Below are 144,179 nucleotides of genomic sequence, written 5' to 3' on the forward strand. Positions count from 1 at the left end.
CAACGAGTACTGAGTAAGTCCGGCTGTGGCGTTACAAGACACACCGGGATACGCCCTCTATTCCACCCTGTAGTACATTTGGTAATTTGGCGTGTAAATGTGCGCCGAGATAATTCTGGTCTTCTTAACTTTAGGGCATGATTTTAAGCGAACTTATTAATCAAAGTTTAGGGGCTGGCAGTGGCCAAGAAACTCACAGAGGCTAATTTGTTTCTATTCGGTTGTATTGATCACCTGCTCTCTAGACAAGATTATGACTCAGAATATTGTTTGCCGTTGATGTGTGTTGTGTTACAGATAGTTGGTGTTGTGACTTGGCAAGACAGCCAAGCCACTAGGAGGTAGCCGAAAGGCACGCGTTTAAGCTCATGCAGGATGGCGTGAGGTCTGGAACAGGTCAAGGTCTTATAGTAGCAAAAATAGTACGTAGCTTCTGGAATACTTAACTTTAATCCATAATTGGTGAATATCGGTCTGACGGTACATGCATCACAAGACAAATAGCAAATGATAATGGCGTCTTGCTAGGTCGTAGCAAATGACGTAGCTGAAGGCTATGCTAACTATCGTCTCGGCAAATGAGAGCGTAATTTGTCAGTGAACCATCGCTAGCAAAGTCGGCTGTACAACTGGGGTGAGTGCTAGGAAGTCTCTCTAGATCTGCCGTGTGGCGGCGCTCGGTCTGCAATCACTGACAGTGGCGACACGCGGGTCCGACGTATACTAACGAACCGCGGCCGATTTAAAGGCTACCACCTAGCAAGTGTGGTCTCTGGCGGTGACACCACAGTTGGCAGCGGTCGACGCGAACATATTGGGAGCAGAGCGTCTCCGGGGTACAGAGAGATGTTTAAGGCCCTGTTCTCTCCTTTACATCTTGGGTTATGTTGTCACTGTTGCGTGATTCCATCCTTCCGGTGGAGAATTATACACTACTGGCCATTAAAATTGCTACACCACGAAGATGACGTGATACAGACGCGAAATTTAACCAACAGGAAGAAGATGCTGTGATATGCAAATGTTTAGCTTTTCAGAGCATTCACACAAGGTTGGCGCCGGTGGCGACACCTACAACGTGCTGACATGACGAAAGTTTCCAACCGAGTTCTCATACACAAACAGCACTTGACCGGCGTTGCCTGGTGAATCGTTGTTGTGATGCCTCGTGTAAGGGGAAGAAATGGGTACCACCACATTTCCGACTTTGATAAAGGTCGGATTGTAGCCTATCGCGATTGCGGTTTATCGTACCGCGACATTGCTGCTCGCGTTGGTCGAGATCCAATGACTGTTAGCAGAATATGGAATCGGTGGGTTGAGGAGGGTAATACGGAACGCCGTGCTGGATCCCAACGGCCTCGTATCACTAGCAGTCGAGATGACAGGCATCTTATCCGCATTGCTGTAACGGATCGTGCTGCCACGTCTCCATCCCTGAGTCAACGGATGGGGACGTTTGCAAGACAACAACCATCTGCACGAACAGTTCGACGACGTTTGCAGCAGCATGGACTATCAGCTCGGAGACCATGGCTGCGGTTACCCTTGACGCTGCATCACAGACAGCAGTGCCTGCGAAGGTGAACTCGACGACGAACCTGGGTGCACGAATGTCAAACCGTCATTTTTTTGGATGAATACAGGTTCTGTTTACAGCATCATGATGGTCGCATCCGTGTATGGCGACATCGCGGTGAACGCACATTGGAAGTGTGTATTCGTCATCGCCATACTGACGTATCACCCGGCGTGGTGGTATGGGGTTCCATTGGTTACGCGTCTCGGTCACCTCTTGTTCGCATTGACGGCACTTTGATCAGTGGACGTTACATTTCAGATGTGTTACGACCCGTGGCTCTACCCTTCATTCGATCCTTGCGATACCCTACATTTCAGCAGGATAATGCACTACCGAATGTTGCAGGTCCTGTACGGGCCTTTCAGGATACAGAAAATGTTCGATTGCTGCCCTGGCCAGCACATTCTCCAGATCTCTCACCAATTGAAAACGTCTGGTGAATGGTGGCCGAGCAACTGGCTCGTCACAATACGCCAGTCACTACTTTTGATGAACTGTGGTATCGTGTTGAAGCTGCATGGGCAGCTGTACCTGTACACGCCATCCAAGCTCTGTTTGACTCAATGCCCAGGCGCATCAAGGCCGTTATTACGGCCAGAGGTGGTTGTTCTGGGTACTGATTTCTCAGGATCTATGCACCCACATTGCATGAAAATGTAATGACTTGTCAGTTGTAGTATAATATATTTGTCCAATGAATACCCGTTTATCGTCTGCATTTCTTCTTGGTGTAACAGTTTTAATGGCCACTAGTGTAGCAAGTGACGATCAGTTGCAGTGCAATGTTGAGCACATTTCTATGTCATTTCCTGTCTCGTGGATCTCTCGTATTGGTTTGAATCCTTGGTCTGCTCGCGTCTATCGCTAATTCACACGCAATATTGAAGCGACCTCATTTTGAGGGGTATTGTCGTATGGTCGTGTTGTAGTTGTAATCATTCTAAGAATATTTTTGATTAATCAACTGAGTAAGTAAACTTGAAGCACCTCCTTAATTGTTTTAATTATTTGTATATAGTTTTATTTAGGAAAGTTGGCTAGCCAAACCTTAAAAGACCTGTGTTCTTACACTTAATCTGTTCCTCAGCTGATTGGAAGTAATGAGAGTTCTGATGGGAATTGTATGGACATTTGTACTATTTAAGTAAAGCTTTACCTGAGTATATTTACCTAGTCATATTCAAAATCAAGTTTTATTGGTCTTCCTCCGGTTAAAGAAATTTATTTGTTATTTGTCCAAGTGATCTGGCCTTGTAAGGCAGTTTCCTATGTCATTGTGATTTTATAATGTTTTTCACTGTAATAAAATATGTAGCAACTACAACGGATTGCTAATGTGATTTTGGTGTGTCACTACCATTACCGCATTTTAATGTCCTCATAATACTGTGGTTCCCGTTTTCCGCACTTTTCCGGCTGTGCCTGATCAGGAGAGATTTGCATTATTGCTTGCTGATATTGTGGTATTACCAATAGGAACGTATGGAGTGCCTCTCCAGTGCCTTTACCATTCCTAAAACCAAACTGATCGTCACTTCTCTTTTTGATTCTTCTGTACATGGCTCTTGTCAGTTACTTTGTTTCATGAGTTGTTAAACTGACTGTGCGATACTTCTCCCACTTATCTGCCCTTGCTATTTTCGGGGCTGTCAGGATGATATTTTTCCAAAATTTGATAAAATGTTTACAGATTCATAGATTCTACAAACCATTTTTATGGTAGTTCGGTTGCCACTTTTCCTAATGATTTTAGAAATTTCGGAGTAATGTTATCTATTTCTGCCGCTTCATTTGATCCCTTGTCTTTCAAAACTCTTTTAATGCGGTCACACTGATGCCTTCCACATCTGTTCTCATTTCTTCCTCTAAGTCGTCAGATATTTCGTGCCCTCATAAACGCCTCTAGTTTACTCTTTCCAACAAACCGTTGTATCTTCTATGTTCAGCAATGTAATTCTTACAATTTATTGTTAAGTAATACTCTCCTGTTTAAGCACATTTCAATTAGTATTTACATCGTATTAGCAAAATCATTTCACGTGTATCGAACGTCCTGTGAATCTGGTACTTGCAACGTGCAAAAGTAAATCACTGTAAGGATATTTCTCTGCAATTAAAATGTGATTGTTGTATATGCCAACAGCATTTTTGTTTTTCAGTATTTCTGGTGTAAATTTTATCCAGATATATTTTTATATATTTGTTAATACGACTCTACGTTCAGAATAATTACAGCTTCATTGAATAACGACGATGAAACATTGCCTAGAAATTCTCAAGTAAAACGCTAGTCATTAAACATAAGCTGACTTCTCTGCTCTCAAACGGAGCTTTAATTTAAGACCTAGTATGTTAATTCTTAGCCCTTCTACATCTTAAATCTGTATAAACCGATCGAATCCTTAGCTATGTATCTTGCAAGCAAGCAGCATTCACTTTCAGTTCCAGTTTATTCTGATTCTGTAATGGTAGACGTAATGAATTTGTTCGTTGGTGGTTGTTGGAACCATCTAGTACTAAGAGTTCCCAATCAATTCCAGCAACAGTTTCACGAAGTCAATGTAAATTTGTGAATTCTCACTCTCACAAAATAGTGGAGTGAAGTTTGGAATGTGGAATAATTGAGACAGTGAGGGCATTTCAGGAGTCTTTCCTGGTTAGCTCAGTCGTAAAGAACAGTGCTCCAGAAACGTAAGGTCGCATGTTCGTGTTCTGATGCAGAACTTAGATTTATTCTGAGTTTGAAAACGTGAACTTACCCTAGAACGCATATTGCTCAACTGTAACCTCCTTTGTGCTGTGTGAGTAGATCGGCAGACAGAAAATTATAAAAGTAATCGTGTATCATCAACGAAATGTTACCGTTGCAAATATGTTTCAGGCAACTGTTAATAAAACGTGTCCAGACTGCATTCCGTGACTGGTTTTACTGGTAGACCATCATCTGGGAAATGCATTGTACTACCAGGGTCATAGTACAAAATAAGTCTGTATGCGCTAGAGACATAAAACCATGTATCAATATTAAACCCATTTCATATAACAATTGTCGTCGGTGCACGAAAAGCATAGATATTGCTGTGTAGTTTTGGTTATTCCTAATCCGAAATTGTTGTCTTAGTACAAGTAAACTCACTGAAAACAGAGTAAAACTTGAACAAGTCATAATAAACTATCACATTCATAAAATATCATCTTATTCCTTTAGTGCTCAGTTCGAGGACTGGTTGGCGCTAGAGCAAGTAACATCATTTCTCCAACCTTCACTTCTTTGTGCTGTCATCTTCATTTCCCTGTAGGAGTTACAATTGACATCTTTTGTTATTTGATGTCTGTATTCGTACTTTAGTCATGGTTTTCGTCTAGTTCCATTGACATATCCGTGTACTTTTCGTCTGAGGAATCCATCATGTGTCAACAGATGCATAGCAGTTTGAAATTTTTTTTTTACAACAATGTTCCATAAACATCTCTTCTCCCGCATTGTCTCAAGAACTTCTTCATTATTGATCTTACCGATTTTGAGAATGGTCTTGTAATACCAAATCTCTAGAGAACTTGTTTGCTTTTCCTCATTCTGCAGAGTCAAGGTCCTATGGCTATATGATGCTACACTTCGTAAGTAAGCTTTCAGAAACCTAGTCGTTATTTTTGAGATAACTGTTGTGCTCTTTTTGTTGATGACACAAAATATCACCTATGTCTTACACTTGTTTATGTCCACGTTATATGCCTTTCTTATAACTTCACACATTTTCAGTAACATGGCTTGAAATCTCCACTTTTGGCTGAAACCCCTGTTTATATAAGCTATGACATGGTCAAGTCTGATAAACATAAAAGTGCGATCATGACGAACGAATTTCATATTAGAACCGACAAATCATCAGGATATCGATTACTTTTCCACATATTAATACACCTACTTCTAACTTTTCCCCAACTGTTACAAGCGACTTCACTATGTAGATTACAGAGAGGGTATATCCTTGCTGGATTCATTTCTGAATCTGTACTACTTCTTGTGCTGGGCCTCCGCCAGATATATCTGCCTCATATATGTAAATCTGTAAAATGTTACCAGTTTATATTCAGTCACTGCAAGTTCTGCAGAAATCAATACTGAAACATTACATTTAAGAGGGGTAGGACGTCAAATGGGCCGACTTGGAGCAGGAGAGGCACCACAGGACATTGTAATTTCCACTGTCTATACTTTTACAAATAAATTCATAAAATTTTGTCTGCATGACCATGAAGGTTTCAGGATTCACACCGAAAGTTCAAAAACATAACAAAACCAAATATTGTTACATGTGAGATTTCATCATTTTTTCACTTACTATTGGCTGCATTTTTTCTATATGTTTACTTTTCTTCATAAGTAAGAGAGATTCTTCGATGAACTTTTCACAGCATACAAACCTCACTTATAGGTGTATGAAACTCAAGGAGTTATTTAATTTCTGAAAAAAATGTTTTTCTAAACTCAAATTTTATAGTTAATTACCTCAATTTTTAATAGATTTGGAAAATTCTAGAGTTTCATACACCTGTAAGTATAGTATGTATGCTATACGAAATTCATCAAACAATCTCTCTTGCCTATGAAGAAATGTGTACCTATAGCCGCAAATGTAGCCAATAGTAGGTGAAGAAATGATGAAATTTCACATGTAAAAAAATTATTTTTTATGTGTTTGAACTTCCACTGCTATGAGTGTGAATGCTGAATCCTTCCTTGTCATGCTGACAAAGTTTTATGAATTTACCTGTAGAAGTAAAGACAGTGGAAATTAAAATGTCCTGTGGTGCCTCTCCTGCTCCAAGTCAGCCCGTTTGATCTCCTGCCCTGCTTAAAGGCTCTGAATCAGGTAGGAAATCCTAAATGTCTTGATTTCCAGTTGTTTATTGGTGCTGGTACAGGTACATACAAAACGTTTGTAAGCTCAGCTGGATGTTGCGCGATGTGGCTAAAAAAAAGTTTAATGAGCCAGACCAGCTATCAATCTTATTGACAAATAGATAAATAAAACAATATGGATGTGTTTAGTCTACCTTTTACAAGGTATAAATCTTCTAGGAACACCATGTCTGTGCTTTCCATTACATTGTATATGATCCCATTTAAGACCAGAATAGAAATAATTCGAGGATATTTTGAAATAAAAACTAATATACAAATCTATTTTAAATGAGTGCCCTTAATGCTTTGGAGAGAAGGTTTATTTTCCTTTTGAAATTTGGACACAGTGTAGAGTAGTGAAAAGGAATGTTGACAGAATAGAGAGGTTGGTGTAATACAGGCTACACCACAACAGTACGAATATGTAGAAGTGACTAACGCAGCCAGGGTTGGGTGGTGCACTGCAGGGAAGGCTAGATGCCAGGCGTCTCTGTCAGTGGCTGTTGAGACCTCTACAGGTGGGAGCGATGGTTGATGATGAGTCGGCTCACGAAAGGCAACAGCGTCTTCATACTCAGTCCATCCAACGCATTCTCAATGACCTCACGAGCTTTGTCCTCGATGGCGTCGATGATGACGTCATGGAAGAGCCCCGTCACGATGTCGGCGAGGATGTTGTCAAGAAGGTCCAGTCCGATGCCCTCTATGTGAATGTCGAGCGTCCTGCCGGAAAAAGGAAGGCCATAGTCAACTATTTGTTCCAAGAAGAACTTGGCAGTGACAGCTATCCACACTTCAAGGCAGTACAGTAGTAGGTTCAGTTGTCTTGCAAGCGAAAGGATGAACGATTGCACAGCACTAGAACAAAGCACCTCGACATTACTGACGAAAATGTAAGAGCCTGCTCAGATCACGTTATGTGAAAAATTCGTGTAAAGCAATGGAGACAGTGAAATTATATTAAAACGGTGACTAAATAAAGTGTACATAAAGGCAATAGAAAGAGATGTAAACGAGGGACACACAACAGGAAGGAAAATGTAAGCACAGTAACATACATCTACGTCCACACATATATTCCACAAGCCACCATACGGTGCTTGGCGGACGATGCCCTGTAGTACAGCTAGTAGCTTCCTCTCCTGTTTCACTTGCACGTAGTGCGAGGGAAAAACGACTGTCAATAGACCTCCATATGAGCCCTAATTTCTCGTACCTTATCTTCGTGCTCGTTACGTGCAATGTATGTTGTTGTCAGTAGGATCGTCCTGCATCCATCTTCAAATTTCGGCTCTCTAAATTTTCTCAATAGTGTTTCTCGAAAACACGTCGCCATCTATCCATACACGCATCTGCGGGAAACTTCGACCATCATCAGTTATTTTGCTCCCCAAATAGCAAAACTCATTTACTACTTTAAGTGTCTCATTTCCTAATCTAATACCCTCAACATCACCCTACTTAATTCGACTACATTCCATTATCCTCGTTTTGCTTTTGTTAATGTTCATCTTATATCCTCCCTTGAAGACACTCTCCATTACGTTCAACTGCTCTTCCAAGTCCTTTGCTGTCTCTGAGAGAATTACAATGTCATCGGCGAACCTCAAAGTTTTTATTTCTTCTCCATGGATTTTAATACCTATTCCGAATTTTTCTTTTGTTTCCTTTACTGCTTGCTCAATATACATATTGAATAACATCGGGGAGAGGCTACAACCCTGTCTCGCTCCCTTCCCAACCACTGCTTCCCTTTCATGCCCCTCAAATGTTATAACTGCAATTTGGTTCCTATACAAATTGTAAGTAGCCTTTCGCTCCCTGTATTTTATCCCTGCCACCTTCAGAATTTGAAAGAGTATTCCAGTCAACATTGTCAAAAGCTTTCTCTAAGTATACAAATGCTAGAAAGGTAGGTTTGCCTTTCCTTAATCTAGCTTCTAAGATAAGCCATAGGGTCAGTATTGGCTCACGTGTTCCAATATTTCTATGGAATCCAAACTGATCTTCCCCAAGATCGGATTCTACTACTTTTTCCATTCGTCTGTAAAGAATTCGTGATAGTATTTTGCAGCTGTGACTTATTAAATTGATACTTCGCTAATTTTGACATCTGTCAACACCTGCTTTCTTTGGGATTGGAATTATTATATTCTTCTTGAAGTCTGAGGGTATTTCGCCTGTCTCATACATCTTGCTCACCAGATGGTAGAGTTTTGTCAGGACTGGCTCTCCCAAGGCCGTCAGTAGTTCTAATGGAATGTTGTCCACTCCCGGGGCCTTGTTTCGACTCAGGTCTTTCAGTGCTCTGTCAAACTCTTCACGCAGTATCATATCTCCCATTTCATCTTCATCTACATCCTCTTCCATTTCCATAATATTGTCCTCAAGTACATCGCCCTTGTATAAACCCTCTATATACTCCTTCCACCTTTCTGCTTTCCCTTCTTTGCTCAGAACTGGGTTTCCATCTGAGCTCTTGATATTCATACAAGTGGCTCTCTTTTCTCCAAAGGTCTCTTTAATTTACCTGTAGGCAGTATCTATCTTATCCCTAGTGAGATAAGCCTCTACATCCTTACATTTATCCTCTAGCCATCCCTGCTTAGCCATTTTGGACTTCCTGTCGATCTCATTTTTGAGACGTTTGTATTCCTTTTCGCCTGCTTCACTTACTGAATTTTTATATTTTCTCCTTCCATCAATTTAATTCAGTATTTTTTCTGTTACCCATGGATTTCTACTAGCCCTAGTCTTTTTACCTACTTGATCCTCTGCTGCCTTCACTACTTCATCCCTCAAAGCTACCCATTCTTCTCCTACGGTATTTCTTTCCCCCATTCCTGCCATTTGTTCCCTTGCGCTCTCCCTGAAACTCCGTACAACCTCTGGTTTAGTCAGTTTATCCAGGTCCCATCTCCTTAAATTCCCACCTTTTTGCAGTTTCTTCAGTTTTAATCTACAGTTCATAACCAATAGGTTTTGGTCAGAGTCCACATCTGCCTCTGGAAATGTCTTACAATTTAAAACCCGGTTCCTAAATCTCTGTCTTACCATTATATAATCTATCTGAAATGTCAGTATCTCCAGGCTTCTTCCATGTATACAACCTTCTTTCATGATTCTTGAACCAAATGTTAGCTATGATTAAGTTGTGCTCTGTGCAAAATTCTACCAGGCAGCTTCCTCTTTCATTTCTTAGCCCCAATCCATATTCACTTACTACGTTTCCTTCTCTCCCTTTTCCCACTACCGAATTCCAGTCACCCATGACTATTAAATATTCGTCTCCCTTCACTATCTGAATAATTTCTTTTATTTCATCATACATTTCTTCAATTTTTTCGTCATCTGCAGAGCTAGTTGGCATATAAACTTGTACTACTGTAGTAGGCATGGGCTTCGTGTCTATCTTGGCCACAATTATGTGTTCACTATGCTGTTGGTAGTAGCTTACCCGCACTCCAATTTTTTTACTCGATATTAAACCTACTGCTGCATTACCCCTATTTGATTTTGTATTTATAACCCTGTATTCACCTGACCAAAAGTCTTGTTCCTCCTGCCACCGAACTTCACTAATTCCCACTATATCTAACTTTAACCTATCCATTTCCCTTTTTAAATTTTCTAACCCACCTGCCCGATTAAGGGATCTGACATTCCACGCTCCGACCTGTAGAACGCCAGTTTTCTTTCTCCTGATTACAACGTCCTCTTGAGTAGTCCCCGCCCTGAGATCCGAATGGGCGGACTATTTTACCTCCGGAATATTTTATCCAAGAGGACGCCATCATCATTAACCATACAGTAAAGCTGCATGCCCTCGGGAAAAATTATGGCTGTAGTTTCCCCTTGCTTTGAACCGTTTGCAGTAGCAGCACAGCAAGGCCGTTTTGGTTAGTGTTACAAGGCCAGATCAGTCAATCATCCAGACTGTTGCCCCTGCAGCTACTTAAAAGGCTACTGTCCCTCTTCAGGAACCACATGTTTTTCTGGCCTCTCAACAGATACCCCCCCCCCCCCCCCCCCGTTGTGGTTGCACCTACGGTACGGCTATCTGTATCGCTGAGGCACGCAAGCCTCCCCACCAATGGCAAGGTCCATGGTTCATGGGGAGGGTCGAACCTACAGGTACGTAAAGTATGTGTGTAGAACTGTAAACGGATCCTAGCCAAGGCTCCACGTACTTTACGAGGTGCATTCAAGTTCTAAGGCCTCCGATTCTTTTTCTAATTAACTACTCACCCGAAATCGATGAAACTGGCGTTACTTCTCGACGTAATCGCCCTGCAGACGTACACATTTTTCACAACGCTGACGCCATGATTCCATGGCAGCGGCGAAGGCTTCCTTAGGAGTCTGTTTTGACCACTGGAAAATCGCTGAGGCAATAGCAGCACGGCTGGTGCATGTGCGTCCACAGAGAGTGTCTTTCGTTGTTGGAAAAAGCCAAAAGTCACTAGGAGCCAGGTCAGGTGAGTAAGGAGCATGAGAAATCACTTCAAAGTTGTTATCACGAAGAAACTGTTGCGTAACGTTAGCTCGATGTGCGGGTGTGTTGTCTTGGTGAAACAGCACACACGCAGCCCTTCCCGGACGTTTTTGTTGCAGTGCAGGAAGGAATTTGTTCTTCAAAACATTTTCGTAGGATGCACCTGTTACCGTAGTGCCCTTTGGAACGCAATGGGTAAGGATTACGCCCTTGCTGTCCCAGAACAAGGACACTATTTTTTCAGCACTGGCGGTTACCCGAAATTTTTTTGGTGGATGTGAATCTGTGTGCTTCCATTGAGCTGACTGGCGCTTTGTTTCTGGATTGAAAAATGGCATCCACGTCTCATCCATTGTCACAACCAACGAAAAGAAAGTCCCATTCATGCTGTCGTTGCGCGTCAACATTGCTTGGCAACATGCCACACGGGCAGCCATGTGGTCGTCCGTCAGCATTCGTGGCACCCACCTGGATGACACTTTTCGCATTTTCAGGTCGTCATGCAGGAATGTGTGCACAGAACCCACAGAAATGCCAACTCTGGAGGCGATCTGTTCAACAGTCATTCGGCGATCTCCCAAAACAATTATCTCCACTTTCTCGATCATGTCGTCAGACCGGCTTGTGCGAGCCCGAGGTTGTTTCGGTTTGTTGTCACATGATGTTCTGCCTTCATTAAACTGTCGCACCCACGAACGCACTTTCGACACATCCATAACTCCATCACCACATGTCTCCTTCAACTGTCGATGAATTTCAGTTGGTTTCACACGACCCAAATTCAGAAAACGAATGATTGCACGCTGTTCAAGTAAGGAAAACGTCGCCATTTGAAGTATTTAAAACAGTTCTGATTCTCGCCGCTGGGGGTAAAATTCCATCTGCCGTACGGTGCTGCCATCTCTGGGACGTATTGACAATGAACGCGGCCTCATTTTAAAACAATGCGCATGTTTCTATCTCTTTCCAGTCCGGAGAAAAAAAATCAGAGGCCTTAGAACTTGAATGGACCTCGTATGTGCCAAGAATAATGCAGATGTTGCCCTTGTGCACAATTTCTGGTTAAGCCACCTCACAAGGACAATTATAAATTTAAAAATTACAGGGTCGCCACCTGCCCAAGCCCTTCCTAACAATTAAGAAAAAACCGAACTGGAAATTATCAGTGTCATTAAATTAAGAATTTAATTATAAGAATGCGCTTTTTTCAAAGAAACTAACAAGATGAACAGTGTTGTATGTCTATTCAGTACCTCCTCATTCGTTACGTTATCTACCTATCCAATCATCAGCATTCTTCTGTAGCACCACATGTCGAAAGCTTCTATCCTCTTCTTGTCTTTCACTTCCATGCACGGCTAGACTCCACACAAACACTTCAGAAAAGACTTCCTAACACTTTATTCTCGAAGTTAACAACTTTCTCTTCTTCAGAAACTCTTCCCTGGCCGTATCCTACTATTTCGACCATCATTAGTTAGTTACTTCGCTGCCCAAATAGCAAAACTCATCTACTACTTTGAGTGTCTCATTTCCTAATCTAATTCCCTCAAAATCACCTAAACTAATTCGACTACATTCGATTATCCTTCTTTTCCTTTTGTTGACATTCATCTTATATCCTCAACACACTGTCCGTTCCGATCAACTGCTCTTGCAGGTCCTTTGCTGTCTCTGACAGAATTATAATGTCATCGGCTAACCTCAAATGTAGGTTGTGCAATACAATTGACAATTCCACAGAATTGGTAATTTGACGAACAACACTTTTTTTTTTTTAAAAAAAAAGTAAAGTTTTATTTAAAAACAAACAATTTTAGCACTGCTGGTATGACAAATTGATATGCCACTTTTGTTACCCCGTTATTAGTACAAAAATAAAAAGAAACCTTTTACAATCGCGACCAAACAAATACCGAAAAATACAGGTTATTGAGAACTAAAATAGAGATATCGGTTTTAGCCGGTCGATTTTTCCCAGCGCTAGCTATGGTTTATTAAAGCTTGAATAGCTTTCGTACTACGTAATGGAATACGCAATTTAAAGAGAAGAAAATAGTCTTTCTTTTCGCATTTCTTTATATTTGAGCTTTTGTCTGTGCGCGTGTCTTTTAAGGCCCCTGTAATTGCGTCTGTAATAGGAAAGCTTAGCGTGCCGTGAGAGAGGTCTTACGCTGGAGAATCGTCCTCTCGAGGCAATCGCAGGCTGGGACAATGCAGCTGACGTAGCGAGCCCTATCACGGCCCCAGTTCTGGCGCCGAAAACTGGGCGACCACACAGAAACCGCACCCCAGGCGGCATCAACTATGTGTACCTCCTCCCTCCCTCCCTCCCTCTCTCTCTCTCTCTCTCTCTCTCTTTCTCTTTCTCTTTCTCTCTCTCTCTCTTTCTCTCTCTCTCTCTCTCTCTCTCTCTCTCTCTCTCTCTCTCTCCTTCCTCTCTCGCTCCTTCCTCTCTCTCTCCTTCCTCTCTCGCTCCTTCCTCACCTCCCACCCTTTCCCCCACTCTGAGAAAAAGCGGTATCACGCCTCCCTCCCTCTCGCATTACGACTGCCGTGTTACGACACAACCCTATCTCGCGTAACGGCCGCGAAATTACGTCGCACGGTTCTCTTTCGCTGGCGCCGGTCCGATCGTAAAGTGAGAAATATGAAAATTAATTTCCCTTCTCTCTAACTACCGCCGTCTTCAGCGACCCCAACGATATTCGTCATTTCACTTAATATCTGAGTAGCTGCTGTTCATTATTTTCTTGATGTTCCTCCTTTACCATCCACCATCTCAGGTAAACACTTAACCTACCACGGGTTAGAATCTCTTTGAAAGCGGGTCATACTTACAAGCAGCAACACGTTCATGCTCCTTTCGTAGAAATTCATTTTCAGCTTGAAACTGTGTGAAATATCCTCTACTACAACCACAGCCTTAATATTGGGTCTATCAAAAAGAATAGTCCGATTTGAGGCCCCTATATTTCTGAAACTAACAAACATACACAATGATTTTGTTTTTTGATGAACGAGAAACTTAAACACGCTTCCTGCGCCCGGGTTCCCGGGTTCGATTCCCGGCGCGGTCAGGGATTATCTCTGCCTCGTGATGACTGGGTGCTGTGTGATGTCCTTAGGTTAGTTAGGTTTAAGTATTCCTAGGGGACTGATGACCATAGATGTTAAGTCCCATAGTGCTCAGAGCCATTTGAACCATTTGGAACCAGACTTAAACAGTTTTTTCGTACCTTTTCATACGTATTCAAAATGGCCCCCCTTGAGATGCACGTCATATGTCAATGGAGTATTCAAATTGTTCCCAGGCTGCAGCGAGCATGTCTTGAGCTGCAGCTTCCATAGCTGCTGCAGTGCGATGTCTCAGTTCATTCATTGTAATTGGTAACAGAGGCACATATACAAAATGATTTATAGAATGAGATTTTCACTCTGCAGCAGAGTGGGCGCTGATATGAAACTTCCTGGCAGATTAAAATGTGTGCCGAACCGAGACTCGAATTCGGGACCTTTGCCTTTCGTGGGCAAGTGCTCTACCAACTTTTTTTTTTTAATCTCATTTTTGTTCGCTCTCGTTTGTTGCTTCTGCTCGGGGCGGACGTCGTAAGACACCCGTTCAAGTTGGTTGTTGATCGATTAACTCAGCTTTTTTTTTTTTTTAATTACAGAGGGCAGCTAACCCTCTGACCGAAGACGCTGAGCTACCGTGACGGCTTTAAAAATCATCCTAAGGACAAACACACACACACACACACACACACACACACACACACACACACACACACACCCATGCCCGAAGGAGGATTCCAACCTCCGCCGGGACCAGCCACACAGTCCATAACTGCAGCGCCCCAGACCGCTCGGCTAATCCCGCGCGGCCTTTTTTTTTCGATATTCTTCGTTGCATCTACTAGGGGCGGACTTCGTAAGACATCCGTTTAAGCTCGTTGTTGATCGATCAACTCCGTTTTCTTTTTTTTTATTACAGAGGGCAGCTAACCCTCTGACCGAACACGCTGAGCTACCGTTCAACTCAGCTACCCAAGCACAACTGACGCCCCGTCCTCACAGCTTTACTCCCGCCAGTATCTCGTCTCCAACCTTCCAAACTTTACAGAAGCTCTCCTGCGAACCTTGAAGGACTAGCACTCCTGAAAGAGAGGATATTGCGGAGACATGGCTTAGCCACAGCCTGGTGGATGTTTCAAGAATGAGATTTTCACTCTGCAGCGGAGTGTGCGCTGATATGAAACTTCTTGGCAGATTAAAACTGTGGGGCAGGCCGAGACTCGAACTCGCTACCTTTGCCTTTCGTGGGCAAGTGCTCTACCATCTCAGCAACCCAAGCACGACTCACGCCCCGTCCTCACAGCTTTACTCCCGCCAGTACATCGTCTCCTACCTTCCAAAATTTACAAAAGCTTTGTAACGTACACAATTTCTGTGATTTTTATTTGTATAACTTTCTTTAACAAGAAAATTAGAGACATTATTAGTACTCAAGCACCTTTTTTGGAAATCGACCATTTTTGACATATTATGTAATAAGATGAAGATTGCTGATACATTTGTTTAATGATGTATTTATTGCGATGGACAAATTTCGCGTAGAATGCCATCTTCAAACCATCTGCGAAAGTTACTCAGCATTCTTTATTTTATTGTAATTTTGGTTAATCATATTTTCAGGTATATGGTACTTATGTCCCGATATCATCAGTGGTTGCCGTCTTCCTGTACTGTATTACAATGTTTTGTAGGTTTAGGAGTCTTTTGCTATAAGCTGTTTTGTGATTTGCTCCTGTTACCAGATTGACAGTTGTCACAATTGGTCAATGATGATATATGGTTACAGCTACTATGATGCGTATGAAATGTTTATGTTTTAAATCAGTTTGTTCATTTAAAATGTCATCTGAGCATTATATTGTGTGTATGTAAATTTCTGTCTCTTCGAAGATGTTGACTGTTAAATCTTTAGGTAATGCTTGTAAATATTTTCATTGCTAACTCCATTCGTTCTGCGAACGGTTATACTTCCTTAGGTGGGTGAAAAATGTAGGTGGCCTGTTTTCGATTATTCCCGTGTGCTCTCGACATCTTATACTGATTAAATAACCTTATGATAAAATTAAAAAAATATTTAAGTTTTGCAAATCACCAGAAGACGAAATTCTAGGCGAAATGGATACATGACAATAAACAGATTATTAAAATGCTACAGGAGAAATCTGGACTTTATTACATAATGTCTCGAAGAGATATCTGGTACGTTTCAGGACCACTGGATTATAAATTTTGTGTTTCCGTTGTTGTGGTCTTCAGTCCTGAGACTGGTTTGATGCAGCTCTCCATGCTACTCTATCCTGTGCAAGCTGCTTCATCTCCCAGTACTTACTGCAACCTATAGCCCTCTGAATCTGCTTAGTGTATTCAGCTCTTGGTCTCCCTCTACGATTTTTACCCTCCACGCTGCCCTCAAATACTAAATTGGTGTTCCCTTGATGCCTCAGAACATGTCCTACCAACCGATCCCTTCTTCTGGTCAAGTTGTGCCACAAACTTCTCTTCTCCCCAATCCTATTCAATACCTCCACATTAGTTGTGAGATCTACTCATCTAATCTTCAGCATTCTTCTGTAGCTCCACGTTTCGATAGCTTCTATTCTCTTCTTTTCTAAACTATTTGTCATCCAAGTTTCACTTCCATACATGGCTACACTCCATACAAATACTTTCGGAGACGACTTCCTGACACTTAAATCTACACTCGATGTTAACAAATTTCTCTTCTTCAGAAACGCTTTCCTTGCCATTGCCAGTCTACATTTTATATCCTCTCTACTTCGAGCATCATCAGTTATTTTGATCCCCAAATCGCAAAACTCCTTTACTACTTTAAGTGTCTCATTTCCTAATCTAATTCCTCAGCATCACCCGACTTAATTCGACTACATACCATTATCCTCGTTTTGCTTTTGTTGATGTTCATCTTATGTCCTCCCTTCAAGACACTGTCCATTCCGTTCAACTGCTCTTCCAAGTCCTTTGCTGTCTCTGACAGAATTACAATGTCATCGGCGAACCTCAAAGTTTTTATTTCTTCTCCATGGATTTTAATACCTACTCCGAATTTTCCTTTTGTTTCCTTTACTGCTTGCTCAGTTATCAGCTAAGAAAAGTAAACTTATGTAATTAATTTTTCGTTTGTTTACAGGAACAGTTCTGCAGTCGCCGCACCCTAGTCCTACGAAATGCTGTTTTATCGGACAAAACAATACAGCGCGTGACTTTTATAAAGCAGACGAGGGGATGCGCCATTTTGTCTGGCTCATCAAAGGGCAGGCTACTGTAAATGATAACGAAATACCGCTTGCACGCAAAGAACACGCTGGGAATCTCGAAATCGGGAACGAGTTCTGCTAAATAAGCAATCCGGTTGGTGCTCTTGTAGAAAGAAAGCACGGTGCAGAAACTTCTAGGAGGATGAGAAGAGACACAAAGAGCTTCAGTTAGCTCTCTCGGACGTTCGCTCCTTTTACGGCGGCGCCCTCCGTAGCGGACGTGACGTCATAAAGGAATCTATCGGCAGAAAAAGAGGGAGGGGAGACAGAAAAAGGCGGCCGAGCGCCGCGAGATGGCAGCAGCGTCGCGCCGTCAGATAGCAGCACTGGCGGGCGCCGGCGACAATGGCGTCGCCTTTGTTGCGTCACTGCGCGACGTTCAGATGTTATCTGCCACTCGGCCGTTTCGAGCGGGGACTGTTCCGGGCGCAGACGGCAGTCGGCCAACTCTCAATGTTATCAGTGGCGCAGCCTCTTCCCTGGAAATGCTTGGCGATGCTGCTGATCGGACCTCGGACTTCTGGCACCTTCAGCAGGAAAACAACACAGATGAAACCGCTCCCCCATCGCGCAGTGTGGGTTCCATCTCCTCCTCCCTGCTGATGGGAAATCCTCGAACCTCATCGGCTTGCTCTCCTATCCAGCTCAGCGATCAGAGATCAGCTATAGAGTGTTCCATAATTTAAGTGATGTTGGGATATAATGTTTCTTTCTTCCTGCTTGTATCACTTACTTAAGGGCGGTAGGACATCAAACGGGCCGACTTTGAGCAGGAGAAGCACCACAGGACATTTTAATTCCCACTGTCTATACTTTTGCAAGTAAATTCATAAAACTTAGTCAGCATGACCAGGAAGGATTCAGGGTTCACACTCGTAGCAGCAGAAGTTCAAAAATATAACAAAATATTTTTTTTTACATGTGAAATTTCATCATTTTTTCACTTACAATTGGCTGCATTTGTTGCTATAGGTACACTTTTCTTCATAAGTAAGAAAGACTGTTCGAAGAATTTTGCACAGAATACAAAACATACTTACAGGTGTCTGAAACTCTAGAATCTATTTAATTTATGAAAAATGAATGAACTGTTACGTTTTAAACTTTATGTTAAGAAAAAAAACCAAATTTTTTAGTTAATTATCTCAATCTTTACCACAGTTTTTAATAGATTTGGAAAATTCTTGAGTTTCATACACCTGTAAGTATGGTTTGTATTCTTTCCAAAATTCATCAAAGAATCTCTCTCACTTGTGAAGAAAAATGTACCTATAGCAACAAATGCAGCCAACAGTAATTGAAAAAATGATGAAATTTCATATCTAAAAAAAATTATTTTGTTATGTTTTTGCACTTCCACTGCTATGAGTGTGAATCCTGAATCCTTCCTGGTCATGCTGACAAGGTTTTATTAATTTATTTGTAAAAGTATAGACAGGAGACTGTGGTGTCTCTCCTGCTCCAAGTAGGCCCGTTTGACACCCTACCCCCCTTAAATGGTTCAAATGGCTCTGAGCACTATGCGACTTAACTTCTGAGGTCATCAGTCGCCTAGAACTTAGAACTACTTAAACCTAACTAACCTAAGGACATCACACACATCCATGCCCGAGGCAGTATTCGAACCTGCGACCGTAGCGGTCGCTCGGATCCAGACTGTAGCGCCTAGAACCGCACGGCCACCATGACCGGCTCCCCCTTAAATGAATTGCAGCAGAAAGTACCAGGAACGCTCATATTGTGTTGGAACATTATGAATTACCATGAAGAAAACGATCTACTGACATACAGTCAACATGGATATAGAAACCATTCATTCTTGTGAAAAGGCCGGCCAGATTGGCCGAGCGGTTCTAGGCGCTTCAGTCTGGAACCGCGCGACCGCTACGTTCGCAGGTTCGAATCCTGCCTCGGGCATGGATGTGTGTGATGTCCTGAGGTTAGTTAGGTTTAAGTAGTTCTAAGTTCTAGGGGACTGATGACCTCAGATGTTAAGTCCCATAGTGCTGAGAGCCATTTGAACCTTTTTTTTTCTTTGTGAAAAACAACATATTCTTTACTCGCATGAAGTGTTGAGTGCTATTGACAAGGGATTTCAGATTGATTCCGTCTTTCTGAATTTCCGCAAGGCTTTTGACACAGTACCACACAAGCGGCTTGTAGTGAAATTGCGTGCTTATGGAATATCGCCTCAGCTATGTGACTCGATTCGTGATTTCCTGTCAGAGACGTTACAGTTTGTACAAAACTGACGAAATGTCATCGAGTAAAGCAGAAGTGATTTCTGGTGTTTCCCAAGGTAGTGTTACAGGCCCTTTGCTGTTCCTTATATTTATAAACGATATGGGAGACAGGGTGACCAGCCGTCTTAGGTTGTTTGCAGATGCTGCTGTCGTTTATCGTCTAGTACAGTCATCAGAAGAGTAAAACAAATTGAAAAACGATTTAGAAAAAGTATCTGAATGGCACGAAATGACGCTAAATAACGAAAAGTGTGAGGTCATTCACATGACCGCCAAAAGGAATCCGTTAAACGTCGATTGCACGATAAATCACTCAAACCTCAAGGCCTAGGTGTTACAATACGAACAACTTACATTGGGAAGAACACACAGAAAATGTTGTGGGGAAGGTGAACGAAAGACTGTGTTTCCTTGGCAGAACACTTAGAAAATGTAACAGATATGCTAAAGAGTCTATCTACACTAGGCTTGTCCGTCCTCTTTCGGAGTACTGCGCGGTCTGGGATCCTTACGAGATAGGGGAATACATCGATAGGAGAATACATCGAGAAAGTTTAAAGAACAGTAGCATATTTTGTATTATCGCGAAATAGGGGAGAGAGAGTAACGGACGTGATACACGAACTGGGGTGGACGTTTTGTAGGCGTTTTTCGTTGAGGCGGAATCTTCTCACGAAATTCCAATCACCAAGTTTCTCTTCCGAATGCGAAAATATATTGTTTACGCAGACTTACGTAGGGAGATGGTTCAAATGGCTCTGGGCACTATGAGTCTTAACTTCTGAGGTCATCAGTCCCCTAGAACTTAGAACTACTTAAACCTAACTAACCTAAGGACATCACACACATCCATGCTCGAGACAGGATTCGAACCTGCGACCGTACGGTCGCGCGGTTCCAGACTGTAGCGCCTAGAACCGCTCGGCCACTGCGGCCGGCACGAAGGGAGAAACGATCATCGTAATAAAGTAACGGAAATCAGAGCTCCCACGGAAAGATATAGCTGTTCGTTCTGTTCGAAATTGGAGTTATAGAGAATTATTGTGAGGATGGTTCTATGAACCCTCCGCCAGACACTTAAGTGAGATTTGCCGAGCAGCCATGTTGATGTATACGTAGATGAATTTTCATAAAACCTGGTTATTAGAATCCTAGATAACTTTCAAGAATAACGTACCGATTTATTGGGCTGCTGTGTGATGCCTAGGTTAACCCAGGGGATGAAACAGAACACAACCGTATTTTACGCATATTCCCCGGTAATTAATATCGATTCTCGTCCTACAGCTGCAGGGATGTGTCATGTAAAATGATACTCACTTCATCCTGAAGATAGACGTAGTCATATAGTAAACAACAACCGATAAATTCCTTTAAATTTTCGTAAAATGCCCACTTACCTTTCCAGCAGCAAAAGCTTTCTATAAATTAGTAGAAAGCGCACAGAAGTATATTTTTAAGCTGCCTATTTTGATCTGATGATCAGTCAAGGATAACTTTCTGGCACTGGAGCCCTTTGTTATATTAATGGCCATCTCATAAGTTATCATAACGTTGAAGTCAATAGATGTACAGCAACTGAATTTACTGATCTCCTCAGATCAAAAACCTCTTAACCCCAACTAAGAACATTCCATAATCGGGAGTTTGAATATTAAGAAGCAATTTATCGTAGCACAGGAAACGTATGCTAAACAATGCCGAAGAGGAGATTCCTACTTTTTTACACATCTCCCGAATTAATGACAGTAAATTTACTTAATACGACACAATTGAAAGAAAACAGCCCTCGGTCACTATTTTTAACGAATTAACCGGGTTTCAACACTGCTAGGAGTGTCTTCCTCAGAATCAAAGAATGGACTATATAACATGGTCACAGAATTATGACCAAAAACGTATAATACAGAGTATAAGTACAGAATCATCGTGAAAGATTGGCAGTACTTGTATGTCATTTATAAAATAATAAATATGCCAAAAGGGCGTTAGTCACAAAGATATTTAAGATAAAAAATTGTGATGGGGAGCCACTATGGGCTGCTCGTTACTTGCGCGGTTACAGGTTGCAAACAGACACCAACAACAACAACAACAACAAAAAATATTCACTTAATACGTTAAAGAAACAGAAATTAACTACCACCAAGAGTTAAGAGGTTAGGAAATATTAAGAAAGGAATGACACAGCAGACGAACAAGTATAGGAAAGAGAGATTTTTAATAAAATTTTTGAAACTCGTACGGTTCAAAGGCAGATGCAAAAAGAAAATTGCCACAAAATTGTCTGAGGAGAGAAAAAAAAATAGTGAGACGGTGAAGGAGTACTGGAAGAAAAGGAAAGAGGAACTGTGGTGTGCGTACTGTAAGACCTTCAGTACACACACCATCAGGTTATTTGACTTGTCGCTCTAACAAAGTGGGCGAGTGTCAGCAATATGTCTCGTGGTCTTATCGTGGCGTGTTTATCTTATGCCGTTAGGTCAGATGACAGAAATGCCACTTGCACACTAAGAGTAGCAGATTGATGGTGACCAACTTTAAACACAACTTGATTAATTTTCACACACATTTATTAAAATAATAACAAGCATAAAAATTAATTAACTTGGTTCTGGATTCTATTTACAATTGACAATCTGAAGTTCCTTTGGTATTGGTACGTTCATCTTATTCTCACATATATCTCTGATACTTGACAAAAGTTTCTATACATTTATCTTCATGGCTATGTACAGGAATATGGTAATCTTATTAGGCGCAGACTGAAACTTGAATATAGACTGGTACAAACAAATGTAGAACTCGTACAGACTGGTACATACTAATGGAGACTGGTACAGACTGATGCAGAAAAATGCAGACTGACTAATCGGAGATCTGTACACTCGTTATAATACCTCACGCGTTCATGTATTACTGCGCGAGTGTGATCCGCGAGCAGAAAAGGTTCTACGTTAGCAGTAATCTCATTGGCTGCGTTACATATTAATATGTGGAATTCAGTCCGTCTCTATGGCAGCGCCATCTCGTAGTGTGAAGACGGACGATCGCTGCACCTGTGCTGTAGTGTTTAGCGGGGTGCGCTCTAGTGGGAAAGTTGTGTACGCGCTGACTACGCAGAACGATGTACACAACAGGAACATAGTGTTAGGAAGTGTAACTGGAACGCCTAAGGGCAAGAAGGAGAAGAGAATAAAGAGATGAGTCATGATAGATGAAATGATCGTGTATGGAACTCTTCAGTGGGAGGCTGACGTGTCCCCGACGTTTCTGCTTTCATAGCCATGCCTAGCTACTCACCCAACCCCATGCATCGCTCTTTGTACTTTCATCTCCTCTTCCACTCAGCCCCCCGTTTTCCTCTTCCCTCCCTCGCTGCTTGTCTGTCTCGTTTTGTATATATGTGTGTGTGTGTGTGTGTGTGTGTGTATGTAACGAGCCCTTGTTTTTAATTTAATTACCCCTTCACGCTGGCAGGGCGGTGATTAATGTCTCCCGTCCTGTCACCAGCTAGCTGGTTCTCGCAAACTGCCTGCCTCCGTCCACGCTTCAGACAGGTTGTACGATAACAACCAACCACTTTTTATTCTAGCTATTCCGTGTAACTACTGTTCACTGGATATCTCGGTAATTTACGGCCGTCGAAATGTAGCCTTCCTTGTGCAGTACGGATCTTGTCACAGACAATGATCCATGTAACTACAAAATATTCTTACATAACTACAAAATAGTCTTTCGCACATGGAAATATACGAGAAAATGGCGAAAACCTATCACAATGAGAGTGGATAACTGTGATCAATGGTCCTCCAATAAGAACAACGAATGAACTTTTTTCTATCTGAGCACTCAGAGATCGTGGATACCTATTCACCACTATCACATTTAGGTAGACAAAGTTACGAAATGTGCCTATAGTTGTGCTGCATATATTTAAAAGTAAAAATAGTAATTACAACTTATAAAGTGAATGCTTAATAAGTTCACTGAAACATTAATTCAACACAAAACTTGACCATTTACAATATTTGTTTTGTGCCCTTCACATAAGGTTCGTGCACTCTTTAGTAGACAAAATAAAATTGAATAACGCCTGGCATAGTCAAGAATGTGCAAATGCGATCCTAACTTTCAATTGATACATTATTTGTCTGGATCGTGATCGAGGTAAATAATCATTATATTAAGGACTACATTGCATTAATTATATGCCACCCTTTTCGACAACCTTGTCCACTCTTTGGAACAAAATATCATAATGACAGTCACCAATCAGAGAATCATCTCCAAAAAATTGGTCATCTATGAACAGGTCTCCCAACCTGTAGTCTTCTTAAATGTGCTAGAAGGTAAGAGTGCAAATTTCTTCAGTAAATTTCAGATTGTGTTGCATGTTTTAGTAATCAAAAACAAATAGGTATCTTAACATTACTGAATAACAAAAAATAGCAAATAATCATACTATTTAATGACTTCAATATGCTCATATATATAAAAATATATTTTCGTTGTCAGTACTATTACAAGACATTTACCTCAGGAACTAAGTGTCTGTGGAATGTAAACATTTGAACGTGGAAGTGTTGAGGTGGTGATGTCGTTGTACCAGTGCTGTGTGTGCCAGGCAGACTTATAGCAAAAACAGAGATTAAGACATCAGTGAAATGACGTAGACAATAAAATACAGGTTGCTACGGTCGCAGGTTCGAATCGTGCTTCGGGCATGGATGTGTGTGATGTCCTTAGGTTAGTTAGGTTTAAGTAGTTCTAAGTCTAGGGGACTGATGACTTTAGATATTAAGTCCCATAGTTCTTTGAGCCATTTGAACCATTTTTTAAAAAGTAAATGGCAAGAGGGAGTTTTAAACCTGGCTCGTCCGCCTAGCAGTCCAACGCCATAATCACTTAACCACAACGCCATGACTCACGCACATCACTACGTTACACACGTTGTGCTTGCACCGTTCACTGTTCCCATTTTTCTTTTTTCTTACATTTCAGCATAGCTTGTCCCAGTTTTCAAAAAATTTTCAAATGTGTGTGAATTCCTAAGGACCAAACTGCTGAGGTCATCGGTCCCTAGACTTGCACACTACTTAAACAAAAACTTACACTAAGAACAATACACACCATTGCCCGAGAAAGGACTCGATCCTCCATTGGGAGGAGCCGCGCAATCCGTGACATGGTGCGTCAAACCGAGCGGCCTCTCCGCGAGGCCCCTGTTTTCAAGCTTGACCTGTGCTTAGTTTTTGATGGGATATCCACTGGGCCCTCTTTCCACTATATCAGAGGGAGATCCGATGTAGAGTTCCCGTTTCAGTACTGTACTACTACGTAGGAACAAAAATGGTTCAAATGGCTCTAAGCACTATGGGACTTAACATCTGAGGTCATCAGATCCCTAGAACTTGGAACTACTTAAACCTAACTAACCTAAGGACATGCCAGAGGCAAGATTCGAACGTGCGACCATAGTAGCCGTGCGGTTCTGAACTGAAGCGCCTAGAACTGCTCGGCCACAGCGGCCGGATACGTAGGAACAGACTGAATTTTCCCCGCAACAGAACGCCCCACTGCAGCATGAACGCGTAGGGAGCTGCGCTGTGAAGAGGAGTACACTACTGAGGTCTGGCTCACCCCGCGTTGGAGAAGTAGAGGTCGTTGAGCGCGACGGCGGGACTGGTGAGGTTGCTCATGTCCAGCGAGAGCTCCGCAAACACGGCCAGGTCGTGCACCGTTCCGTACAGCGTGCCTTTGGGCCCGATGTCCATCAGCTGGCACTCGAAGCCGTAGGTCAGCTGTAGCAAACACACGAGTCGTTCTTCAGACAGGGCTCTGTTCACCGTAAGTGCACTATCAAGCTACCAAAAAGACTCAATACGAAGACCCCTGTAAACGATCGGCCATATTCTCAAACGTATCTGTGCTTGCCAAATACACTGAAGAGCCAAAGAAACTGGTACACTTGCCTGTAGAATCCCCGAGAGCACGCTGAAGTGCCGCATCATGACGTGGCATGGACTCGACTAATATCTTAAGTAGTGCTAGAGGGAACTTACATCATGAATCCTGAAGGGCTGTCCATAAATCCGCAAGGGTATAAGAGGGTGGAGATCTCTTCCGAACACCACGCTGCAAGGCATCCCACATTTACTCAATAATGATCACGTCTCTGAAGTTCTGTGGTCAGTGGCAGCGTGTTCCTGGAGCCACTCTGTAGCAATTCTGGATGTGAGGTGTCGCATTGTCGTGCTGGAATTACCTGAGTCCTTCGGAATGCACAATGGACATGAACCAATGCAGGTGATCAGACATCGTGCTTTCGTACGTGTTACCTCCCAGAGTCGTCCTCTTTTAGAATACTGCTGCGCGGTGTGGGATCCCTACCAGATAGGACTGTGGAGTACATCGAAAAAGTTCAAAGAAGGGCAGCACGTTTTGTATTATCGCGAAATATGGCAGAGAGTGTCACAGAAATGATACTGGATTTGGGCTGGACATCATTAAAAAAAAGGCGTTTTCTTTGCGACGGAATCTTCTCACGAAATTCCAGTCACCAACTTTCTCCTCCGAACGCGAAAATATTTTGTTGACACCGATCTACATAGGGAGGAACGATGTCACAATTTAATATACAGAATTCCAACAAGCTGGAGCAACTGCTCACACATACGACCAAAGTGCGGCCCACATCACCAACGTGTTCCCGGAAGACAGACTTGTCAGTAGACGCCTTTTATTTATGAGGCACAGTGTATGCTGACAGTCCTCGCACAATAGATGGTCTTAACGGAACACTACTAGACGTTGCTTGTGACGTCATCAAACGAAGTCAGCGACGCATGCCCATAGCCTCCACTTCCAGCACCTCTCATAAGCAGGTAACTACATGTCTATTAACGTTACTATCATCTATTCCTATTTAGTCAGTTCATTATTACTCTAACGTCGGGCGCGAGGCGTACCGGTTATATGTAGAACACCATGTATTTTAACGGAAAGTAATGTCCTCATGTATTAACACGCCGAAGATTGTTTTTATCGAGCGATGTATGCTATTTTTACCAGCATTGAATTCGGAGAAGGTAGTTACAAAGTACGTCAGACAGAACGTGGCGCATCTTGGAAGACTTTACGTGTACTTTACAAGAATTACGTAATATCTAAAAGGAGGAGAGCTTCTGTAAAGTTTGGAAGGTAGAAGACGAGGAACTGGCAGAAGTAAAGCTGTGAGTAGCGGGCCTGAACTGTGCTTCGGTAGCTCAGTTGGTAGAGCACTTGCCCGCGAAAGGCAAAGGTCCCGAGCTCGAGTCTCGGTCGGGCACACAGTTTTAATCTACCAGGAAGTTTCATATCAGCACACACTCCGCTGCAGAGTGAAAATCTCATTCTGGATTACGTAATATCTGTTTACAACATATGCAATTCCTTCAACTGTTCTTCCAAGTCTCTGGCCGTATGTAACAGACTTACAATGTCATCAGCAAATCTCAAAGTTTTTATTTCTTTTCCTGATCCTTAATTCCCTGTCTTAATTCATCCTTCGTTTCCTTACGGAGGTATCCATATATTACACTGAAGCGCCAAAGGAACTGATATAGGAATGCTTATCCAAATACAGACGTATGTAAACAGCCAGAATACGGCGCCGTGGTCGGAAACGCCTGTATAAGACATGTATCTGACGTGTTGTTACTGCTGCTACAATGGCAGGTTATGAAGATTTAAGTGAGTTTCAACGTGGTGTTTTATTCGATGCACGAGCGATGGAACACAGCATCTCCGAGGTAGTGATAAAGATGGGACTTCCCCCGTACGACCATTTTACGAGGGTACCGTGAACATCAGGAATACGTTAAAACATCAAATCTCCGACATCGCTGCGGACGGAAAAAGATCCTGCAAGAACAGGGGAAGCGACGACTGAAGAGAATCGTTCAATGTGATAGAAGTGCGACCCTTCCCTAAATTGCTGCAGATTTCAATGCTGGCCCGCAAACAAGTGTCAGAGAGCGGGCAATTCAAACAAACATCGGCGATATGAGCTTTTGGAGCCGAAGGCCCACTTGTGTACTCTTTACGACAGTACGACACACACAGCTTTACGCCTCGCCTGGGTACATAAACACTGACATAGGACTGTTGACGACTGGAAACATGTTGTCTGGTCGGACGAGTTTCGTTTTAAATTGTATCGAGCAGATGGACGTGTACGGGTATGAAGAGAATCTCATGAATCCGTGGACCCTGCACGTCAGCTGTGATGGTGGGGGGGCGTGTGCATTTGGCGTGATAAGGGACACCCGGTACGGCTAGAAACGACTCTGACAGGTGACACGTACTTAAGCATCCTGCCTGATCACCTGCTTGCATTCATGTCCATTGTGCATTCCGACAGGCTTGGGAAACTCCAGCAGGACCATGCGACACCCCACACGTCCAGAATTGCTTCAGAGTGGCTCCAGGAACACTCTTCTGAGTTTAAACAGTTTCGCTGGCCTCTAGACTCCCCAGACATGAACATTACTAAGCATAACTGGGATGCCTTGCAACGTGCTGTTCAGAAGAGATCTCCACCCACTCGTATTCTTACGGATTCATTGGTAGCCCTTCAGGATTCATGGAGTCAGTTCCCTCCAGCACTACCTCAGACATTGGTCGAGTCCATTCCACGTCTTGTTGCCGCACTTCTGCGTCTTCGCTGGGGTGCTACACGATATTAGGCAAGTGTACCACTTTCTTTGGCTCTTTCCTGTGTTTAATACTACAGGTAAAAGGTTAGCAGAACGGCTACTGAAAGAACATGGACCTGATGAAATGGCAAACGAAATGAGTGAGTTACAGTAGGCACTTCCTCTGAGGAAAACAATGGAGGTATCCATTAAAAGCTGGAGATTCTAATCTATCTCACGCCAAATAAGACCGAGAAAATTTTATGTAAAAAAAATTGTTTCTCGCAGCATGATTCATGATCTTGCCAAAAACTGTCAGTATTGGCTCTCCAGACGTACACAACTGGCCTTTAAAATTGCTACCCCAAGGATAAATGCAGATGATAAACGGGTATTCATTGGGCAAATATATTATACTACAACTGACATGTGATGACACTTCCTCACGCAATTTGGTTGCATAGATCCTGAAAAATCAGTACCCAGAACAACGACCTCTGGCCGTAATAGCGGCATTGATACGCCTGGGCATTGAGTCAAACACAGCTTGGATGGCGTGTACAGCCCATGCAGCTTCAACACGATACCAAAGTTCATCAAGAGTAGTGACTGGCGTATTGTGAGGAGCCAGTTGCTCGGCGACCATTGACCAGACGTTTTCAGTTGGTGAGAGATCTGCAGAATGCGCTGGCCAGGGCAGCTGTCGAACATTTTCTGTATCCAGAAAAGCCCGTACAGGACCTGCAACATGCGGTCGTGCATTATCCTGCTGAAATGTAGGGTTTCACAGTGATTGAATGAAGGGTAGAGACACGGGTCGTAACACATCTGAAATGTAGCGTCCACTGTTCAAAGAGATGTCAATGCAAACAAGAGGTGACCGAGGCGTGTAACCAATGGCACCCCGTACCATCACGGCGGTTGATACGCCAGTATGGCGATGACGAATACACGCTTCCAATGTGCGTTCACAGCGATGTCGCCAAACACGGATGCTACCGTCATGATGCTGTAAAAAGAACCTGGAATCATCCGAAAAAATGACGTCTTGCCATTTGTACACTCAGGTTCGTCATCGAGTACACCATCGCAGGCGCTCCTGTCCGTGATGCAGCGTCAAGGGTAACCGCAGCCGTGGTCTCCGAGCTGATAGTCCATGCTGTTGCAAACTTCGTCGAAGTCTTCGTGCAGATGGTTGTTGTCTTGCAAACGTCCCCATCTGTTGACTCAGGGATCGACATGTGGCTGCATTATCCGTTACAGCCATGCGGATAAGATGCCTGTCATCTCGACTGCTAGTGATACGAGGCCGTTGGGATCCAGCACGTCGTTCCGTATTACCCTTCTGAACCCACCGATTCCATATTCTGCTAACAGTAATTGGATCTCGACCAACGTGAGCAGCAATGTCGCGATACGATAAACCGCAATCGCGATAGGCTACAATCCGACCTTTATCAAAGTCGGAAACGTGATGATACGCATTTCTCCTCCTTACACGCGTTTCACCAGGCAACGCCGGTCAGCTGCTGTTTGTGTATGAGAAATCGGTTGGAAACTTTCCCCCTGTCAGTACGTTGTAGGTGCCGCCACCGGCGCCAACCTTGTGTGAATGCTCTGAAAAGCTAATCATTTGCATATCACAGCAACGTCTTCCTGTCGGTTACATTTCGCGTCTGTATCACGTCATCTTCGTGGTGTAGCAATTTTAATGGCCAGTAGTGTAGTTGATGTCGGGTTTCACGTTTTTATATGCCTGATATGTTAAATGCATGAGAAATATCGTGACTCACGTCAACTGCAGTGAAGCCGAGCGTCATGTTGACCTTGAAGTGGAGGTCGGAGTAGTCGAGGAAGGCATCTCCCGCCCTGACCACCTGTGACAGTCCGGACAAAGAGCCGTCGAACAGCCCCACCTCTCCGTGCCACACGATCCCCAGCGGTCCTTCCTGAAAGAAAAAAAATGAGAACAGCATGTTACACTCACTAGTTCATTCACAGTGTTCTGTAGAATCCATCATTTGAGATGCGTGAAGAGGTCCAGGAACTCGCAGCAACACAATCGGTACACTTATCAACAGGGCTTAACACCATTCGAAGCCCATACTTTTAAAAGTGTATCAGTCCATAATTTGGCGATTTTGAATTTACTATTATCTCAGATGTCTCATGGGCAACGGCCTTGCCGCAGTGAATACACCAGTCCCCGTGAGATCACCGAAGTTAAGCGCTGTCGGGCGTGGTCGGCACTTGGATGGGTGACCATCCCGGCCGCCATGCGCTGTTGCCATTTTTCGGGGTGCACTCAGCCTCGTGATGCCAATTGAGGAGCTAATCGACCGAATAGTAGTGGCTCCGATCAAAGAAAACCATCTCAAGGCCGAGCGGTTCTAGGCGCTTCAGTCCGGAACCGCGCTGCCGCTACGGTCGCAGGTTCGAATCCTGCCTCTGGCATGGATGTGTGTGCTGTCCTTAGGTTTGGTAGGTTTAAGTAGTTCTAAGTCTAGGGGACTGATGACCTCAGATGTTAAGTCCCATAGTGCTCAGAGCCAGCCAAAACCATCGTAACAACCGGGAGAGCAGTTTGTCTGAGTCCTGCCAGTTAGTAGTTAGGTGACCATTTTCCATTAAACCCGACATAACTAAGGCTTTTGCGATGTTATGATTCACCAAATTTCATTTCCTTCAACATGGATTAATATGTACTAGCTCGCAAACAAGTCTGTCCCAACTAGCCCTATTTAATTTTTGTAATTTGTTTTTGAAGCTTTTTTAGTTCATGGTAGCTATCAAGTAATACTGCCCTTCTACCTGGAAATAAAACTCATCTGAAACGCTCTGCGAGCCCTTGCCCTCAGCCGATTGCGCCCCGCACTCCACGGCTACAGGTAGTACTTTCTCGAGGCATTACACCTGTCGCTAGGATGTGCAACAATTATTGCTTCAGTAAGATTCTCCGTGTGGTGTCACCGCCAGACACCACACTTGCTAGGTGGTAGCCTTTAAATCGGCCGCGGTCCGCTAGTATACGTCGGACCCGCGTGTCGCCACTGTCAGTGATTGCAGACCGAGCGCCACCACACGGCAGGTCTAGAGAGACGTACTAGCACTCGCCCCAGTTGTACAGCCGACATTGCTAGGAAAGGTTCACTGAGAATTACGCTCTCATTTGCCGAGACGATAGTTAGCATAGCCTTCAGCTACGTCATTTGCTACGACCTAGCAAGGCGCCATTACCAGTTCTATTGAGATAGTTATTAATGTACCGTCAAGAGCGATGTACACCAATTATGGATTAAAGTTAAGTATTCCAAGAGCTACGTACTTTATTTGCTACTATTAATTCACTTAACTGTTCCAGACCTCACGCCAGTCTGCGTGTAATTAAAAGCGTGCATTTCGGCCTCCTCTAGCAACACGGTGTTGGCTCTTCTGCCAACACTACACTCCGTCATCTCTACAGCCTTCTTCACGATAACTTCTCCATATGTTATTTACTATACTTAGCTTAACAGCTCCCAGTTTGACCTTCATCTACATCTACATGTAGATCTACATCTACATGACTACTCTGCAATTCACCTTTAAGTGCTTGGCAGAGGGTTCATCGAACCACAATCATACTATCTCTCTACCATTCCATTCCCGAAAAGCGCGCGGGTAAAACGAACATCTAAGCCTTTCTGTTAGAGCTCTGATTTCTCTTGTTTTATTTTGATGATCATTCCTACCTATGTAGGTTGGGCTCAACAAAATATTTTCGCATTCGAAAGAGACAGTTGGTGACTGAAATTTCGTAAATAGATCTCGCCGCGACGAAAAACGTCTTTGCTTTAATGACTTCCATCCCAACTCGCGTATCATATCTGCCACACTCTCTCCCCTATTACGTGGTAATACAAAACGAGTCGCCCTTTTTTGGACCCTTTCGATGTCCTCCGTCAATCCCACCTGGTAAGGATCCCACACCGCGCAGCAATATTCTAACAGAGGACGAACGAGTGTAGTGTAAGCTGTCTCTTTAGTGGACTTGTTGCATCTTCTAAGTGTCCTGCCAATGAAACGCAACCTCTGGCTCGCCTTCTCCACAATGTTATCTATGTGGTCTTTCCAACTGAAGTTGTTCGTAATTTTAACACCCGGGTGCTTAGTTGAATTGACAGCCTTGAGAACTATACTATTTATCGAGTACTCGAATTCCAACGGATTTCTTTTGGAACTCATGTGGATCACCTTACACTTTTCGTTATTTAGCGTCAACTGCCACCTGCCACACCATACAGCTATCTTCTCTAAATCGCTTTGCAACTGATACTGGTCTTCGGATGACCTTACCAGACGGTAAATTACAGCATCATCTGCGAACAACATAAGAGAACTGCTCAGATTGTCACGCAGGTCATTTATATAGATCAGAAATAGCAGAGGTCCCAGGACGCTTCCCTGGGGAACACCTGATATCACTTCAGTTTTACTCGACGATTTGCCGTCTATTACTAGGAACTGCGACCTTCCTGACAGGACAGCTGAAATTTCAGAAATTTTTCTGAGAACTGATTTGAAACTGCATTCCAACTGTTGTCTTCTTATTTAGGACGAAATGAATCAAAGCTGTGCTCACTTGTGGATAGACCTTGAGCCGCTAACCAAATTTGTATACGGCTACAGGCAGGACAATTCGTCACAGTGATGTCGATATTTGACGATGACCAAGCCTGTCCTTCATAGTTCGTTGGGTTTCCTGGCAAGTTTTGCACGTCTTGTAACTAAAGCCTACGAGCATCAGGTACTCCGCTGTTCCATAAAGCTGATTTGCCTCTGGTAGTCAGCATTATGATGACAAATTTCTCTTGAAGACCTCGCAGATAAACTTCAATTTCCTTGTAAGAATACTAATGTCCTCGTTGTTTCGAGAGAACGTTTTGCAACGTATCTTTTACCGACAGGTGAAAACAATTCTAACAGAAGGGCATGCTTATCACTCAACCCTTATTCGTAGACCTCTCAGAGGTTTGTTAATCATTATTAATGTGTCGTTAGACATTCTTCTTCTGCGAAAAGAACTTCTTCAACTGAGGACGACACGGCGGTCGGATGGTCCCGATGGGCCACTTGTGGCCTGAAGACGGAATGCTCAGATGCTTGATATGTGGAGTGTTTAAAAATGGACTTTACTACTTTAAAAATTATTCTAGGGAAACATATACACTCCTGGAAATTGAAACAAGAACACCTTGAATTCATTGTCCCAGGAAGGGGAAACTTTATTGACACATTCCTGGGGTCAGATACATCACATGATCACACTGACAGAACCACAGGCACATAGACACAGGCAACAGAGCATGCACAATGTCGGCACTAGTACAGTGTATATCCACCTTTCGCAGCAATGCAGGCTGTTATTCTCCCATGGAGACGATCGTAGAGATGCTGGATGTAGTCCTGTGGAACGGCTTGCCATGCCATTTCCACCTGGCGCCTCAGTTGGACCAGCGTTCGTGCTGGACGTGCAGACCGCGTGAGACGACGCTTCATTCAGTCCCAAACATGCTCAATGGGGGACTGATCCGGAGATCTTGCTGGCCAGGGTAGTTGGCTTACACCTTCTAGAGCACGTTGGGTGGCACGGGATACATGCGGACGTGCATTGTCCTGTTGGAACAGCAAGTTCCCTTGCCGGTCTAGGAATGGTAGAAAGATGGGTTCGATGACGGTTTGGATGTACCGTGCACTATTCAGTGTCCCCTCAACGATCACCAGTGGTGTACGGCCAGTGTAGGAGATCGCTCCCCACACCATGATGCCGGGTATTGGCCCTGTGTGCCTCGGTCGTATGCAGTCCTGATTGTGGCGCTCACCTGCACGGTGCCAAACACGCATACGACCATCATTGGCACCAAGGCAGAAGCGACTCTCATCGCTGAAGACGTCACGTCTCCATTCGTCCCTCCATTCACGCGTGTCGCGACACCACTGGAGGCGGGCTGCACGATGTTGGGGCGTGAGCGGAAGACGGCCTAACGGTGTGCGGGACCGTAGCCCAGCTTGATGGAGACGGTTGCGAATGGTCCTCGCCGATACCCCAGGAGCAACAGTGTCCCTAATTTGCTGGGAAGTGGCGGTGCAGTCCCCTACGGCACTGCGTAGGATCCTACGGTCTTGGCGTGCATCCGTGCGTCGCTGCGGTCCGGTCCCAGGTCGACGGGCACGTGCACCTTCCGCCGACCACTGGCGACAACATCGATGTACTGTGGAGACCTCACGCCCCACGTGTTGAGCAATTCGGCGGTACGTCCACCCGGCCTCCCGCATGCCCACTATACGCCCTCGCTCAAAGTCCGTCAACTGCACATACGGTTCACGTCCACGCTGTCGCGGCATGCTACCAGTGTTAAAGACTGCGATGGAGCTTCGTATGCCACGGCAAACTGGCTGACACTGACGGCGGCGGTGCACAAATGCTGCGCAGCTAGCGCCATTCGACGGCCAACACTGCTGTTCCTGGTGTGTCCGCTGTGCCGTGCGTGTGATCATTGCTTGTACAGCCCTCTCGCAGTGTCCGGAGGTAGTATGGTGGGTCTGACACACCGGTGTCAATGTGTTCTTTTTTCCATTTCCAGGAGTGTATATCTTAAACTAAGGATGTTGTATGTGGCTTCCACTGGTTATCCTGCATGCATCCCATCGGAAGTCAATTTCATCCCAAACTATCAGCCATCCTGATTTAGGTTTCCCATGGTTTCCCTAAATCGTTCTAAGCTAATGCCGGGATGATTCCTTTGAAGGGGCACAGCTGACTTCCTTCCCTATGCTTACCTAATCCGATGAGACCGATGACCTCACTTTTTGGTGGCCGCGTGGGATTAGCCGAGCAGTGTTAGGCGCTGCAGTCATGGACTGTGCGGCTGGTCCCGGCGGAGGTTCAAGTCCTCCCTTGGGCATGGGTGTGTGTATTTCTCCTTGGGATAATTTAGGTTAAGTAGTGTGTAAGCTTAGGGACTGATGGCCTTAGCAGTTAAGTTCCATAAGATTTCACACTCATTTGTTTACTTTTTGGTCTTCTACCCCAAAAACAACCCAACCTACCCCAAACTCGCTTTAGCACTGCAGGTGTAACTTTCTCAGTGGTGGCGTTAATTCCTACTCTAAGTTCAGGTAGAGAGGCTGGCACAGGAGGTACAAACACGATATCCTTGATGAGTCCTCATAAAAAAAATCGAGTGGTGTCAGTTCTGGGGAACGTGGGGCCATGCAATTAGCGCATCAAGGCCAACCTATTTACCTGGATAACGGTGACTGAGAAAATCCCGGACGACTGCCAGCTAGTGGGGTGGTGCATTATCTTTCATTAAGTAATCATTTCGTTCTTGGTCATCCTCATCGATCTGTGGTATCAAAAATTGTTGTAACATATCCAGGCACACTATCCCATTGATGGTTCTCTCACGAAACAAAAAAGGGGGCCGTATACTTTGTTCTTGCTCGGTGCACAAAAAAGACTTTCAGTTTAGGGCTATCACGAACATGTTGCAATGTTTGATGTCGATTTTCACTGCCCCAGATCCTACAGTTCTGTGTGTTAACCCTTTAGGGACGGGAGGCCCGTATACGTGGCCCAATTGTCGCGTCACACACTCAGCGCTGTATCTAGGGACTGGCTTGGAGGATCGACACGGGACGGGGCGCATCTTGACAAAAGGCTGATTGTTCTGCCTAATTTCAGGTGGGGATCGTCAACGCTTTCTTGCTACACTCCTGGAAATGGAAAAAAGAACACATTGACACCGGTGTGTCAGACCCACCATACTTGCTCCGGACACTGCGAGAGGGCTGTACAAGCAATGATCACACGCACGGCACAGCGGACACACCAGGAACCGCGGTGTTGGCCGTCGAATGGCGCTAGCTGCGCAGCATTTGTGCACCGCCGCCATCAGTGTCAGCCAGTTTGCCGTGGCATACGGAGCTCCATCGCAGTCTTTAACACTGGTAGCATGCCGCGACAGCGTGGACGTGAACCGTATGTGCAGTTGACGGACTTTGAGCGAGGGCGTATAGTGGGCATGCGGGAGGCCGGGTGGACGTACCGCCCAATTGCTCAACACGTGGGGCGTGAGGTCTCCACAGTACATCGATGTTGTCGCCAGTGGTCGGCGGAAGGTGCACGTGCCCGTCGACCTGGGACCGGACCGCAGCGACGCACGGATGCACGCCAAGACCGTAGGATCCTACGCAGTGCCGTAGGGGACCGCACCGCCACTTCCCAGCAAATTAGGGACACTGTTGCTCCTGGGGTATCGGCGAGGACCATTCGCAACCGTCTCCTTCAAGCTGGGCTACGGTCCCGCACACCGTTAGGCCGTCTTCCGCTCACGCCCCAACATCGTGCAGCCCGCCTCCAGTGGTGTCGCGACAGGCGTGAATGGAGGGACGAAGTGTCGTCTTCAGCGATGAGAGTCGCTTCTGCCTTGGTGCCAATGATGGTCGTATGCGTGTTTGGCACCGTGCAGGTGAGCGCCACAATCAGGACTGCATACGACCGAGGCGCACAGGGCCAACACCCAGCATCATGGTGTGGGGAGCGATCTCCTACACTGGCCGTACACCACTGGTGATCGTTGAGGGGACACTGAATAGTGCACGGTACATCCAAACCGTCATCGAACCCATCTTTCTACCATTCCTAGACCGGCAAGGGAACTTGCTGTTCCAACAGGACAATGCACGTCCGCATGTATCCCGTGCCACCCAACGTGCTCTAGAAGGTGTAAGCCAACTACCCTGGCCAGCAAGATCTCCGGATCAGTCCCCCATTGAGCATGTTTGGGACTGGATGAAGCGTCGTCTCACGCGGTCTGCACGTCCAGCACGAACGCTGGTCCAACTGAGGCGCCAGGTGGAAATGGCATGGCAAGCCGTTCCACAGGACTACATCCAGCATCTCTACGATCGTCTCCATGGGAGAATAGCAGCCTGCATTGCTGCGAAAGGTGGATATACACTGTACTAGTGCCGACATTGTGCATGCTCTGTTGCCTGTGTCTATGTGCCTGTGGTTCTGTCAGTGTGATCATGTGATGTATCTGACCCCAGGAATGTGTCAATAAAGTTTCCCCTTCCTGGGACAATGAATTCACGGTGTTCTTATTTCAATTTCCAGGAGTGTATATGTCATCATAGCAAAGAAAAGAGGAGAGAGACCAAAGAGTCAAGGAGCTTGTGGACGACGTCAGGGCTCAACCAACCCATCGAGGAAGAGGCCACGCTCTGAGCATGGTGACCTACACAGGATGGACGGCTTGTAGCATGCTATCGCAAGAGTAGACACTGGAAAACAGGGTGACTGTGTCGTTTGCAGTGATCGCTCCAAGGCTCCAATACAGGAGGGTGAAAACTGTCCCCCTTCTTATGCGAAACTTGTCCATCCAACCCTTGTCTTCATGAGCCTGCGTCCTTCATCAGGTATCACAAAGTAGCAAAGTACCGAAAGGACTTGTAAAATATGGTTGCCTATCGAAAAATCGATATGCCAAAGTTGTAAAGTTTCTTTTAAGCAAATTTTATGAAATTTTCTATTTCAGTGACATAAATTAAATTTTTCATCCCTCAAAATAGACTTTTTATTTTCCTTCCCACGGACGTCCCATAAGAGATAAAATTGTATTTTATATGTCGTTTTAAAGCTAAGACTTTAAAGAATAAGATACAACTAATTTTAATATGTGTAATTCAATGGTTCACCTCTCAACTAAAAAATAGTAAAAAAAATCAATTCTTCATTTTTTTCTATTTTAACACCACCGCCAAGTCAAAAAGTGCGCGATATGGAATAATGAAAATAGTGTGCCAGTAAAGAGTGTCTTTTAAGCTTTATTTACTAAGAAAATTACACCGATAAGTCAAAAACTGTAGATTTTATAAGCAATGAAGGAAACTTAAGGGATATGGAACTCACACAGCGCCGCCGAATTGCTTCGCTTTGGGGAAACGCGCTCCGTCCTCCAAGGGTTAATCTTGCCAGTTAAGTGAAAAGTCGGCTCGTGAGAAAAGACGATTTTGTCCCAGAAATGCCGGCCGAAGTGGCCGAGCGGTTCTAGGCGCTTCAGTCTGGAACCGCGCTACCGCTACGGTCGCAGGTTCGAATCCTGCCTCGGGCATGGATGCCTGTGACGTCCTTAGGTTAGTTAGGTTGAAGTAGTTCTAAGTTCTAGTGGACTGATCACCTCAGATGTTAAGTCCCATAGTTCTCAGAGCCATTTGAACCATCTTTTTGTCCAAGAAATGTTCATCGTGATGTAATCGACTTAACACATCCGCACAGAACTTCTTGCGAGCAATTTTATCAGTGTCTTTCATTCCTTGTACGATCGTCAATCAGTGCGGTTTCAAATGCAGATGGTTTATCAACACACGACAAACAGTCATATGTGGGATTTGCAGTTCGCCAGATGCACGCCGGGTCGATTTCATGGGTCTGCTGACAAAACGTTGTCTCACTCGCTCAACGAAGACGTCAGATGTGTTTGGATGACCTGATGATTTCCCACGTCTTTCCGAGCACCATGTTTCTACAAAATATTTACGCCACTCGTAAATTGTAGGCCTACTAGAAGGAACCTTAAGATACTTGGTACGGAAATTATGATGAACTGTTGTCGCCGACTTCGATTCGTCAAAACAAAACACACAGCTAGCACGCTCGGGTCCAGTGAAGGCAGCCATCTTTAACGCAACTGCCGCTAGCGCCCATTACGGTGCTATTCGGCACTTACGAACGATATGAGACAAAACCTTACGCATTTCCCTGAAAATTGACGTAACAATCATCTCTGTAGGTACTATGAATAAATTTATATGAATTTTCAAAATTTAAAGTCCTTTTTGAAACACCATGCATAACAGAGCAAACAGATTAGAGGGGTATCAGTCCATCAGTTACTGTACGTTCTATAGGGTTCTGAAAAACTAAGTTATTTTTATAGTCAATGACTCATGGAAATTAGCCCTTGCCACTTTGAAAGAAAGCTGTGCTATATGCATTTAGTACATACCAACAAACGGGGACATGAATCGGACATAAAATGATTATAAGTAAAAAACACAGCCATACAGCTCTAAAGGAAATACCTAGATTTAAATGAGCTGCTAAGAATCACTACAGATCGTCGTATCGAAATGTGTACAATTAAGTAATTTTCTTTGTACTATAAACCACTGAAGATGCTTAGCATGTGTAACCGAAACTTGTTTGGCATACACAAATAAATTTAGTAGCGAACGACGGGATTTTTCTCGTCTGTACGATAAAGAATAACTGAAGCAGCCACAGAGAATGCAAATGTTAACAATATCATATAAAAATATTAACCACTCTTACTCGTTTGTAAAGCAATCGGATGTTGGAAGTTCTTCTACAAATTTAAGTTGGATTCCTTAAAACATGAAAGGTGGGAGGAGGGTGGTTATTAATAATCAAACGTAATATAGTGTAATCACTATATTTTTGGTAATGGACATTTGACCTCCGACATTCTACATGTTATGTATGAAAACATGAGCCAGTCTGACTTTACCTCCGAGAAGCTCTGGACGTCATCCGGCAATGCGATGGGGTCCAGCCCATGGTCCGCCAGGAACTGTGCGATGTTGGGCAGCACCTGGTCGATGTAGTCGTTGATGTTGGCAGCATTCCGCGCGCCCAGGTGCCTCCTGAAGAAAAGTGATTTGTCGCGTCAGCAACACAGCGAAGTTTTAAACATTCTGACAGATAAGACGAGTGTGTGAAACTGGGGCTCGAATTCATAGCCTCGCACTTCGCAGGCCGACTAAGTTAGGACATTTTGCACATCCGCCATCAGCTGCTTTCCCAACAACGCAGAAGCTCACTCATATACCTTGACGAACAGGTTCTTCCGGAAGAAAAGTATTGGGTAAATTTGAATGTGGTTGGTGTGACCAAAGCAGTATTGGCGCAAGTCAAGCATTAGCCACACAGAATCTCTGAAGACTCGAAACAGGACACAAACTCGTGTTGATATAAGAATGTCCGATTAGCACAAATGAGCTCGAGGAAGGACGTTTATAAATCGTGATTCGAAAACGGTGAAATATAATACGAAAACTTTCCGGCGTTTTTATATGGCTGTGTACACAAAATGAATAGGCCTTATATCATGACAGACTAAGGGCATAACTCCACTAGAACTGAAACACACACACACACACACACACACACACACACACACACACACACACACACACACGAGAGAGAGAGAGAGAGAGAGAGAGAGAGAGAGTAATAAAGAACATAAGTCGTCAGAGCATTCTCTAGAATTTTCCAAAACCTCCTCGCAATATGAAATATATTCTTGCGATGTAATACATGCAAGCAGCAAGTTCTGGATTACGAACAAGGTACAAAGTTATCCTTCTCCGTGTTTACAAGCAGATGCAAGCCGTCCAGTGAACTTGAATACATGAGAAACAACGTAACACACACCAAAACTGTAACACTACCGCAATCCCAACAGCATAATGCTGACATGGATTAGTTCACTTTTTCATATTTGTTTACTAACAGCCACTCATACACTTGCAGGTTGTAGTGGACTGGCCAGACAGCCAATCCACTATGACCGGTAGCCGAAAGGCACGCGTTAACTCACGCAGACTGGCGTGAGGTCTGGAACAGTTAAGGGAATTAATAGTAGCAAATAAAGTACGTAGTTGATGTAATACTTAACTTTAATCCATAATTGGAGAAAATCGCTCTTGATGATGCATAATTACAATGTCAATAGAACTGGTAATGGCGCCTTGCTAGGTCGTAGCAAATGACGTAGCTGAAGGCTATGCTAACTATCGTCTCGGCAAATGAGAGCGTAGTTTGTCAGTGTAGCATCGCTAGCAAATTCGGCTGTACAACTGGGGCGAGTGCTAGAACGTCTCTCTAGACCTGCCGTGTGGTGGCGCTCGGTCTGCAATCACTAACGGTGGCGACACGCGGGTCCGCCGTATACTAACGGACCGCGGCAGATTTAAAGGCTACCACCTAGCAAGTGTGGTGTCTGGCGGTGACACCACACAGGTGACACGCTATGTGCCGAAGAAGCGGCAAGAAAGACGTAGAAAACATGCCGGAAAAAGCGAAAACAAACATAGAAACCATGCTGTGACGTAAAGCAAATAAGATATTGTGAAACTATTCACAGAATACAAAATTTGGAACATGAGAGTAAACATTTAATAATGTTTTACAGTGTTTATAAGTATGCCATCTTCGCATGTTTTAGACTTAAAGAACGCGCTGATGAGGATGATTTTGTCACTGAAACTATTTTGCGAATAAATAAATTGTTTTGGTTGGCAGGAGAGCCAACACCGTGTTACTAGAGGAGGCCGAAAGGCACGCGTTTTAGCTCACGCAGGCTGGCTTGAGGTCTGGAGCAGGACAAGGAAATTAGAATTTAGAAAAACAGGACGTAGCTGGTGGAATACTTAACTTTAATCCGTTAATGAAGAACGTCGGTCTTGCCGGTACATGATTCACAATATCAATAGTAACTGAATATGGCGCCTTGCTAGGTCGTAGCAAATGACGTAACTTGAAGGCTATGCTAAGCTATCGTCCCGGCAAATGAGAGCGTATTTTGTCAGTGAACCATCGCTAGCAAAGTCGGTTGTACAACTGGGGCGAGTGCTAGGACGTCTCTCTAGACCTGCCGTGTGGCGGCGCTCGGTCTGCAATCACTGATAGTGGCGACACGCGGGTCCGACGTATACTAGCGGACCGCGGCCGATTTAAAGGCTACCACCTAGCAAGTGTGGTGTCAGGCGGACACCACATAATTAAATAACGAAAGTGTTTTGCATCAAGGTGGACCAACAGTCCCATAGTGTTGTTTTTATGCTAACGCGGACTCACGTAAGAGTTTCAAGATAAAAGCATGGCACTATAAATACTTGGCTAATTAAGATGAAAATATACCTAAGATATTGCCCAAAGTTTCGTTTTTCACAAAAATACCTGTAACTTACCATCGAAATGGGTGAATAATTTAATACGATTATGTGATCGTAGTATTGGACAGTTAAGTGAAAAGTGATATCTTTTTTAGTGGATAAACTACTAACTTGTGTTGAAATTTGAATAAGGAATTCCACTATTGCTATCGAGACGTCGAAGGGATACGAAATTAGATCTTGTTATTTATTGGGTAAAAAAATACGGGCTGTATCATCCGACTTAATAAAATCGTAACTATTATTTGATATATGGGCCTGAGCAAAGTACTGCTGCAAAGAGCAAACTCTCGAGGTTCCCGCTAGGTAGCAAGAATGTGTGCCCACTTCAGTTCTAGTGAAAATGGTGTCTGGACAACGGAAAGCATTTGGGTTCTACGTTTTGCGCAGTGCGCTTCAGTAATAACTGTTCAGCGTGACTTTCGTACTAGGTATGGTGTGGGTCCTCCTACAGCACAGAGCATTGGACGATGGCGTGAACAACTCCGAGAAACAGGTTTTTTGTGTAAAGGCAAATCGCCGGGCCGTCCCCGAGTGTCTGACACAGACGTCGATCGCATCCGCCATAGTTTCACGAGGAGTCCGCAGAAATCCGTTCGCCGTGCAGCTCGACAGCTCAACATGACCCCCGATGTCCGTCTGGCGTGTGTTGCGTCGTTTACACATGAAACCGTACAAAATTCAGCTACTGCAAGGTGGTCGTGAAGGTGACCAACAACGACGTGTGGAGTTCTGTAATTTCGTTCTCGGCAAGATGGAGGATGACAGTTTTCTTCCACGCTTCGTGTTTAGTGACGAGGCAGCTTTCCATTTAAATAGAAAGGTGGACTGTCACAATATGAGAATATGGGCGTAGATAACAACCACAGAAGTTGTCCAGTATGAGAGGCACTCTCCAAAATTTAATATGAATTGTGCAATTTTACGGAAAAAGGTGTAAGGTCCATTTTTCTTTGCCGAGAACACTATTACAGGAAGCACATAACTCCATATGCTTGAGAACTTTCTGTTCCCACAGTTGGAGACCGATTCGAACGACTTCATTCACCAACAGAATAGGGCACCGCCGCATTGGCATCTGGAAGCGCAGGAATTTTTAAATCGAAGGATAACCGCACGATGGACGGTTGCACTGGACCAAATAAATCAGTCTTATATTACCCCCCCCCCCCTCCCCCCCAAGATCACCGGACTGACTGTATGTGATTATTTCTTGTGGTGGTTGATAAAACTCTTCGTGTATGTGTCTCCATTACTAACAACAATGAAAGAACTGAGACACCCCACAACAGCAGCTGTGGAAGCTGCAACTCAAGACATGCTCTCTGCAGTGAGGGAACAATCTGAATACCGCAATGACGTATGCCGTGCATCTCAAGGGGGACATATTGAACACCGACGAGAAGTTATGAAAAAAAAATTTTTTTTGTTTCCTGTTCATCAGGAAACAAAATTCATTGTATATGTTTATTAGTTTCAGGGAAATACAAAAGCGTCCGATTCCACCCGTCTGCTTTGACGTCACAAATATGGTGGAAACGACCATACACTACGACTCCAATATGGCGCCTATGATGTCATTACGTAAACATGACCACAAACACGAAAATACATTGAAAAACCAACACACACACGTTCCACAAAAAGCCTAATGAAACTAACGGGACAAGCGTGGGATTTAGGGGTTTTTGGGTGGGGACAAAGTAAATATAAACAAATTTAGACACACACACCACCATAACAAACCACATATAACGACGAAAAAAAACCGACAACACAAAACTCCCCAAATTCCACTAAACACAATATCCTCTGGAATCTCCCAGCGGGGTCAGGGATTTTCTCTGCCTCGTGATGACTGGGTGTTGTGTGCTGTCCTTAGATTAGTTAGGTTTAAGTAGTTCTAAGTTCTAGGAGACTGATGACCATAGGTGTTAAGTCCCATAGTGCTCAGAGCCATTTAAACCAGCCATCCTCTGGAATCGGACACTTCCCTTGACCTATATAGCTCAACAGCAACTCCCGATCCCACAAATAACACTTCCCTTGATCTATATAGCTCAACAGCAGCTTCCGATCCCACAAATTGGTATTGAACCCATCCCTTGACCTATATAGCTCAACAGTAACTCCCGATACCGGAACACTCACAGCCACAACCACACATTGAAATCGAACACTTCCCCTGACCTATATAGGTCAACAGAAACTGCCGATACCAAACCATAAAACCCAAAACTGCAACCACGTCCACAATCATCACTACCTCAAAAAACACAACAAACCAACAAAATTGGAATCGAACACTTCCCTTGACCTGGTATCACCCTTACGGCATCTCCACATACAGCCGTCCCTGGTCCGAGACATACTGAAGACTTCATGACTTCATCCAAAAATCCGAATAGGAAGATATTTTGTTAGAGTCACCGCACTGTCCCCCATCATCGCCGACAACTGAAAACTGTTGAGTTTGTCAGTCATATCCATACCTACCAAAGACGTAAAAAAATCTATTTTCAAAAATTCACACACGAAGAACAGAAAAAAACTACAATAACATCGAAATAACAAAACTAAAATCGTTAACTCACTGAAAAATGTTCCACTGAAAGCACAGTCCCGATACCATACATGTGCATTGCTATCACGCAAATGAACCACATACGGCATGTAACACGCTACCCATAAACACACCACCAGAGAGAACCACCGACCGTAACAATACGCCATCTATAAACACGCCACACACGCAAGCTAAACCAAAAACATCTACTAACATACCACCAGAGAGCACCACCGATCACATTAAAACGACACCTACAAACACGCCACTCCCACAAACTAAATTCCGCGCTGTCGTGACGTACACACTACAACACCCCCCCCCCCCCCGAGTCCTTTTGAACTCCCCTCCTCTGCCTTCCCCACTCCCTGGCACGTCTGCTCAGCACCCCCCACCCCTCTTCTGGATCCTCCTCTTCCATTGGCTCCTTTCCCCCCTCCCACTTCACTTTTCCTCTCCTTCCCCCCCTTTTTTCCCCGTCATCTGAGCAGTTTTCCCCACCTGCTCTCGGCTGTGGTATGTCATATTTGTGCCAACTTTTTAGTGCAGTGTTTAAGTGAGTGTTCAGTGTTGTGCGTCTTTCCACAGTGTTGCGAACGGAAATCATGCTGTCGCTGGGTGTGCATTTTATATCTCTTGCGAACAGAACCCAGACTGTCGCCGTGTTTTTCAATTGTCTGTCTACTATTTTTCTGCTTCCTGTGTATTTTATTAGCATCATCAACCCTGTGTTTTATGTTTTAAGCTCCAGCATTTTCTGCCATTTTACCTGTAAGTCACTGATTTTATCGCCTACTGTTATTATTTTTTCTTATCTTCATCTTTTTAAAACAAATTCTGTAGGCTGAAGAGCGGCGTAATAAGCTGCTGCCAGCCCGCCCCCTTTAGGGGGAATCGAAACTCAATAAAGGAAAAAAAAAAAAAACACTACAACAGCCTTACGTCACGGGCCAGAGCCGACGAATGGGATCGGACGATTCGGTCGAACCAGTTTGAAAAATACAGGGTGTTAGAAAAAGATACGACCAAACTTTCAGGAAACATTCGTCACACACAAATAAAGAAAAGATATTATGTGGACATGTGTCCGGAAACGCTTACTTTCCATGTTAGAGCTCATTTAATTACTTCTTTCACCTACGCTCAATGGAGCACGTGATCATGATTTCATACGGGATACTCTACCTGTGCTGCTTGAACATATGCCTTTACAAGTACGACACAACATGTGGTTCATTCACGATGGAGCTCTGCTCATTTCAGTCGAAGTGTTCGTATGCTTCTCAACAACAGATTCGGTGACCGATGGATTGGTAGAGGTGGACCAATTCCATGGCCTCCACGCTCCCCTGACCTCAACCCTCTTGACTTTCATCTTGTCTACGCAACCCCGGTACCAAATGTAGAGACTCTTCGTGCTCGGATTGTGGACGGCTGTGATACAATACGCCATTCTCCAGGGCTGCGTCAGCGCATCAGGGATTCCATGCGACGGAGGGTGGATGCATGTATCCTCGCTAACGGAGGACATTTTGAACATTTCCTGTAACAAAGTGTTTGAAGTCACGCTGGTACGTTCTGTTGCTGTGTGTTTCCATTCCATGATTAATGTGATTTGAAGAGAAGTGAGCTCTAACATGAAAAGTAAGCTTTTCCGAACACAAGTCCACATAACATATTTTCTTTCTGTGTGTGTGAGGAATGTTTCCTGAAAGTTTGGCCGTATCTTTTTGTAACACGCTGTATAGACATGATAGATCGGGTGATTCTTTTTTATACACACTGTATTTTTGGGTACTGGTATTTCTGATTTTGGCATTTCTCCTCTCAATCTATGACGACACTGGTGATTCGAAAGTTACGATTGTCTTCTTAACTGTGTATTTGTCCACTTTTGCAATGCGTTACACCACAAATTGGGAAGCCTCCCTGCGATTGGTTCCAATCCGCCGCGAGGGAGAAATCCTAGGAGAGGGGACGAGTGCGGCCGGACGCTGTGAGCGAGCGGTTCCAGGTGCTTCAGCTTGGAACCGCGATGCTGCTACGGTCGCAGATTCGAATCCTGCCTCTGGCATGGATGTGTGTGATATCCATAGGTTAGTTAGGTCTAAATAGTTATAAGTCTAGGGACTGATGACCTCGGATGTTAAGTCCTATAGTGCTCAGAGCCATTTGAACCATTTGGAGGGGTGTGCCCAACGCGCAGTTTCAGACATTTCCGCCGACGCTCGGTTTGATATGCAAGTGAGGGTTTCTTACCAAGCTGTACAAGTTTTAGTGTGCTCTGCCGTCATGGGTTTGAGAAGTTTCGGACATTTCGTGTGATGCTAACAACCCACAATTCGCCCCTATCATCTGCAGTGGTAGAAATGTAAAAAAAAAAATGGTTCAAATGGCTCTGAGCACTGTGGGACTTAACTGCTGTGGTCATCAGTCCCCTAAAACTTAGAACTACTTAAACCTAACTAACCTAAGGACATCACACACATCCATGTCCGAGCGGTCGCACGGTTCCAGACTGTAGCGCCTAGAACCGCTCGGCCACACCGGCCGGCGGTAGAAATGTCACTCGGAGGTTAAGGGACACGTGTCTTTCCTTTATTATTGTACACACTTCAATAAAATGAATGTCTGAGGGCGAGTATTGTCGTACAGTCAAAAAAAAAAAAAAAATACTGACGAATAGTACTGATACAGACCAAAATAATGTCAGTAATACCAAAAGGCGTTGAAGATTAGAGGGCGGGTATTATAGGTCTGACAATTCACCATACTATTGTTTACATTTTTCCAGTTTACCTTCCTTATTACACAGCCGACATATGCTCACTTCAAGCAATTTAAACTTTGCAACTTTCCAAAATGAATGGCGAAGTCACGCTCAATTTATTTAGTAATGCAGAAACATCCTGTGCATATGCGCCCATCAGTCATCAGAAGTATTTTCACACAAATATTTTAAAAATGCTTGGTAACAGTGTTTGTAGATGTTATCGCATTTTATTTCAAGCACTCCAGTCATCTGGATGTGGCCAAAAACTGTAAGGTTTCTCCCGAGTGATTGTCGACCGAGATCGGTTAGCTGTCTGCCGTATTTTGTTTTCAAGTTCTTCGTCGTATTTTCTTAGTAAATAATTCTTGTCCTTTGTAACGTATTAGAACACTGTAACTGTTGAAATAGAAGTTGATTTGCAAAGAATTAGCTGAAACCAGTTGCATTTATAGGCACTGATGACTTTTCTACATATCTGACACACCATCTTGAGATCTTGCATTTTTTTACGTCTCAGGAACATCATGATATTACTTTACCGACGAAATTGAAGAATTTTGCAACGGAAGTTGTTAAGACGGTCAGTGTATAACGTAGTAACTAAAGAAACAATCTTCATGACTCGTAAATATGTGTAAACATCTGAAAATGATGTGAATAGAAAATGAATGTGCTCTGAAAAACGTATGTTTTGAGGCATAGTCACTTGTTGGCGAGTCGCGTCGGCAGAAGTGTGTAACTTATATGCAACAAATACGTGACGTTCCTACAACAAATGTTGTCTGTCTCTCATCTTTTGTTTCGGTGCTAGTATGATCACTGAGTAAATGAACAGATGATTTTGACCCACTTACTGATTTTACATACGACCAAAATCTCTTAGGGTTTTTACTCTGATCGGTTGACGAAGTTTTACTTTACTTACGCTTCTCACATTGCTCTCCTTACGCTCATTTTCCCTTCGTTCAGTTTTTGTTTGACAGCTAGGTTTTTACTTCTGTTGAATCTGCATGAGGTTCTCTTTGTTTACCTAGCAGTTTTCTAACACGGCTATTAAACCATGGTGAAGCTTTCCCATCCCTTAATACCTTACTCGAATCATACTTGATTATAGCATATTGGATGATTCCTTTGAAGTTTTTCCTTGTTTTCCACATCTTCGTCCTCATCGCCGAATATTTGATGCATGCTTCTCTTGCTAAGCAAATATAACTTCCTATCTTTTTTAACATTCTTCGTGAGACCCGTTTTCATAGACGCTATCATATGCTTATGATCAGTGGTGCCTTCCTCTACGTTATCTGATTCCATAAGTTCGGGTCTGATTGTTTCCAGAAGGTCTAAGACGCTACCCTCGCGACTCGGTTCTCTATCTGCTCAAAGTAATTTTCGGGCAAGACATCCAGAACATTGTCACACGAATCCCTGTCCCTGCCACCAGGTTTGGTAGCATCACACTCCCAATCTATACCAGGCAATATGAAGTCACCTCCTATTACAGCGGGATGGTCAGGAACATTACTAAAGGTATTCTGCAAGTTCTGTCTGGGGCGCTCTACCACTAGAGCTCCTGACCCAGGCGATATATAAAAGCATCCGATTACCGTTTTTGACACTTAACTTCATGTAGATTAATTCACGATCGCATCTCTGATAACTTCGCTAGATTTTATCGACTTCTTTGCTGCAGCCGGCCGGGATGGCGGAGCGGTTCTATGCGCTACAGTCTGAAACCGCGCGACCGCTACGGTCGCAGGTTCGAATCCTGCCTCGGGGATGGGTGTGTGTGATGTCCTACGGTTAGTTAGGTTTAAGTAGTTCTAAGTCTAGGGGACTGATGACCTCAGAAGTTAAGTCCCATAGTGCTCAGAGCCATTTGAACCATACTTTACTGCAATAAACATGCTACCACCATTGGCGACTGACCTATTCTTACAACATATATTTCAGTCTGAACTTAGGATTTCGTTGTCATTAACGTCTTTCCGTTCTTAATACTATCTGTGCTTTAAAATTTTCTGTAAGCCATACTACTAATTCTGGGACATTCCCTGGGATGCTCCTGCAGTTTTCTGAAATAGTATTCACCTTTTATATCCCTGATCTGCGACGACGAACGTTCTAATCTATCAGCCAAGTCTTGATCCCAAGGAAGGGTTTCACTAACCACCTGCGAAGACATCAACCATGATTGGGTACAGGCAGTCCACATTAATGTTCATGTAATCCACAGCTGTGAAGACAACATTAATTTTCAGATCATCAAGTCAGAAAATGGCGAGATGTGAGATATTTTCATCGATTTAATAGCCTACCTGTGCTTTCGACTCCAATTTTGTCAGACTCGTGGCAAATTGACTCTTGTGGGAGAATGAAGAAGTAACGTAAACTCCACAGACGAAATACTATGGCCCTGTTACGACGAGCTGGTTTATGGCGGAGTGAAAGGAAGCCATGTTTGGGAGAAGGATGGAGAAGGAACTACGTCTTATCTTTTCCAAATGAAATTTCTCAGCACTTACGGTAAGCGATTAAGTGAAAACTAGTACATGGCCGAATTTGAGTCTGAACTGCCCTGTGCGATTCAAGCGAAGTACCCCATTATTCGCTGGTTAGCGAAACGTCAGAAGTGTCCCGTTTTCTGCTTCTACACCTACAGATATACTCCACGGTGCTTGGCGAAGAATATTTTGCACGACGTACTAGTACATCTGTCTCCTGTTGCCATAAAGACTATAGCGAGACAGAAACGACCATCTGTGGGGTTCCGTACGATCACTGATTTCTCTCACCTCATCTTCGTGTCCCTTAAGCGAGATGTACATCGGCGGAAAGGAAATTGTTGCACAGTTTATAACTAACGTCGTCTCCCTGAACTTTCCAGTGGTGTTCCGTGAAAAGAACGTCTTCTCTCCAGTGATTCCCAACGGAATTCACTGAGCACCTCCCCGTAATACTCGCTTGTTGACCCATAAAGTCAGTGAAGAAATTGTAAGTAGGCTGTTTATGTTTTCTCTATGTAAGTAGGCTGTTTATGTTTTCTTATTGGCAATGTTACGTAGCGCTCAATATGAAAATCACTGGCTGTGCTGTGGGCAGTCTGTGTCTGCTTTGCATTGTTGTAATACTCGCCATTGTAGTGTTAGGCAGCTGGCTGTGAACAGCGCGTAGCGTTGCACAGTTGGAGGTGAGCCGCCAGCAGTGGTGGATGTGGAGAGAGAGATGGCGGAGTTTTGAAATTTGTCATGAACTGCTATATTTATATATGATGATATCAAGGTAAATACATTGTTTGTTCTCTACTAATATCTTTCATTTGCTAACTATCCCTATCAGTAGTTAGTGCCTTCAGTAGTTTGAATCTTTTATTTAGCTGGCAGTAGTGGCGCTCGCTGTATTGCAGTAGCTTGAGCAGCGAAGATTTTTGTGAGGTAAGTGATTTGTGAAAGGTATAGTTTAATGTTAGTCAGGGCCATTCTTTTGTAGGGAATTTTGAAAGTATGTAAGTAGGCTGTTTATGTTTTCTCTATGTAAGTAGGCTGTTTATGTTTTCTTATTGGCAATGTTACGTAGCGCTCAATATGAAAATCACTGGCTGTGCTGTGGGCAGTCTGTGTCTGCTTTGCATTGTTGTAATACTCGCCATTGTAGTGTTAGGCAGCTGGCTGTGAACAGCGCGTAGCGTTGCACAGTTGGAGGTGAGCCGCCAGCAGTGGTGGATGTGGAGAGAGAGATGGCGGAGTTTTGAAATTTGTCATGAACTGCTATATTTATATATGATGATATCAAGGTAAATACATTGTTTGTTCTCTACTAATATCTTTCATTTGCTAACTATCCCTATCAGTAGTTAGTGCCTTCAGTAGTTTGAATCTTTTATTTAGCTGGCAGTAGTGGCGCTCGCTGTATTGCAGTAGCTTGAGCAGCGAAGATTTTTGTGAGGTAAGTGATTTGTGAAAGGTATAGTTTAATGTTAGTCAGGGCCATTCTTTTGTAGGGAATTTTGAAAGTCAGATTGCGTTGCGCTAACAAAATATTGTGTGTCAGTTTAAGCACAGTCATATGTATAATTGTTCAAAGGGGAAGTTTCATATGGCGACCCTGCCAGGATTCGAACCTGGAATCTTCTGATCCGCAGTCATCGCGAAGTTATATAAAAAGGATTTGGGCCCAAATGAGTATTGTACAATCAGAAATAATTATTTTGAAAGAAATATGAACAGAATACAGAAAGCATGCTTGGATAAGATTTTTTTGGTGGAAGCAAAGGTTGAAATAAGACGAAAGATCTATGGAATGAAGTTTTGGGATGGACTGCAGTACCAAATGTTACACTGAAAACGAACCCTGTCCTTTCCTTTTGTGTTATCCCAGTATGTGTTTGTGTACCCTTGTGTATTTGTTTTCTTCCTGTCTCTGTGTAGTTTCATAGAATTTTTTTCTCTTTTAATATTAAGCTACATTCACTATGATGAGGAATACTGTTATCCTCAAATATAATTGGCATTAATAATATGTTATTTACTTTGTAAAGATGTTAGACATTATTCATTCTGTTTAAATGCTCATGTGTGAAGTTGATGTTTCAATAATTATTCTGATCTTCTATGTATGTACTCATGTCATAATTCCTGTAACACTGACGTATATGTCTATTTCTATTCTTTTGTAAAGCCCCTATTACTACAAATGTTATCTATATTGTTATGTTTTTAATGATGTATTGTGTACCTTTGTTATTGTATTCTCATGTTATAAAATTGTAATTGTTACCAGTTCTTCAAATTAAGTAACATTTCACTGCACACGTTTCTGTTGGTCATAGTACATGGACAATATGTGAGAAGTAGGGACTGATAGTGTTTGCACGTGTGTTAATGATTCAGCAAGGGACTGGATAACAGCATTGCTGGATCTAAGGACAATTCCAAAAACTTTGTGAGTGCACAAGTGGTGGTTTATGGACTTGCTATATTCTCCGCAAGACTCTTCAATGCTGAATGTGCACCTGCACAATCGCAACAGATGGCTGCTGGCCATCTCTACAAGGACTACAGTGGGTCTGCACCTCTGGTGGCCCACCAATACCATTATCTCTACAAGGACTACAGTGGGTCTACATCTTTGATGATCCATCAATAGCATTATTTCTACAAGGACTGCAGTGGGTCTGCACCTCTGGTGGCCCACCAATATCGTAATCTCTGCCAGGACTACGGTGGGTCTGCTCTGTGATGACCTACCTACCAATATTCATCAAAACTTCGACTGACTCTGCAGTGGGTTTGCTCTGTTGTGACCCAATACTTGTCTGCATGTCGAGAGTCAGCACTGTCTTTCCGTTGGAAGGACAACACTACTTCTTCAAGACTGCATGGAAATCCACTACTTCTGTGTGCATTTTCTTTTACTGCTCAGACTTTGAGAAAAACACTACTATTCTACTGTAATGAACGATCAGGACTATCTTTATGGATTGTGAGAAAATTTTAGCTTTTGACCAACATTGTATCAATAAGTGTGTGCATTTGATTTCTTTGTTATTGTAATTATAAAAAATTTTATCAAATCATTATTGGCCACTGCCCAAAAAAAGTTTGTAAAATTTTTTGTGGGGAGCATGGGGGCTATGTAAGTAGGCTGTTTATGTTTTCTCTATGTAAGTAGGCTGTTTATGTTTTCTTATTGGCAATGTTACATAGCGCTCAATATGAAAATCACTGGCTGTGCTGTGGGCAGTCTGTGTCTGCTTTGCATTGTTGTAATACTCGCCATTGTAGTGTTAGGCAGCTGGCTGTGAACAGCGCGTAGCGTTGCACAGTTGGAGGTGAGCCGCCAGCAGTGGTGGATGTGGAGAGAGAGATGGCGGAGTTTTGAAATTTGTCATGAACTGCTATATTTATATATGATGATATCAAGGTAAATACATTGTTTGTTCTCTACTAATATCTTTCATTTGCTAACTATCCCTGTCAGTAGTTAGTGCCTTCAGTAGTTTGAATCTTTTATTTAGCTGGCAGTAGTGGCGCTCGCTGTATTGCAGTAGCTTGAGCAGCGAAGATTTTTGTGAGGTAAGTGATTTGTGAAAGGTATAGTTTAATGTTAGTCAGGGCCATTCTTTTGTAGGGAATTTTGAAAGTCAGATTGCGTTGCGCTAACAAAATATTGTGTGTCAGTTTAAGCACAGTCATATGTATAATTGTTCAAAGGGGAAGTTTCAAAATCTCTGAGTTGCTGCGATGTCTCCTTTTAATCTGACCAGCCGGGGATCCCACCGACTGCAGTAGCACTCAAGAATGGATTGCTCACGTTTTCTATACCAGGTCTCCTTCACATTTGTTCTACACTTCCCTAGAAGTCTCCCAACAAAACGAAGGTGACCTTTCACATTTCTCGCTAATTACCTTATCTACTAGCTCCGTCTCGCATAGGTTTGCAACGTTGGGCCTAAATATTTAATCGACGTTACTGTGTCAAGCACCACAGCACTAATACTATTTTCAAACGTTAAAGGATTGTTTTTCTGACTAATCTGGATTGACTTACATTCATTGCACGAAACAGAAATTCCACGACCATCTCCTGTATCCTCCTTTGTCATACGCCACAGTGTCTTCAGCAAACAGCTGCAGATTGCGGCTCACCCTGCCCGTCAAATTATTTATAGTCTCATGCTCATAAATTAAGGATAATACTGATATATAGTGAAACAACGCTCTGGTGAACGGTTTGCGGGTTTGAATCACCTCGGGGTATGACGATGCGCTGCATTTGACCTGCGGTCGTCGCACGGTGGCGCTGGCAGCAGTCCACGTACACAGAGGTGTGTTGGTGCATGTCAGAGTACGGTGCAGCGAGTAAGTGTGCAGACGTTTTCAACGTGCTAATGATGACTGTGTGTTGAAAATGGCTCAAACAACACATATTGATGACGTTATGAGGGGTAAAATACTAGGACGACTGGAGGCTGGACACAGCACGACGTAGCATGGGCCTCCATGTGCCACAAAGTGTGATCTCAAGATTATGGCAACGATTCCAGGAAACGTGTCCAGGCGCTACAGTACGGGACGTCCACAGTGTACAACACCATAAGAAGACCGATATTTCACCATCAGTGCTCGCAAACGCCCATGGAGTACTGCAGGTAGCTTTTTTCGGGACCTTACCGCAGCCACTGGAAGAGTTGTCTCCAGACACACAGTCTATAAACGACTGAACAGACACGGTTTATTCGCCCAGAGACCTGCAAGGTGCATCCCACTGACCCCTGGTCGCAGGGGAGCCTGTAAAGCCTGGTGTCAAGAACACAGTACATGGTCATTGGAACAGTGGTCCCAGGTTATGTTCACGGAGGAGTCCAGGTATAGTCTGATCAGTGATTCTCGCCGGGTTTTCAGCTGACGTGAATAAGGAACCAGCTACCAATCCCTTAATGTCCTTGAAAGGGAGCTGTATGCAGGTCGTGGTTTGATGGTGTGGGGTGGGATTATGATTGGTGCACGTACACCCCTGCACATCTTTGACAGAGGAACCGTAACAGGTCAGGTGTATCGGGACGTCATTTTGCACCAGTATGTCCGCCTTTTCAGGGGTGCAGTGGGTCCCACCTTCCTCCTGATGGACGATAACACACGGCCCCACCCAGCTGTCATCGTGGAGGAGTACTTTTAAACAGAAGATATCAGGCGAGTGGAGTGGCCTGCCTGTTCTCCAAACCTAATACCCATCGAGCACGTCTGGGATGCTCTCGGTCGACGCATCCCTGCACGTCTTCAAACCCCTACGACACTTCAGGAGCTCCGACAGGCACTGGTGCAAGAATGGGAGGCTATACCCCAGCAGCTGCTCGACCACCTGATCCAGAGTGTGCCAACCCGTTGTGCGGCCTGTGTACGTGTGCATGGTGATCATATCCCATATTGATGTTGGGGTACATGCGCAGGTAACAGTGGCGTTTTGTAGCACATTTGTTCGGGATGATTTTCTCAATTTTTTACCAATACCGTAGACTTACAGATCTGTGTCTTCTGTGTTCCCTACGTGCCTATGCTGTTAGCGCCAATTTTGTGTAGTGCCACGTTGTGTGGCACTACATTCTGAAATTATCATTAATTTATGAGCATGAGAGTATATACAGACAACGCAGTCTGTCCTATCACAGTTTCCTGCGGCAATCCGGTTGATACCCTTGTCTCTGATGAACACTTGCCGTCTAGGACAACGCACTAGGTCCTATTATTTAAAAAGTCTTTGAGACACATATGTGAGAACGTATTCTGAACACTCGGACCTTCATCAACGTTCTACAGTGGGGTGCAGTGCCAACGCATTCCTGAAATCTAGGAATATGGAATTTCCATGTTTCCCTTTATTCATAGTTCGCAGGATATCACATGGAAATGTTATTTCCGCACGAGTGATAACTTTCTAAAACTGTAGACACAAGCTTTTGTTTCTAAAGCATATGTCTCACACTCGACCTTAGGAACTGCTCAGGAATTCTGCAGTAAACCGACGAAAAGGATATTGTTCCATAGCTTGGTGGGCGCATCGTTTTAACCTTCTCGTGTTGAGTTGAGAATTAGAACTGTTGTGTTCTTTCCAAATGAACCATCTCCGTATCTGGGTTATGGATTTAGATACGCGGTCTATATCAATATGATTGGAAAGGTTGTGAACTCTTGTCACCTCGAATAAGTATCCAATGTGATAACCGCTGTCTCAATCTATAGACAAAGATTGAACTTACTGAGGACTTATGCTAATATTAAAATCCAGTGGTAGATATGAAAATTATACAGGGTGGTCCATTGACGGTGACCGGGCCAGATATCTCATGAAATAAGCGTCAAACGCAAGAACTACAAAGAACGAAAGTTGTCTAGCTTGAAGGGTGAAACCAGATGGCGCTATGGTTGGCCCGCTAGATGGCGCTGCCATAGGGCAAACGGATATCAACTGCGTTTTTTTAAATAGGAACCCACATTTTTATCACATATTCATGTAGTACGTAAAGAAATATGAATGTTTTAGTTAGACCACTTTTTTCGCCTTGTGATAGATGGAGCTATAATAGTCACAAACATATGGCTCACAATTTTAGACGAACAGTTGGTAACCGGTAGGTTTTTTAAATTAAAATACAGAACGTAGGTACGTTTGAACATTTTATTTCGGTTGTTGCAATGTGATACATGTACCTTTGTAAACTTATCATTTTTGAGAATGCATGCTGTTACAGCGTGATTACCTGTAAATACCACATTCATGCAATAAATGCTCAAAATGATGTCCGTCAACCTCAATGCATTTGGCAATACGTGTAACGACATTCCTCTCAACAGCGACGTTTTTTAGATTCCCATTCTCGCGCAATTTGTCTGCTACTGACGTGCGGATCAGCCGCGACAGCAGCTAAAACACCTACTTGGGCATCATCATTGGTTGCAGGTCGTGGTTGACGTTTCACATGTGGCTGAACACTTCCTGTTTCCTTAAATAACGTAACTATCCGGCGAACGGTCCGGACACGTGGATGATTTCGTCCAGGATACCGAGCAGCATACATAGCACACGCCCGTTGGGCATTTTGATGACAATAGCCATATATCAACACGATATCGACCTTTTCCACAATTGGTAAACGGTCCATTTTAACACGGGTAATGTATCACGAAGCAAATACCGTCCCCACTGGTGGAATGTTACGTGATACCACGTACTTTGTGATTATTACAGCGTTTCATTCCTTGTAGTTTTTTCGTTTGATGCTTATTTTGTGAGATATTTGGCCCGGTCACTATCAATGGACCACCCTAGTTTACTAGTCACAGTTCACCTGGACACGGACAGAGTTGGCATTACTGTTGAACGTGGACGTTCAGTGCTCCTCAGGCACAGTGGGGGGGGGGGGGGTTTGAATTATCTACAGAGCCTACATGCGTGCCGTGTCCCCTTGCACGCGGATCGGTGCGGACATTGGAGTCGGCGGTATTTGCGCAGAAGCCTTGATGGAGAGGGTGGGTGGGGTAGGAGAAGGGAGGGCGTTAAGCTGATTGGCCGCGAGGCACGCAGCCAATTAGGGACGCGTAATTCGGGGCCGGCCGCGCGCTGCGGGGATCCCCCTAAAACACCTGCCGCCAGGGCTGCCAACTGCGGCGCTAAGCCGCGGCAGGCGCCTGCTCTGCTTGCGGTCTCTCTCCCCATCCCCCCCCCCTCCCTCCCTCCACACCGCGGCGACTCTGGACCCTTTGAATGCTGGGGATCCCTCGTTACTTAATTATCCCGCTCTTCACAGTCGATCTCACCTGCATCATACGGCTTTGATTTCGCTCGCATCCGTCTGTTTCAGTCGACTCGGTATTGCAGGTATAATTTGATTTAATTCGTCAGATCCACTGCTAGCATATGAGCCATAGCCACTTGGTTATGGGACAGTTCACTACCTAACACATCGAAAGCGATGTATCCTCAGACCTCAAGAACGGTATAGGGGAAAGTATCCAGTTATCGGCTACCATCTTTAATTTTACGCTACTGGCCATTAAAATTGCTACACCAAGATGATGGCGTGCTACAGAGGCGAAATTTAACGGACGGGAAGAAGATGCTGTGATATGCAAATGGTTAGCTTTTCAGAGCATTCACACAAGGTTGGCGCCGGTGGCGACACCTACAATGTGCTGACATGAGGAAACTTTCCAACCGATTTCTCATAGACAAACAGCAGTTGACCGGCGTTGCCTGGTGAAACGTTGTTGTGATGTCTCGTGTAAGGAGGAGAAATGCGTACCATCACGTTTCCGACTTTGATAAAGCTCGGATTGTAGCCTACCGCGATTGCGGTTTATCCTATCGCGACATTGCTGCTCGCGTTGGTCGAGATCCAATGACCGTTAGCAGAATATGGAATCGGTGAGTTCAGGAGGGTAATACGGAACGCCGTGCTGGATCCCAACGGCCTCGTATCACTAGCAGTCGAAATGACGGGCATCTTATCCACATGGCTGTAACGGATCGTGCAGCCACGTCTCGATCCCTGAGTCAACAGATGGGGACGTTTGCAAGGCAACAACCATTTGCACGAACAGTTCAACGGCGTTTGCAGCAGCATAGACTTTATAGCTCGGAGACCGTGGCTGCGGTTACCCCTGACACTGGATCACAGACAGGAGCGCCTGTGATGGTGTACTCAACGACGAACCTGGTTGCACGAATGGCAAAACGTCGTTTTTTCGGATGAATCCAGGTTCTGTTTACAGCATCACGATGGTCGCATCCGTATTTGGCGACATCGCGGTGAACACACAATGGAAGCGTGTATTCGTCATCGCCATACTGGCGTATCGCCCGGCGTGATGGTATGGGGTGCCCTGGTTACACGTCTCGGTCACCTCTAGTTCGCATTGACGGCACTTTGGACAGTGGACGTTACATTTCAGACGTGTTACGACCCGTGGCTCTACCCTTCATTCGATCCCTGCGAAACCCCACATTTCAGCAGGATAATGCACGACCGCATGTCGCAGGTCCTTTACGGGCCTTTCTGAATACATAAAATGTTCGACTGCTGCCTTGGACAGCACATTCTCAAGATCTCTCAGCAGTTGAAAACGTCTGGTCAATGGTGGCCGAGCAACTGGCTCGTCACAATACGCCAGTCATTACCCTTGATGAACTCTGGTATCGTGTTGAAGCTGCAAAGGAATTTGTACCTGTACACGCCATCCAAGCTCTGTTTGACTCAATGCCCAAGCGTATCAAGGCCGTTATTACGGCCAGAGGTGGTTGTTCTGGGTTCTGATTTATCAGGATCTATGCACCCAAAGTGCGTGAAAATGTAACCACATGTAAGTTCTGGTATAATATATTCGTCCAATGAATACCCGCTTATCAGCTGCATTTCTTCTTGGAGTAACAATTTTAACGGCCAGTAGTGTTATTTTTTGAAGTCACTGTTTTATTATTGTAGCTCCATTTTTCACCTACCTTTCTCTTACAGTTACTTAATTCATCATTCTTTTTCAAAAGTATGGAAGAAACCAAGTGTGTTCCGAAAAGACTTCGATTAGCAACTAACAGAGAACTCATTGCACCTCACGAGTGTCCCTGTGTGGATACAGTAACTTGGAGCTTTAGCATAGCGGAACGCAAGACAGAACAGTACTGCACGCGCTATCGAGATCTGCTCAGAATAAAGGACCAAATATTTTGACGTTGTTTTTGTTCTGTCAGACTCAACTTATGTCATTACAGTCAGTCTCGTTTTTCTGTGTTGCGCATCAATTTTACTTCTGGGATCTGGGATCAGTTTCGCAAAACTAATTATCATAGGTTTTAAGTCAAAGTTCATTATTCAGGCACTTTACACTGTTGAAAAATACTTGCAGATTACTCGCTTTACCAGTATAAAAGGCTGGCCTTCTCATTACAACAGTTCAGTTTTCCGTTACGATTCGTTAGTACCTCTGCACAGCTGTTATTATTCAAAACAGAGTATGTCAGTCATATGTTTAATCATGGAAAACGTGATATACTATTAGTAGGGAATATTTACATACGTCCCTTGTAAAAAACGTCTGGAAAACTTTCTCATTCCATAATAGCTGAACAATGACTTAAAACGTGTGATTTTTACCTCCGGAATATATGGTTCCTAATTTCGAGTTTTCAAGTTTCCTAGTTACGGGTTGTAAATAAACACTAAAATTTAAGGAATTACTAACACAGCCTTTATTAGAACCAAATGTTTTCTTTTGTTACCGAAAGTAAAGGCTGTTGTACAATTGTTGGTTAGTCTGCAGATGTTTCAACCATAACAAGAGAAACGCTCACCCTTTGTGCTTTGTGACACGGAAGTCAGATACAAGAACTTTCCAAATATCATGCTCAACATCTGCACAAAGCCCATAATATAAGCGAAAGCAAACGATGCACAGGTCTATTTACGTGTGTTAGTTGGCCGTTGTTGCTCACAGTAAATGCGTTTGTCATCGTCTTCATATTCAGATGATGAGTCTTTCAAGGTTGTTCCATCAACGTTTGAATCGGACGCTTCTTCAACGTGATATTACTCTGGTTACTTCTTAGTAACAGCTACCTTTTGGTAGTCCCGAATTTTGAAGGTCTGTCACATGGATCACATAAGGCTCCTGCAGTAGGTTTTTATTGAAGACTGTGTCTTTCCTGAAGTCTTGGTAATTGCTTTCTTTCTTCTCTTAGCCAATATTTTTTTTTTTAAAGGATATGACGTAAAAACTGCTGCTTTACTTGCTGCCGCTGTTGGATTTAATGGTGAAAGTAGAGGAGGTGGGCTACTTTCAAAAGTTTCTTGCTTTCCATGGAGTGCAATCGACAATGTCCCTGCTGTGGCTTCTGCGGCCTTATCCGCCATTGCTGTAGGTTGTTCGGAACGAAAATCTACAGATAGAGAAACCAGTGGATCACAAGGATAAGGTCGACAGTTTTTGAAACCATTTGCAGCCACTTCCATTGCTGCGGCTCTGCAGTACGCCCAACCCATCAGTAGCCCAATGTCTTTGTCTCTCTAACATTGGGAAGGTGGCATCTGAAACCAAATTCGGAACATCTGTTTGTGTAAATTGAGCCCCAAATTCCGGGTACCCGAATTTGCTGCCAGCTATTCGTACCCTTTATTAGGGACCATCACTTACTACGATGTAGGCACAATATCACCCTTAAATGAACTGTGGGCGTACGATTTATCAATTATATAAGAAAGAGCACGCTTCAAACTATTGTCTCATACGAAGTACTTTGTAGGTACGTCTTATCTAGCTTGAGTAAGGAGTCCCAACCGAACTCTGTAGGAAATGTTTATGTTGATCACAATACAAAAATATCTGCGGAGGACGAAACTTTAACACCACCGGCACCAAACTCACCACGACGTGTCAGAATTAAAGCACTCCGTCTTCAGGCCGCAAGTGTCCCATCGGGACCATCCGACCGTCGTGTCATCCTCAGTTGAGGATGTGGATAGGAGGGTCGTGTGGTCAGCACACCGGTCTCCCGGTCGTTATGATGGTTTTCTTTGACGGAGCCACTATTATTCGGTCGAGTAGCTCCTCAATTGGCATCATGAGGCTGATTGCACCCCGAAAAATGGCGGCTGGATGGTCACCCAACCAAGTGCCGGCCACGCCCGACAGTGCTGAACTTCGCTGATCTCACGGGAACCGGCTGTCAGAATTAGGACTGTCGATATTTTAAAAAATATAGGGTATCCGATATATTGATATTTAAAAAGAAGGGGTTTATCAGCTATCGGTACATCGAAAAAAATTATCGATATATCGAAGGAAAAAATTTCGGCGTACCAAAAAATGGTTCCAATGGCTCTGAGCACTATGGGACTCAACATCTTAGGTCATAAGTCCCCTAGAACTTAGAACTACTTAAATCTAACTAACCTAAGGACATCACACACACCCATGCCCGAGGCAGGATTCGAACCTGCGACCGTAGCAGGTCCACGGTTCCGGACTGCAGCCCCAGAACCGCACGGCCACCGCGGCCAGCTATCGACGTACCGGCCAAAAATATATCGGCTACACATTGTAAACATATTGACAGTTTTAGTGCTGTATCTTTAAACACTGATTTACTATTATATATCCTGTTCATGAACAAGCTAGCAGCCAGTTCATGACCCTTAGAAAAGCGATGCACGTTCACGCTTGCCGATAACCACTTTGCTTGTAAGTGGCACAACTGCATGTAAGTGCGCGTAAGTGGCACAATAAAAGATGTCCGATGGGTCCGTCGTAGCTTCCGTCACACACTTCATGTAGACTTCCTGTTTTCTTTCATTTCCGCAAAATCCAGAGACCTTGCAGCTGTAGTGTCAAATTTGCGTGGTGAAGTTAAACGTTGCAGTTTCCGTTGGTATCGCCGAGTGCCGATTACGTCAGCATTTCCCCTCACACGTCTACGACCATCGCAAAGACCAGTGTTGTCACTTAGATTTTTCTTCGTCAGTTTTAGCAACTGTTTTTGATGAATGCCGATGTGAAGAAGTAGCAGACTAGTTAACTCAGCTGGTGTGTTATTTCTTCACATCGAATATCTTGTCATTCCATTGACACCACTCCACATCCCCCCACCCCCCCACTCCCACCCAGTGCAAACGGACACCTGCTTTGTGGCATCTATACCTGCTTCACACAGTCCAAGAGAAAATCTGGGCGTGACTGAAGCTCAAAAAGTAGTATGACGAGACAGTGAAAGTAAAATTTTGTTCTACTACAATGTGAAAAGAACATATTCGAGTATTTATCGAAAGTAGCGAAAAAGGTATAATAAAAAATAAAAATATCTGCACTCGTTATTGTCATTTCGATATCGATATACCGATGCAAAAAAATACGACGATGTATATTGACATAATTAAGAAAATTATCGATATATCGATATTTTTCCATCAGCCTTAAATTCAGAATTAATCTCGTCACTGATTGTCACAGCGAGCTTCGGTGTGCAGCACCAAGTGAGGGAGGTATTCAGCTACTCGGAATGAGGCAACCATCCGAAATACAGTATATGCACATTACCCAAATAATTTTTGTTCCAACAAAGGGAGGGAGGAAAATGATGGTACTATTCTAGCGCTTGAGCCTTGTCCCGCAGTTACGCAGGGCCAGCCATCGATAATCGGATTTGGCATGTTAATATTATAAGGGGTGGCTCATGCCCTTCGTGCCGCCACCCCGTACCCTGCGGGACAGAATTAGTGTACCCCAACTGTATGCGTCGAGTGTAATCCATGGAATAGTGTGAATGTGTTTAGATGTCTGCGAGCCGTGTAACTGAGGCGGAACATGGGGACCAGCCCGGTATTCACCTAGTGGGATGTGGAAAACCGCCTAAAAACCACATTCAGGCTGACCGGCCCGCGTCGTTAATCCGCCGGGCGGATTCGATGTTGGGCTGGCGCGCCTACCCGAGTCCAGGAAGCAGCGCGTTAGCGCTCGCGGCTACCTTGGCGGGTTTGGGAAAATTACGGTACCACCAGCCTTATACGTCATGTCGGTAAAATGCGTTAGTCGTTTCTCTGAAAGATCCTGTCAATCGGAGGAGGAAGTCGATGATTGCAACTGTGAAAAAGATACTGCCGCAACGAAGCAAATATGTGACTGGAATAAAATTTCCACTCTGCAGCAGAGTGTGAGCTGATATGAAATTTCCTGGCAGATTAAAACTGTGTGCCGGACCGAAACTCGAACTCAGGACCTTTGCCTTTCGCGGGCAAGTGCTCTACCAACTGAGCTAGCCAAGCATGACTCACGCCCCGCCCTCGTAGCCTTAATTCCGGCAGTACTTCGTCTCCTACCCAGAGGTGTACATGTTCCGCTTTTAGTCCGCCCATGCTTGCCCGGTGGCGAGGCGGGCAGACCGCAGCGCGTTGTCAACAGAACGGGCAGGCTGCTTCACTCCAGCGAAGCCGAGCAGAACCCAGTGCGGGCAGGCTGCGGGAAACTTGCTTGCCTGCCCATATTGCTGCTCAGCTGCGCTACGTAGCCGCTTAGCCTGCGCGCGTCATTGTCGTATTATGAACGTTAATTAAAAGTTTTTATTTTACCTGAGCACCAAAAGACAAACCCTAACATTATATATTAGGTCAAAAAATATTGGGTTTTATTTGTACATTCTTCCTTCACGCGTATATTTCGGGCTTATTGTCTATATAAATAAAAATGAATTTCCAAATGTGTTGATAAGCGTAAAACTAGAGAACGGCTGGACCAATTCGGCTAATTTTTTTTACTGTGTTCGTAATTCTATGGACAAGGTTTTTATGAAATAAATTTTTTGGAAAATCGACGGAAAAATTGGAAAATTTGAGAAAAACTGAAAGTGAGTTTTCATTGTCTCCTGCGAACCTTGCAGAACCAGCATTCCTGGAAGAAAGGATATTGTGGAGACATAGCTTAGCCACAGCCTGGGAGATGTATCCAGAATGAAATTTTCACTCTGCAGTGGAGGGCCTCTGCGAAGTTTGGAAGGTAGGACACAAAGTACTGGCGGAATTAAAGCTGTGAGGACGGGCCGTGAGCAATGCTTGGGTAACTCAGTTGGTAGAGCACTTGCCTGCGAAAGTCAAAGGTCCCGAGTTCGAGTCACGGACCGCCACACACTTTTAATCGGCCAGGAAGTTTCAAATATGTGACTGTCATCCCAACTCGCTCGTTAGACTATTTTCCTCATTTCATGATAATGCAAAACGACCTGCCCTTCCTGAAGCTCCTTCGGTGCCCTCCGTCAGTTCTATTTACTACTCCTGGATAGAGCTGGCGAACGTAGGGTAGGCTGGCCCTTTGATAAATTACTTCAAGGCGCTCTGTAAAGATTCAATATCCTGAAATGTCCTGTTTTACTTTTTTGCATTTTAAAAGTCTACACACCTTCCCTTTTCAGTCGATTTATAATTTATTAATTTCAAAAGACTACAACTATTTTGAAAATATTTTTGAAATACGTTCTGCTTGGGTGTGACGCATTGTGGCACTGTTAAAGGGCTGTAAAATGTTGTACTCATGAATCTACATGCTCATTATGTACATTCTAGTGACGTGAGAGAAAATAAGTGTTAAGAAATAAGTGTTGTGGTTAACCTCTAATAGGTCGATATATGTCTCTTGCTAGATTGCCATTTGTTTCATTTTTATTTACTCTTCTGTAATCATGAAAATATTCATAGAGAATTTTGCCCATTGAAGTCTCTGTTTCATTGAAGAATAATCATGGGTAAGCGCAAAGAGACTAGAAATCCTCTGAAGGCTTTCAATAAAAGGCGAAATGTTGGAGCGCCAAAGGTGGGTTATATGTTGACTAAAGTTCAGTCTTGATCACATCATGTATGTTTTAATGATATAGGTAACCCGGTTTCGGTTCTTTCTACAAAACCATCATAAGACCCATGGCTTCCTTAGGATGGTAGGCGGAGCTCTCCTCGCTGCTACGCAGTCAACTGATATATCATTAAAACATACATGATGTGATCAAGACTGAACTTTAGTCAAAATATAACAATTAATTGATCACTGCTTTCCAAAAATGTTCACCAAAATTGTCCAAAGGTAGGTGTTATTACCGCAAACAATAAAGACGATAACGAAGTATGGGAACTTATACTTGCTGGTAAACATGCAGTACTACGCAGAGGAAGCTTTGTTCAGTTAGTGAAAAGTATGAATGTTTTACGGGCGAATCGTATGTGAATGAAATATTTGATACGTCAGTTATCAATGGAAGTTTTGCAAACCGCGTATGACGTATTCATTGTAGTGAAGTCGGTCTGGAACTCTTTATAAAAATCACGTAGAACTTGCCAGTAAAATAGAACTGAGGTGTGTAGGTAAATCTTCACCATCTTTTGGAACAGTGTTGCAGTAACTCCAAATGAAGAAAGTGGTAACAAAATCTAAGAACACAACATCAGATTTGTTTATGCCTTGCGTACAATTGATAACGTTGCTACTGCAGGTGCAGTTTTCTGTAGCGTGATGGATCTTCCAAATCTCTCAATCAAGTTTACGAACTATAATAGATTTATGGGGTATAAGGTAGAAGAGGTCTATACAGAATCTATGAAGAAAGCTGTGGAAGAGGCAGTAGTAGAAAACAGTGGTAATAAAGACCTGACTGAAGCATTCGATGGTACCTGGCATAAACAGACACACACATCTCTTCATGGTGTAGTATCTGCCACCAATATGAATAAAGTTTTAGATGTATCAGTAATATCTAAACATTGCAGGTATCCGGAAAAAGATAAAGGTATGAATGAAAATAATTGCACCGCTAACTTTAGTGGCAATAGTGGTGGAATGAAAGTGCCTGGCGTTGTTAATATGTTTCAACGTTCTGTTGCGTGTGATAAAGTGCGATGTATGAATTACTTTGGTGACGGTGGTTCTAAAAGTTTCAAACATATTCAAGAACTGAAGGCCTATGGAACTGATGTTATAGTGCTGAAATCTGAGTGTATTGGCAATTCACAGAAATGAATGAGATCAAGACTTCGGCGACTGAAAACTTCATACAAAAATCAAAAACTCAGTGATGGTAAAGGGCTGAATGAGAAGAGATGCTTAAATGAGCTTACAACTGAAAAAATACAGAACTATTACGGAATGGTTATTAGCCAAAACACAAACTGTGTTGATGAAATGAAGAAGGCTGTTTCAGCTCTCTTTTTTCTACATCTACATCAATACTCTGCTAATCACATTTAAGTGCCTGGCAGAGGGTTCACCGCCTTCACAATTCTGTATTATTCCAATCTCGTCTAGCGCGCGAGAAGAATGAACACCTATATCTTTCCGTACGAGCTCTGATTTCCCTTATTTTATAGTGGTGATCGTTCCACCCTATGTAGGTCGGTGTCAACAAAATAATTTCACATTCGGAGGAGAAAGTTGGTGACTTGAATTTCGTAAGAAGATTCCGTCGTAACGGAAAACGCCTTTCTTTTAATGATGTCCAGCACAAATCCTGTATCATTTCTGTGACACTCGCTCCCATATTTCGCGATAATACAAAACGTGCTGCTTTTCTTTGAACTTTTTCGATGTAGTCCGACAGTCCTATCTGGTATGGATCCCAAACCACGCAGCAGTATTCTAAAAGAGAACGGACAAGCGTAGTGTAGGCAGTCTCCTTAGTAGGTCTGTTACATTGTCTAAGTGTCCTGCCAACAAAACGTAGTCTTTGATTAGTCTTCCCCACAACATTTTCTATGTGTTCCTTTCCCTTTAAGTTGTTCGTAATTGTAATACCTAGGTATTTAGCTGAATTTACGGCTTTTAGATTAGATTTATCGAGCAACCGAAGTTTAAGGGGGGTAGGACGTCAAACGGACCGACTTGGAGCAGAAGAGTCACCACAGGACATTTTAATTTCTACTGTCTATACTTTTACAAATAAATTCATTGAACTTTGTCACCATGACCAGGAAGGATTGAGGACTCATACTCATCGCACTGGAAGTTCAAAAACGTAGCAAAATACCTTTTTTCACATGTGAAATTTCATCATTTTTTCATTGCTCTAGAATTTTCCAAATCTATTAAAAAACTGTGGAAAAAATTGAGATAATTAACTATAAAACTTGAATTTTTCTAAACATGAAGTATAAAATGAAACAGTTCATTCATTTTTCCATAAATTAAATAACTTCTAGAGTTTCATACACCTGTAACTATGGTATGTGTGCTGTGGAAAAGTCATCGAAGAACCTCTCTTAGTTAGGAAGAAAAGAATACCTATTGCAGCAAATGCAGCCAGTAGTAAGTGAAAAAAATGATGAAATTTCACGTGTAAAAAAAAATGTGTTTGGTTACGTTTTTGAGTTTCCACTGCTATGAGTATGAATCCTGAATTCTTCCTGGTCATGCTGTTGACGTTTTATGAATTTATTTGTAAAAGTATAGACAGTGGAAATTAAAATGTCCTGTGGTACCTCTCCTGCTCCAAGTCGGCCAGTTTGACGTCCTACCCCCCTTAACGAGTTAATTTTAGCACTCATGTGGATGACCTCACACTTTTCGTTATTTAGGGTCAACTGCCACTCTTCGCACCATTCAGATATCTTTTCTAAATCGTTTTGCAGTTTGTTTTGATCTTCTGATGACCTTCTTAGTCGACAAACGACAGCGTCATCTGGAAGCAACCGAAGAAGGCTGCTCAGATTATTTCATACTGTTTCAACAGGTGAAAGTCCCTATCACTACTTGTGTCCCAAAGGGGTAAACAGTTGGTATAAGTGGAACAAAGGATTGCTAACTGGTGAAGTGTACACTCTTGAACATAGTCTGCCTGAGGCGGTAATGGAAGTGATAAAATCTATTTCCAGAGACTTAGCAGCATCTGAAATGTTGATAAAGTGTGTTCATGGAAAAATTCAAAACCCCCAATGAAAGTGAAAATAGTGTTACATGGCCAAGAATCTCCAACACTGTGTTGGTTGCAATAGAAACACTTCACACTGGTGTGGATGATGCTGTTGCTTCTTTTAATTGTGGCAATATTGTAAGGTGCAAAGCATTTCTAAATACGCGAATGAAGAAAGCTTTCAACATGGTACATAGGATGACTGCTTTAGAGAAGGAATATCTTTGGGTTGCTGATAGCGGTGGAAATAGTGTACAAACACAAATCAGAGTACACAGGAGGAGAACAAACTCTGTTTCTTCAACGATCGTTCAGCAAACATTGCTGCGTATGGGCCCCACGGCGTGTGGTTCATATACGAATGCCATGTATTGTTCATGGGCGATGAAGGCTCGATTTTGTCCCCAATACATACGTGAGATCTTAAGATGAATCACGTTTCATGCTCCATCGGAACGATGGCTGTTGGTGTGTATGGGGTGGAACGCCTGCAGCAATCACTGGAAGGGTCCAGCCAGGGTAGGCAGTGCTATGGTCTCGGGAATGTTCTCTTGGGATTCCCTGGGTTATCTTGTCGTTCTGGATGGCAGAATGGCTCAACAGAAGTACAGTAGATGCTTATCTAACCTTGGGGACCATATCCCTCCCTGTATGCAGTTTGTTTCCTTTCGGCACGATGTCCTCTACCAGCAGGAAAATGCAACATGTCACATCTCTCCACGATGTCATCTTCCAGCAACACAATGCAGTGTCTCACGCAGCTCGCATTGTAAGTACGTGGCTCAAAGAGTAGCAGGACAAGTTAACAGTACTCTCCTATCCACCAGACTCTGATTTAAACGCAATCTAGAATCTGTGGGACCACCTTGATTGGGCAATACCCGCCATGGATCCTCAGCCGAGAGACCTTGAGAAGCTTGCCACATTACTGGAGTCGGCATGGCTTCACATTCCCGCCGGTACCTTGCAGAATCTCACTGGCTCTCTTCCCCCACGTCACGCAGTGGTCTGCAATGCAAATGGTAATTATTCGGGCTTTTGACAGGTGGTGACTGGACAGTGGAGAATCCTGTAAAAATGGCCTTGCGCATTAACGAGCCAATAAAATATGGGCTCCACCCGCCGTGCATTGAATGTCACTCGTTGGCAAAGCGGGCACGTCACGCGTTATCGAAGATATATAAACGGAGCTGCGATAAGAGCCGCAGATCGCGAAACCTACTGACGCAGGAGACTTTGACAGAGGGCAGATTGTTATCGGCCGACACCTGGAGAAGACAACCTCTGAAAAGTCAAACCTGACCGGCTGCTGGCGTGATACAGATGTGAGCTCCGGTAGAAAGTGAATCAAGTACTTGGGAACCAAAAATAGGCAACCAGATGTTGTGGGACACAGACGCTATAGAACAGAACCAGACGTAGGAAGCTGGTCCAATCTGTATAGCAGGATAGGCGCCATTCTGTGGCAGATCTGACGAAACAATACGGAACTGGTGCAGGTGCAAATAGCACACTGTTCAGTGCACAGTTTTGAACACGGGGTTCTACATCAGGCGACACTTATGTGTTCCCACGCTGACCCAACGTCACCATCTATTATCATTTTGGTGAGCAAGTGATCATGTGTCGCCCCGTCGGATAGATGAAAATTTTTGGTTACACCACGCCAGTTGGTTGGTTGATTTTTGGGGAGGATACCAAACAGCGAGGTCATGAGTCCCATCGGATAAAGGAAGCATGGGGAACAAAATTGGCTGTGCCCCTTTTAAAAGGAATTATTATGGTATTTCATTCCATGTAGGCTTTCACGGCCGGCGTCTTTATCAGTAACCTCTTCCGGGCTAAGTTGCCATGGTCGAGCTGTAGAACTTCTTCTCCCTGACGTTTCGTTCTCAACTACGGAGAACATCTTCCGAGGTGAGTCGACGACGATGGTATTTGTCTGAAGTGATTAAGGGAAATCACGGATGTATGGGAGCGGGTGTGAAGCGTCGTCCTCCGGAATACAGTTTGCTAACCACTGTGCCGCCTCGCTTGGTGCCACATCAGGTCAATGCTTGTGTCTGGATACACCATCATTCAGGCGGTTCGAGACATGTACTGGATACAAGCTAATGTAGGCAGGATCATGCCATGTGAGACATTCACCTACACTTCCTTCAGGCCTATAGTAGTAGTAGTAACTGAAATCATCATGGCGGCAATGGACCACACGGGCAATATTGTGCATCACCTGCATCTCTTCATCTTTGATGTCTTCCCTGTAAGTGATGGCGTCTTCCAACACGATAACTCTTTGCGTCACAAGACTGGAATCGTGCTCCAGCGGTCTGGGGGGATGGCATGGAACTCAAATTCACCAAATTCGCCTGATCTGAACCCAGTAGCACTCAGCTGGACAGCTATCTGGTGCCAGCGTCATAATTTGCGGTAGTTATGTGAACTGTGTATGAACGTATAGCGTCACATCAGAACCACTGTCAAAACGTTTTAGAATCCCTGCCATGTACACTCGCTGCTTTATTGCCTCCGAATGTGAACCAAGATGCTATTAACCACAGCAATTCCAATGTACTTTCCCTAGCACCTAAGGGGTGGAGGGTTACTTTATGTCCACTCAAATAATAAAATTGTTAATTCTTGTCGAATTATATTAACAACACTCCTTTGAAACATATAGTGATGTGTCAGAAGGGTATACAACCCGAAAATACCGTTTTTCATACTCTTAACAATATCAATGCACTTCGAGCAAAGTGTTCTTATGACTTCATGACAACCACAAAAATTTTTTAAGAAAATCAGATTTCCTTCACTGTTGTTGGCTTTTACTGTCAACATACTTTTTAAAGTGGTATGGTGTGTAAGTGAGTCCCGGAGTCTCGAAATATTAATTTTTTCACTAAGATTGACTGAAAAATTTAAAACAGATCGAATCTGTTAGAAGAATTCATTAAAAAATCTATATTTTTTCAAAATTTTCAAATCTTAACCAATTGTCTAGATGACAATTTTCTGAAAAGGTGGGCTCAAAACACTCCTCGCAAGGATGAAGCAGCTAGTGATAAAGTTTTTCCTCTCCAGAGAATGTTGCCTTGCTTTCTACATGCTAAAAGTTTTGTGAAAGATGTATTATAAATGAAGTCAATGTTGTACAAATTATTGATGACGAACATACCACGTGAGTTAGTGAAGAGAATAATGGATAAGGCAGAGAAGAGGTTGAATATACGATAGGATTAATGGATGAGTAAACAACAGAACTTTTTATAGACAGGAGGTGGCTGTACAATCGCAAAAGGAAAAACGACAAGTAAAAATAACATCACCTGCCTCACACATGCCTAAATAGGATGGCGAATTGTTTCTATTACGTTGATTTGAAGTTTAATCAGTTGTAAAGCATTGAGTTCCACAGTAGTCGAACAAGAGGGATAAGCAAAGAACTCGAAGCCACAACTATTGGGCGAGGCTGGAAAGCAGCAGTACGTAGCGTTTTATTCACCCCTCAGGCCGTGTGATACGTGCCGCAGCAGTCCAGCTTCATATTAGCTGCGACGTGACCTGCATCAGCAAGCGGCCACTCTACAAACCTCCAGTTCTGCCCAAGCGCCGGCTTTCTCTCTCCTCCAAACCCCACCTCTCTGCCTCGGCTTTTGCAATAACTCCCCTCTCCTGAAGGCTGCCAGCTGGAGTAAGTGAACGGTTTCATCCAGCTGAGACGCGCCGCTGAAGGCGAACGAGACCTGGAGAAACTTGCCGCAGAGGCACCGCCGGCTCCAAGCAGCAGTTGGCACCACTGCAACTCGCCGCCGGCGCTTGACCTCCGAACAAATGAGTGCGGCCGGCAAGCGGCCGTCGCGCTGGCCGGGCTTTGCTTTCTCCCCCCCAACCCGCTCCATCCTCCCACCGGCTAACCCCCCACCACGGCCCCCACTCTGCCCTCATTGGATGTTCAAGTCACGCAGTCTGTGTCGCAGATGAGGCGCAGCGACCCGGGGCAGTGCAGCCAACTGAAATTGAATTTCCCTCCTTTCTCTCTCCACATCTCTCTCTCTCTGCTCCCTCAGTAGCTCCCGCTGTATGCACACCACATCACATTCCGCCCCCACTTTCCGTGGTCGCCAACGACCTCTAACTCGCTTTCACAATTATGTTCTCTCCAGACATGTGCTGAATACTAAACAGATTTCAATCTGAGCAGCAGCCTTCTTTGCATGAGGTTACACACGTGATCTACAGACAAAAGCAAACATAACTCTTTCTTCTGAAAGACTGGCAATATTGCGTCTGATGGCACAAAAGTGATTCTCACTGTAGTCGTTCCCCAGTAGAAATTCTATCTTTGTACCCCCATACGACTACTTCACAGTATGAAAATTTTAACGGTATTCAAATGTTTTGCAGTTTTTCCTACAAGATAAACGAGAGTTTCATCCAGACCTCAAAATATTCTGGAACAGGGGTCAGGTATAATAATACTTAATTACGATTAAACTGTGTATGAAGAAACTCTATGCTACAGGCAAAGTAGAACTAAAAGAGGACAGTGAAATATGAGCTGCATATTGAAACTTGTGAAGAGTGCAATAGATAACAGACATAGATGATGAGTGTAACATGTGTGTGAGATATCGTTACCTCAAGTATTGGTCCCTTCATTTTGTGCTGTGCAAGGATCGGTAGATTCAATTTATCATGTACATACATAAAATTCAGAACAATCTTTATATAAATTTATGCTTGAAATAAAGGTGGTACAAATAACGATGAAACAGGTTCAAAATGGTTCAAATGACTCTAAGCACTATGTGACTTAACAGCTGAGATCATCAGTCCCCTAAACTTAGCACTAATTAAACCTGACTAACTAAGGACATCACTCACATCCATGCCCGAGGCAGGATTCGAACCTGTGACCGTAGCAGCCGTGTGGTTCCAGACTGAAGCGCCTAGAACCACTCGACCACCGCGGCCGGCCAAAACGTGTCATCTTGTCACTTCAGCAACTGGCCATTAATATTTTTTATCATAATATGTAAATAAATGATTTGAAATTATTATTTCATTTTATAAAATTGATTTCTCTATTTACAAACTATGATACTGAGTACCTACTTAACACAAAAATATTGCTTTGCGTTAACTCTACATCTACACATATACCCCGCATACCACAGTGAAGCCGGCCGGAGTGGCCGTGCGGTTCTGGGCGCTACAGTCTGGAGCCGAGCGACCGCTACGGTCGCAGGTTCGAATCCTGCCTCGGGCATGGATGGGTGTGATGTCCTTAGGTTAGTTAGGTTTAATTAGTTCTAGGTTCTAGGCGACTGATGACCTCAGAAGTTAAGTCGCATAGTGCTCAGAGCCTTTTGAACCATTTTACCACAGTGAGGTTCTTGGCAGAAGGTACATCCCATTGTACCAGTTATTAGGGTTTCTTCCTGTTTCATTCACATATGGCCTGTGGGAAGAATTATTGTTTGAATGCCTCTGCGCACCCAGTAATTATTCTAATGTTATCCTCATGATACCTATGTGAGCGATACATACTGGGCTGTAGTATATCCCAAGAGTAGTCATTCGAAGCCGATTCTTGAAACTTTGTTAATAGACTTCCTCAGGACAGTTTTATTCTGTCTTCAAGAGTCTCCCAGTTCAGTATCTCTGTGACACTCTCCCACGGATTAAACAAACCTGTGACCATTCGTGCTGCCCTTCTCTGTATAACTTCAGTGTTCCCTCTTAGTCCTGTTTGATACAGGTCCCACACACTTGAACTGGTCTCACGACTGAATTCTAAGCAATCTGTTTGGTAGACTGTTTGCACTTCCCCAGTATTCCACCGATAAATCGAAGGCTACTATGAGCTTTATCCCCAACTAAACCTGTGTTATCATTCCCTTTCATATCCCTACAAAACGTTACACTCAGGTATTTGTATGAGTTGGCCGATTCCTGCGGTGTCTCATTGATTTTATAGTCATAGAATACTATGTCTCTTTGTTTTGCGAAGTGAAAATTTTACATTTCTGAACATTTAGAACAAGTTGCCAATCTGTGCTCCACGTTCAAATCTTATCAAGATCCGACTGAATATTCATGTTGCTTTTCTTACATAGTACATCTACATCTACATCTACGTTTATACTCCGCAAGCCACCCAACGGTGTGTGGCGGAGGGCACTTTACGTGCCACTGTCATTACCTCCCTTTCCTGTTCCAGTCACGTATGGTTCGCGGGAAGAACGACTGTCTGAATGCCTCCGCGCGCGCTCGAATCTCTCTAATTTTACATTCGTGATCTCCTCGGGAGGTATAAGTAGGGGGAAGCAATATATTCGATACCTCATCCAGAAACGCACCCTCTCGAAACCTGGCGAGCAAGCTACACCGCGATGCAGAACGCCTCTCTTGCAGACTCTGCCACTTGAGTTTGTTAAACATCTCCGTAACGCTATCACGGTTACCAAATAATCCTGTGACGAAACGCGCCGCTCTTCTTTGGATCATCTCTATCTCCTCCGTCAACCCGATCTGGTACGGATCCCACACTGATGAGCAATACTCAAGCATAGGTCGAACGAGTGTTTTGTAAGCCACCTCCTTTGTTGATGGACTACATTTTCTAAGGGCTCTCCAAATGAATCTCAACCTGGTACCCGCCTTACCAACAACTAATTTTATATGATCATTCCACTTCAAATCGTTCCGCACGCATACTCCCAGATATTTTACAGAAGTAACTGCTACCAGTGTTTGTTCCGCTATCATATAATCATACAATAAAGGATCCTTCTTTCTATGTATTCGCAATATATTACATTTGTCTATGTTAAGGGTCAGTTGCCACTCCCTGTCTATCCGCTGCAGATCTTCCTGCATTTCGCTGCAATTTTTAATGCTACAACTTCTCTGTATTCTACTGCATCATCCGCGAGAAACCACATGGAACTTCCGACACTATCTATTAGGTCATTTATATATATTGTGAAAAGCAATGGTCCCATAACACTCCCCTGTGGCACGCCAGAGGTTACTTTAACGTCTGTAGACGTCTCTCCATTGATAACAACATGCTGTGTTCTGTTTGCTAAAAACTCTTCAAACCAGCCACACAGCTGGTCTGATATTCCGTAGGCTCTTACTTTGTTTATCAGGCGACAGTGCGGAACTGTATCGAACGCCTTCCGGAAGTCAAGAAAAATAGCATCTGCCTGGGAGCCTGTATCTAATATTTTCTGGGTCTCATGAACAAGTAAAGTGAGTTGGGTCTCACACGATCGCAGTTTCCGGAATCCATGTTGATTCCTACATAGTAGATTCTGGGTTTCCAAAAACGACGTGATACTCGAGCAAAAAACATGTTCTAAAATTCTACAACAGATCGGTGTCAGAAATATACGTCTATAGTTTTGCGCATCTGCTCGACGACCCTTCTTGAAGACTGGGACTACCTGTGCTCTTTTCCAATCATTTGGAACCTTCCGTTCCTCTAGAGACTTGCGGTGTACGGCTGTTAGAAGGGGGGCAAGTTCTTTCGCGTACTCTGTGTAGAATCGAATTGGTATCCCGTCATGTCCAGTGGACTTTCCTCTGTTGAGTGATTCCAGTTGCTTTTCTATTCCTTGGTCACTTATTTCGATGTCAGCCATTTTTTCGTTTGTGCGAGGATTTAGAGAATAGTACCTCATTACAGATAACTGCACCATCTGCAATAAGCCTGGTTTTACTATTGTTATTGTCTGCAAAGTCATTAATATACAACATGAACAGCAGTGGTCCCAACACACTTCCCCGGGGCACACTAGAAGTTACCTCTACATCTGACGATGACTCCCTTCATCCAAGATAGCATGCTGTGTTCTCCCCACCAAAAGGACCTCAATCGAGTCACAAATTCCACTTGATACCGCATATGAATGTACTTTTGAGAATAAGTGTAGGTGCAGTACAGAGTCAAATGCTTTTCGGAAATAAAGAAACACTGCATCTGCCTGGATGCCTTGAACCAGAGCTTTCAGTATGTCATATGAGAAAAGTGTGAGCTGGGTTTCACATGAGCGATGTTTTTGAAATCCAAGCCGGTTCGCGTTGAGGTGGTCATTCTATTCAAGACATCTCATTACGTTTGAGCTCAGAATATATTCTGAGGTTCTACAACAAATCTATGTGAAGGATACTGGGCTGTAGTTTTTTGGACCACTTCGACTACCCTTGTCATAGACGGGTGTGGCCTGCGCTGTTTCCCAAGGACTGGGCAAAGTATTTTGCTCAAGGGATCTACGATAGACCGAAGGGGCTATCTCAGCCGCTAATTCAGTATAGAATCTCACACGGATTCCACTGCGGCCTGGAGCTTTGTACACTTTTAACGGTTTCAGCTGTTTCTCAACACTATTGACACTAATAATTATTTCATTCACTTTTTTCAGTATTACGAGGATTAAATTGGGGCAGTTCTCCTGGGTTTACCTTTGTAAAGGCACATTTGAAAGTAGAGTTAAGCATTTCAGCTTTTGCTTTGCTACCCTCAATTTCAGTTCCTATCTCCTTCGCCAGGGACTGGACACTAACTTTGGTGCCACTAACAGCCTTTACATATGACCAGAATTTCTTTGTGTTCTGCGAAAGGTCACTGAAGGCACCACGCACAGCACTCTTGACAACCAAATGCGTTTCATTCAGCATCTCTCTATCTATAGTCCCATGTTTAGTTTTACACCTATTATGCAATCATTGAAGGCATTTGCTATCAGATGCACAGTTTGGCTTTAGAAGTCGTTTAACAACTGAAAATGATTCTCTTTTCTCTGTGAGGGACTGGATGGGCTAAACAAAAAGTTTCGAACACTTGGCGTATTTTCTGATTTAACTGAGGCATTTGATTGTGTTGATCACAAAATATTGCTCCAGAAGTTGGACCATTACGGAATAAGGGGAGTAGCTCACAATTGGTTCACCTCTTACTTTAGCAACAGGCAGCAAAAGGTCATTATTCACAGTGTTGATAACGGCTGTCATGTGGGGTCTGAGTGGGGTACTATCAAGTGGGGGGGGGGGGGGTGCCCCAGGGATCAGTGTTGGGGCCACTCCTGTTCCTTATCTATATAAATGATATGCCCTCTAGTATTATGGGTAACTCTAAAATATTTCTGTTTGCTGATGACACTAGCTTGGTAGTAAAGGATTTTGTGTGCAACATTGGCTCGGTTTCATATAGTGCAGTACATGACCGGAGTTCATGGCATGTAGAAAATAAACTAATGTTAAATCACAGTAAGACTCAGTTTTCACAGTTTCTAACACACAATTCAAAAAACCTGACGTTTTAATTTCACATAACGGGCATATGATTAGTGAAACAGAACAGTTCAAATTTCTAGGTGTTCAGATAGAAAATTGTGAACTTCGTTGGAACTCCACATGCAAGGCTAGTCTCATCATTCGTCTCTGCCAGTCACTGGAATGACCCAAGACTGACCTTGGAGCTCAGAGACAGGCATCATTTGTTTTTAACTTCCAATCATAGTTCTGCTCTTAATGCAGGAAAATGAAATGGGCAAAAGAAGAAAGGTGAAAGCTATTACATTAGAGTTACAGAATTAACGCTGGCTATCTTTGGCTAACAGCTTAGTCGAGATAAAACATATAGTTACATATGTAGGCAAGCAGTGGAATGTACTACAAATTGCCATCATAAAAGATTAATCAGATTTAAGAAACTGGAATTTAATTGCATAGTCATACAGCCAGCAACTCTAAATTTAATGAACTCATTCATTTTTAAGGTACTCTGAGAACTACACACATATGAGATCTAATTATTACTTCTACAAGAAATTAATATCTCTCGCTGTTGGATAATATTTGTAAAGGATTAGAAATAAATATATGGTGAGAAATGTCATAACATAGCTCTTTGATTTCACATAAATTATCTGCCAAAGTGCAGCAGTTTCTTGTGATTTGTGGTGTTGGAAGTAGGTCAAGAAAATAATTACGCTGTTTACCGCTTCCAACTTGTGTGTTTGTAGCAAAATCAAACCGAAACCACACAGATTAAAGAACGACGTCGTGTCAGTAGTGCAGCTGTCTATTACAATCAGTAAAGGATGATCCTGAAATGTTCTTTTCTCTGATGAAGCATGACTATATATATTGTCGTATATAAACTTTGGGAAGAATCGATCTTATTTTTCCGAAAATTATCAGTTACGTGAAGAGTACAGTTGCTACCAGCAGATCAACTTATGATTCATTTAGTTACTTGTCAGTTGCTTCAAAATAGGTTGCACTACATTGCTCCCAGGCATAGCAGAACAAACAGTTTGATGTAAAAAGATGTATCTTCACACTGCACTGATTGGAAACCGCACTTTTCGTATCGTGCATCTTACATCAGTTGTTCTGTGGGTCCTCATAGCCAAATGAATGCAGGTGTGCTTAATTGGTAGAGAGAAAGAGTGTTTAAGATCCACCTCTCTGTAGTGCATAGACTACAATAGCCAATTACGGAAGTAGTGTCGAGTATTGCTATCTGCACTGGTAAGTCTTTGCATTGTCGTGGAACGTTCGAGTTCATGAGCATACATTATGGCTACACCTGTGTGTTTCTCGAACTTCCTTGCAAGGCCAGTTGTACGTCGTGTAGATTGTACATGGAGAGCAAAAGAAAACTGGCACAGAAAACATATCAAACAGCATAAGGTAGGCAACCCATCTTACATCACCCCTCGCAGGTTAGATGATGCAGACTTGGATGCCTGTCTTATGTTGCTTTAAATATTTTTCCGTGCCAGTTTCATTTTGCTTACCCTGTATAAACCAACACACCACCTACCACAGTCCGAGGAACGGCCCAGAGCGTTATGTGGTGAGTGAGACCTGCCTATGTGTGCTGCTCCTCACAAAACACTAGCAACAGCGCTTACATTGTGTATCTTTTAAAGTGAACAGTGTGCTTTACAAGAAGAGATATATGTTTGTTTGATTCGTGGGAGGGAACCAAAGAGTAAGGTCATCGATAGCAACGGATTAGGGAAGGTTGGGGAAGGTATTCAGCTATGCCCTTTGAAAGGGTCTATCCCAGCATTTGCCTTAAGCGATTTGACGAAATCACAGAAAATCTAAATCAGAATCGTAGAACGCGAGATCGGACCTTCGTCCTACCAAATGTGAGTTCAGTGTGCTAACCACTGCGCATCTCGCTCGATAATGTACATATATATATATATATATATATATATATATATATATATACATCTTCACTGAATGGCAGAGGTATTGTAAGTATGAATGCTATCCAATACAACATATGATGCATGTGGTTGAAGGGAAAAAAAATTAAAGCTTTAAGTTTTACAGTTGTCTTATCTATATGACAGGCAGATAAAGTGTGCATGTTATGTATTCTAAACACACCTCCACAGCTATATTGATGAAAAAAGTTTCAACATGATCACAGTACTCATCAGCTTGATAATTCAGTTCACTGTATAGTATAGAACAGTGTAATTACCCAAAATTGGATGTGGAAGCATCCAAAATTGATCAAGAGTAATGACACAAATTTCGAAAGCTAAAGAACCAGTACTTGCTTTAAATTTGGCACTGTTATGAAGCAGTATTTGTCAAAATTTTTAGGTGATGCAGATACAAAAAATATGAAATAAGGAAGAAGCAGTATTTGACAGACTATTACTGTGCGCAGAACTATGAGAGAATAAAATTTCTGCATCATATTCCAGACCATCTCCCTGATGTTATTAAAATGTTCACAATTGACTTAATGTTGTTCTTCAGAGAATGGTGTGCTTTGTTAGCGTGTGATGTTCTAGTCTTTCACAAAGCAGGAAAATTATGCTATGAGTCTCAGGCAACATAGCAAATATCATCATTACAATAAAACTATTTATATAAATCTACATCTACGTACATACTCCGAAATCCACCATACGGTGCGTGGCGGAGGGTACCTCGTACCACAACTAGCATCTTCTCTCCCTGTTTCACTCCCAAACAGAACGAGGGAAAAATGACTGCCTATATGCCTCTGTACGAGCCCTAATCTCTCTTATCTTTGTAGTCTTTCCGCGAAATATAAGTTGGCGGCAGTAAAATTGTACTGCAGTCAGCCTCAAATGCTGGTGCTCTAAACTTCCTCAGTAGCGATTCATGAAAAGAACGCCTCCTTTCCTCCAGAGACTCCCACCCGGGATCCTGAAGTATTTCCGTAACACTCGCGTGATGATCAAACCTACCAGTAACAAATCTAGCAGACCGTCTCTGAATTGCTTCTATGGCCTCCCTCAATCCGACCTGATAGGGATCCCAAACGCTCGAGCAGCACTCAAGAATAGGTCGTATTAGTGTTTTATAAGCGGTCTCCTTTACAGATGAACCACATCTTCCCAAAATTCTACCAATGATCCGAAAACGACTATATCCGCCTTCCCCACAACTGACATTACATGCTTGTCCCACTTCATATCGCTCTGCAGTGTTACGCCCAAATATTTAATCGACGTGACTGTGTCAAGCGCTACACTAGTAATGGAGTATTCAAAGATTACGGAACTCTTTTTCCTATTCATCTGCATTAATTTACATTTATCAATATATAGAGTTAGCTGCCATTCATTTCACCAATCACAAATCCTGTCCAAGTCATCTTGTATCCTCCTACAGTCACTCAACGACGACACCTTCCCGTACACCACCGCATCATCAGTAAACAGCCGCACATTGCTATCCACCCTATCCAAAAGATCATTTATGTAGATAGAAAACTACAGCGAACCTACCACACTTCCCTGTGGCACTCCAGATGATACCCTCACCTCCGATGAACACTCACCATCGAGGACAACGTACTTGGTTCTATTACTTAAGAAGTCTGCTCATAACTTTGACCAATAATGTTGACCATTCAAGCAAATTTTCAGGATAGTTGTATTTTCATTGTTCGAAAGAGTCGTTAGAGATACTAAGTGCAGAAAGAGGAAAATTGTAGAGAATGTTGATTTAGAATATGAGAAGAAGGGGAAAAGAGAGAGAGACAAAAGTAAAGAGGGAGTATGAATGGGAAGTAAGTGGAAGGTAAGAATGAGCAGTAGAAGCAGAAAGAGAAGCAGTAGAGCAAGTAGAAGAAAAATACGAATCCCAGTCCAACACAAATTTTATCTGTCATCATGGTGTTATTTCAGGGCCCCAATGCAGCAAAAGTACAACATTTCTGTCTCAACTACAAAACCCAGTGAAGCTGAAAATGTGAATGAGCAGTAGATATGGGTGTAGAACTGGAAGGAAAATGAGAGGAGCACAGAGAACGAAATAAAGGGAGAGAAGAGAAGGTGAGTGAAGGTAGTAGAACAAAAATTTTTAGTGTCAGAAAAGACATATTAAAATCAACTAAAACTGTTAAATTCTCAAGTTTTGTCATTTAGACTAATTTTTTATCTAAGATCGTCATCAAGTCGACAGATATAATCAACATGAAATGGGAATATGGTTTTCTGACTATACTTTTTATACCTTTTCTGGATCATTTAAAATGTGATGAAAGAAAATGAAATGTGGAAAGATAGACGAACAGAAGTAGAATAAAAATTGAAAAGTATTGGGGTATGGGAAGAGAGGGATGAAAACGGGATTTGTAGAAACAGAAGCAGCATAAATGGGAACTAGAAAAAGAAGAAGAAGAGTAAGCAGAATTAGAAGTAGATGGAGAGCTAGAAGTAATGTGGAAAACGATGAAGAGTAAAGACTAGAAATATCGAAGTTAATACTGGTATAGGAAAAATGAAACTGGGACAGGAGAAGTAGAACAGATCTGCAAGAAGTATGGGTAGAAACGAAAACAGGGAGATGGAGAGGAAGTGTACAACTGGGAAGAATGCCTTGACAAAATGTGGGAATAAATGAAGAAGACAAAGGAGTGAAATTGGAGTAGAGAGCAATATACAATATTTGACATTACTCGAAATTTAAATGTAGTTTTGATTCGTAATAAAAATTCTTCTCGTCGATATTTTCTTGGATGATTTTTGTTTAACTATAGAACTTCTCAGAATAGCAGTTATCGGTTATCTACAAACAAGTGTTTCGAGTGAGGAATCAACGTTTGCTGCTCATCGAGATCTCAGTTGTCGGTCCAGAGTCAGTGACGGGACTCACCTGGGCTTTTCTGGAGCAGTGGCAAGGGCCCCTGCGACTAGCAGTGTTACCAACAGCAGGGCTCGCATCTTGCTACTGCGTTGACTGGAGTGGAGATAAGTGTACTGAGGAAAGGCCAGCTACCCGGCCACCTGGCAGAGTGTTATATACAGGGACGCTGGTTTATCTAAGGACACGTGGAGTGCTTAGCTTGGAAATGCATTATCTGTAAGTGCTGCCGTAGACCACCTGTTTGAAATGTTAGTGACATATCTCTGTGTTCCATCTCAGCTAATTTCACCACGTCAAGGCTACATCTGTCCAGGGCATTGTGTAGGGGTTGTCAATCATGTTATCTGGTGTCCATGATGTTCTCACAAACATTCTGGTACAACAGCTGCCTGTTAACAGCATTAACATATCTTCTATTACATTTATCAATTACAGCATAGGTTTCGAAAGAGTGGAACGAAGCAGGGCACATGGAAAGCCCGTTCATAACACTATCTAGGCCACACAAATAAAGATAGGTCGGGTAGTATTGGACAGTGGATTGCACCAGACAGGAAATCTAGCACCGGTGGGAACACCTGTCACTCCACAGCAGTGTCAGCTATACAGGAATAAGACCGCTCACTGTATTGTGAAACAAAACAACAGTATATTTCAGAGTGGGAACAAGGTTTGTTGCTTAACTTTGGTGTACTATGTTTTATTTGGAAGTAAGCAATGTATTTTCATTGTATCTCTAGATACAATTGATATAACTGTCTATACAGTAAGCTGTGACAATATCTAGCTCAACTAATAACAATTGGAATGTTAAACTACCTCAGCAGTACGTTCGGACTGCATCGAACAATGTCAATTCCGGGTTGCACTGAACAAAACAAATAGCGTAAAAACTTAAATGTTTGCTGTTTTATTTCATTAAGAGAAAATATGGAGAACTCTCGAAATAAAAGGGACGTAAATAACATGAATGAAGCTAGAGAAAGAATCATATTTCGTGGAATGATCATCAGGGAAGAAAGTCAGGAATATTAAATTCCAAGAATTACATTAGGTGATAAACTTAAAATTCCCAAGCAAACAAAAGGATGCCCATGAGGAAATAGCAGTTATTTTCCGATAGCTTTCAGTGTTGATCAAGAAACAATATTGCACGATTGGAAAATCCTCCATAGAAGGCAAGATTCAATGCCACAATTGTGTGGATTCGGCCGATGAGAATTGTGCCATTGTAGAGATGACCAATCTTTGCTATACTCATGGTGTTACTTAAGTTTCACTAAGGTTAAAGCAACATTTTAATTAAGTCTTTTCTGTTCAAAGCATTAGTGTAATGGTTTCATTCTGAATTTTTGCTCATTTGTGTCAACTTTGTCCCAACATGGATATTTAGTACACAGATGTGTAGCTTGTACCTACTTTGCTGTTCTACACATTGAAATGTCATTTTGTAATCTTACCCTCCCACAGATCACTATTACATTTTTCTTAGTGTCTTCATTAGTTACAAAAGCTTCGAGAGGTGTAAGATATACAAAAGAACAACGTTTTACTTATCTTCATTTTCTCTTGTTGTTGTAGTTGTAGGCTCCACGTCTAGCGTCTAGGGGGTACATTCTTGCAGCTGAAATTTCGATTTAACTTTGTGGGTTCCTGATAATTAAGTAACTGATGAAGATTTGGCAGTATATTTTTTGAATTTTATTGTTTTTCATATTATTAAATACCATATCCTTCTTACAATTTCCACTTAATATTCCAAATTGCATTGTTAGTGTCGATCTTATAAAAACGTCTGTCTCCACCAAAGGCATACCCACTACTACTTACATTCTGCGGTACTCACAGTATTCCAAAGAGCTTACAAAGCAACAGTTTACATACTTTGTTAACAAAAGAAGAATCGTTACTACGCCACATCATTATTTTCTAAATGAATGCAGAAATAAATTTAATAAGTAGTGTTAGATTGTACAATTAATAATATGAATTTTAAGTATGCCAGAATTTCTAATATCAAATATTTCTAAAAGAAGAATAAGTTTAACTATTAGTACATGTCGATTGTAACAAATTAATTTCTTTGTATACATTTTCGCCTGATATGTAATATATCGTATACAAAATCATACGATTTTTTTTAGTGAAACAACTGAGATAATGTTCACCTATACAAGAATCAATAGCATAAATGGTATCCGTTATTTCAATAAAAAAAGGTACTGTTAGAGGGGGATGTCCCATCACAATTTCCAGTACAGTCCTCCATAAATTCGAACAACCAAAATACAAACGATGGAAAAGATACAAAAAATGGTATATGTGTACTGTTGTGACATCGATTTTATAATTGTATTAAGTAGCGCAGTGGAGTATATTGTGCCTAGAGGATATTGTACCTAGGAACAACGACGATATTGTTCGGTACTTCATTCCAATGACTGATTTTAGAATCACATGAAGGAATGTGCAGTGGAGCTGGGAAATTGTCTACTGTGTTTATTGTTGTTAGACACAAGATTGTGTTCTGGGCAACTTAGGTAAATATTTCATGCTCTACACATAGAAACGGTGGATAACATGGTCAAGCTATTTAGAATATAGCGTTAATTTTCAAGGTATAGAATTTTATGGTGAGTAAAATTCAGTATATTTTGCAACTACTAATATAATTTCTGGACTGTTAAGTCATACTTCATCGGTCATGCTCCATCTTATACGTTGAAACAGAAGGAGGTCTTCTATCACAGAACAACTGATACTTGCAAATTAAATGAGTTTCTTTAACAGTTTTACATGTTTTGAAAATGGAATCATAGCTTTAAATGAAGACACAATTATTTTATTTTTAATCACAGGCAGTGGAACAATAAATAAAATTTCATAGATGTATGCAAAAGGCATAGTTGTTAAATGAAATAAATTGCCTACAACAACAGTACTGTTCAATCAACAAAATTTAATCTTCATTTCATGTTTCGCATTCTTGTACCAAAGAGTTCTGTATTGTGATTACTTGCATTTTCATCTGAACATTAACTAAAACTGATATGACGTTACTTGAATTACAAAATTACATTTTAACAGCTAACAAACACGGAATTCAAGTAGAAGTAAGGAAAAAGTCACACCCAGCTATTTTACTATATTTTCTACCCTCCCCTCAGCTACTGGAAATGATGCTAACGAGCTATTTAGGTTTTTTATAATTTATTTTACAATTGAGGAAACTGATTTACAGGCACTTACCAACACATACTGTAAATATGAATAAAATCGAAAGAGAATGTCCTTCTGAGAAGATGGCACGCAGTGTGTAGTACTTTTACCCACTCTTGGAGCAAAAGTTATAAGTTTTCAGCAAAAGTAATAAGAAGTACCTACAGGGTTTTCATAGAGCATTGTGTAAATTACCAAAAGCTGGCAGCTGTCGGTGTGGCGTCATGTAGATCACAGTAGGATTGTGAGGCAAGAATAGGCGATTGCAGCAGTAAACTGCACTTCATTGCGGTAACATCAAAGCTAGCAGGGAAATGTCACCACACCAGAGCAAGTTTCTTGACTGGACACTGCCTGTAGCAGCTGTGCATTCGAGACTGATATGTCCCTGCCGACAGAATAAAGTCCTTTATGAAACTCGGTGCCACTCCTTGCCTTCTGTGGCTGATGCAGGGTTCCTCTTGGTACTTGACACCACAGCACTAGCTGCCATCTGACTCCTGCCAGAGGGTAGTGAGCGGTACACGGAACATAGCCATCTGCATGAGCTGCCACTGTGATGTGTGCAGAGGGAGGGGCTGCATGGGCTCCATAATGCCAAGAAGAGCAGTGCACCACTCCTGTCAGCGACTGTGGTCTTTAAAGGCTGCCAGCCTACCTTAGCCCTTCATCAGCATTATGGGGCACTGGCTCATCAGCCAGGTCAGACGTCTACATCTACATCTACATGACTACTCTGCAATTCACATTTAAGTGCTTGGCAGAGGGTTCATCGAACCACAATCATACTATCTCTCTACCATTCCAATCCCGAACAGCGCGCGGGAAAAACGAACACCTAAACCTTTCTGTTCGAGCTCTGATTTCTCTTATTTTATTTTGATGATCATTCCTACCTATGTAGGCTCAACAAAATATTTTCGCATTCGGAAGAGACAGTTGGTGACTGAAATTTCGAAAATAGATCTCGCCACGACGAAAAACGTCTTTGCTGTAATGACTTCCATCCCAATTCGCGTATCATATCTGCCACACTCTCTCCCCTATAACGTGATAATACAAAACGAGCTGCCCATTTTTGCACCCTTTCGATGTCCTCCGTCAATCCCACCTGGTAAGGATCCCACAGCGCACAGCAATATTCTAACAGAGGACGAACGAGTGTAGTATAAGCTGTCTCTTTAGTGGACTTGTTGCATCTTCTAAGTGTCCTCCCAATGAAACGCCACCTTTGACTCACCTTCCCCCAGAATATTATCTATGTGGACTTTCCAAGTGAAGTTGTTCGTAATTATAACACCCAGGTACTTAGTTGAATTGACAGCCTTTAGAATTGTACTATTTATCGAGTAATCGAATTCCAACGGATTTCTTTTGGAACTCATGTGGATCATCATTTCGTTATTTATCGTCAATGCCACCTTCCACACCATACAGCAATATTTTCTAAATCGCTTTGCAACTGATACTGGTCCGGATGGCCTTACTAGACGGTAAATTGCAGCATCATCTGCGAAGAACCTAAGAGAACTGCTCAGATTGTCACCCAGGTCATTTATATAGATCAGGAACAGCAGAGGCCCCAGGACGCTTCCCTGGGGAACACCTGATATCACTTCAGTTTTACTCGATGATTTTCCGTCTATTACTGCGAACTGCGACCCTCCTGACAGGAAATCACGAATCCAGTCGCACAACTGAGACGATACCCCATAGGCCCGCAGCTTGATTAGAAGTCGCTTGTGAGGAACGGTGTCAAAAGCTTTCCGGAAATCTAGAAATACGGAATCAACTTGAGATCCCCTGTCGATAGCGGTCATTACTTCGTGCGAATAAACAGCTAGCTGCGTTGCACGAGAACGATGTTTTCTGAAACCATGATCATTACGTATCAATAGATCGTTCCCTTCGAGATGATTCATAATGTTTGAATACAGTATATGCTATAAAACCCTACTGCAAACCGACGTCAATGATATAGGTCTGTAGTTCGATGGATTACTTCTAGTACCCTTCTTAAACACTGGTGCGACCTGCGCAATTTTCCAATCTGTAGGTACAGATCTATCGGTGAGCTAGCGGTTGTATATGATTGCTAAGTAGGGAGCTATTGTATCAGCGTAATCTGAAAGTCACTGCCCATATGGCAGTAGTGGTCGGGGATATAGAGAGGCTTGTTTGCCTTACTGTGTCATATATTGGAGTTAATGATTGTGTGCCCACCAGACCAGCACTCACCCCCCCCCCCCCCCCCAACGACCCCTTCAAGTGTGTGAACTGTCAAGTAAGAGCTCTAGAACAATTTCAACAGTCACCACTCCAATAATAATCCAATAACACAAATTCATTGGTAAGTAGAAGGATGAAATGGAGAGAGCAAGTGAAAGGGAGAGATAGAGATTGAGCAGCCACATTTTAGTGGCAGTGCAACCTTTTTTAAGTGCTTACTTGAGTGGTTGCGGATTAATCTTAATGGTCAGTGGTGATCATCTGTGTGTGCTGTCAGTGTTAAGACAGCAGACGTAGTACCGCGAATCGTGGATAACAGCTTTTATGAGGCAGTCGTTCAACGAATTAAATCCTTTATCTATGTTGTGGCATCAGCATCAGGTAGACCATCATATCTAGCTGAGGGGTAAGTGGGCGAGCCACAGACATACTTCTGCAGCAACAGTAGTGATGTAACATTCAGCAATGCAACAGTCTACCATTAGTGGTGCATATGATTGCTACATCCCGTGGCACCGAACAGCATTTCCATAGCCAACTGTCCTGTATTAACACCCACAGCAGAAGTGAGTAAATATGCTCCCACCTCAGCTGTAGCGTGGCGTGGATTCGACCAGCGGAGTCTCTGCACCAGTCGTCATTTCACTGCTTGTCCAAGCAGCTAGACCCTCGTCGAACAGTGTCATCAACTATCTGAAGCAGCTGGTCAAGAAGCAGTCAGCTAGCCTTGGCAGTTCTCAGCTTTCAGATTGGACCTGGCGAGGCAATGCTGCCCAATTTGTACTGTTGCCCATTACTCCAGCCAGTGTCCACAATGATCCAACATTCGATTAGAGCCAGCCTGTTTGGGCGGTGCACATAATACAGTAACCCAAACACAGGCACTTGCTGTAGAGCTGACTTCTGACCGTGTCAGCAAATCTCCATCGATGATACCCATTCTTATGCTGTTGTGTCATGTAGTTACATTAGTGTTCTCACCCTTTGCTACCAGCCACTACAGTCGAATCCAGAGGGGCAATCATTGATCTCCTGCATGCAGTTATTGCATAATAAACAATGATTTTGTTGAGCCGGCATTCCCGACTCCACACTCACTGTGGTCCTGTATACCTTTTATGTAGTCTCCTACAAACACAACACTGGTGCCAGGCAGCTGCAATGCTTAGGAGTATCTGGCACTCACACATACACCTGCCAGTATCGCGGATAAACTGTACATGTACAGAAACTTCCTGGCAGATTAAAACTGTGTGCCGGACCGAGGCTCGAACTCGGGATCTTTGCCTTTCGCCGGAAAGTGCTCTACCAACTGAGCTACCCAAGCACGACTGACGCCCCGTCCTCACAGCTTTACTTCTGCCAGAACCTCGTCTCCTACCTTCCAAACTTTACAGAAGCTCTCCTGCGAACCTTGCAGAACTAGCACTCCTGAAAGAAAGGATATTGCGGAGACATCGCTCAGCCACAGCCTGGGGGATGTTTCTAGAATGAGATTTTCAGGAAGGTAGGAGACGAGATACTGGCAGAAGTAAAGCTGTGAGGACGGGGCGTGAGTCGTGCTTGGGTAGCTCAGTTGGTAGAGCACGTGCCCGCGAAAGACAAAGGTCCCGAGTTCGAGTCTCGGCCCGGCACACAGTTTTAATCTGCCAGGAAGTTTCATATCAGCGCACCCTCCGTTGCATAGTGAAAATCTCATTCTGTATACATGTACAGGTTCATTATAATTAAAGTCAAACATTGAGACCGATGAAGAAATAGCACCACTGGACAGAGTGATGTGTCAAACTGCAGTGCAATGTTATCGAAGGGGGAGGGGGAGGGGGGGGGGGGGGAACGTATGGCAGACAAAAATAAATAATTACAAAATGTAGCAATGGACGGCGCTGTAAGCATCATAATTTTATAGTGCTGGACTACATATGACAAATGATTTATACAACAATGCCTAAGATGTACGTTTGACGTGAAACAAACTGTACTACTGAGTGTGCATCCACCACGACATGTTCATATCACATCGGACTTGAATTTTTTTTTTATTCCCTGAGGCAAAAACTACATTAAAAGGATCACTCACATCGATTTTTAATTATGGTTCAAATGGCTCTGAGCACTATGAGACTTAACGTCGGAGGTCATCAGTCCCCTAGACGTAGAACTACTTAAACGTAACTAACCTAAGGACATCACACACATCCATGCCCGAGGCAGGATACGAACCTGCGACCGTAGCAGCAGCGCGGTTCCGGACTGAAGCGCCTAGAACCTCTCGGCCACAATGTCCGGCATTTTTAATTATCCTGAGTTCAAGAAACGCATAAAAGCATCACTCACATCGGTTTTTAATTGTCCTGAGGCCATAAACCGCTTAAAAAGCACCAGTCACGTTGGTTTCTATTTATCCTGAGACGAAAGACAGCACGAAAAGCATCAATCAAAAGCAAATCGGGTTATTAATTTCCGTGTGACCGGCGCGAAATATGTTCAGCATCCTGTCCACGGTTTCCTGCAACTAGCTTAAATCGAGAAACAGCATGTTCCACAACTCATCGAAGTGTTTCCGGGGTCACGTTCAGAATGTGTTGTGCAATGTGTGTCTTCAATGCAGCTAAGTTTGCAATCTGAACACAGCATCTTTCAGATAGCCCCAAAGCCAGTAGTCACACAGATTAAGATCCGGCGATCGGGACGGCCAGGTTGTAGGGAAATGGCGGCTGGTAATCCTATCATTTCCGAAACGGCGCCTTAGCAGCTGTTTAATTGCATTTGCAACGTGTGAAGGTGCGCCATATTGCATAAATATGATCCCATCTACATATCCACGCTGTTGGAGAGCTGGAATGACGTGGTTGCGCAAAAGACACTCGTAGCGCTTACCAGTGACGGTACAGGTAACAGGGCCGGAAGCACCTGTTGTAGTGTAACGACGTAAGTTTTTTATAAATGATTTTCTTTTGACATATGACCATGTCTAGACTTAGTCACCTACGTCAGTTACAACACACTTCAAAATTATTTATACTCTTCTTAAATTGCCTCAGAATGGTTCATAAACGAAACTGTAAAACATCATTTGAGTCGTATGCGCAGAATTACGTCACTCAGTCCAATCGGTTTGCGTAAACTTTTTCAATTTAGATGTCGTTTGTTTCTCCTCAGAAATTATATTAATGCAGGTTATCTGCTGTAATAGATATTAGAGCCACATTGAATAAACTTTCAAGGCTCAAACTCGTGATGAACGCTGTCAAAAATTAATAATCTTGTCAAATGAATTACTTAACATAATTCTTCATAAATAAATTCTCGTAACACGTATTTAAACTTTCGTAGCATCCACTAGTTTATTATCTTCCTACATATAGACGTGAACCCGAGTCTTGACAAGACAGGACTGAACATTTACAACATGATTAAACTTTCTATGACGTCATTGTTGTACAAAATTACAAAATCTTATTTTTCAGTTTTTAGAAGCACGACGCAACAACTCGGTTTCAGGATCTTCTGTTTCTCTCTGGCTGTCGACCCGCGACGTACAGTGGTCAGCAATTTTCTCTCTGGACCCGGCAGTGAAGATGCTGTCTCCGTTCGTTGCACCGCCCTCTCCGTGCATGAAACATAAAAAATAAATACAAAACTTTAGATAATTCACAACAATTACAAAGATTACAAAAATACATAAACAAACCACTAAATTAAATCTATATTCACCTGCAAACTGGGCGGACACTGGTGGATGGGTGACGCTTCAATTTCGCGTCCCACTACACTGTCTCTTCGAAAAAATAAGGCGCTATGATTAATGATACCGTAAAACTGTGACTTTTTCAGGATGAAGTGGTACTGGTTGATTTGTATGTGGATTTTCCGTTGCCCATATTCGACAATTCTGTGTCTTGTCAGACGAAAGTGGGATTCGTCTGTCAACAAAATCTTTTCCGGGCAAGACATTCTCCACGTCTATGCCAGCAAGAACTTCTAAAGCAAAGGCCTCTCTCGCTGGCAAGTCAACAGGAAGCGACTCCTGCACATGGGTAATTTTGAATGGATAACAAAGAAGGATGTTTCGTAGGATTTTACGCACCGTGCTCACGGGTATGTCCAACGTTCGGGCAATTCTCCGTGCACTACACGTTTGCACACCACCACTCGTCTCCTCCTGCATTGCTGTGGCCACTGCTTCCACTGACGTCGAATCAATTCGTTTCCTCCCTTTACCAGGTCGCACACCAAAAGAACCCGTATTTTCGAATTTCCGAGTCATTTTCTCCAGAACTATGGCGGTCTTTGGACCAACTCCTTTTTCCAAACCCTTCAGTGTCTGGAACTTCTGCACAGCGAAGTGTGCCCAGTCGTCATTCTTCTAACACAGCTTTACAAGCAGAGCGCGATCCTGCATTGTGACAGTCATGGCGAAAGTCGCAGATGTGAAAGGAGCAAAAGCCGTGTACCCGGCGTGTTTACAGCAACCTCAATTGGTCGTGAGCATGACAGGTGTTTTCATTTACGTATTCTGACACATATAGCTCCATCTATTGGTCAGTTTTCATACTATTTTTTTCTTCTGCCATTTGTTTTCCCGCTCCTGCTATAATAATCCATTGGAATTTGACGCCATTCTGACCAGTGGTGCTATTGCCACAGCGTTTTGAAAGTTTAACTTTATTTCTAATCTCCCTGTACGTCAGCTACCTGCCAGGTTTGCAAAGAGCGCAAATGCGCTGCTTCTTTGACTCGGATAGGCGGGCTGGCCCAGGATCGAATCCGCTGGGTGGATTAACGACGAGGGCCGGTGTGCCGGCCAGCCTGGATGTGTCTTTGGGCGGTTTTCCACATCCCACTAGGTGAATACCGGGCTGGTCCCCACTTCCCGCCTTAGTTACACGACCCGCAGACATTTGAAACACATTCGCTCTATTTAATGATTTACACTAGACTCAAACAGCTGCGGCCGATTGATTCTGTCCCGGGGAGTACGAGGTGGTGGCAGGAAAGGCATCCAGCCATCCCTTCAAATTAACCATGCCAAATCCAATTGTAACCACGCCTGATCTGCGAATACTGTGGGACAAAGGCGCCAGCAAAAGAAAAAGACCCGGTACATCAGCTGGCTGCTGGCTGAAGGATCACATGTCGTCCTTTTAAAGTTCTGCTAAAATGTAATGTGGCCCTTCCCTCTCTGCCAAAAGAACCCGTCTTTTCGAATTTCCGAGTCATTTTCTCCAGAACTATGGCGGTCTTTGGACCAACTCCTTTTTCCAAACCCTTCAGCATCCTGGTTCAACATTCCTCCCCAGAGGGAAGAAAGCGGACTGGCGACAGGGTGACTATTTAGTGACCAACATAACTGGAGCATTATGCTGAAAACTGAATCAACCACTGTGTTCCTTTGGGCGAAATTGGCATTGGATAAAGTCCCAGGTGTGTTCCATTGGGCTCAAACGAGGCGAATTATCTAGTCAGAACGTGAACATGAACTGAGCACCCTGCATCTTAAACTAGAGTAAAACAATTTTAGCCTTGCGTCACGTACAATTAAACTGTTAGAGGACGCTGTCACTGCACTGAAGACATCAAGCATGAAGAAATAACAGTAGTCTGGAATAATATTCACATAATCTGTTACTACCACGGGTCCTATGGATGTCCAGGTGGATGTTCCCCATACCATAAGACTGCCCAATCACCCTGTGCGTTCCATATTTCCAGCAGACGCTCACCTGAGCGCCTATCTGGACACGACCATCGACCCGCTGTAACAAGGAACGTAATTCATTCGACCAGGTTGCAGCTTTATATTGATCTGTCGTTCAGTCTCAATGATTCTGTATTACCTGACTACGTCGCTCAGTCAACACTGGAACTCGTGGGGAACGACTGTTGCAGGACCCTATGTTCAACATCGTGCCCCAACCAGTCTGCTCTGAAACGCCTGTGGCTGCACCAGCACTGAACTGCGTCGTTATACCTGTCACGGACGGCCACATATCCTGATTTACAGAGCGGCCACGCCTCTGATCTCCACATCCTGTGATGAGGTGTATACCTCCAGCCAATTGCGACCTACTTGTCGTTCCATCCCACAACAATCACTCGCCTAAGATGATAATATGAAAGGTGCACTTTACTAAGATCGTTAATGTCAGTGAATTTCCCCGTCCCTCATAAGCTGAAGTGGCAAAGAAGCTGGTGCAAGCATGCATATGCAAATACAGAAATATGTAAAGAGGCGAAATACGGCGCTGAGGTCAGCCACGCCTATATAAGACAAGTATTTGGCACAGTTGTGAGATCAGGTACCGCTGCTACAATGGCAGGTTATCAAGATTTACGTGTTTGAACCTGGTGTTATAGTCATTTCACGAACGATCGGACACTGCATCTCCGAGCTAGCGATGAAGCGGAGACTTGCCCATGCGACTATTTCACGAGCGTATCGTGAATATCAGGAATTCGATAAAACATCAAATCTCCGACATCGCTTCGACCGCAAAAAGATCCTGCAAAAAAACGGCTCTGAGCACTATGGGACCTAACTTCTAAGGTCATCAGTCCCCTAGAACTTAGAACTACTTAAACCTAACTAACCTATCACACACATCCATGCCCGAGGCAGGATTCGAACCTGCGACCGTAGCGGTCACGCGGTTCCAGACTGTAGCTCCTAGAACCGCACGGCCACCCCGCCCGGCAGATCCTGGAAGATTGGGACCAACGACGACAAGTGAAACGTTCAACAACCCTTCTGGAGATTGCTGTACATTTCAATGTTGGGGTATCAGTAAGGGTCAGCGTGCGAACCATTCGACGAAACATCATCGACATGGGATTTCGGAGCCGAAGGCCTACAAATCTACCCTTGATGACTGTACGACACAAAGCTTTACACCTCGCATGGCCCGTCAACACCGGCATTGGACTGTTGGTGACTGGAAACATGTTGCGTGGTAGGACGAGTCTCGTTTCAAACTACATCGATGGTGTGTAGGTATGGAGGCAACCTCACGAACCCATGGGCCCTGTATGTCGGCAGGGGAGTGTTGAAGCTGGTGGAGGCTCTGTAATGGTGTGGGGCACGTGTAGTTTGAGTGATAAGGAGCCCCTGATACGTCTAGATAGGACTCTGACAGGTGACACGTACATTAGCATCCTGACTGATCACCTGCATCCATTCATGCCCATTGGGCATTCCGACGGAGGGGGTGATTCTAGCAGGACAATGCGACAGCCCACACGTCTAGAAGCTACACACTGTCTCCAGGAACACACTTCTGAGTTACAACACTGCCGCTGGCCACCAAACTCCCCAGACATGAACATTACTGACAAGGGAACCTCCCCATCGTACCCCCCTCACATGTAGTTATAAGTTGGCACAGTGGATAGGCCTTGAAAAACTGAACACAGACCAATCGAGAAAACAGGAAGAAGTTGTGTGGAACTGTGAAAAAATAAGCAAAATATATGAACTGAGTAGTCCATGAGAAGATAACACCAATGGGGACGTCAGCTCAGGAGCGCCGTGGTCCCGTGGTTAGCGTGAGCAGCTGCGGAATTAGAGGGCTTTGGTTCAAGTCTACCCTCAAGTGAAAAGTTTTAATTTTTTATTTTCAAACAATTATTATCTGTCCGTCCGTCCGTCCGATGCAATCACTTTTTTGGGAGTGATCATCACACCGACAAGAAAACCTAAATCGGGCAAGGTAGAAGAATCTTTTTACCCATCGGCCAAGTGTACAAGTTAGGTGGGTCGACAACATATTTCTGTCATGTGACGCACATGCCGTCACCAGTGTCGTATAGAATATATCAGAAGTGTTTTCCTGTGGAGGAATCGGTTGACCTATGACCTTGCGATCAAATGTTTTCGGTTCCCATTGGAGAGGCACGTCCTTTCGTCTACTAATCGCACGGTTTTGCGGTGCGGTCGCAAAACACAGACACTAAACTTATTACAGCGAACAGAGAGGTCAATTAACGAACGGACAGATCATAACTTTGCGAAAATAAAGAAAGTAAAACTTTCACTCGAGGGAAGACTTGAACCAAGGAGCTCTCATGCCGCTGCTGTTCACGCTAACCACGGGAGCACGCCACTCCTGAGCTGACGTCCCCATTGATGTTATCTTCTCATGGACTACTCAGTTTGTATATTTTGCTTATTTTTTTCATAGTTCCACAGAGCTTCTTCCTGTTTTCTCGATTGATCTGTGTTCAGTTTTTCAAGACCTATCCACTGTGCCAACTTATAAATAAATCTGAGGGGGGTGCGATGGGGAGGTTCCCTTGTGAGCATATCTGAAACGCCTTGCCACGTGCTGTTGAGGAGACATCTGCACCCCCTCGTTCTCTTACGGATTTATGGACAGGCGTACAGGATTCGATTCTCTTCAGCACAGACATTAGTTGAGTCCATGCCACGTCACGCTGCAGCGCCTCTGGGTGCTCTTGGGAGCCCCACACGATATTAGGTAGGTGTACCAATGTATTTCGCTCTCCAGTGTCTGACTGGCGACTGCAGCCGTGTGGAAAAGATCAGTAGGAGACTTTTATCGATCAGAGCAACTCACACAGCCACTGCTCTTCATAAAGATGTTAACTAGTTTATCCATGCAATTTTTTTTTTGTTCAATACTATGTTCTGTGCCGGTTGCGAAGATTCTGCGAATGGTCTGGGTCTTTGCTATAGACTGATGTCTAACGTCCTTTTCCCCAGGGTCTTAGCCGCAAGAAGGCGTGGCAATCGTGAAAGAAACCACCAAGTGTCAACAGCAGAAAACGTTCAAACAAATTTCGGGCTTGCAGCCGGTCGTCGTTCAATACTTCGCACGATATTTCAACTGGGCACCTGCCAGTCATCTTCAGGTGAGCCGTCGCAGACTGGCGAAAACGTCTTTTTTTTTTCTTTATTGTTATTTTCAAACCCATACAAACAGGCAGGATGTCAGCAGCATGTTACGCCGCTCTTTACCCATAGAGTAGATAAATAAACAACAGAAAGAATACACAGATGTGACATAACGGTGAGTAATAAAACAGTAGACACATAGCCGGCCGCGGTGGACGTGCGGTTCTAGGCGCTCCAGTCCGGAGCCGCGCTGTTGCTACGGTCGCAGGTTCGGATCCTGCCTCGGGCATGGGTGTATGTGATGTCCTTAGGATAGTTAGGTTTAAGTAGTTCTAAGTTCTAGGGGACTGATAACCACAGCAGTTGAGTCCCATAGTGCTCAGAGCCATTTGAAACATTTGAACATAAAGACAAACACGGATCCGTTCGCACTCGACGATAATTCACACTACAAACTGTTGACACGACGCACTGACACTGAAGATGGCGATGGCACAGGTGAACGATGGAGTGCGACGGTGAACACTGAACACTAAACACGATGGCACACACGAGACACTGGTGGCGGTGATCTCCGGCGCGCGAATGTCCACGTAGCGTGTGCGAGTCCGGGGACCTGCCAACAGGGGAATAAGGGTGAGGTGGGGGAGAGGGGAGAACAAGGATGCCAATGGCTGAGGAGATGGGGGGAGGAGGAGAGGGACAGGGGAGGGGAAGTCCGGGGGAGGAGTGGGGAGAAATGGAGGAGGGAGGGAAGAGGGAGAGAAGGGAGGGTGCCCAAAGGAGCAAACACAGGAAGAGGGAGGGAGGATCAAAGTTGGTAGGAAGGGTAGATGGAGGGGAGGAGGGCATCATCAGGGAGGGGGAGCTGGTGGAAGCCACCTTGGGAGAGGGTAAGGAGGGTGCAGAGATGGAGACTGGGTGGGACGTGGGAATACAGGCGGGGGTGGGAGAGGATGGGGTAGACAAGCGGGTGAGGAGGATCGAGTTTTCAGGAGGTTTACAGGATCCGTAACCATTCAAGGAAAAGGAGGAGTTGGGGGAACGGAATGAGGTCATACAGGATCCGCGTGGGGAAGGGGAGACGGATGTGATAAACGAGGCGGAGAGCATGGCGTCCAAGGATTTGGAGGGATTTATAAAAGGTAGGGGGGGGGCGGAGATCCAGGGAGGGTGGGCGTAACAGAGGATGGGGCGGATGAGGGATTTATAGGTGTGGAGTATGGTGGAAGGGTCCAGACCACACGTACGGCCAGAAAGGAGCTTGAGGAGACGGGATCGTGCCTTGGCTTGGATTGTCCAGAGATGGGGGGTCCAGGAGAGGCGACGGCGAAAACGTCCTCCGTTCCGCAGTGTATAGCGTACTGTAACTATTCTGCGCATGCGTCGAAAACTTGATAGTTGAACCACACTGCCCGCCGGCAGCGCCCTTGCTGGTGGAATAGCGGAACTCAGTCGCTCTCTGCGTTGCTGTTTGCCACGGCCGTCGACGCACTCTGTCGTCTTCGATTAGAGCAAATCGTGGCGATGATGGGATTCCGTGCACTGTCCAGCTGGTAGCCGCTGTCACGGTTTAACTGATTTCCCGCCAGTCGTATTTCTACGGATCCTTTAATAATGGAGTCCCAGAAAGACGTTGCTGAGGGCCAAATCATTTTTTTCTCATACTCAGTTGAATGTCCAGTAGAAATACAATGTTCAGCAATGGCGGACTTGCTTGGCTGCAAAAGGCAGGTGTAACGTTGATGTTCAGTGCAGCATTCTTTCACGGTGCGAGTGGTTTGACCTATGTAAGCCATACCACATTGGCACGGTATCTTGTAAATTCCGGCCTTTCGTAGTAACAGATTGTCCTTAACTGATCCCACAAGGTCCGCAATCTTCGATGGTGGGCGGAAAACCACTTTTACCTGAAATTTTCGGAGCATTCTTGCTATTTTAAACGAAGTGTTGCCAACGAAAGGAAGAGAAGCTAAAGATTGTTCCAGCATGTTCTCCTCTTTATTCACTTCCTGCTTCTTAGTTTTAACTGTCAGTGTCCTGTTAATCTGTCGGATGCAATACCCATTTTCGCTGAATACTGTCTTTAGATGGGCGAGTTCTTGAGGTAAGCTATCTAGATCTGAGACAGTATGAGCTCTATGAACAAGTGTTGTAAGCAAACTCAGGGTTTGCGATGGGTGATGGCAACTCGATGCTTGCAGGTACAAATCAGTACGAGTGGGTTTCCGGCAAACTGAATGCCCTAGAGAACCATCATTCTTCCTTCGAACCTGGACATCCAAGAAAGGCAAACAACCATCTTTCTCTATTTCCATGGTGATCAGGATGTTGCTATGAATGGAGTTGAGGTGATGTAGAAACTACATTAATTTATCTTCTCCTTGAGACCACACTATGAAAGTCATTAAAATTCACAGCAGAAAACGTGTTTGTCGCACTATGGAAGGTAACGGCGGACGGGGGGGTAAGGTGTTCGGTTTGCCAAGTGAAATCGTGATTTCGTGCCGCCAAAGGCTGCTGTTCGTCACCGTGTGTTCTGTTACAGAAGCGAAACTGAATGAAATCGCGTGATATGTGGATTTTAGAAAAATAATTCGTAGGTCAGTTGGCACTAGCATTGGATACTTTCGTCAATGACCTTTCCGCAGTGGTAACACCGTTTCCCGTCAAATCACAGGAGTTAAGCGCTGTTGGAATTGGGTAGAATTTGATGGGCGACCGTTCAGTCTGCCGAGCGCTGCTGGCACATGGGGTGCACTCAACCCTTCTGACGCAGATTGAGGAGTTACTTGATTCAGAAGTAACGGCTCCAGTCACGAAAACTAACAGGGGCCTGGAGAGAAGTGTGCTGACCACATGCCACTCCATGTCCGCATCCAGTGATGCTAATAGACTGAGGATGACACGGCGGTCGGTCGACATCGTTGGACATCCATAGGACATGTGGTAGTAACAGATTATGTGAATATTATTCCAGACTACTGTTATTTCTTCATGCTTGATGTCTTCAGTGCAGTGACAGTGTCCTCTAACAGTTTTATTGTACGTGACGCAAGGCCAAAATTGTTTTATTCTGGTTTAAGATGCAGACTATTTGGACGGTTTATACTGGAGGTTTTCGGTTGTGTCCAGTGTGAACATCCAGTTGTAGCTTTGGCTTCATAACACTGTCCGCTGGGTTGGTGTTGGATAGTTTCACGGTTTCTAGGGCTCTGCTAACGGCATTGCGAGTGAGCGACCATAGTATGTTGTACCGAGCTCTCGTCGTATAAGTTCTTGTGCACAAGTTGTCGATGTGCCCTGTTGGAACATGGAGCTAGGAGAACGAGCGTCTGAGTGTTACGGATAAAGGACCACTGCTTCGTGATAAGTTGGATGTTCTCATTCAGAAACACGATTATGTAATTCTGCTGGTTGCACTATTTCGTCAATTCCAGATACATTGAGTAAATAACAGTCTATTGTATTGGTGTCTTATGCAAACCGTTGTACAGGGTCTCCAGAAAAGGACTCCCTGATTTCAAAATCAAATATCTCGAAAACAAAGATCGATAAAGGAATGCAGTAAACGGTATGTTTATTGTGAAAGCTGTAAGAAGTTTATACAGCAGTTTGAAATAATACTTGCAAAAGCTGCTAACAGATGGCGCCGTACGCTGTACTGCTCATATCAGCATACATAAGTGAAATAATCGTACGGAAACAATTTTTGCAAACAATCACATCACAATGTTTTCAAAATGTTCCCCATTGGCACTACAGAGGTGGCGCAAACGAAGAATGAAATTCGCCATCACATTTCGTAGTGTCTCAACCGAAATGGATTCACATGCCACACAGATCGCCGATTCAAGCTCCTCCAGCGTGGCGGGATGCTTCGGGTAGACCATGTCTTTCACTGTGCCCCACAAAAAAGTCACAGGGAGTCAAATCCGGCGAATATGGAGGCCAATCCATGCCTGCACCAGTAAATTTGGGATATTCCAAACCAATGACTCGATTCCCGGAGTATTCCTTAAGAAAGCGAAACACTTGTTCGATCCGATGTGGTCGGGCTCCATCTTCCATAAACCATTCAGTACCTGGTCGATCCTCTAACGCTTGCTGTGTGGCGACAAATTGTTCCAAAATTGCAACGTAACGTGCACCGTTTCTCGAATAAAAAAGGGCCAATAATGCCTCTGCTGCAGACTGCAGCCCACACAGTAACTTTAGGAGAATACAGGGGTTTCGCTTCACACCAATATGGCTTTTCGGAACCCCAAAATCGCCAGTTCTGCTTATTCACGTAACCATTCAGGTGGAAGTGTGCTTCATCTGTAAACCAGATGCAGCCAACATCAAATCCTTCACTATCAATCACTGTGAGCATCTGATTAGCAAAGGCAACCATTTGTTGCACAGCTCGTACGGGTATGGCCTGGTGCGTTTGAATTTTGAATGGAAAGATGTGTAGGCTCTTTCTCAGTATTTCCTGCGTGCTGGAACGCTTCAAACCAGTCTCAGATGCAATTCCTCGGACGGATGACATTGGATTTCGCTGAATAATTCCAGAGACTGTGGCGATATTTTCAGGCGTAACTGCGGTTTGCTTGCGGCCAACATGCCCCACTAGATCACCAGTTACGCTGCCTGTTCGTTGAAATTTTGCGAAGAGCGTACGAATGGTTTTCGCATCGGGTCCTTTTGGAACATTAAATCGTGCTTGAAAAATTCACCCTGTTGCCGTAGGACTCTCTTCTAACCTGTGGTACTCTAGCACCAGAAAAACGCGTTGTTCAATGGAGTACATGGTTTTAATCTCTTCCTTCGGTACGCTAACATTCTTTCACGTTTCAATAGTGGAACTGATCACTCTGGGCTTCGGATCACTATTTATACTAGGCATTACGTGTGGCGATTACAGCGCCATCTGTTAGCAGCTTTTGTAACTATTATTTCAAACTGCTGTATAAACGTCTTACAGCTTTCACAATAAACATACCGTTTACTGCATTCCTCTATCGATCTTTGTTTTCGAGATATTTAGTTTTGAAATCAGGGAGTCCTTTTCTGGACAGCCTGTAAGTGTTCGTTGATACACATAGTGTTTACGTAAGAACGTGCAAAAATATAACAGGGCATAGAGAATACTCCACTGAACAATTTGAGGTAGGGAACCTGAGGTCGGAGAAGCCAGCAGGAGATACGGAGGTAAACTTGTGTACTTCTTTGACTAGCATTACTGTTTTCCATTTCATTACAACTAACATTTTACATGTATTGTGCTGTTTATTTACACATACGAGGCGTGTTTTTTAAGTAAGTACCGTTTTGAAATTTAAAAAAGACGTGCTAAAATATCTCAATAATTTTATTTTTACATGAAAGCCTGTACCTTAATCTACACACAGACGCCATTACAGTCTGATTCTTCCTTGTTTACGTTGTGTACTGAGTGTTTAAGATGCCTCCGATAATCGTGAGTCCCGCCGACTGTGAAGTACGGGCTGTTATAAGATTTCTTGGTGCTAAAGGCCTAAAAGCGATCGATATTCATCGTGAGATCTGTGCAGTTTACGGAGAAAACATTATGAGTGATGGAATGGTAATAAAGTGGGTGAGAGCATTTAAAGACGGCCGCACAAATGTGCACGATGAACAACGGAGTGGGGGTCCTTCGGTCGTTAATGAAAGTTTGGTGCAGGAAGTGGACAATAAGGTGAGAGAAAACAGACTCTCTACGGTTTCCTCCTTGCGGGTTGACTTTCCTAATGTTCCGCGTAGTGTTTTGTATGGCATTGTGAAGGAGCACTTGAATTACCGAAAATTTTGCGCACGTTTGACGGATGTGCACAAATCCAAACGTTTAGACAGTGCATTGACTTTCCTTGAGCGGTACCACAACCACGGTGATGATTTATTAAGCCAAATTACTACGGACGATGAAACATGGGTGGCCTACGTCACACCAGAAGCAAAGCAATAGTCCGTGGAAGCTGAGCAAGGGCATCGTTTTGGTCCAAGACAATGCCCGTTCGCATGTGGCGAATCATACCATATATCTCATCACATCTTTTCGATGGGAGACTCTAGATCATCCTCCGTACAGCCCCTATCTTGCGCCCCATGACTACCATCTGTTCCTGCACTTGAAGAAACACCTGGGTGGTCAGCGTCTTCGAGACGATGACGAAGTCAAAACAGTGGTTAACAAGTCAGGCGGCAGACTTCTATGAGGAGGGTATTCAAAAACTGGTATAACGTTATGACAAGTGCCTCAATATTTACGGAAATTATGTAGAAAAGTAGATTAAGGTACAGGCTTTCATGTAAGAATAAAATAATTGAGATATCTTAGCACATCTTTTTTAAATTTCAAAACGGTACTTACTTAAAAAAACACGCCTCGCACATCCTTTATTCCCTGCAAGGAAACAAGAAGAACAAGTGCGATTACAAGGAAGTCATGATGCAGGTTTTGTTTACTTTACTTGTCCAGTAAGATGGCTCTGTTGTATCTTATTTACATTACTCCATGACAGAACGTGCTGTGAATGAACGACAGACCCGTTCATTACTCAGCGCTATTTAGAGACGTGCAGCACAATACGATGGAGCAGTACTGATAGAGTATCGCAGAACTCACTTGACATGGGCCTTGTGTATGGGGGAGTACGTTGCAACGACCTCGTTGCTGAAAGGCTTCACAGGGAAGTATTTTCTAACAGGCATGATCTGTCACGACGACCGTTTACTACTCTCGATAGACGAATGCGAGAGACTGGTTCATTGGAAAGAAGGACCGAGGTACCTGGCAACATGAGGATCACTAAGAGACCCGGTTTTGGATGTTGACGGGGTAATGCTGGAACGTGTTGCAGCGGACTCCACCACAAGTACTCGTCGTATTGCACGTGAAATGGACGCTGCACAAACTAGCGTATGGCGAGTACCCCACGAACAACAGTTAAGGAGGGTAGGACGTCAAATGGGCTGACTTGGAACAGGAGAGGCACCACAGGACATTTTAATTTCCACTGTCTATACTTTTCCAAATAAATTCATAAAACTTTGTCAGCATGGCCAGAAAGGATTCAGAATTCACCCCCATAGCAGTGGAAGTTCAAAAACATAACGAAATAATTTTTTTTTACATGTGAAATTTCATCATTTTTTTCACTTGCTAATGGCTGCATTTGTTGTTATAGGTACACTTTTCTTCGTAAGTAGGTGATATTCTTCGACGAATTTTGCACAGCATACAAATCCTACTTAAAGGTGTATGAAACTCTAGAATTTTCCAAATCTATTTAAAAATGTGGTAAAAATGGAGGTAATTAACTATAAAATTTGTGTTTTTTCTAATCACGAAGTTTAAAATATAACAGTTCATTCGTTTTTTCATAAATTAAATAAATTCTAGAGTTTCATACGCCTGTAAGTATGGTATGTATGCTGTGCAAAATTCATTGAAGAATCTCTCTAACTTATGAAGGAGAGTGTACCTATAGCAACAAATGCAGCCATTAGTAATTGAAAAAAATGATGAAATTTCGCACGTAAAAAAAAATTATTTTGTTATGTTTTCGAACTCCCACTGCAATGAGTGTGAATACGGAATACTTCCTGAAGATGTTGACAAAGTTTTATGAATTTATTTGTTAAACTATAGACACTGGAAATTAAAATATCCTGTGATGCCTCTCCTGCTCCAAGTCAGCCCATTTGACGTCCTACCCCCCTTAAACCCTTACCACCCACAACGAGTCCATGTAGTGCTTATGGCTGACTTTGCACCAAGGATCGCATTGTTTGCTCCAACAATTGATTGTTCGATCAGATTTCCTCCAAATCGTGATGTTTACTGACGAGGCCCCATTTGATCGCTATGGTATTTCGAACATCAAGAGTAGCTATGTGTGGGATGAGGGAAACCCTCAGACTGTAGCAGAGTCACACCATCAAGTTATGTTTTGCTGTGAATATCTGGGCCGGCATTGTAGGTGACAATTTCAGTGGTCTGGGTCTTTCAGCTGGTCGTCTGAATCACCACCTGTACTTGAGGTTCGCGCAAAGAGTTCTACCTGAAACTTCCTGGCAGATTAAACTATGTGCCAGATCGAGACTAGAACTCGGACCTTTCTTTCAGGAGTGCTAGTTCTGCAAGGTTCGCAGGAGAGCTTCTGCAAAGGTCATCAGTCCCTAAGCTTACACACTACTTAATCTAAATTATCCTAAGGACAACCACAGACACCCATGCCCGAGGGAGGACTCGAACCTCCGCCGGGACCAGCCGCACAGTCCATGACTGCAGCGCATCAGACCTCTCGGCTACTCCCGCTCGGCAAATTAGCTGCAGCCAGGCATACTTTTCTGGATTTCATTACATTGTTGTTGTTGTTGTTCTTGTGGTCTTCAGACCTGAGACTGGTTTGATGCAGCTCTCCATGCTACTCTATCCTGTGCAAGCTTCTTCATCTCCCAGTACCTACTGCAACCTACATCATTCTGAATCTGCTTAATGTATTCATCTCTTGGTCTCCCTCTACGATTTTTACCCTCCACGCTGCCCTCCAGTACTAAATTGGTGACAGCTTGATGCTTCAGAAAATGTCCTACCAACCGATCCCTTCTTCTGGTCAAGTTGTGCCACAAACTTCTCTTCTCCCCAATCCTATTCAATACCTCCTCATTAGTTGTATGATCAACCAATCTAATCTTCAGCATTCTTCTCTTTGCACCACATTTCGAAAGCTTCTATTCTCTTCTTGTCCAAACTGTTTATCGTCCATGTTTCACTTCCATGCATGGCTACACTCCATACAAATACTTTCAGGAACGACTTCCTGATACTTAAATATATGCTCGATGTTAACAAATTTCTCTTCTTCAGAAACGCTTTCTTTGCCATTGCCAGTGTACATTCTATATCCTCTCTACTTCGACCACCATCAGTTATTTTGCTCCCCAAATAGCAAAACTCCTTTACTACTTTAAGTGTCTCATTTCCTAATCTAATTCCCTCAGCATCACCCGACTTAATTCGACTACATTCCATTATCCTTGTTTTGCTTTTGTTGATGTTGATCTTATACCCTCCTTTCAAGACACTGTCCATTTCGTTCAACTGCTCTTCCAAGTCCTTTGCTGTCTCTGACAGAATTACAATGTCATCGGCGAACCTCAAGTTTTTATTTCTCCTCCATGGATTTTAATACCTACTCCGAACTTTTGTTTCCTTTACTGTTTGGTCAATATACAGATTGAATAGCATCGGGGAGTGTCTACAACCCTGTCTCACTCCCTTCCCAACCACTGCTTCCCTTTCATGTCCCTTGACTCTTATAACTGCCATCTGCTTTCTCTACAAATTGTACAATTGAGAGGTCAACTGATACGAATCTCCTCGATTTCTTCCTTTGGGGATATCTAGAGTCATTTGTGTATGAGAGATACACAGATGGAATTAGTTGCCAGAATTGTAGCGGTCTGTGAATGATTCGAAACACACGAGGAATATTTGTCAGAGAGTGTCAGAATCGTTTTCACCGATGTCTAACTTCTATTGAGGTTACTGGTCGTCAGCTTCAGTACATTTTGAAAGACACAGTACAATTGGTGCGTTCATTGCGTCACCGATGGTAGTAACAGGTAACTGAAACAAACGTAAACAAAAAAGTATACAGTAATGTATATCTATTCCTAATATCTACTTAAGGTGGCTTCTCCGACCCCAGGTTTTCTACTTAAAATTGTTTATTTGCGCATCCCCTGTTTTTCCACGCTCTTACATAAACCCTCTGTGTTTGTTGTGGTCTTCAGTCCAGAGACTGGCTTGATGCAGCTCTCCATGCTATATCCTTTGCAAGCTTCTTCATCTCCCAGTACCTACTGCAACCTACATCCTTCTCAATCTGTTTATTCATCTCTAGGTCTCCCTCTACGATTTTTACCCTCCACGCTGCCCTCCAATACTAAATTGGTGATCCCTTGATGCCTCAGAATATGCCATACCAACCGATCCCTTCTTCTTGTCAAGTTGTGCGACAAATTTCTCTTCTCTTCAATTCTATTCAATACCTCCTCATTAGTCATGTGATTTACCCATCTAATCTTCAGCATGCTTCTGTAGCACCACATTTCGAAAGCTTCAATTCTCTTCTTGTCCAAAATATTTATCGTCCACCTTTCACTTCCATACATGGCTACACTCGATACAAATACTTTCAGAAACGACTTCCTGACACCCTCTATGTTTCAGTAATAAGAAGTAAGGCAATCGATAATATTCATAGAGGGACACTGTGGAGAATAATGAGGAACAGAGGATATCCAAAACACCTAATAAACGTTTTAAAAAGATCTGTACCAACACACTCTGTAACCTTATATATAAATGGTTCTCTCAAATGGTTCAAGTGGCGAGACTTTGCGCAATATCTTAGGCGTATTTTCATCTTCATTAGCCCAGCATTTCGAGTGCCGTCATTTTATCTTGAAACTATTACGTGAGTCCGCGTTTGCATAAAAACAATAGTTGGTCCACCTTGATGCGAAACACTTTCGTTTTTTATTTATTTATTCCCAAAATAGTTTCAGTTCAAATGGCTCTGAGCGTTATGGGACTTATCTGAGGTCGTCAGTCCCCTAGACATAGAACTACTTAAACCTAACTAACCTAAGGACATCACACACATCCATGCCAGAGGCAGGATTCGAACCTGCGACCGTAGCAGCAGCACGGTTCTGGACTGAAGCGGCTAGAACCGCTCGGTCACAGGGGCCGGCTAAATGTCCCTTCAACACGGCCCATAGCCACAAACAAAGAACTGAGACAAGGGTGCAACATTTCACCCATAGTTTTTAACATTTATTTAGATGATGCAGTTCGGAAGTGGAAAGAGATTTTTAACGGGGGAACTGAGATTAAAAGTAATCCCTGGATGAAATGTCTTTTATATTCAGACATTGTTGGCGGATAATGCGAATGAGCTGCAAAGAGGAATACATTTACTGGGTAAGGTTTGTGAAGAGTACCATTTGACAATTTCACAAAGAAAGACAAAATCATAGGCTGTCAAGAGCAAAATATTCTGTGCGGACAAGAATTATGATCAACGGTAGAATAGATTAAACATTTTAATTATTTAGATTGTGATGGCACATACGAATAGGACGAAGACATTGAGAAGAGATTAGCAAACTTTGAGGATATATGCGGAACAATAAACAGATGTCTAAAAAATAAAAGTGGGAAAGAAACGAGACTGAAATGAAGTAAGACGATGGTAGTTCCAGTGCATGTTCACAGAATTGGGTCGTGGATTACGAGGGGAATCCCAAAAGTAAGATCTCCTATTTTTTTATGAGTACATAGACCCGTTTATTTCTACATCGGTTTACATCAGTTTACAGCTTGAACATTTAGCTGTTTTTCGGCATAATCACCATTTCTGTCTATAGATTTTTATAGATGCTGTGGCAGTTTTTGCGTGCCCATGTCATACCAGCCCGCCGCCATGCTGTTCAGAAAGTTATGAATCTCTTCTTTCAAAAAATGGTTCAAATGGCTCTGAGCACTATGGGACTCAACTGCTGAGGTCATTAGTCCCCTAGAACTTAGAACTAGTTAAACCTAACTAACCTAAGGACATCACAAACATCCATGCCCGAGGCAGGATTCGAACCTGCGATCGTAGCGGTCTTGCGGTTCCAGACTGCAGCGCCTTTAACCGCACGGCCACTTCGGCCGGCTCTCTTCTTTCACCTCGTCTTCGGAGCTGAATCGCTGGGACCACAATTAACGCTGACAGGTACTGTGAGACTCTGAAAAAACTCAAACGGGCATTTCAGAACCGGAGAAGAGGAATGTTGAACAAGGGCGTACATATTCTCCATGACAACGCTCGACCACACGTCGCTCGGCAAACCGTTGCTCTCCTGCAACAGTTTCAGTGGAACATAATCACCCACCCACCCTATGATCCTGACCTGGCGCCCAGTGACTATCACCTGATCCATAGGTTAAAAGAACATTTGGCCGGAAAGCGATTCAGCTCCGACGACGAGGTGAAAGGAGAGGTTCATAACTTTCTGAACAGCATGGCGGAGAGCTGGTATGACACGGGCGTACAAAAACTGCCACAGCGTCTATAAAAATGCATCGACAGAAATGGAGATTATCTCGAAAAATAGCTAAATGTTCAAGCTGTAAACTGGTGTAAACCATTGCAGAAATGAACAGGTCTATGTACTTATAAACTAAATAGGAGATCTTACTTTTGGGATTATCCTCATATAAGTGGACGTCAAGATAGACGTAGCGAAGCAACAGGGCTGAGCTGTCTAAGAGCAGTAAAGGGTTGCCCAAGAAGAGACAGGTTTATAAATCAGGAAATTAGGGAAGAGCTGAAGATACTGAACATCCTCAGAAATTGCAAGAAAATAGAAGAAAGGGAATGAATATCTGGAAAGAATGAGTGAAGAAAGATGATCTCACCATGTAAGAAGGCAGTTGGGAGAGAGAGTCAAGGAAAACAGAGGAAGCGAAGTGTATCGCAACAGGCAAAGAAAAAAAAGTTTGACGCTTGAAATGAAAATGATGTTGAATAAATAAGATTATTGTTGATTATTTCACCAGAAGGTCACATCTGGTAATATACACTCCTGGAAATTGAAATAAGAACACCGTGAATTCATTGTCCCAGGAAGGGGAAACTTTATTGACACATTCCTGGGGTCAGATACATCACATGATCACACTGACAGAACCACAGGCACATAGACACAGGCAACAGAGCACGCACAATGTCGGCACTAGTACAGTCTATATCCACCTTTCGCAGCAATGCAGGCTGCTATTCTCCCATGGAGACGATCGTAGAGATGCTGGATGTAGTCCTGTGGAACGGCTTGCCATGCCATTTCCACCTGGCGCCTCAGTTGGACCAGCGTTCGTGCTGGACGTGCAGACCGCGTGAGACGACGCTTCATCCAGTCCCAAACATGCTCAATGGGGGACAGATCCGGAGATCTTGCTGGCCAGGGTAGTTGACTTACACCTTCTAGGGCACGTTGGGTGGCACGGGATACATGCGGACGTGCATTGTCCTGTTGGAACATCAAGTTCCCTTGCCGGTCTAGGAATGGTAGAACGATGGGTTCGATGACGGTTTGGATGTACCGTGCACTATTCAGTGTCCCCTCGACGATCACCAGTGGTGTACGGCCAGTGTAGGAGATCGCTCCCCACACCATGATGCCGGGTGTTGGCCCTGTGTGCCTCGGTCGTATGCAGTCCTGATTGTGGCGCTCACCTGCACGGCGCCAAACACGCATACGACCATCATTGGCACCAAGGCAGAAGCGACTCTCATCGCTGAAGACGACACGTCTCCATTCGTCCCTCCATTCACGCCTGTCGCGACACCACTGGAGGCGGGCTGCACGATGTTTGGACGTGAGCGGAAGACGGCCTAACGGTGTGCGGGACCGTCGCCCAGCTTCATGGAGACGGTTGCGAATGGTCCTCGCCGATACCCCAGGAGCAACAGTGTCCCTAATTTGCTGGGAAGTGGCGGTGCGGTCCCCTACGGCACTGCGTAGGATCCTACGGTCTTGGCGTGCATCCGTGCGTCGCTGCGGTCCGGTCCCAGGTCGACGGGCACGTGCACCTTCCGCCGACCACTGGCGACAACATCGATGTACTGTGGAGACCTCACGCCCCACGTGTTGAGCAATTCGGCGGTACGTCCACCCGGCCTCCCGCATGCCCACTATACGCCCTCGCTCAAAGTCCATCAACTGCACATACGGTTCACGTCCACGCTGTCGCGGCATGCTACCAGTGTTAAAGACTGCGATGGAGCTCCGTATGCCACGGCAAACTGGCTGACACTGACGGCGGCGGTGCACAAATGCTGCGCAGCTAGCGCCATTCGACGGCCAACACCGCGGTTCCTGGTGTGTCCGCTGTGCCGTGCGTGTGATCATTGCTTGTAGAGCCCTCTCGCAGTGTCCGGAGCAAGTATGGTGGGTCTGACACACCGGTGTCAATGTGTTCTTTTTTCCATTTCCAGGAGTGTATTAGTATTACTTCGGAATTTATGTATGGGCAATTTTTATATTTTTTGCTTTAATGTGCTGGATCAGATGCTCTCAGAAATGCTTGTGTAATATTCTCTTGCCCTTGCTGGTTACTATGGAGGAACAGATTACTCTAAGAGAAATGTTACGATTCCAAAATGTGGTTTCAGTGAATTAAATGAATGTGGCTATGAACATTCTTCCTTGTCAATTCAAGGGTATTTTAAAATTCCACGCCACTGTTCTTACCCATATTCATATTTCAATGTCACACTTTGATTGTCTTGATTATTATTCTTAGTCAACAGATACCGAGATAGTACTGCTTTTTTTTCGATGTTATCATGCCTGTGAACGTTGTCGCTTTTCAGATAAAATATCCCCACTACCTGCCATATACCTGTCAGTAAATTCGTTTCAAGGTAATTAAATGATAGCCTAGTAGCAGTGATCTGACACTGAGCTGTCGCAATGCTACAGTCTTGTGCCTACAACAGTTGTTGACAATGCAGATATAATTGCCCATCAGTTTTTTTTTTTTTCAGTAGCACACGCAAACTGTTTTAAATACACTCCTGGAAATTGAAATAAGAACACCGTGAATTCATTGTCCCAGGAAGGGGAAACTTTATTGACACATTCCTGGGGTCAGATACATCACATGATCACACTGACAGAACCACAGGCACATAGACACAGGCAACAGAGCATGCACAATGTCGGCACTAGTACAGTGTATATCCACCTTTCGCAGCAATGCAGGCTGCTATTCTCCCATGGAGACGATCGTAGAGATGCTGGATGTAGTCCTGTGGAACGGCTTGCCATGCCATTTCCACCTGGCGCCTCAGTTGGACCAGCGTTCGTGCTGGACGTGCAGACCGCGTGAGACGACGCTTCGTCCAGTCCCAAACATGCTCAATGGGGGACAGATCCGGAGATCTTGCTGGCCAGGGTAGTTGACTTACACCTTCTAGAGCACGTTGGGTGGCACGGGATACATGCGGACGTGCATTGTCCTGTTGGAACAGCAAGTTCCCTTGGCGGTCTAGGAATGGTAGAACGATGGGTTCGATGACGGTTTGGATGTACCGTGCACTATTCAGTGTCCCCTCGACGATCACCAGTGGTGTACGGCCAGTGTAGGAGATCGCTCCCCACACCATGATGCCGGGTGTTGGCCCTGTGTGCCTCGGTCGTATGCAGTCCTGATTGTGGCGCTCACCTGCACGGCGCCAAACACGCATACGACCATCATTGGCACCAAGGCAGAAGCGACTCTCATCGCTGAAGACGACACGTCTCCATTCGTCCCTCCATTCACGCCAGTCGCGACACCACTGGAGGCGGGCTGCACGATGTTGGGGCGTGAGCGGAAGACGGCCTAACGGTGTGCGGGACCGTAGCCCAGCTTCATGGAGACGGTTGCGAATGGTCCTCGCCGATACCCCAGGAGCAACAGTGTCCCTAATTTGCTGGGAAGTGGCGGTGCGGTCCCCTACGGCACTGCGTAGGATCCTACGGTCTTGGCGTGCATCCGTGCGTCGCTTCGGTCCGGTCCCAGGTCGACGGGCACGTGCACCTTCCGCCGACCACTGGCGACAACATCGATGTACTGTGGAGACCTCACGCCCCACGTGTTGAGCAATTCGGCGGTACGTCCACCCGGCCTCCCGCATGCCCACTATACGCCCTCGCTCAAAGTCCATCAACTGCACATACGGTTCACGTCCACGCTGTCGCGGCATGCTACCAGTGTTAAAGACTGCGATGGAGTTCCGTATGCCACGGCAAACTGGCTGACACTGACGGCGGCGGTGCACAAATGCTGCGCAGCTAGCGCCATTCGACGGCCAACACTGCGGCTCCTGGTGTGTCCGCTGTGCCGTGCGTGTGATCATTGCTTGTACAGCCCTCTCGCAGTGTCCGGAGCAAGTATGGTGGGTCTGACACACCGGTGTCAATGTGTTCTTTCTTCCATTTCCAGGAGTGTATTTAGGAATAATTTTAGCTTTCCAGACTTCTTAATCGAGTTCTTTCTCTGTGATGAAACTTTATTCGTGTTCTGCCACGGCCACTCTGCTACAGGTACAGCACTGTAGCTTCGGTGGACTGTATAAGCACTCTCTGGTGACGAAACACCTGTCTGACTGGATTCAGGGCTTCCTAGGTAATAGATAACAAGAAGTCGTTCTTGGCGGAGTTAAGTCGGCAAATGAGAAAGTAATTTCGGAAGTACTTAGGGAACTGACGCCATGAATCTGCAGGGCTGTCCATAAATCCGTAATAGTACGAGGGGATGGAGATCTCTCCTGAACAGCACATTGCAAGTCATCCCAGATATGCTCAATAATGTTCATGTCTGGGGAGTTTGGTGACCAGGGGAACTGGTTAAACTCAGAACAGTGTTCCTGGACCCACTCTGTAGTAATTCGGGACGTGTGGGGTGTCGCATTGTCCTACTGGAATTGCCCAAGTCCAACGGAATGCAGAATGGACATGAATAGATGCAAGTGATCAGACAGCATGCTTGCGCATGTGTCACCTGTCAGAGTCGTAGCTAGACGTGTCTGGGGTCCCATATAACTCCAACCACAAACGCCCCACACCTGACAGAGCCTCCACCAGTTTGCACAGTCCCTTGCTGACATGCAGGGTCCAGGGATTCATGAGGTTCTCTCTATACCCATACACGTCCATCTGCTGGATGCAACTGAAAACGAGACTCGTCCGACCAGACGACATCTTAACAGTCATCAAAAGTCCAATTTCGGTGATGAAGGGTGCAGGCGAGTCGTAAAGCTTTGTGTCTTGTAGTCATCATGGGTACACGATTGGGCCGTCGGCTTCAAAAGCCCATATCGTTGGTGTTTCGTTGTATGGCTCGCACGCTGACACTTGTTCACGGCCCTGCATTGAAATCTGCTGCAGTTTGCGGAAGGTTTGCACTTCTGTGACGTTGAACGATTCTCTCCAGTCGTCGTTGGTCCCATTTTCGCAGTATCATTTTCTGGCCACAGCCATGTGGGAAATTTGATGTTTTAGCGGATTTCTGATATTCATGCTACACTCGTTAAATGGTCGTACGGGAAAATCCCCACTTCATCGCTACCTCGGAGATACTCTGTCCCATCGCTCGTGCGCCGACTATAACACCACGTCAAACTCACTTAAATCTTGATAAGTTGCCACTGTAGCAGCAGCAACCGATCTAACAACTGCCCCAGACACCTGTTGTCCTACATAGGCGTTGCCGACAGCAGTACCGTATTCTGTCTGTTTACATATCTCTGTATTTGAAGATGCGTGCCTATACGAGTTTCTTTGGCGCTTCAGTGTAACTACAAATATTTTTATGTGTGGTGGTACCTTACGAGGTGCATTCAAGTTCTAAGGCCTCCGATTTTTTTTCTCCGGACTGGAAAGAGATAGAAAGATGCGCATTGTTTTAAAATGAGGCCGCGTTCATTGTCAATACGTCCCAGAGATGACAGCACCGCACGGCAGATGGAATTTTACCGCCAGCGGCGAGAATGAGAACTGTTTTAAATACTTAAAATAGCGACGTTTTCCTTACTTGAACAGCGTGAAATCATTCGTTTTCTGAATTTGCGTGGTGTGAAACCAATTGAAATTCATCGACAGTTGAAGGAGACATGTGGTGATGGAGTTATGGATGTGTCAAAAGTGCGTTCGTGGGTGCGACAGTTTAATGAAGGCAGAACATCGTGTGACAACAAACCGAAACAACCTCGGGCTCGCACAAGCCGGTCTGACGACATGATCGAGAAAGTGGAGAGAATTGTTTTGGGGGAGCGCCGAATGACTGTTGAACAGATCGCCTCCAGAGTTGGCATTTCTGTGGGTTCTCTGCACACAATCCTGCTTGACGACCTGAAAATGCGAAAAGTGTCATCCAGGTGGGTGCCACGAATGCTGACGGACGACCACACGGCTGCCCGTGTGGCATGTTGCCGAGCATTGTTGACGCGCAACGACAGCACGAATGGGACTTTCCTTTCGTCGGTTGTGACAATGGATGAGACGTGGATGCCATTTTTCAATCCAGAAACAAAGCGCCAGTCAGCTCAATGGAAGCACACAGATTCACCGCAACCAAAAACATTTCGGGTAACCGCCAGTGCTGAAAAAATGATGGTGTCCATGTTCTGGGACAGCGAGGGCGTAATCCTTACCCATTGCGTTCCAAAGGGCACTACGGTAACAGGTGCATCCTACGAAAATGTTTTGAAGAACAAATTCCTTCCTGCACTGCAACAAAAACGTCCGGGAAGGGCTGCGCGTGTGCTGTTTCACCAAGACAACGCACCCGCACATCGAGCTAACTTTACGCAACAGTTTCTTCGTGATAACAACTTTGAAGTGATTCCTCATGCTCCCTACTCACCTGACCTGGCTCCTAGTGACTTTTGCCTTTTTCCAACAATGAAAGAGACTCTCCGTGGCCGCACATTCACCAGCCGTGCTGCTATTGCCTCAGCGATTTTCCAGTGGTCAAAACAGACTCCTAAAGAAGCCTTCGCCGCTGCCATGGAATCATGGCGTCAGCGTTGTGAAAAATGTGTACGTCTGCAGTGCGATTACGTCCAGAAGTAACGCCAGTTTCATCGATTTCGGTTGAGTAGTTAATCAGAAAAAAAATCGGAGGCTTTAGAACTTGAATGCATCTCGTAATATGTTGATGCAGCAATGTGTTGATTATTTTATCTCTGCGTCGAACACTCTTCTCACAAACACGTCAAAAACTTTACGAAACTTTTTTTTTTTTTGTATAGTTAGATTTGCACCGCAAAGAGGACTACACTGTCAGTGTAGACTGACCGTCTTGCATCCATGCATCCACACTTCAACACCTGACCTGCTGCCCAGGGGAAAGTAATCGTTAGTGGTTTGCTCTTGTAGCACATACTTAGTGGTACTAACGAACCTATAAAGATACGACTTGTAAGAGATATCATTATTAATCTGCGAGTGACGTAAATGCTGACGTATTGTTGTTCAGCGCGCAGCCGCCAGTCACCTACATAAATATTTGCGCTTACGCCCGTTATACCCTGTATATTAAAATGATCTATCAGGTAAGTTAAGAAGTTATGTAATAATGGTCGCAGGTAACGTTATAGTTTGTAAGAAACTGTAACCTCAGAAAGCAGTAGGTAATGAACGAGGGCTGGTTGACGACCGCAGTCGGTGGAAGGCGTGACACATATCTTCCGATACGAGCAAACCTCTTCCTTTATGAATAATAGCTGCAGCCTACATCCACATGAAGCTCCTTACTGAATTCATCTCTTGGTCTCCCTATACAGTTACGAATATTACCCTCCACTTCCCTCAGTTACCAGATTCATTCATGCTACAATATGGTTTCTGTCACCCAGTCCTTTTGTAGTCATCTTGTGCCACAAAATTCTTATCTTTCCCATTAGATTCAATACGTCCTAATTAGTTATTCGATATCTACCTAATAACCTTTCCTCTCTATCGACCACATTTATAAAACTTATATAGGTTCTAGGCGCTCAGTCCGCAGCCGCGCGACTGCTACGGTCGCAGCTTCGAATCCTGCCTCGGGCATGGATGTGTGTGATGTCCTTAGGTTAGTTAGGTTCAAGTAGTTCTAAGTTCTAGGGGACTGATGACCATAGATGTTAAGTCCCATAGTGCTCAGAGCCATCTGAACCATTTTTTTTTTTTTTTTTTTTTTTTTTGTAAAGCTTATATACTGTACGCTGCTCAACTGCTTGTCGTCCTGGTATCAATGCAGAGCTACATTCCGCACAAGTTCCTACTCAAAAGAATTACTAAAAACTTACATTAGACATCAACAAATTCTTGTTTTTCACAAACGTTTATCTTCTTATTGCTAATCGGAATTACGCGAGGTCTGTTCAAAAACTTCCGGAACTTCGCCCACAAAATTTTTCTACGCTTGCCTTTTACTTGTTGTGCATGGTCTCCTTCGAAATACTCTGCTCCACAATTGATACAACGCTCCGAATGTCGTTCCCACTTCCGGAAGTAGTCTTGATAGGCTTCTTGATGGATCGCGCGAAGCTCTGTCTGTGAATTTCCTTTCACCTCGTCTATCGTTGCACATCTTCGTCGTTTCAGCGGGGTTTTCAATTTAAAAAGTAAAAAAAAAAAAAAAAAAAAAATACGCAGGGTCCAAGTGTGGAGAGTATGGAGGATGAGACAGCACAATGGGACTTAGCATCTGAGGTCATCAGTCGCATAAAACGTAGAATTAATTAAACCCAACTAACCTAACGACATCACACACATCCATGTCCGAAGCAGGATCCGAACCTGCGACCGTAGCAGCAACGCGGTTCCGGACTGAAGCGCCTAGAACCGCTCGGCCACCGCGGCCGGCGAGACAGCACAGTAATTCCGTTTTTCGTGCAGTAGTCACGCACCAACAGGGATGAATGTGCGTGTGTTTTATCGTGATGCAAGAGCCGTGAACTGTCTCGCCTCATTTCAGGTCGTTTCCTTCCCACATTTTCTCGCAGGCGTCGCATCACGTTCTGATAGTACCATCGATAAAGATTTTGTCCCTGCGGTACGAATTAATGCAGAAATAATCCTTCAAAGTCAAAGAGAACTATCGGTACGTCTTTAGCACTTAACCTGACCTGTCGAGCTTCTTTTTGGTCTCGGAGAACCTTTCCCGACCCACTGTGAAGACTGAACCTTGGCCTGAACATCACAATCGTAGACCCACTTTTCATCACCAGTTATGATTCTCTTAAGGAACATCTCGTTCTCATTAGCGCGATCCAAAAGCTCTTCACAGGTTGCGAGGTGAAGGTGTTTCTCGTCTTAATTCATGAGTCGCAAGACGAACTTGGAGGCAACGCGATACATATCAAGGTGCTGTGTCAGGATTTCGTGACACAATCCAACTGGAATGTTACATTCTTCTGAAGTCTGTCAGACAGCTAGTTTTGGATTGTTTGTTGTTGTGTTCTTCAGTCCTGAGACTGGTTTGATGCAGCTCTCCATGCTACTCTATCCTGTGCAAGCTTTTTCATCTCCCAGTACCTACTGCAACCTACATCCTCCTGAATCTGTTTAGTGTATTCATCTCTTGGTCTCCTCTACGATTTTTACCCTCCACGCTCTTCTCCCCAATCCTATTCAATACTTCCTCATTAGTTATGTGATCTACCCATCTAATCTTCAGCATTCTTCTGTAGCACCACATTTCGAAAGCTTCTATTCTGTTCTTGTCCAAACTATTTATCGTCCATGTTTCACTTCCATACATGGCTACACTCCATACGAATACTTTCAGAAATGACTTCCTGACACTTAAATCAATACTGGATGTTAACAAATTCCTCTTCTTCAGAAACGCTTTCCTTGCCATTGCCAGTCTACATTTTATATCCTCTCTACTTCTACCATCATCAGTTATTTTGCTCCCCAAATAGCAAAACTCCTTTACTACTTTAAGTGCCTCATTTCCTAATCTAATTCCCTCAGCATCACCCGACTTAATTAGACTACATTCCATTATCCTTGTTTTGCTTTTGTTGGTGTTCATCTTATATCCTCCTTTCAAGACACTGTCCATTCCATTCAACTGCTCTTCCAAGTCCTTTGCTGTCTCTGACAGAATTACAATGTCATCGGCGAACCTCAAAGTTTTTATTTCTTCTCCATGAATTTTAATACCTACTCATAATTTTTCTTTTGTTTCCTTCACTGCTTGCTCAATATACAGATTGAACAACATCGGGGAGAGGCTACAACCCTGTCTTACTCCCTTCCCAACCACTGCTTCCCTTTCATGTCCCTCGACTCTTATAACTGCCATCTGGTTTCTGTACAAATTGTAAGTAGCCTTTCGCTCCCTGTATTTTACCCCTGCCACCTTTAGAATTTGAAAGAGAGTATTCCAGTCAACATTGTCAAAAGCTTTCTCTAAGTCTACTAATGCTAGAAACGTAGGTTTGCCTTTCCTTAATCTTTCTTCTAAGATAAGTCGTAAGGTCAGTATTGCCTCACGTGTTCCAGTGTTTCTACGGAATCCAAACTGATCTTCCCCGAGGTTGGCTTCTACTAGTTTTTCCATTCGTCTGTAAAGAATTCGTGTTAGTATTTTGCAGCTGTGACTTATTAAGGTGATGGTTCGGTAATTTTCACATCTGTCAACACCTGCTTTCTTTGGGATTGGAATTATTATATTCTTCTTGAAGTCTGAGGGTATTTCGCCTGTTTCATACATCTTGCTCACCGGATGGTAGAGTTTTGTCAGGACTGGCTCTCCCACGGCAAGGATTGGCAAGGAAAATTTCGTTCCCATTCCTGACATGAGCGGGTCGGACAGCTAGTTTTGGATTGGCACGCACAATTTCATTCCCATTCCTGACATGAGCGTCCTAGGTAGGCGTCGAAAGGCGTCCTGAACGAGTGTCGTCATCAACTTCCGGCCGGCCGTTTGAACCATGCTTGACACGGAGTACTGTTTAAGTGCTCATCATCGTAGGCCTTCTGCATGATTTGGTGGGTCTCTGTAAAGGTTTTCTTCAGTTTCACGCAAAATTTAATGCAGACGCGCTGCTCCTGGTACCTCTATCATCTAGATATTCACAAACTGTGCATCACAACGTTCTATTCAATATAGCACTGAACAATAACAACTGACAAACAACAAGAAAACTTTCGACAGTTACACGTTAAACACAGGCGCGCGAAGGGATGTCAGTCTCATTTCGCTCCAACACACCATTGGCGCGAAAGTACGAATGTTCCGGAATTTTTTGAATAGACCACGTATATCCTGTTTATTTCAGCCGTCATCAGCTGTTTAACTCACGACATAGCGAAACTCTTCTAGTACTATTCGTCTGTCATCTCGTTCTCTACTTTCCTCTGCATCGCCTCATTTAATGCGAGTATATTCCATTACCCTTGTTATGCTGTTGTTAATGTTCATCATAGAATCGCTCTTCAAGACACCATCCGTTGTTCTACATCTACATCCATACTCCACAAGCCACCTGACGGTGTGAGGCGGAGGGTACCCTGAGCACCTCTATCGGTTCTCCCTTCTATTCCAGTCTCGTACTGTTCGTGGAAAGAAGGATTGTCGGTATGCTTCTGTGTGGGCTCTAATCTCTCTGTTTTATCCTCATCGTCTCTTCGCGAGATATACGTAGGAGGCAGCAATATACTGCTGGACTCTTCGGTGAAGGTATGTTCTCGAAACTTTAACAAAGCCCGTACCGAGCTACTGAGCGTCTCTCCTGCAGAGTCTTCCACTGGAATTTATCTATCATCTCCGTAACGCTTTCGCGATTACTAAATGATCCTGTAACGAAGCGCGCTGCTCTCCGTTGGATCTTCTCTCTCTCTTCTATCAACCCTATCTGGTACGGATCCCACACTGCTGAGCAGTATTCAAGCAGTGGCCGAACAAGCGTACTGTAACCTACTTCCTTTGTTTTCGGATTGCATTTCCTTAGGATTCTTCCAGTGAATCTCAGTCTGGAATCTGCTTTACCGACGATCAACTTTATATGATCATTCCATTTTAAATCAATCCTAATGCGTACTCCCAGATAATTTATGGAATTAACTGCTTCCAGTTGCTCACCTACTATTTTGTAACTAAATGATAAGGGATCTATCTTTCTATGTATTCGCAGCACATTACACTTGTCTACATTGAGATTGAATTGCATTCCCTGCACCATATGTCCGCAGCTCGTGGTCGTGCGGTAACGTTCTCGTTTCCCATGCCCGGGTTCCTGGGTTCGATTCCTGGCGGAGTCAGGTATTTTCTCTGCCTCGTGATGACTGGGTGTTGTGTGATGTCCTCAGGTTAGTTAGGTTTAAGTAGTTCTAAGTTCTAGGGGACTGATGATCGTAGCTGTTAAGTCCCATAGTGCTCAGAGCCAGCCCTGCACCATGCGTCAATTCGCTGCAGACCCTCCTGCATTTCAGTACAATTTTCCATTGTTACAACCTCTCGATACACCACAGCATCATCTGCAAAAAGCCTCAGTGAACTTCCGATGTCATCCAAAAGGTCATTATGTATATTGTGAATAGCAACGGTCCTACGACACTCCCCTGCGGCACACCTGAAATCACTCTTACTTCGGAAGACTTCTCTCCAATGAGAATGACATGCTGCGTTCTGTTACCTAGGAACCCTTCAATCCAATCACACAATTGGTCTGATAGTCCATATGCTCTTACTTTGCTCATTAGGTAGGTGGTTAGTGTTTAACGTCCCGTCGACAACGAGGTCGTTAGAGACGGAGCCCAAGCTCGGGTTAGGGAAGGATTGGGAAGGAAATCGGCCGTGCCCTTTCAAAGGAACCATCCCGGCATTTGCCTGAAACGATTTAGGGATATCACGGAAAACCCAAATCAGGATGATTGGAAACGGGATTGAACCGTCGTCCTCCCGAATGCGAGTCCAGTGTGCTAACCACTGCGCCACCTCGCTCGGTTTTGCTCATTAAACGACTGTGGGGAACTGTATCGAACAGGGGTGCTCTTGATAATTGCTGGCCGATTCTGACAGAATTACAGTGTCGTATGCAAAACTTCAAAGTTTTCATTCCTTCTGAGTGAACTTGAATTCAATATCCGAATTACTTCTTCTCATTTACTCACGCCCGGTACTCACAGCTTTACTTCTGCCAGTATCTCGTCTCCTACCTTCCAAACTTTACAGAAGCTCTCCTGCGAAACTTGCAGAACTAGCACTCCTGAAAGAAAGGATATTGCGGAGACATGGCTTAGCCACAGCCTGGGGGATGTTTCCAGAATGAGATTTTCACTCTGCAGCGAAGTGTGCGCTGATATGAAACTTCCTGGCAGATTAAAACTGTGTGCCCGACCGAGACTCGAACTCGGGACCTTTGCCTTTCGCGGGCAAGTGCTCTACCAACTGAGCTACCGAAGCACGACTCACGCCCGGTACTCACAGCTTTACTTCTGCCAGTATCTCGTCTCCTACCTTCCAAACTTTACAGAAGCTCTCGTGCGAAACTTGCAGATCTAGCACTCCTGAAAGAAAGGATATAGCGGAGACATGGCTTAGCCACAGCCTGGGGGATGTTTCCAGGTTGAGATTTTCACTCTGCAGCGGAGTGTGCGCTGATATGGAACTTCCTGGCAGATTAAAACTGTGTGCCCGACCGAGACTCGAACTCGGGACCATTGCCTTTCGCGGGCAAGTGCTCTACCAACTGAGCTACCGAAGCACGACTCACGCCCGGTACTCACAGCTTTGGCTTCAAATGGCTCTGAGCACTATGGGACTCAACTGCTGAGGTCATTAGTCCCCTAGAACTTAGAACTAGTTAAACCTAACTAACCTAAGGACATCACAAACATCCATGCCCGAGGCAGGATTCGAACCTGCGACCGTAGCGGTCTTGCGGTTCCAGACTGCAGCGCCTTTAACCGCACGGCCACTTCGGCCGGCTGTACTCACAGCTTTACTTCTGCCAGTATCTCGTCTCCTACCTTCCAAACTTTACAGAAGCTCTCCTGCGAAACTTGCAGAACTAGCACTCCTGAAAGAAAGGATATAGCGGAGACATGGCTTAGCCACAGCCTGGGGGATGTTTCCAGAATGAGATTTTCACTCTGCAGCGGAGTATGCGCTGATATGAAGTTTCGCAGGAGAGCTTCTGTAAAGTTTGGAAGGTAGGAGACGAGATACTGCCAGAAGTAAAGCTGTGAGTACCGGGCGTGAGTTGTGCTTCGGTGGCTCAGTTGGTAGAGCACTTGCCCGCGAAAGGCAATGGTCCCGAGTTCGAGTCTCGGTCGCGCACACAGTTTTAATCTGCCAGGAAGTTTCATATCAGCGCACACTCCGCTGCAGAGTGAAAATCTCATTCTGGAAACATCCCCCAGGCTGTGGCTAAGCCATGTCTCCGCTATATCCTTTCTTTCAGGAGTGCTAGTTCTGCAAGTTTCGCAGGAGAGCTTCTGTAAAGTTTGGAAGGTAGGAGACGAGATACTGGCAGAAGTAAAGCTGTGAGTACCGGGCGTGAGTCGTGCTTCGGTAGCTCAGTTGGTAGAGCACTTGCCCGCGAAAGGCAAAGGTCCCGAGTTCGAGTCCCGGTCGGGCACACAGTTTTAATCTGCCAGGAAGTTTCAAATGCGGAGATGTTTGCTTTGGAGTGGTACGGCCGACTTCCTTCCCCAATCCGATGCGACTGATGGCCTCGCTGTTTGGTCCCCTTCCCCAAATCGACCATCTGCCTTTATTGCTTGCTCCAGTGCAGACAGAATAACGCCGTAGACATATATAGTTCATATTACCTTCACAATTTCAATGAGTGTATTCCACCCATGACTCAACATTATTAAAAGCTTTCTCTAGGCTTACTATGTAGGTTTGTCATTGTTCAACTTGTCTTCAAAGATTGGCTCGCGTGTTCCAACATTTCTCTGGACCTGAATCTGATCTTCGCCGAGTCATCTTCCAGCATTTTTTTTTTCCATTCTTATGTTAATAATTCGCGGTAGCGTTTTGCAACCATAGTATATGAAACTGATAATCCGGTAATATCCACAACTGTCAGCTCTTCCTTTAATAGAATTATTATTATTATTATTATTACGTTATTCTTGAAGGGAGAGTATATTTCGCCTACCTCATATATTTTACGCAGCAGGTAGTTCTCCTTAGGATGTCACCAATTCTGAGGAAAATTCCAGGGGTCTCGTTGCGACTTAGACCTATCAGTGCTTTGTCAAGTTCTTTTCTCAATATCATTTTATTTTCATTTACTTCGTATTCCCTTGCTATAATATTGTCTTCAAGTTCTTTTCCGTTGTAGAGGCGTTTTACATATGCCCTCCATCTTCCAGCTTACCATTCTTTACTTAGTACTGGCTTACTATCTGAGCACTTGATAAACATACAATTGCTTATCATTTCTCCATACGTCTCTTTAATTTTCCTAAGGCGTTCTCTACCTTCCACTTAGTGTTACTTACTTCGACAGCCTTCCATTTTTTCTCTAGACAATCCTTATTTAATAATTTTTCAGTTTTTGACAGTTTCACTTTTTAGACGTCTGTATTCCCATTCGGTTGCTTCATTTGCTGCACTTTGCACACTTTCACCACGACTTGTCAGTTAAAATCGATCTCTACTGCGTTATCCTGGGATTTCTCCTAGGTCTTCTCTTCTTATTTATGTGATGCCTTCACTGGTCCCTCTGTCAAACCTACCCACTCCCTTTCCTTCCCGTCAAATCTTAGCTACTGCTCCCTCAGTAACTTTCAACAACCTCTGGTTCCTTCAACTAATCCAGGTCCCTAATTCTTAATTTCCTGCCTTTTTGCATTTTCTATTTATTTTTTCCTTTGGGTAGCAAAAACCATACAGCCAACAGGAGTTACAAAAGTGGCATATTGACAGAAGTGCAATTTCAATAACGAAAATGGTTCAAAGGCTCTGAGCACTATGGGACTTAACATCTGAGTTCATCAGTCTCCTAGAACTACTTAAACCTAACTAACCTAATGACATCACACACATCCATGCCCGAGGCAGTATTCGAACCTGCGACCGTAGCGGCCGCGTAGTTCCAGACTGAAGCGCCTAGAACCGCTCGGCCACACCGGACGGCAATGTAAATAACAGTACTGTAAAACATTTCTATGTACAATCATATGTTCTTAATGAAATTTTGTAACTTCTTGAATATCATCTTACAATTCATAACCAACAAGCTATGGTCCGAGTCCAAATTTGCTCCCGAAAATGTATTACAGATAAAAATGTGATTTCAAAATCTGTGCCTTACCCTTTTACCGTCAGTCTAAGATATTCCGGTGTCTACAGGTCTCTTCCACGTATGCAGCTATCTTAAGCCAAGTATTAGCAATGATTCAATTATGCTCTGAGCAGAATTCCGCCACACAGGTTCCTCTTTCATTCGTTTCTCCAAATTCATATTATTATTTTCCTCGTTTCCTCCTCTTAATATCGAAATCCAGTATCCCGTTACAAATGAAGTTTCTCTTAAACATCTCAATAATTTTTTTTTCTCTCATTGTAAATTACTGCAGTCTGTTCATTATCTACGTAGTAAACCGGCATGCACAATTGTACACTTTGGTGGATGTTAGTTTCGTGTCTGTCTTGGTTATGTTGACTATGCTGTTCATAATAGCTTAATCGCATTCCTGTTTTCTTATTAGATCTACTCCTGCATTATTCGTATCTGATAGGAATAAGCATCCCTGACGTAGAGAAGGAAATGTAAGAGTTGAAAATAAATGAGGCACTAGGTTTCGATGGAATCCCATTTCGAATTTACAGAGAGTACTCTATGTCATTGGCCCCTTACTCAGTTTCCATTTATCACGAATCTCTCCATCAGTGCAAAGTGCCAAGCAACCGAAAAAAAGCGCAGGTGAGTCCTGTATATGTTTAGGGTACAGGAACGGACCCGCAAAATTGCAGACCAATATCCTCAATATCGGTTTGCTGCAGATTTCTAGAGCATATTTTGAGACGAATCAGCACGGTTTTGAAAGGTACGCCTAGTGCGAAAATCGACGTACCCTTTCTTCACATGAGATATTGCGAACCACTGATGAGGGGTAAGAAATGGATTCCATATTACAAGATTTCGGTAAATGTTTTGACACGGGGCCCCATTGCAAACTGTTAACGAAGGTACGAGCGTATGGAATGAGTTCACGGATATGTGACTGGCTCGACGACTTCTTATGTAATGGAACCCAGTGTGTTGTCCTCAACTGCGAGTGTCCATCAGAGACAAGGGTATCGTCAGGAGTGGCCCAGGGAAGTGTGATAGGACCGATGTTGTTCTCTGTATACATAAATGAGTAGGTTAGAAGCATAACTCACATGCTCCAAAACCATAAATTTTCACAAATGACTAAAAACATGTTTTACATGCGTCGTGCGCACGTCCCACATATTGACATCAGTATGTGCAAGAACAATGGCTATAAATCATTATGTATATTACAGATTATGTTTGCTTATTGAGAAATTACAATTATTTAAGGTTATATTATGGGTCATGTGAGTTTTGTTAATGAGCTATGGAACATGTAAGTTTTCACAATCCCGATTTTGGATCTTGTGAGTTTTCGTACTGAGCTGTTTGGACGATGCTGGTTTCGCGGGAACTATCGTGTTGCGACTCGATATGCAGATCATGAAAGTTTTTGATATCGTTCATAGAAAGTGAACAGCAATTAAATGCTTCTCCACGGTGTTGACATGTCGCATACTGGGGCAGCACTGAAGGTTTGTACCTATAATGACAGAACAAACTACACTGTGAGGTTCTGTTTATTTTTCAAAAATGGGCTCAAAATATTGAATTTGCGATTCCTCACTGTTATGTTCCAAAGAAAGAGTCCTATACATTCTTACGTGGAGGAACAAATCAAGCCAATAACAAGAATCAGTTTAATTTGAATACAGGATATTCTAATCTCGTTCATTTGGCTTCCTGACTTCTCCATATTTCTGGATTCTGTGAACGTTTCCTTGGCCTTCCTCTTTCTCCAACGGGTGAAACGTTTCCTTCCATGACTTCTGTCTCAAATCAGTTTTATTGCAACCACTATATTGAATTATATTCCCCAAAATATCTGAACAGAACAGAAAACGCACTCCACTGGCATCAATATTTACTACTACACAAGAAAATGGCGCCGAGTGAGTTAATCGCTGATTGGTCAAGATGAGGTACGGGACAAAACTCACAAGATCCCGCGTATCATGAGACTTTTGAAACTAACCATGAAGTTTAACACCGGTTTTCTCAGGGATCTTGTGCCAAATATGAATAACTGTTTTGTGAATTATGTTCTATGTATAAAGATATATGAGAATAGGTCGGCATCTCTATTTTCATTATTTTGGAGCATGTGAGTTATGACTCTAACCTACACAAATGATTTGGCAGACAGCATGGGGAACAGTCTGCGATGGTTCGTTGATGTTAATGTGGTGTACGGTAAGGTGACTGTAGGGTGAAACAATATGACCTAGACAAAATTTCTAGTTGGAGAGATGAATGGAAGGTAGTCCTAAATGTGGTTAAACGTAAGTTAATGAGGATTAGTAAGAAAAACAAACCAATAATTTTAGGGTAGGGCTCTAGTACTGACCTTCTTCACACAGTCACGTCGTTTAAATATCTGGGTATACCGTTGCAGAGCGACATGAAGTGGAACGAGGATATGAGGATTCTAGTAGGGGAGGCGAATAGTCAGGTTTATTCGGAGAATTTTAGGAAAGGATGATTCACCTCTAAAGGAGACCGCATAGAGGATGCTGATGCGACCTATTCTTGAATACTGCTCGAGTGTTTGGGATCCGCACCAGGTCGGATTGAAGGATGATATCGAAGCAGTTCAGAGGTGAGCTGCAAGATTTGTTACCAGTGTGTTCGATCAGCATGCATGCCCTACGGATACGGTTCGGGAGCTCAAATGGAAATCCCTGGAGGGAAGAAGACATTCATTTCGAAAAAAGTGTAGACAGCTGGCATTTGAAGCTGACTGCAGAACGATCCTACTGCCCCCAACATAGTATTTCGCTTAGGGACCACGAAGATACGAAAAATTAGGGGTGATACAAAGGCATATAGATAGACGATTTTCCCTCGCCCTGTCTACGAGCGGAACAGGAAAGGAACCGACTAGTAGCGGTGCAGCATACCCTCCGCCATGCACCATGTGGTGGCTTGTGGACTCTGTATGTAGATGTAGATGTAGATGTAGATGATCTTGTACTTATAACGCTGCACACGCCGGACGGTAAGTTCTGTTCTTCCTCCTCCTGCACTTTACTAATTCCCACTGCATCTAACTCGAACCCATTTCCATTCTGAAATTCTCTAACCTCACTGCCCGTTTCAGGCATAACCTTCCACGCTCCAACTTGTAGAATGCCACTTTTATTTGACCTGCTGACTATATCCTGTTGAGTGGTATTCGACTGGTGCAGTGTCTAGGGAACCTGCGTAGTCGGTTCGCTAGACAAACAATCAAACATGTCGTATTAATGAGCCTTATTACAACAAGAAAATTACAGTACTTAACATTGGCAATTACAGAGATGTGTCGAAAGCAAAGGATGACATACAAAATAACCACTCTTCTTCAGGACTGACAGTACCACGTCTGTGCTACATAGAGAGTAGGCTGCTATCGAAGGCGCTAATCTTGAAGCTGCTATTGAACTGGGCCGTCACCAATCTGTCGCGGCGCTTATGTCCTCACCACATAGGGGCCGCTGCTGTCGCATTGTCGTCCTGGAGTGAGGTCCGGTCACCATTCGATTGGCTGATGTCTTCTCACAGCCTTTCCTCCACTGTCGTTCCCGATTGGCGTGCCGGTGCTGACTTTACGCCGCAACACCTGGAATCCAAATGTTGGGCTATTTTACCTCTATTTTACCCAAGAGGTCGCCATCAGCATTTAACCACACAGAAGAGCGGCATACATTTGGGAAAAATAACGGCTGTGGTTTCGATCGCTTCCAGCCACTCGCACTGTAAAAGTAGGCATGACACGTTTGAGAATGTTACAAGGCTAGGTAAGTCAATCACCCAGACTGTTGCTCCTGTGACTACTGAAAAGGCTGCTGCCCCTCTTGAGCAACCATACGTTTGTCTGGCCCGTCCACAAGTACCTCCCCGTAGTGGTCGCATCTACGATACGGCTATATGGCTATTTGTGTCATCGAGGCACGTGAGCCAACCCACCTTGCGAAGGGTATGTCTCACATGCATGTTGTTGTTATTATTGTTGTTGCTGTCATCAGTCCTGAGACTGGTTTGATGCACCTCTCCATGCTACTCTATCCTGTGCAAGCTTCTCCATCTCCCAGTACCTACTGCAACCTACATCCTGCTGAATCTGCTTAGTGTATTCATCTCTTGGTCTCCTCTACGATTTTTACCCTCCACGCTGCCCTCCAATACTAAATTTGTGATCCCTTGATGCCTCAGAACACGTCCTACCAACTGGTCCCTTCTTATACTCAAGTAGTCAAGTTGTCCCATAAATTCCTCTTCTCCCCAGTTCCGTTCAGTATCCTCTCATTAGTTACGTGAACTATCCATCTAATCTTCAGCATTCTTCTACAGCACCACATTTCGAAACCTCTATTCTCTTCTTGTCTAAACTATTTATCTATGTTTCACTTCCATACATGGCTACACTCCACACAAATACTTTCAGAGAAGACTTGCTCACACACAAAGCTATACTCGATGTTAACAAATTTCTCTTCTTCAGAAACGTTTTCCTTGCCATTACCAGTCTACATTTTATGTCCTCTCTACTTCGACCATCATCAGTTATTTTGATCCCCAAATAGCAAAACACAACTACTATTTTAAGTGTATTATTTCCTAATTTAATTGCCTCAGAATCTCCTGATTTAATTAGACTATATTCCATTATTACTTTTAATTTTAATAACCGACAGCCTCAGTTGCACATTTACCTAGAATTTACCTAGGTTTCAGTCGGGATAACCAAACCTTCTTCAGAATAAAAGTAACTACCGTTTGTCCATAGTGGACATCGTCAAGCTAAAACTACAAATCCATAAATTATCGTCAGACTGTTAGTTCCAGTACAGCACTCGTGGCTGCCGAGGCAGTTTCAGATAAGTTTTTACAGTCTGATGATAATTTATGGATTTGTAGTATTGGCTTGACGATGTTCACTATGGACTTTTATTCTGAAGAAGGTTGGGTTATCCCGACTGGAACCTAGGTAAATTCTACGTAAACGGTGCAACTGAGGCTGTTGGTTATTAAAATTAAAATTAATATTTATGCAGTTGCTGACAGGGCCGCGAAATGTTGAAAATATTTACATTCCATTATCCTCGTTTTGCTTTTGTTGATCATCTTATATCCTCCGTTCAACCGCTCTTCCAGGCCTTTTGCTGTCTCTGACAGAATTACAATGTCGTCGCCAAACCTGAAACTTTTTATTTCTTCTCCATGGATTTTAATTCCTACTCCAAATTGTTCTTCTGTTTCCTTTACTGCTTGCTCAATATACAGGCTGAATAACATCGGGGAGAGGCTACAACCCTGTCTCACTCGTTTCCCAAACACTGCTTCTTTTCATGCCCCGCAAGACTTATAACTGTCATCTGAGTTCTGCAGATATTGTAAATAGCTTTCGCTCCCTGTATTTTACCCCTGCCTCCTGCAGAATTTGAAAGGGAATATTCCAGCCAACATTGGCAAAAGCTTTCTCCAAGCCTACAAACGTAGGTTTGCCTTTTCTTAGCCGCGCGTGTGGCCACGAGGTTTGAGGCCCCATGCCACGGATCACGCAGCCCCTCCCGCCGGAGTTTCGAGTCCTCCCTCGGGCGTGGGTGTGTTCAAATGGCTCTGAGCACTATGGGACTTAACATCTGTGGTCATCAGTCCCCTAGAACTTAGAACTACTTAAACCTAACTAACCTAAGGACATCACACACATCCATGCCCGAGGCAGGATTCGAACCTGCGACCGTAGCAGTCGCGCGGTTCCGGACTGAGCGCCTAGAACCGCTAGACCACCGCGGCCGGCGTGGGTGTGTGTGTTATTCTTAACATAAGTTAGTTCAAGTAGTGTGTAAGTATAGGGACCAATTACCTCAGTAGTTTGGTCCCTTAGGAATTCACAATTCACACACACTTTTTTTTTTGCCTTTTCCTAGGACCGAGCGAGGTGGGGTAGTGGTTAGCACACTGGACTCGCATTCGGGAGGACGACGGTTCAATCCCGCGCCCAGCCATCCTGATTTAGGTTTTTCGCAATTTCCCTAAATCGCTCCAGGCAAATGCCGGGATGGTTCCTCTGAAAGGGCACGGCCGACTTCCTTCCCCGTTCTTCCCTAATCCGATGAGACCAATGACCACGGAGTTCGGTCTCTTCCCCCAAACAACCCAATCCAACCCTTTCCTTAGGCATAGTCTTGTCAAAGCAAACATAAACATACATCAAAATTATGATCATCCGTTATTGTTTTCTTTGTGATATTGGCTGTTACTTAATAAGGCGCCCAGTCTTAGTTGAAGCACGACTCTGTACTTTGTTTGCGAGTTGACCGACTTATGCTGTAATTACGAAGGCGGCTCCTGTTAACTCTACACTAAGCAAACGGGAGGCTACATCCCTCTCTGTACTCTTAAGGCGTAATGGACATGTCGTGCCTGTGAATAATACTTTCTACAGAGTACGCACGTTAACAAAGGACTGATTCTTGAAGCTTGTTTTTAAGGCACTGCGGCACTCCATTGTCCAGAAAGCTGGTAAAGTTACTACCTAAACGCTACAGAAAACGCAGATCCAGGACCACATTCTCTGCTTGCATCCAACCAAATGAATTTTCTGAAGCTTACACACAAGTTGTTTTCCTAGGGACGACAGATACTGCCCACTCGGTAAACTCTTGTTATCAACACGAATGTTAGATTATAAGATCACAATCAGGGGCGCTTATCTGCTTGTCGCTGAGTTTATCGCTTCCTAGCTCGACAAAAACACGTTCAAGTTAGTTGTTTGCGGGAATGTTAGCGACCTTGGTTTCTCCTGAACGTCGTTCTGTTAATTTCGAAGCAAATTTCCCACGGAGAAGGATTCCCGATAACTGTCACGTGACTACTGGCCTCAGTGGTGTGCTGACATTTGCCACGCCGGACATTTGCCACGATTTTACCTGCTCCGAAGGGTTGGGTCCCTTTGTCTCTCCCCCCCCCTCCTCCTCCTAATCGCTTACTGACCCTTTCCGCTGATTTACTTAACAAGGAACCAGAATCTCTGTGGATTTTCCGCCACATTTCTAGAGAGAGTTTCATTGTGGAAACTATTAAATGCACCTCGCATTGAAATCCTCACCAAATTTCGGGCCTCAGTAAAACTTCGCCAGTCTTAGAGATTTTGCGTTCGTCTAAATTATACTTGCCTTTTTCGGTGCTCCTGCAGCAGCTTTCTGTCGTGTTTTGTGTACCATGAGGAATCTGTTCCGTCTCTTATTAATTTATTTGGTATCTCTCGAGTGCTGTCGATACTATTTCTTTGAACTTAAGCCACATATGGTTTTCACTTACATAGTTTGGAAGCATTGGAGACTGTCTCTTAGAAAGACGTCAACAGAATCTTTAGTTGCTTTTATAAATAGATATATTTCGTGTTTAGTATTGGTGCAGTGCTTTGTTACGGAATTTAGCCTCGCCACGACTGTGTGTTCACTAATCCCTCTATCCATCGTGATGCTCAGGATTATTTGTGGCTAAGAGGTCAAGTGTGTTTTCGTAACCATTTGCATTTTGAATGGCCTCGTGAACTAATTCTTCAAAATAATTTTAAAAAAGCATTTAGAACAATTACGGAAGTTGTTTTCTATCTACAATAGGGTCTGAAAATGTATTTTTGTCAACATACGGAAGGTAGATTGAAGTCACTGCCACCTGTAATTGTATGAGTGGGGTACCTATTTGTGATGAGACTCAAGTTTTCTTTGAACTGTTCAGCAAGTTCTCATATGAGACCGAGGGTGGGTAAATGGAGCCAGTTATTAATTAATTCCGGTTGTCGAATATAACCTCTGCCCCTACTAAGTCAGAGGAACTATCTGCTTCAGTGTCGCTTGTGAACTCAAACACACATTACGTTATTTTTCCTCAAGTTGTGCTTCTAGTTTCTGTTGTAGTGCAGATCATTACAGTTACTGCTTTTCCCTCCAAAACCTAGGATGCTTTCTCTGTGACCCTGTAAATACCAGAGGTAAACAATGCAGAACAACAACGTTACGATACAAGCATAGCGTTCTGTATTACTTCATTTCCTTATTTCTAACATTTTAAAATTGTGCGTCGACTTTAGATGACATGTCAATCATAGATGTTCTTATCTCTATTTAGTGAACGTATTTTCAGTCATGTTTTGAATATTGTCCCGCTACACTTTATTAACTAATGTTTCGCCGCAAGGGATATCGCATTTTAGAGAGTAAATTAATATGGAGTATGTCGTTCTTCTTTTCAAACATTAACGTACTCATTTCTTCTTTCCTTATTGCCTTCTGGGCATGCAGTTGTAGTAATTAAAGTAGGCACAAATCCAGTGATGAAAAAGAAATGGATAGCGTACATTCGCATTCTCTTTACATCGTTCCTCTCTTGTTGCTCTCATGGCGATGGACTGTTTCTATCGCAATAAGTAAGCGTGAAAGGAAGGTACCGTGCAGACAGAGGGATCTATATTTATACTTGGCAGAACTATTTACATACTGACATAATCGTCGGTATTGCTTTCGTTTCCCAAAAGTTATAAATATTTAGATTTTGGAAAAGACGCTCTGTATTTGGCCAAGATGTCGAAGAAGAAGGTCCCTTACGTACTGGTTGTATCGAGTAAGATGTGGAGACGGCGGTTTGAAAGCGGACAGAAGAAGTACGAGGAAGGGCGTCCCTTACCTGAGGGATCGCTACTCAAGCTACCTGGCGAAGGGGCAAGTGTGGCAAATGTCCGGCGTGGCAAATGTCCGGCATTCCATTCAGTTAGGTAAAAAACTGACATGTATGAGTACTCTTCTGGTCTGTACAATCACAATTACGAGGTCCGCTCAAAAAATGGCAGAACAGTTGGAATTTCGCGCCAATGGTGTGCTGGAGCGAAATTCGGTTGGCATCCCTGTACACACCTGCGTTTAGTGTGTAATGCTGGAGGTTTCATTGTTGTATCGGCCGCTGTGGCCGAGCGCTTGAAGGTGCTTCAGTCCGGAACCGCACTGCTGCTACGGTCGCAGGTTCGAATCCTGCCTCGGGCATGGCTGTGTGTGATACCCTTAGGTTAGTAAGGTTTAAGTAGTTCTAAGTCTAGGGGATTGATGACCTCAGATGTTAAGTCCCGTAGTGGTTAGAGCCATTCTGTCAGTTATTGTTCAGTACTGCGTACGGTTTGCCTATTTCGAGATGACAGAGTTAGTGCAGCAGCGCGACTGCATCAAATGTTCCGTGAAACTCAAGAAAACCTTTACAGAGACACTAGAAGATGCAGGAAGCTTAGGTCATGAGTGTTTAAGCCGTATTTGGCGTTACGAATGGTTCACACAGTTTAAGAATGCCTGGACGGAAGTTAAAGACGATCCTCGTTCGGAATGACCTTCCACGTCTACCGACGACGCTCATTCAGGAACGTCAACGAAATTGTCGGGGTCGATCGAAGACTGGCTATCCGAGAGATTGCAAAAGAATGTAACGTTTCAGTTGGATCATGTCATGAAATCCTGACACAGCATCTCGGAATTTATCCTGTTGCCGTCAAGTTCGTCCCACGGCTCATGAGTCAGGACCAGAAAGATCTTCCACTCACAGTCTGTGAAGAGCTTTCGGATCACGCGGAAATGAGAACGAGGTGTTCCTTAAGAGAATAACAACGGGTGATGATACGTGGGTCTACGGTTATGATGTTAAGACGTAGATTCATTCTTCACAACGAGTCGAAACCGTTCTGAAAAAAAAAAAAAAAAGGTCTCACCAGATCAACTCTGGGGCCGTGCTGATAGTTTTCTTTGACTTTGAGGGGTTAGTTCATTATGAATTCATGCCACAGGGAACAAATTGTTAATCGGTGGTACCACCGGGATGTGTTGCGACGACTGCGAAAAAATGTGAGTGACTGTTGCACAAAGACCAGAGAGCTCAATAGCATACGAAAAACCTCATTGAGTCGAAACTTCCCGGCAGCTTAAAACTGTGTGCCTGACCGAGACTCGAACTCGGGACCTTTGCCTTTCGCGGGCAAGTACTCAACTATCTGAGCTACCGAAGCACGACTCACGCCCGGACGTCACAGCTTTACTTCTGCCAGTATCTCGTCTCCTGCCTTCCAAAACTTTACAGAAGCTCTCCTGCGAACAATGCCCCAGGCTGTGGCTAAGCCATGTCTCCGTAGTATTCTTTCTTTCAGGAGTGCTAGTTCTGCAAGGTTCGCATGAGAGCTTCTGTAAAGTTTGGAAGGTAGGAGACGGGGTACTGGCAGAAGTAAAGCTGTGAGGACGGGGCGTGAGTCGTGCTTCTGTAGCTCAGATGGTAGAGCAGTTGCCCGCGAAAGGCAAAGGTCCCGAGTTCGAGTCTCGGTCAGGCACACAGTTTGAATCTCCCAGGAAGTTTCATATCAGCGCACACTCCGCTCCAGAGTGAAAATCTCATTCTGGCTCATTGAGTCGGTTTGAGGTAACATAAGATAAGAAATTTCATGTTAATTTCGTACTAGTAATGTCTAGTTTCACTAGCTGTCGATAGCTGTTAAACAATTACAGTGAATGGAACGAAAAAAAAAAAAATAGGAAGTACAACTTCTGATATATCGCCGTCGGAAAAAAAAAGTTCAGTGTGTTTACGAACTGGCAAAATATTCTCTTCCTTGTGTGCTGTGATTCGCCTAAATCTCTTTGCACTGTCTCGAGCGATTTAGGAGTTATGAGGGATGTAGTGAACATTTCATTCCCGGGGGCATGAGAGCAGGAATGAACGCACTACATTGGATCCATTTTCTCGAGCTCGGAGACAGATTGAAACCTATTGTAAAGAAAAATTCAATATGTCAGCTGATTTAATACGCAGCAACAAATGGTGTAATATGCTCCAAACGCAAAATTATAGTGTGGTGTCACCGCCAGACACAACACTTGCTAGGTGGTAGCCTTTAAATCGGCCGCGGTCCGTTAGTATACGTCGGACCCGCGTGTCGCCACTATCAGTGATTGCAGACCGAGCGCCGCCACACGGCAGGTCTAGAGAGACTTCCTAGCACTCGCCCCAGTTGTACAGCAGACTTTGCTCGCGATGGTTCACTGACAAATTACGCTCTCATTTGCCGAGACGATAGTTAGCATAGCCTTCAGCTACGTCATTTGCTACGACCTAGCAAGGCGCCATTATCAATTGCTATTTACCTTGTGATGCATGTGCCGTCAGACCGATGTTCACCAATTACGGATTAAAGTTAAGTATTCCAGCAGCTTCGTACATTATTTGCTAGTCTCAATTACTTTACCTGTTCCAGACCTCACGCCAGCCTGCGTGAGCTTAAACGCGTGCCTTTCGGCTTCCTCTCATAGTGACTTGGCTGTCTTGCCAAGTCACAGCACATAGTGATCCCTATTTTTCATTGCAAACTTCTCGAATTTTGCGCTGTGTCTTATTGAAATGTGTATATCACAATGAGTGTGACCAATAGCGAGATGATGAGCACTTCGCCACGAAGCTGACATATAACGCTACAGGCAAGGTAAATATTAAATATTTATATCTAATAGTTTCTGTAAAATCGTTTGTGAGAGATTAAAGGGTGTGCATGCTTCATTCTATCAGCGCAGAGCATCGCCAACCGGCGCCAGCAAAGTATGTGTACACGTCTCAATATCATTGGCACGCAAGTGTCAACTAAAAAGACTAGCAATAAGGCGGCAGAGCCCCGAGGGGGATATCCCGGACAGTAAATGTCATACGAGCATTTCAATATGCGGTGGACCCTCACGACACGTGCAGAACGTGCGCGTCGTGCTGTAATGTCGTGTCCCGTCACACGTGCTATACGCGTCTCAGTTTGCACTCAGCATTATCCAACTGGGGAAACGGGACGTACAGCTCAACGTGGCAGCCAAACCACCTGTCGGTTCTGGCGACTCATCACACCGTTGAGAGGTGAAGTCTGGCTTAAAACACAGACTGAAATACCCGTTGTCCAGGTATTCACCTTAAATTTGGAAATTTGTGGTAAGATCTTATTGGACCAAACTGTTGAGATCATCGGTCCCTAAGCTTACACACTACTTAATCTAACTTAAATTAACTTACGCTATGGACAACACACACACCCATGCCCGAGTAGGCGTTGGCAGTACATATCGGATCATACATAAGCAACAGTCTTTAGTCCTTCTATTACACTCCTGGAAATGGAAAAAAGAACACATTGACACCGGTGTGTCAGACCCACCATACTTGCTCCGGACACTGCGAGAGGGCTGTACAAGCAATGATCACACGCACGGCACAGCGGACACACCAGGAACCGCGGTGTTGGCCGTCGAATGGCGCTAGCTGCGCAGCATTTGTGCACCGCCGCCGTCAGTGTCAGCCAGTTTGCCGTGGCATACGGAGCTCCATCGCAGTCTTTAACACTGGTAGCATGCCGCGACAGCGTGGACGTGAACCGTATGTGCAGTTGACGGACTTTGAGCGAGGGCGTATAGTGGGCATGCGGGAGGCCGGGTGGACGTACCGCCGAATTGCTCAACACGTGGGGCGTGAGGTCTCCACAGTACATCGATGTTGTCGCCAGTGGTCGGCGGAAGGTGCACGTGCCCGTCGACCTGGGACCGGACCGCAGCGACGCACGGATGCACCCCAAGACCGTAGGATCCTACGCAGTGCCGTAGGGGACCGCACCGCCACTTCCCAGCAAATTAGGGACACTGTTGCTCCTGGGGTATCGGCGAGGACCATTCCCAACCGTCTCCATGAAGCTGGGCTACGGTCCCGCACACCGTTAGGCCGTCTTCCGCTCACGCCCCAACATCGTGCAGCCCGCCTTCAGTGGTGTCGCGACAGGCGTGAATGGAGGGACGAATGGAGACGTGTCGTCTTCAGCGATGAGAGTCGCTTCTGCCTTGGTGCCAATGATGGTCGTATGCGTGTTTGGCGCCGTGCAGGTGAGCGCCACAATCAGGACTGCATACGACCGAGGCACACAGGGCCAACACCCGGCATCATGGTGTGGGGAGCGATCTCCTACACTGGCCGTACACCACTGGTGATCGTCGAGGGGACACTGAATAGTGCACGGTACATCCAAACCGTCATCGAACCCATCGTTCTACCATTCCTAGACCGGCAAGGGAACTTGCTGTTCCAACAGGACAATGCACGTCCGCATGTATCCCGTGCCACCCAACGTGCTCTAGAAGGTGTAAGTCAACTACCCTGACCAGCAAGATCTCCGGATCTGTCCCCCATTGAGCATGTTTGGGACTGGATGAAGCGTCGTCTCACGCGGTCTGCACGTCCAGCACGAACGCTGGTCCAACTGAGGCGCCAGGTGGAAATGGCATGGCAAGCCGTTCCACAGGACTACATCCAGCATCTCTACGATCGTCTCCATGGGAGAATAGCAGCCTGCATTGCTGCGAAAGGTGGATATACACTGTACTAGTGCCGACATTGTGCATGCTCTGTTGCCTGTGTCTATGTGCCTGTGGTTCTGTCAGTGTGATCATGTGATGTATCTGACCCCAGGAATGTGTCAATAAAGTTTCCCCTTCCTGGGACAATGAATTCACGGTGTTCTTATTTCAATTTCCAGGAGTGTATGTCTGCAGTCACTAAGGAGCCATCATTTCATTCATTTGCATCCATTTTCAGTTTATAAAATGTGATATATGAAAAATGAGATATGTGTACTTTTAACAATAATATTTTTGTTGTGACAGTTAAGTCACAGTCGTCACAGTTATTACTTCTCGTTAATTAATAAGAGAGCTTTCAATACATAATGCAACACATGTTTTCTTGGCCAATTACGCTTGAAAAAACGCTTAATATGTTGTGTCACATCGTGGAATATTCCCGCTTTAGCCTCCACAGTTTCATGAAGTTCCGATAGTTGGCGACACTATACGTAGCCTTCAAAATGGTGTCTGAAACGGAAATGCGTTCAAAGCAGAGAGCTATTACTGAGTTTCTTTTGACGGAAAACCAGAGCATCGCAGATATTCATAGGCGTTTGCAGAATGTTTACGACGACCTGGCAGTGAACAAAAGCACGGCGAGCTGTTGGGCCTGGTCTGTCATCATAGCAACACAAGGTCCCGGAAACACTGTCTGACCTTCCACGTCCAGGCAGTGTTACGAAGGATCCACCATTTAATTCATTTGCGTCAGTGAATTCCCATTTTCAGTGTTATAAAACGTGATTCCTGCAATGATGGAACGTGTGGACACTCTCATTCAACGACATATCAGAACAACACCTCGCTGCACAACTGTAATTCTCTGGCGACAGTTTTGACACTCACTGTATGCCTGCTGGATTCCTCACAACCTAACAGAGGACCATAAAGAGCAACGAAGGACCATCTGTGTGGAATTGTCTGCGCATTACGAGGCTCATGGTGACAATTTTCCTGTCGAACGTTGTTTCAAGCGATCAAACATGGGTTCATCAATTCGAACCAGAAGCGAATAGGCAATCCTTGGACTGATTCCATACCACCTCTCCTCCGAAGAAAAAGTTCAAACCCAAACCCTTAGCTGAGAAATATTCATGAGTGTCTTCTGATACTGCCAACGGCCTTACCGCAGTGGTAACACCGGCTCCCGTCAGATCACCGAAGTTAAGCACTGTCGGGCTGGGCTAGCACTTGGATGGGTGACCTTCCGGTCTGCCGAGCGCTGATGGCAAGCTGGGTGCACTCAGCCTTTGTGAGCCAAACTGAGGAGCTACTTTACTGAGAAGTAGAGGCTCCAGTCTCGTAAACTGACATACGGCTGGGAGAGTAGTGAGCTGACCACATGCCCCTCCATATCCGCATCCAGTGACACCCCTGGGCTGACACGGCTGCCGGTCGCTACCGTTGGGCCTTCATGGCCTGTTCAGACGGAGGTAAGTTAAGTCTTCTGATACTCTGATGGGGCTATTCTGTTTAATGCGCTCCATCATCGTATACAACTATCAACTCTGAAGTACATTGTCCTAATTGTGCTACCCCAGAAACTGAAGAAACGATTTCAGCGTGTACGTCGCCACAAAAGTGCAGTCCTTGTCCATGAAGATACAAGGCCTCACACGAAACTGCGCACCCGAGAGAAGGTCACAAAACGTCGTTGGACTATGTTTCCTCGTCCATCCTACAGCCTTGATCTCGCACCTTCCGACTTCTATCAGTTTGTCCCAATGAAGGACTCACTCGTCTGGGAGCAGTATGTGGTAGATAAAGAGATTATTGGTGCAACAGACGTTGGCCCCGACGTCAACCAGTGGAGTGGTACCCAGCGCGGATACATGCCTTCCTAGTAAGGTTGCGTAAGGCTGTCTCACTGAACGGACATTGTGTCGAAAAACAGGGTTTTGTAGCCAAAAGAGAGAGGAGTAATCTGTTTTAGAGAAATGCTGAATAAAACAAAGCTGCTCTTAGAAAAAAGTAAATAGTTACATTACTCATTGAACGTCCTTCGTAACCCCTGAGCCACAAGAGAGAGGGTTTTGACAGAGACGCTGGCGAATGGTCCAGCACGCTACGCCTGGTGCGAAAAGGGGGTGAGGGGGAGTGGGATTGGATTGGCTGCTTGTACATAGCGGTGGAGTCGGAGTACATACGAGTGCTATTCCTCCATAATATTAGACAACTAATTGAGGTTCCTTAATTTGGGAGTTCTAAGTTGGTTTAATCAAGGGTTTCTTATTAGCTTTGAGTCACTATCTTGCCTGATACCAGCAAGTGATTTCCTTAGAAGCATCGCTGGCAATACAAGATTTGTGGGACATTCAGGTGATATCTAAAAGTAAGGCAGTCTTGAAGCGCCACGGAACCGACTGACCACCGGGTCATCCTCAACCATTAAGCGTCACCAAATACGGAGGGAAATGTGGTCAGCACAATTCTCTCCTGGCTGTTGTCAGTTTTCGTCACCAGTGACGCAACTTCTCAGTCAAGTAGCTCGTCAACTGCCCAAGCAAGGGATGGGTGAACCCCGTTTGCCAATAGCATTCGGGAGACCTGGATGGTGATCCATGAAAGCTCTAGCCAAGCCGAACAGCGCTTAACTTTAGTGGTCTGACGGGAACCAGTGATAACACCGCGGCAGGGCGAAGGAAAAGAATTAGTAATAATCGATAATGATGTAATAAGTTTGATAACGAATACCAGCTTTGATCATTGGCATAATAACATGTTATTACACTACTGGACATTAAAATTGCTACACCACGAAGACGACGTGCTATAGACGCGAAATTTAACCGACAGAAAGAAAATACTGTCATATGCAAATGGTTAGCTTTTCAGAGCATTCACCCAAGGTTGGCGCCGGTGGCGATACCTACAACGTGCTGACATCAGGAAAGTTTCCAACCGATTTCTCATACACAAACAGCAGTTGAAGGGCGTTGCCTGGTGAAACGTTGTTGTGATGCCTCGTGTAATGAGTAGAAGTGGGTACCATCACGTTTCCGAATTTGATAAAGGTCGGATTGTAGCCTATTCCGAAGGCGGTCTATCGTATCGCGACATTACTGCTCGCGTTGGTCGAGACCCATGACTGTTAGCAGAATATGGAATCGGTGGGTTCAGGAGGGTAATGCGGAACGCCGTGCTGGATCCCAACGGTGTCGTATCACTAGCAGTCGAGATGACAGGCATCTTATCCGCATGGCTGTAACCGATCATGCAGCCACGTCTCGATCACTGAGTCAACAGATGGGGACGTTTGCAAGACAACAACCATCTGCACGAACAGTTCGACGACGTTTGCAGCAGCATGGAATATCAGCTCGGGGACCACGGCTGCGGTTACCCTTGACGCTGCATCACAGACACGAGCGCTTGCGATGTGGTACTCAACGACGAACCTGGGTGCACGAATGGCAAAACGTCAATTTTTCGGATGAATCCAGGTTCTGTTTACAGCATCATGATGGTCGCATCCCTGTTTGGCGACATCGTGGTGAATGCACATTGGAAGCGTGTATTCGACATCGCCATACTGGCGTATCACACAGCGTGATGGTATGGGGTGCCATTGGTTACACGTCTCAGTCGCTTCTTGTTCACATTGACGACACATTGAACAGTGGACGCTACATTTCAGATGTGTTAGGACCCGTGGCTCTACCCTTCATTCAATCCCTGCAAAACCCTACATTTCAGCAGGATAATGCACGACCGCATGTTGCAGGCCCTGTACGGGCCTTTCTGCATACAGAAAATGTTCGACTGCTGCCCTGGCCAGCACGTTCTCTAGATCTCTCACCAATTGAAAACGCCTGGTCAATGGTGGCCGAGCAACTGGCTCGTCACAATACGCCAGTCACTACTCTTGTTGAACTGTCGTATCGTGTTGAAGCTGCATGGGGAGCTGTACCTGCACACGCCATCCAAGTTCTGTTTGACTCAATGCCTAGGCGTATCAAGGCCGTTATTACGGCCATAAGTGGTTGTTCGGGGTAGTTTTCTCAGGATCTATGCACCCATATTTCGTGAAAAGTAATCACATGTCGGTTCTAGTATAATATATTAGTCCAACGAATACCCGTTTATCACCTGCATTTCTTCTTCGTGTAGCAAATTTAATGGCCAGTAGTGTAATTACAGTATGTTGCACCATCCAAACGGAAACATGTATACATAATGGGAAATGACTGAGCACTTTTGCCAATATGGGAGTTAGTCTCGTCGGATATCGCTATCTCCAGTAGTTCCCTCACCGCGATATAACAGAATTTTGTCAGTTTCCAGAACGTAGGTGTCTTAGCATTGTAGTAATAAAGGGGTTGGACAGAAATACCCAAAGACCAAAAACACAACAGGTTACTGCGTTCAGTACGGCGCAGCAAACCTGTTAGCATGCAAAACAGCTTCCCGTTGTCTCAGCAGGAATAAATACAGGTCATGTATGGTATCTCATATAGTTCTGGTTTAAAAAAAGTGGCATATTCAGGTAAATATGACGGAGGTGCATAGCGATATTGTACCCTCCTCTCAAAAATAGACCACCAACGCTCAATAATATTGAGATCTAGTTACTGTCGTAGCCAGGGGAGATGCGGCAATTGAAACTTGTGCTCACACAACCAGTCATGGGTGGTGGGAACTATATGAACACGGGCGTTGTCGTCTTGGAACGCAGCGCCGCCATTGGGTAACAAACACTGTACCGTGAAATGGACCTGGACAGCCAAAAAGGTCACATAATTGTTGGGTGTAATGCTACATTGCAGTGCAGCTATTGCCACTCTGGAATACCGGCATATGGCTGCCCAAATCATAACCGAACGCACATCATGTACCAGTGCTCAAAAATGGCTCTGACAAGGGAACCTCACCATCGCACCCCCCTCAGATTTAGCTATAAGTTGGCACAGTGGATAGGCCTTGAGAAACTGAACACAGGTCAATCGAGAAAACAGGAAGAAGTTGTGTAGAACTATGAAAAAATAATAAGCAAAATATACAAACTGAGTAGTCCATGCGAAAGACAGACAACATCAAGGATAGTGTGAGCTCAGGAATGCCGTGGTCCCTTGGTTAGCGTGAGCAGCTGCGGAATTAGAGGTTCTTGGTTCAAGTCTTCCCTCGAGTGAAAAGTTCAATTTTTTATTTTCAGACGACTGTTTTGCGAAGCTGCACAGGTACACAGAGCAGTATTGTTTACGTGATCGTGTGTCATTTATCAAAGTTCAGGCACTCACACATAATCAACTTAGCTCTCCAAAATTCCAGGACATGTTCAGATCTGCTTGGACATATGCAGGATTTGACGGTCTACACACGGAAAAATTTGAAAACGTTAAAAACATATGTTTTGACAGAGCACAGGGAAAACTGCGCGACTGTGAAACTGTTGCATTCATTTGTTGCAGTTTATGTGACAATCTCTTATGTTTTCATCACTTTTTTTGGAGTGATTATCACATCCACAAGAAACCCTAAATCGGGCAAGGTAGAGGAATCTTTTTACCCACTCGCCAAGTCTACAAGTTAGGTGGGTCGACAACATATTCCTGTTATGTGATGCACATGCCGTCACCAGTGTCATATAGAATCTATCAGACGTGTTTTCCTGTGGAGGAATCGGTTGACCTATGACCTTGCGATCAAATGTTTTCGGTTCCCATTGGAGAGGCACGTCCTTTCGTCTACTAATCGCACGGTTTTGCGGTGCGGTCGCAAAACACAGACACAATACTTATTACAGTGAACAGAGACGTCAATGAACGAACGGACGGATCATACCTTTGCGAAAATAAAAAAAGTAAACTTTTCACTCGAGGGAAGACTTGAACGAAGGACCTCTCGTTCC

At 44.1% G+C, this 144,179-nt stretch overlaps 1 protein-coding gene and 2 pseudogenes across 1 annotated transcript; 2 read left to right on the forward strand and 1 right to left on the reverse strand.

Annotated features, from left to right (window-relative positions):
- Positions 1-7,000: 7,000 nt before the first annotated feature.
- On the reverse strand, positions 7,001-82,817 carry LOC124552272. The gene is made up of 5 exons (XM_047126551.1): positions 82,713-82,817; positions 39,831-39,966; positions 30,048-30,203; positions 25,220-25,380; positions 7,001-7,211 (listed from the first exon to the last, which is right to left on the reverse strand). Exons 1-5 carry the CDS (start codon positions 82,778-82,780, stop codon positions 7,001-7,003), a joined length of 732 nt encoding a protein of 243 aa, XP_046982507.1. The 5' UTR covers positions 82,781-82,817.
- On the forward strand, positions 30,427-30,544 carry LOC124552906 (annotated as a pseudogene).
- Positions 82,818-139,444: 56,627 nt separating the features above from the next.
- LOC124552927 lies at positions 139,445-139,562 on the forward strand (annotated as a pseudogene).
- Positions 139,563-144,179: the final 4,617 nt, after the last annotated feature.

Source organism: Schistocerca americana, chromosome 10 (assembly GCF_021461395.2).
Source record: "Schistocerca americana isolate TAMUIC-IGC-003095 chromosome 10, iqSchAmer2.1, whole genome shotgun sequence".
Lineage (NCBI taxonomy): Eukaryota > Metazoa > Arthropoda > Insecta > Orthoptera > Acrididae > Schistocerca > Schistocerca americana.

What these genes read in the sequence shown, in the direction of transcription:
- LOC124552272 (XM_047126551.1), bottom strand. Translation starts at nt 82,780, where the DNA reads ATGCGAGCCCTGCTGTTGGTAACACTGCTAGTCGCAGGGGCCCTTGCC. An exon ending in TCGGCTTCACTGCAGTTGAC is followed by an intron (nt 25,381 to 30,047) that starts GTGAGTCACGAT and finishes TGTTTGCTACAG; the next exon opens with CTGACCTACGGCTTCGAGTG. An exon ending in CTCTACTTCTCCAACGCGGG is followed by an intron (nt 7,212 to 25,219) that starts GTGAGCCAGACC and finishes TTTTTCCGGCAG; the next exon opens with GACGCTCGACATTCACATAG.